The following is a 144,179-nucleotide window of genomic DNA, read 5'->3' as shown; positions in this document are numbered from 1 at the left end:
GGGTGGTTCTAGTTTTTTCAACCTCTATGGCAACTATTACAAACAGCATTCTTACAAATTTTATATTTTAGGAAATATTTAAATTGACACTTTTCAAATTGACATTGTGTATAAATAGTTAGATATGCCTTAGATATATTATAAAAGAGGAAAAAATATTGCAGGCATATGAATTAAATAACCCTAATATATGCAACAAATATGCCTAGCATATTATATAGAAAATAAAAAGATATTCCTAGCATATATAAATATGCCAAATGGATCTTCTGGGTATATGCATGTGTTTGCACTATCTGGGATCTGCTATAAAAATAATTTAATTAACAACATTTTCCATATTAATATATTTATAATATAAAATCCAAACCTAGTGACTAGATATGATTTTATGAAGGATTGCTGAAACACACTGATTATAACTTATTAAAAAAAATTAAAAAAAATAACCTACAACTATTATTATTCATAATTTTATTATTATTTCTTCTTTTTCAGCTCACACTAATTCGAAAAATTAATACAAGAGTAGGAAGATTTTTTTTTTAATTTTAGGTGATTGATTTGGATTTTTTAATTTTATAAACTTAAATTTCTAGATTCCTCTGGAGCAACCATGTTCTCCTCTCACAGCGCAACTACGATAAAACATGTATATAATAGTAGGGCATTCCGCCTTTGTAAGTATATATTGATGCTTAGGTCCAAAAGTTCAATATTATTTTTCATTTTTATAGGGTTTTCACCTGTACCATCAACAATTATTGGGATAACAGCTTCTGCTTTACACATTCTTTTAATCTCTTCAGCCAAAGATAAGTACTTATTTAATTTTTTCATCATACATTTTATTTATGTGTTCTAGAGGGAGCGCTATATCTATAATAACGACCTGTTTTTTAGCTTTTAGGCTCAGAACGAAACCAAGGATAATATTGGGGAATGGTTTATCTGTAATTACCTTCTGATTCCAATAAACATAGCAATCGTCACTTTCTTAAACTAAAAATATTTTCTTCATTACCATTAGTATTACTATTATTATTATTATAATTATTTTAGGCTGCGTTTATCTTAGTCTTTAAGAGAAAAATTAAATGTACGAATGAACATGCGCATTTTTTACGTTGAATATAGACATTTCTAATTCAAGAGCAACTACGTAGTGAATACGTAGAAAACAGGTTAATTGAAAAATATTTTTTTGCACCCGAACTCAGTGATAAAAACCCTAAAACAGCATTTTTCACTTAACCTCCGCGCTCCTGATTGGTATGCAAATCCATGGCAAATAGTTCGGGCAAAACTATTTTTCGCCGCGGCAAAATGGCCCACAAATAACTTTCCTCGTTTAAAAACAAGGGAACCATAAATCCTGAAAAATTTAAATTGTTTGCGGGCATCGGCTCCAAAATATTGTGTATGTATTCATTCATGGTGTAGGTGAAATGGTACGAAAGTTTTTATGTTGCATGTGTAAAGAGCCCACGCCATAAACTTTGTGGAAACTTTCGAAAATAGGTTTTTCGTGCAACCACGCTTGTTTATGTGAGAGCATATGGTGTGCGTTTTATTACCTCCTCGTCATGTGATACAAAAGTTTGAATTCCGTTTTCGTTTATTGTCTATCTTATCACTATATATTTCTCCTGAATTGAGAAGTATTAATAAGGTATCTCTTGTCTTATTGCATAAAGATGCATGCCAATTAAATTGCACAAGTTTCAAATATACGGTGTTATTCACGATATACTTGATTAATGTTAATGTAAAAATTTAAAGCTAACATCTACAAAATTAAAGTTATAGTATCAAAACTGTAAAATTTGAAAATTGTACTATATTCTTACACTTCATGGTAAATTCATCAAATATTTCAATTTCTATTATATTTACAGAAAAAATTTTATAGTACAAAGTGATAGACAACGTTCCAGTCTACCGGAATGCTAATACGCATTTTTCTTATTATGTAGCATCATCAGTTTTCATGAAAATTCAAAATATAGATAATTGTACCAGATTCTTATACTCTGGTGTTGATCTTTAAGTCATTTCCATAATTGATTATAAAAGTTCAAGCAGATCAATAAATTTAGAGGCTCCTCCTTGTTTGCACCTATAAAAACCGAATTATCTGCATATCGAAGGTTAGAGAATGGAGGTAATAAGTACAGATTGTCTACCCATATTTCTCAGATAGGCCATTATCTATTTTTATCATAGCGGACCTTTCTTTTACAATATTTTAATGTGAGTTTAGGCATTGAACATTGTCAAAAGCCTTCACATAGTCCACGAAAGATCAGTTAGATTAATCTTAAATAAAACACTAGTGAAGTTGATTGATGATAATTAATATTATAGCATAATTAATAATATTAATATTATAGAATATTATGGCAGGGTAAAAAAAGTTAAAATTTAGAATAATCGAAGGCGTTCCAGAAGATCTTTTGAAATTAATTTTATTTAAAATTATGTATTATAGGGTGCTTCAAAGTGCAAAAACATAATTATCAAAGTTATGTTTTTTTAAATGGAAGATCCTATATTGAAATATTTTGGGTTTTGTGAAAATACTGAGACAAATTTATTGATAAATTCCTTAATATGTGTTTTTTTTTATTATATTCGCACTGAAAAGCACCAAATTATTAAGTTCCATGTCGTATGTCCTAAATAATCCTATATCCTAGTATTTAAACTGTTAATATTTCTACCCTATAAATGGCTAAACTCTTGGGCATGTACTGCCTAAAATAAAGGAAATAATAAATACGAAAGCTTACAGTGAATACTTTATTCATTTTGGGGGATAATAATTTTGCAGTGAAAAATGCCAAACACAACAATCAGATGCAATATGTCGAGGAAAAGAAATTAATAATATATCTCGTCTCGAAATAAGAAAAACACATTCGTAGCTTGCACGATTTCGCCCGAAAATACATATATATTCCCGGGTATAATTCCAGTTAAGTTGAAGTTTGTGATTTATTGGGGGTCGTGTTCAACATCTTCCCGCATTTATTGGCGAGAGTAAGTGGATTTTTTGTAAACAAACCTCCCCGGCGTAATATATGGCGGTTATCTGCGGTTTTGCCAAAACACTTTTCTAAATGTTCTCCGCTCGGGAAGGTGGAGATAGTGAAATCGGGTTACGCGGCCCGATACAAACAAAAACGGACGGCTACAAAACATGTTGCTGTTGCATTTAAAAGATTAACTTGTCACGGCTATTTTTGACCTTAAAAAGGTGGTTTTATGCCGAATGAGTCATCCTGTACGTATTGATTTAGAAAGACAAAAATCATAAATCCTATAATTGAATACTTAGTCAGAAAACATACATTTGTTACTAGATATAGCTTGTTATAGCGTCATCTGCACTACAAAGAATTCATCAGGCTTTAGTATTGTGATTTTAATTAAAATGTTTTTTGTTGCTAACTAATTAATTTAAAAATACGTTCAGTATAACTCGAATTAGGTATAGATGAATGAGTATATCTCGGCAACTATAAAAGATAGAAAACTGGGTAAATTATAGGGAATTTAATGGATAATGCAATGCCGCTTTGAGAACAATTTGATCTATCTTAATTTTTAAAATATTTTGAAAAAATCAAAAAAGTTGCATTTTCAATACTTCATATATTACTATCGTTCAATATTTATATAGCAAGTTTTTAGTAAATTTTTAGTATTGGTATATTTATCAATCATATATGGTCAAAGTATATTTAATAAAGTGATGAAATGGTCTCGATATCACAAATATGCCCCTGTATAGCATATGATATACTATTTCAGATACGAATATACCTTATAGTGTAATAATGGAATGTCAAATACAGGGAAATTTAGAAAAAGTAAGAAATCCATTAACGTGTATGAAACATAATAATTATATCAAATAAGATATACAAATAAAAAAAAATGAAAGATATAAACGATTTAAAAAATAAAAATTATGTTAGAAAAATGCAGGAATGGTGTACTTTTTTATTACAAGTTATGAACTCTTTTGAACTATTTCATATTATATTGTAAGATATGTACGTGTATGAAAAGTATATCGTATCCAACATAGGAGCATATATGTGATATCGGGATAATTTTATCTATCACATATTTGAGTTATATTGATCGAGTGTAAAGACTAGCTATGTAAATTCCTTGTTAACATCATCATTAAAAAATGCCGAAAATTTTTTCCTTGTTTAAACAGAATGGTATATGATATTCGTATATTCTACTGATGATAAATGTACCAATATTTTTAATTTAAAAGCTATATTTTTGAACCTAGATAACGAAGAGTTATCGAGAATCAAAAAAAAATAAATTTATTCAAAACTTAATGACTTACCTTAAAAAAACTGAATTTGGACTTAGTTGCGATAAAATAGGGTATTTACACGTTTTATTTGAGAACCTTATTGTGAGAAAAGTGTAGATACAAAAACTATATTTTATGACCTATAATTTTCTCAGCCAATTACTTTTGCAAAAAACATTTTTCAATATTTCTACCCTTACCCCCCCACCCACCCCACACAACTTACCAATTTAAAATTTTTCAACATTTAATTTAATAACACTGTTTATTTAAATTTGATATAGTTTTATATATTAATATTTAGTATAAAGATAGCGTTATTAGGTTGAATAATATGGACGAAAAACAGTGATTATTCAAATGAATTTTATTAAATATTAAAGGTGTAGTAATCGAGCTTAAAAACTAGATATATAATAAATCCTGTGTAAATTTTTTTAAATGCCGAAATTTTCTATGATAAATAAACTTTAAGTAAATATATGATTGTTAAATTTATGGATCTTTCTTATCCTTAATGCATAAAGATAAAATAAATTTAAATTCTTTTTTCTATTCATTTAAATTTAAATTAAGAAATGTATACCTAATCTATTTATTGCGCAAAAGCCAAGGAGAGAAACAATAAAAATTTTGCGAAAACTATATTTGGGCACATATGCCAATAATTGCATATTACCAAGTGATGGTTTTCAAATGTTGTCACTCTATAAACCAGCGTAAAATCATGATTTTTATAGCTGAAAATATTGGAAAAACAAATTTAGAGGATCTATAAATTTGTATAATAATTTCTGCAATACATATAAAGGGTTGATATAACTTACAAAGCATTTCAAAAATATTAGTTTATTTAGGAAAAAGCTAAAAGCTTACCTTATTTGTTAACGGTATAACGGAGCACGCGTAGTTGTCTAATAGGAAAAGAACCGTTGGCAAATTTAACAAATATATAGAAATTTAAGATATTTTGCATCTATTTTTTAATATTACAACTTTAATGTAATGGTGCCAATCGATGAACAAAATTGATTTCTTTGGCATTGTCCAGCTTCTTAGAAAATCATTGTTATTTTTAATTGGCCAATATTAATAGCGATAACTTCGATGGGGTCGAACAGCAAAATTGAAAAGCGATCCCCATTTTTACAGGGAGGTGGGACATATTTTAAGAATCCAATTTACATGCGCACCCTAATTGGACATTTTTATTTCATTCAACGGAGTCACGTTTAGTCTGGCCGTCGGCCGATTCATTACCGCGATGAATCTTTTGTTGTCGGCTGTATTTCTTTTTGGAAAGCCGTTTTAAACTACTTTATTTGTGTAATAAGGCGAGTTACTTGTAAAATATAAAGCCTTTTAGGAAAATTAAAAAACAGTTCCCTATGCGAATGCCATTTACTTAGCATGGTATTTGGTTTTTTTTTTGCTTCTTTGTAAATAATGGTGCAACTTGGCATAGTTCTATTGATGCTATTTTGCATTTTTGGTTGCCGTATTTATATGGTTTATTATATAATAATAATAAACAGTCTTTACTTTAGAACTATGTTGATACATAAAATGAAATTCTGTCATATAAAAAGTAACAGCGTTAAGTCTGGTGACCTAGCAGGCCATTCTATCGGTCCCCTTCTACCAATCCATTGATTAGGGAAGCCGTTATTCAACCTCTCTCTCTCTCGCACTGGCGGAAAATAATGCGGCCGAGCTCGCTTTCTTGCAAAATGTTACCACTAACTTCATTTTAATATTGTTATTAAAGGATCAATTACATTTTTAAGTAGGTGTAAGTAGAGATCTCCAGTTAAATTTTCTTCAATAAACAACGGTCTTATAACAGCATTTTCTGAAATACCGGCCGAAATATTAATTTTTTATGGCCAATCAGTCTCGACAATTCTGTTTATTGATATCTCCATTTAGAAACAAGGTACATTTATCACTGAAGCAAATGTTGGTTATTAAAAGACAAACACTTTTAGTAATAAATGCACCTGTTCTCCTTATGGCCATGTTAAAAAACAGTAAGTCAATAGGCTAGTAAAATAATGTATTGATTTATTAAAATAATTTACTAACCTAAAAAAGTCAATACAATAAGGTCTAATAATAAGTAATTTACAATATTTAAATAACGCTAACTTGGCAACGCAGCACTCAAATTTAAAAAATAAGGTGCCAAAATAAAGAGAACAAAAAGTTCTTTCAAATGAAGTACCACTTAATCCTTATTATTGCCATTTAAGATTTTCGAGAGGGAGGTTCTGGGGGGTAGGAAATTGATCGAGCCAAAGTGATTTCATAAAAATTTTTCCCCCTTGATAATAAAATCGACGTGTTCTAACGATTTTATAAAAACGTAACCTGGTTCGAGATAATAGGGGTGAAAGGTTTGAAAATTGACACCCTGTATAGAAAAACTGTACAATCGATTTACCCTTTTAAAGTACTCATGAACAATGTATGGTAGACTAAACATATCAATTGACACAAAAATAATTTCAAGAGATAAACCTAGTAATAAATGCCAATTAAACTAGTTTAGAAAATGATTAATTTTACGATAATCTGCTGATTTAAAATTTATGTCCTATATCATCGTTAGAATCAGGTGGAGTAGCACTGAAATTGATACAAAGAAGTGGATGGACTACTGGAAGAATTAAGAAATGTCTTGCACTTAAACACCCACTTCTGAGTTTAACACAGCATTAATACGCCTATACAATAATACGCAAAAATAACAGCTGGTTCCATCGTTAATATTTAATCTTATAACACAGTTCGTTTATTTAAATTTGATATAATTTCACATATTATGTACATTAATAAATACTTAATACAAAACAGTGCTATTAGATTAGATATTATGGACGAAAAACGGTGATTTTTCAAAAGAATTTCTTACTAAGCAAATGTTTGGGGTGGGTGGGGGGGTAAGGGTTGTTTTGATGAAAGACAAGGATTTTGCAGAAAATATATATTTAGTATTTAATTTATTACCACTGTTTATTTAAATTTGATATAATTTTATATCTAGATAATTAGTATAAAAATAGCGTTATTAGATTGGATAATATGGACGTAAAACAGTGATTTTTCAGAAAAATTTAATCAAATATTGGAGGTATAGTAATCGAGTTTAAAAATTAGATATGTAAATGCCGTATACATTTTGACATGCCAAAGTTTTCTTCCATTTGTCGAGATCATCGTTGGAATCCGGTGGTGTAGCCCTGAAATTAATACAAAGAGGTGGATAGACTACTGGAAAAATTAAAAAAATAGTTTACTGTCCGGCATTCAAATGACCTAAAAAATATTTGAGTGCAATGCAGCATTTCTAATGTGTGCAAAAAATTAAAACTTTCGTACAGGAAGTTGAGTTAAGACCTGATGCTACGCATACCTTCTGTGAAGTGATTATTTGCACTTAATTACCTGGAAGAAATCAAAAATTTATTCCAGGCAGTTAAGTTGGAATACGATGCTCTGTATAAATAATGAGATGCACTTAAACATCTTGAAAAATTACAAAATCTTTCGAGGTGTTGAATTGAGCCTTACGGTTTTGTTTATACTTTTGTGAGCTGGTTAGAAGAAGTCAAGTGTCTACAATAAGTAAGAACTTGCATCTAGGAAATTGAGACCTAGAATTTTTCATTTTTTCTCTAGTTACGTAGGTCTCTTTGAGATAATAGACGAGTTCTTTCAAGTTGACTTGGATAATGATCTCTATAACTAATGAAATGCACTTAAACTCCTTAAAAAGTTAGATGTTTCTTTATATTATCGTGAGCTGGTTAGAAGAAGTCAAATGTCTACAAGAAATAAAAATTTTGATCCAGGAAGTTGAGTTAGAACCTGATGTTATGCATACCTGCTGTGAAGTAATTAATTGCACTTAACTCGCTGGAAGAAATCAAACATTTATTCCAGGCAGTTGAGTTGGTACCACTAGACAGTAACCTCTATACCTAAAAAAATGCACTTAAACACCTTTAAAAATTATAAAATTCTTCCAGGAAGTTAAATTAGACCCTAAATCTTTATTTATATTTTTTAAAGCTGGTTAAAAGAAGTCAAATATCTCCAAGAAGTAACAAATTTTATCCAGGAAATTGGGTTAGAACCGGATGCTAGACATACCTTCTGTGAGTTGATTAATTGTATTCAACTGCCTGGAAGCAATAAAAAATTTATTCCAGGCAGTCGGTTTGGAAACCAGTGCTCACTATATTGGATCAAATGCAATTAAATACCTTGAAAAGTTAGAAAAATCTTCCAGGGAGTTTGACCGAACACTAATACTCTATTTATACTATTGTGAGCTGGTTAGAACAAGCTAAATGTCAGCATTAATAAATACTTAATACAAAAACAGTGCTATTAGATTAGATATTACGGACGAAAAACGGTGATTCTTCAAAAGAATTTCTTACTGGGCAAATGTTTGGGGTGGGTGGGGGGATAAGGGTTAAGTTGATGAAAAACAGTGATTTTACAGGAAATAAATTGGAAAAATTTAAAAATAGTCTACTGTCTTGCATTCAAACAGCTTAAAAAATTGCAAAGTATTTGAGTGCAAGGCAGCATTCTGCATTCCTAATGTGTACAAAAAATTAAAACTTTCGTACAGGAAGTTGAGTTAGAGCCTGATGCTACGTATACATTCTGAAAAGGTTTTATTTACATCCAATTACCTGGAAGAAATTAAAAATGTATTCGAGGCAGTTAAGTTGGAATCCACTGCTCTGTATAAATGGAAAAATTGACTTAAACACCTTGAGAGGTTACAACATACTTCCAGGGAGTTGAATTGGACCTCACGGCTTTGGTTATACTATTGTGAGTTTGTTAGAAGAAGCCAAATGTCTACAAGAAGTAAGAAATTTCATTCAGAAAATTGGGTTAGAACCTGATGCTATGCATACCTATTGTAAGGTGATTAATTGCACTCAACTGCCTGGAAGAAATCAAACTATTTATTTACATTTATTTCAGGCAGTTGAGTTGGAATCTCTTTAACTAATGAAGTACACTCAAATATCTTGAAAAGTTACAAAATTCTTCCACGGAGTTAAATAATACTCTAATGCTTTGTTGATACTTTTAAGAGCTGGTTAAAAGAAGTCAAATATCTCCAAGAAGTAACAAATCTTATCCAGGAAATTGGGTTAGAACCTGATGCTAAACATACCTTCTGTGAGTTGATTAATTGTATTCAACTGCCTAGAAACAATAAAAAATTTATTCCAGGCAGTCGGTCTGGAAACCAGTGCTCACTATATTGGATCAAATGCAATTAAATACCTTGAAAGGTTAGAAAAATCTTTCAGGGAGTTTGACCGAACACTAATGCTCTATTTACATACACTGTGTGCTGGTTAGAACAAGCTAAATATCGACATTCAATTCTCTTATTTCTGTATTAAGGTGGTCAATAGCATTTAAGATTCAAAGAATTTCTAGCAAACCTGGCTGGCAGTTGTCACGGATAAACTTCAAGAAACGTTTGCCTTTAAGCTCAATTACTCGATTTTCAGAAGAATTTAGACCTCATTACACAAGCTTATGGATGACTTTCTTGCAGCTATAAGAGTTTATAAGAGAATTTGAATTTTTTTCAACAATTATATGCACATGGTCAAATAGGTTAGAAAAATCTAAAAGGCACAAAAACTGTCAAAATTATATCAACCTGACACAATTATTAAGCAGCATTTAATTATAAATCAATCCTGTACATACAAAAAGACAATAAAAAATTTGATAGCTTGTATAAAAAAATTACGATTTAGCTCTTCTCCATTACTGAGAGCAAAACTATTATACAAGTTGGAAAGTGAAGCTAAAATCTACTTTTCATTAAACGCTCAAATAATTAAGGATAAAATGCTTAAAGAGCTTTACCCGATTTTTTTTTAATAAGTACAAATCCTATTCTACCTACGGCAAAAATCCCTTCCAAAGAAAATAATTTATACATTTCAATGGCAGCGTCTCTTATCTGGCCCACTTCAGCTAAAGAGAAGCTACAGAATATTGAAATATTTTATTTAAAGTTGTCACCAGAAAGTAAGTAAAGGAAGTTATCTAATCGAATTTCAGCCGAGGCACCAACAACGGGATTGGACATTTTAAATTGCATCGCATTGAAATTTTAAAAGCAGTCCCGTTGTTAGTCCTCCGCCTTTACTTTGCGACATAATGAAAACAACTTAATGGAAATGGCAAAGATAAAATGACATTAAATGTTTCAATGGAAGGCAGCGGCAGGGTTCTCCTTTTTTTAGTTTCGAGTGGGTTCGCTTCCCAAAAAGGCGCAGATATTTGCTCTAACCTGAAAGTTTCGTGAGATAAGGGCTTTTTATTTTTATTTATTATGTTTAATTTTTTTAGGGAAAATTTATTTTTGTTATTTCGTAGGGATGCTTTAAATAGATTTCTGGATGTGAAGGTTTTAATATATGTAATTAAATTATCTTTGCTTATTGGCTAAAGACACGTTTTTGTACTCGATTTTTGCAAGTTTTTTATATATCATTCGCAGTTTCAAAAACTATACAAAAAAACATAATTTTATTATTATTTCTTATGATATTTTTATGATATTTTAGACTGTGATGAAGAAATAAGAGTGAAAATTACTTTCAATTTTTTTCTCTATAAAGTTTTATCTAATACGAGTTAGTATCCGATATTTAATAGAATAATTCTTTAAGTATTTTTCAAGTAAAAAGTTCCTTTATATATGTACTTGGTTTTCAAGATACCATGTGTCAAATTTTTATTTCTGGATAATTTTTCGTACCTGCGTGTCTTTTGACGTAAAAAATTTGAAGTTTGCCTTAATTTAGCTCATGTGTTTTAAAAAAGCGTGTTTTAAAAAAGCGAAACAATTCTGTTAAATAACTTTTTAAATAGATAATTAATATTTTTAAAGAAAATTAAACGGTAAATAAGACGAACGCTAAATAAAAACAGGATAAAAAACGAGATCAAAATCATAAGAAATGTTGGAAATGGCCACCTCCTGTCTGGATCCATGCATCCAGTTTTCTCCCCATTGATTTGCGTACTTTTTGGAGTATTTTTAATCGTTAGATGAGAGCATCTTTTTCGCGTAGAAGTGAATAAGGAATTTATTTCTTTGATTAAAAATATAATACAAGGCTGTACAAAATGTACAAGATCATAAGTCTTTAAAAATCAGAAAATACGAAGTATTTTATATTTTCATATTATTTTATTATATTTTCAAATTACAAATGGATTCAATTGCCTGAAGTTCTTGATCTATGATTTTATATAATTCATAATTCCAGGCAGTTGTGGTAATTACCGGACATGGTTCCAACTGCCTGGACTACTTGATCTCCATCCAGGCTCCATAATCCAGCATTAACGGTTATTCCGGGATGTGGGCTTAACTGCCTGGAATTTTTGATGCATAGTTTTGTTTTATTTTTATGTTTTATTCCAATAGCGCCGGGTTATAACGGGATTTAAGCAGAACTAAGAGAATGAGAGCACTTTGAAAATTAGAAAAAAAGTCATTTTTTGATCTCGTTCTTTAACACAAAAATGAGCCTTAAAAATTGTTTCGTTAAATTCAGCGAGTGCCGAAACTAAGCCTTTCCAAGACACTAAATATAAGAGAAGTTGAGAAGTATTTTCACAATCACTACTCGTAGATATATTAAAACTATTATTAGTACAGCAAATAGCATAGGTATTTTTAAACGTTCTTTGATAAAGCCATGTTGTATAGTTTTTAATATAACTGCTTTGCATCTGTACTATTTTATTACTAGTGCAACAGTTTTTGATAATCGAGAAAATATCATTTTTATTTAAGTGTACTAGTTTTATACAATTTCATCTGAGAATTTGAATTTAAAGGTAAAACGCTACTTAAAAAACTATTTCACTTTATTATATTTATTGTGAACAAGGCCGAAAATAATTCTCTTTCATCAGGACTGTTTATGTTTATTTATCGATTGGCAGTCTCCTTAACCACATCGTAGTCTAAACAATGGCGAGAATGCTGAACAAGGAAAAAAAAATAGCCTTGGTCTTAATTTAGTTTTCAGTCTTTACGTGACGTTTAAATTATTAAGTTCTATAATTCGTAATACACTTGTTTGTTTTACATGGTTGTTTAAAATTCACCAAAAATAAAACATTTATTTAACTCTAATATTATGTATACTTAGCAAAACGTCAAGTAAATCTTATAATTTTTTAAATTATCTAAGATGATAAATTATGTCGAGTTTTTACAAAGCTTTCATTATATTTTAAAATGTTCAGTTCATTTAAGGGGACAACGGCAGAAGTAAACACTGTAATTTAAAAAGAAAATCTCTTAAACCCCTTTGATTTAACATTTAATTAGTAAAAAAAAATTTTAGGGCACGTTTTTAACGAACGAATGAATAATTCATTTAATTAGAGGTTTTCTGTGTATTCGCTTATAAGGGCTTACTGCAGCGCGACAACTTGACATTTAAAAATATAATTTTTCCGAACGGAAAGTAATGTAATTTTCTGATTTTTTAATTGTGCTTAAGGTTCATCATTTTTTTTTCATTTTCTTAGGTTAATTTAGCAGCAAAATTCCAAAAATTATTTTAATCAGTATAAACAAAAAAACCCTATTTAATTGTGGAAATTTAGGAGGTTAGCCATTGAAAAACATATCTGATGATTAATTTTTTAATATATCTTGATATTTAAATGTAAATTGAAAGACTTCAGCTTAAATAACTAAAATATGGTAATTAATGATATTTTTGCTTCTTTCGAGTAAACTATTTTTATTGTTCTACCATGATCATAAGTGTTAAATACCATCCAAACAAGAACATTATTTAAACGAAGGGAAAAATTTTTCATACACGAGCGATAAAGTTGAAATTTAACCTTTACCCCGGTGCTATCCGAGACACGAAATAAGCCAAATAAACTTTGCTCTTTTTCCCTTTTAAAATGATAAATTTGTTTTCGATCAGACAAACGGCGGGGCGGATGTAGATTTGTTTTAAATGGAATTTCTGCTTACTTTCCGGACCGTAAATTTGCACCCGGACTCAAAACGAGATTCCAGCCAATGAAAAGGTGTTGTTTGCACTTCGGACTTTTTAGGGAGAATTCACGAAAATGTTTGCCGTACCTTCACTTCTAGACGTTTTATTACCGATTGGTTTATATCGGTGACATCCGTGAAAAACAAACTTACATTTCTTACAGTACGGAAAACTGGTTTTAGGTCAAGTTTAATATACGACGATAAACTAAAACTAAATTCAAACTTACCGACTGGTGAAGATTAAATTGGTAAGTGGAGTGGATGAGTTACAGATGAATTAGGTTCACTTTAGTAAATTGAATGTCCAACTTTCTACAAAACATGTCAGGTCTATTTTACGAAAGTTTTGACGTCTGGAGTGCACTACTTTTAATAGAAATTGAGTTTAAAAAAAAACAATTCGGTTATATACTACGATAAAATTATTAGCAGCAGTGCTTTATTGAGTTTTATAGAATTCTTAATAAATACAACTTTCTTTATTTACTGCAAGTGGCTCGTTTATTGACACTTTATGCCTTTACATTGACGTACCACCACTCTAGAAAATTTAATTCAATATTTGATGTAAGCACTCATTTTACATTTAAAAAATCTCAAAAATTATTGCATTCTCTGTTAAGTAAAAATATACCAATGTACAAACTGATTAAGAACAGGAATTTTAAATAAAAATAAACGATGGATAAATAAAGACTTTACATTAAACTTCTTATAAGGAAAATCTGACCATGTATGGCTATTGGAATTATTCTTTTATAGTGGTGCAATAATAGGGTTTGCTTCAGAAAGTTTTTAAGACATCTCTCTCATGCATTCTTAACACAAAATTAGGATTTATTTTCTCTAAGAAAACATCTTTCATTATAACAAAATATCATTCACTTTACGTCCAAAATAGGAGCCTATCAATAAAAAAATAATTCAAATTTTAAATGAGTAACATATTAAAAAAACTATTTCAAATGCATGGAATATTAAGAAAAGTATATTCAATATCTGGAATAGGATTGAGAATATCCACAATCAATAAACAACAACTATCAACATCAATAAATTCATCAATGAATCAGCTCTGGAAAACACTTAAAATTATTATGAAAGCCTGGAATAAAATCAAAAATTATTTGCAATACATGGAGTAATTAATTAAACAATCAATTTGAAATAATATTTATTTTTCAGTTAATTTAGGTTTCAAATGCCTGAAATATTATTCAAAATTTTGGAATATAGTCAAAAATTACTTATTATGCATGTAAAGGTATTTATTACATTCTTAAAAAGAATTCATGGACATTGGAGTCCCGAACAAATTTCTCTTATTATTTTGTAATATTTGTCACTTTGTTTCTAAAGTGTTTTAATTTAAGTGCAAAATTTGCGAGGTCTCTGGTCACGCACAAAACCACTTGGTATAAGTTTTAAAATTGTACAAATAGGACGGGCAATATTTCTTACTATCTGTCATTTTTTTTGTTTTACAAGGTATATGTATATATGCATTAATTATTTTTTGTTTTTGTTTTCTATGCTAAACCTAAAGAGCGGTGTCACTCTTTTTACGCCACTGCGGTCTATTGGGACAACTTTTAAATTGACAAAAACACAAGGTGCACCACGAATCAGGCATATTCGGAATAGGGATGGTTGGGAAATACGTTATTTAAATACCAAGTTCTATTTGGTTTAGAAAGTCAATTGTTTTTAGTCGACTGCTATTAAATGCATAACATCAAAGTGACATCGAACGTTACATTTTGTTCTAAGTTTTATTAGTAATTTTTTAGTTCCTTGAATATATTATTTACACTCTAGAAATATGTGATTTAAGTCACCTGTAGTATTGTCCATGACACATTTATCTGATGGTAAAACTTAAATTTTATTAAAACTAGTATATCTAAATTTCATTCTGATATTTGTTGTGATAAAACGCCTGAATTCATAAAGATTTTTATGCTAATATTTGAAAAGTACCTTTGTAATTAACTCACAGTAATTTGTACCTTAATCCACATAAATGTCAAATTTTTATTCTGATAAGTAATATGTCTAATTAATTCCTTAATTTCCCATATTATAGCATTCACTTTAATTAACCATGTGTATCCATTTTCAATGGCTTGAAGTACAGACACGGAGTCGGATAAAATAACGATTTGTATTTTTAATAAAAAGATTATATGTTTAAATGCTATCAGAGTGATTTTTTAATTTATTTAAGCAGGTTTTTATTAATCATCGGATAGTCAATAAATAAAGGGTATTTAACTATAGTGCTTCGTAAGAGGCTTAAATAGTCAAATTGTAAAAAATCAAAACGGATTATTAACTCTAATATAGCGTATAGCAACATGGTTATAACGTAAGGCTTTATATTGAATTCTATTTACCTTTAATAGTAAGCTATTAAAAGAAGGCAGATTCATAAAAATAACATCGTTATACAATAAAGTAAGACTTTTTTAAATTTAGAAGATAGGCTCTTAATATGCGCTTTGCAAGTGAGTTTTTTTATCTAAAAATACACCTAAATAAGGCAATTTAATATTTTGCATTAGATAAACATAATTAACTTTAAAGCTATTGTGTCCTGGTAAAATTAATGTTTGGTTTATCTGACTAATAATATATCTATACTGACCAATTTCATATTTTCCTATACATTGCTCATAAACTATTGTGCAATATTATTTGATAAATAAAACTGATGAATGAGTTTTCCTTGTAATACCCCGGATATCATTAGTAGGGCAGTAAGGTAATCATTATCTAAAAAACGATTTGAATATCGGTTATTGTTTATGCTACTGCATCCTTCTAAGTCTGTCCAGGGTTTTAAGCACACATGATAAAAGTGGTATTGGTCTATAAGGCTGGCCCTATATCCGAGTTTTTTTCAGGTTTTTGGATAATGATTACTATGATACTTACAAATACTTCTATCTTATGACTAGGTAAATAGGCTTTATTGAAAATACCTAGTAAAATTTGTTTTACATTTTTGGCCAAATTTGGAAGCATAATATATTGGTAAATTCAGTGTTGCGTGTTTTTTTTAGAAAGTAATCAAGTTTAGTTAACGTGAAAGGTTTATATAAAAAAGAATTTTCTGAGTAGTTTAATTTATGGGTTTTCTGTTCTCTGTTAATTGAAAAAATTGTCTGAGGTCGGCTTTGAATAAACATATTTTTTAGACATTTTCCGCTTGTTGCCACATTTTAGATCGATTTGTGATCTATTTAGGTTTGAGCACCATGAAACCCATGGTGGTCTGTTCTTTTGCTTAAAAATTTTTCTAGGTTTAGTGGATTAAAAAATGCATTTTTCCTTTTTTTAATTATTGAATCACAGTCAGAAGAATATCACGAGGGAGGTGGTCATTTACAACAATAAGGTTTATATATAGCAAAACTTTTTAAACTAACAACTAAAAATGATAATAAAAATACGTTTGCGTATAATAAAATGCTACAAAAAGGGCCTTATGCGTGCGCTATTATTAATTATTTAGGCCTAGTTTGATGTTTATGTTCAAATCACTTAAAAAAAACAGTGATATTTAAGCTTAAATAATTTGTCACTAATATGTCTCACCAGGCTAAAGCTTTGAAGGTAATAGGGCTGCAGTTAAATACAGTATTTCCGAAGATCTTAAGGTTTTAGCTCCAAATTTTTTAATACAAAAAAGAAATAAATAACAATATTTAAATAACCTTTAAATTAACAGTCTTAATTCGATGAAACTTTAAGGGTAAAAAGGAGCTTAAGCCATCATTCCAAAAAGAAAACCTATTCTAGCTAAAATAATTTTTAATTTAAAAAATAATTAACAATCGTCTCCGGTTAAATTATGCACCAGTTTAATGTTTAAGGCAGTTTTAGCTGAAAAAATTTGAAATGATGAAACTTTGACAGTAAATAGGCACCACTTTAGACCATTGTTCCAGAAAACCTTGGAATAAATACTTTTAAGTTACAAAAATTCATAATTGACCAATATATACAATTAATTTATGCTCCAGTTTGATGTTTAAATTCAAATAACTTTTTCCTAAAAAGATCTAAAAACCTAAAAGTTTTAGGCTACATACGCAACACTTTAGTGTATATTCCATATAATTTTAAGTGTTTTTCTAAAGTACTTTTTAATTTCAAAAAAAAAATAAAAATGACAATCATGTCGAACTTAAATTTGACCAAATAAATCATGAAAGTTGATCAAGTTTTCTTGCAGAATTTGAAAATTAAATAATAATTAAAGAGTTTTAGTAATTTTTATAAATTCTGATATTTTAATTTTATTGACCATTTAATTTTTTATGTGTTCCGATTTATTTCTTTTAATGTCTATTTGTTTACTCTATTTTTAAGTCAATTGTCAAAAACCTTTTTTATATTATGTGGAAATAAAGTATATTTGATTCGATTTGATTTGAATCGTTTAATATTTTTTACCAATTATTTTACATACTTCCTCAAGGAACCTTCAAATATAAATAACTAGCAATTTTTAATTAATCAATTTAAATTCCATTTAACAGTTAACTTTTAAATTAATTTCCATACTGTACATAATATAAAAACTCAATTTTAATTGTATAAATTTATGCCAAAGCCAAATTCTTTCTTGCATTTTTTTTGATAATAGCAACAATATAAGTTCATTTGTTTTCTATTGAAAAAAATAAAAAAAATTAACGTTTATTTAAATAAAACTATCTGCCAAAGATTTTTATCCATGGATCTAGTTAAATTTGTAGAATATTTATTTATAAACGTTTTAAAAAATATGAAAATGATTAGTTAACTTTGTTAGGTGAGCCCAGTATTTGAACATAAATAAAATACATAATATAATAAATAAGACAATAAAAAAACAACTTTTAGAGTTATTGCTATCTGGATGGAAATTCCCAATGTAGTTTCTGAGAAAATATGATCGTGTGTGACAATCCATACTCAGGCTTATATGGTTAAAAAATTTTCAGACCTTTAAATTGCAGTTTGTTGTCTTTTTTTTGTATCGATTATTGAAGACTATTTGTTCATATAAATGTAATATTTTTAAAATCTACCACCGAACTTTCGATTTCTAATTACAAAAAGATGTTGTATAGCAAGATGTTTTTTGATTAACAAATGGCTATTTTGCAACTATTGATCTTAAGATTTGTTTTCTCTTAAATAGAATACTTTTTTATATCATGGTATTAGGTAGCATTAATTAAGGATTAAAATTATCAATAATAGATTAAATGGTAACTTTATAAAATTGCTTATTAATTTTCAATGTAATTTTAGAACAATTTGTTTGATTGGTTATAAACGGAAGTGTTCGACGTAAAATTCGAATCGACGGCGGTCTTAAAAGCACTTTAATAAAAGCCAAAGCAGAGATTTCCAAAAATATTGCAAGACAAAATCCTCGCCCGAGGCAATATCTTGCAGAGCGAAAGTATAATACGGTAAAGTGTACTGAGCCACACTTTAGTTGGGTCTTTTTACATGAAACGAATCTACTTATCTACTTTATCCTTTAAGTAGATGAATTCGCTGAAAGAGGGAGATTTAGCGAATAAGCCGGCGTCATTTTGGAGGATTTCGATGGGGACAGTAATTTCGGAGTGCCTGCGAATATTGGTTAGTACTATCCTGTTCATAGATGGAATAATCATAAAATATATAAATTCGTAGATTTTTTATTAGACCCAGAGATTTATTTGTAATATTAATTTTTTTTCCAAATTTAGTATGAAATAATTTCTACAATTCGTCTATTTGCATTATATTGGGCAAAAAAGAGCGTGGTCTTTTATCATCTCCTTAGGTATCCAAGAATCGAAAAACTCTATCGACATTAGGAAAGTGTAGCAAACTTGTTGTTTCATACTTAGGAACATCTATCGTTAATAAATTAAATTTTATCTAATTCGAAGCCGGCACATTTAGCGCCGAGTTCATCAAAAACCGGAAAGCGTGTCGCTTATACGATTTTCTCGAGAGTCTGCATCTTCTTGAATACGGGACTGGGGCCCCTCCCGATATGCCGCGACATTGACGTGGATTACAGATAAGATAAGCCTGCCTGGTAATTATGCATCCAGGCATGCTGATTTTGCTCCACCACGTTTCACAGTGGGACCAATTATTATTCCTCATTTTTGGACAAATTTTAACGCATGCATCTTATGGTAATAAAATTCTTGGAACAGTTCTTTCAGAATTACATCTGTTTTCGTTAATATATGCGATAATTTTCTCAGAGCAGAGCCATTGACAATAATTATTATGTTTTAACCACCATATGTCTTAGACTTTAGACTGTTTACTAAATTAAAACAAATGTTAATTAGAGGCGATATCTTGAACTGGTTTGAATCTTATTTATGTAATAGAGTTCAATAAGTAAAATATTTAAATAGTCCTTTTAATATTGTTTTTGGTGTACCCCGAGAGACCGTTTTGGATCCGTGTTTGATATAAATGATATGGTTAAAGTTATAAAAAAAAATGTTAAGCTGTTTTGTTTGCAGATGAAACAATAATTTTTATAATGGGAAACAATGTTGTAATTGATATGAATAATGACTTAACCAATATATTCTGGCTTTGCATAAACAAATTATGTTTAAATGCAAGTAAATCTAAATTTGGCATTTTTTTAAAAAATCAGGGTAAATGCGAAAAGCATATTTTTATTAAAAAGATATAAATTAATTAAATACAATTTTGAATACAAATTTTAATTTTCTCAAAATTTTTCAAAAAAATTGCGTTCGTTAATAAAGTTTATTAATAAAGTTATTTCTATAAAGTGTTCTAAATATATTGTCTGTGAAACAGCCACAAATTTAAAAATTAGTATTTTGACAATTTTAAAAACATTAACAAACAATCCTATGAGCGTAAAAAAAATATTCAATATAATTTTTTTTAATTAATATGTTATAAATTTAAATTTTATTTTTGATACTGTAGGATAAAATAAGAAAAACTGTAATAAAAGATTTTTTTTAAATGAAAATGAAGTTTTTTTACATACTACAGTTAATACAAATTTTTAAAACTCAAAATTAAAACAGATTTATAGACATTTTCAGAAAAAGAAAATTAGGTATTTTAAACTATTATTATTTGAAAAATGTAAATGATGAAATAAGCGGAATTATTTTTTCTGTTAAATTAAATATTCTGTATTACAAAAATATATAAATAAAAATATCAAGAAATATTAAGAGATAAAAAATTTACCAAATAACTTAAGTTATTTCAAAATTATAAGATTTTGAAAATTTATTTATAATAAAGAAAATTAAATTTAAAAAAATCAACAATTTTGGCTAAAAGTTGAATTTCTAAACTTAACATTTTCTTTATTAATGCTGATATTGAGTATAGAAAGAAAATTAGAAGTTGTATGCCAAAAGTCTAATTATTCAATAACTAAAAAATTCTAAACTAATGATAATATAAGACAGTGAAAAAACACACTGTAATTATGAAATTTTGCAAACTTTAAACTTCAATTCAACTTTAATAATTTTTGTGTAAAAAGGCCTTAATTTTATACAGAAAAGGTTGGAAAATATTTCAGAAAAACCGTCATATACAAGTTTTTTTATTGAATATTGAAACAATCCCAAAAATGTCATAAAAAAGAAATAAACAGAACTAATTTGTTACAAATGAATTTAGGTAGTTTTATGAGCCCAAGAAGTTTTTTTCTTAATGTAAATTTAAATTTTATTTTTTGTACTGTGAGGAAAATGAGAAAAACTATAATTAATTTTTTTTATTAATATTTTTTTTTTGGTTATAATTAGTTTAATTAACTCTATTTTTCATTGATTTTATTTATTTAATGCAAAAGTAGGAGAAATATACATATCACAAAAACTATTAAACCAAAAAAACATTTTATAATTTTTTTAAGCTTTAAGTATTAAATACGTCAATGTATAGCAAAAAAATCGTCTAAGAATATTTTTTTTATTACTAAAAGAGGAAGTATCAGGTAGAAAATATATAAGGGCCTAATGATGACCGCATTTGAGCGAAACACTTAGATGCTAATAGATCTATGATACTGTGACTGTATTTTTGCCAAAAATTTTGATTTTTAATAGTAATTTCAATACATTTTCCGAATTTAAAAAAATTTGTAAATTTTAAAAATATATGATTTTTAGAATAAAAATCATAAAAATAATAAAATTTAACTAAAAAAGTGATTTTTTTGCACATTAAATAACATAAAAATATAAAATAAATTATGGTAGTCATATGATAAAAGCCAAAACAAACAACTAAAGTTCCAAAAATATTTTTTTTTGCCAATATTGAAAAACAGGCAATTTTTGAAAAATAAACAAGAGCAAGAATGTTTTTTTGCAATATCAGAAAAACAAGACCTGATCAAAATAAATAAATGTCATTTTCGGAATCAGTGATCCCAATATAACCTAGAAAACATATTCAGAACTTTTTAACAAGCGTTTTTTATATATCAGTGATATTTGTAAATATGCTAAAAAACTTTTTTGACATTTTTTTAAATAAACCAAATACTGAAATAATAAGTTTATATAAAAATATCAAATTTTTGTCAAAATATATTGTTTTTTAATCCAAAAATACTCATAAACTTTAACCCAAAATTATATTAATAAAGTTTCTGTTTGTATCTAAAAATCTAATTTTCCTTATCGTTTTGCCCATAAGATTTTCATATCGACAACACTGTGTACTCGTTCGGCGTAATGGCGAGGGCTGTTCGCCTAAATCGGCACTTGAGATTTGTAATTTGTTGTTTCGGAGGTAGTTTCAATTTTGGGACTGCCTGTAATGATAGTTTCGAAAGCACCTCTATAAATTTAATTGATTTTAAATTAATTGTTTATTTTATATGGGGGGATTAAAAGGCGAGCGAGAGCGCATCGTCGCGTCACCTTTATTTACTTAACGGTATAGTCGATGCACATTTATTTAATGAACTAAATCAAATGGTTTTAATTTGATTTTTTGAGCGTTAAAATTGATTATTTCGTATGCTTTATTTGTTAATTATGACAGGTTTTAAGCCTAAAATGACAGCTTAGCATAATTTCTTTTTATCGAATTTTCACACCACATGAAACTCCTTGTTAAAATTTATATTTTTTTTTATTTCTTTAAAAATTTGTCTATAATTAGATATATAAAGACGTGATAGATAGATAAAGATATATTAAGTGTGTCAATTCTGGTAAGCATTTTTAACAATAACGTGTTCTCTTGAAGCTTTAGAAGATACGTGGGTCTATTCAAATTTAAACTGTCAAAGGTAAAACATATATACTGCCTAAAATTAGCCACTTTTATGTTATGGTTATATTGTATATTATACTATCAATTACACTATATACCAGCCATAAAATAGGGCCTTTGCGATAAATTTCCATGCAGTTTAAAATAATTTAATTGAAAATTCACTATCCTGATCCCTACAGTTAATAAATATAATTTATATATATATTAATTTACCAACAAATTTTGTCTTTTTTTTTACTTTCTGTGCCCATATCTGTCTATACCGTCATAAATGCAAACTCGCCCTTATTATTTGTTCCTTGTATTCGGATAAAAAAAAAATGTTGAACCAGTTCCTGCTCTCTCGAACCCTTTTTATTTTACAAAACTCCCATTCACATGATACAATTTTCCATTCGACCCTCCAACATTGGACGGACAGAACGAAACAGCCACCGTCCGAGAGATATTTCATTTAAAATTGCTGACTTTTAACAAACGCCATGAAATGATCGGCTTTACGGTCCCCGCTCTCTATTCTTGGCATATAAACCCGGTCATATCCAATTTATTTCGGAATTTCAATTTGTACTCGAGTATGTAGCTAAATTATGAATAAATTATCCTGGATATTGGTCACCAATGTGTCTCTCTTGACTCTCGGGCTCGACGATTTGCCTGCCAGTTTTCAGTACGTGTTAAAAAAAAATTGAATTTTACGCTGTTGATTGACATTGTTTGACCCAATTTTTCCCTATAAAGCAATGAAGTAAATTATAAAAGTTCGTATGAGATAAAGCCATGAAGTTTTAATAAATTATCCTGAATATTGGTTAACAGTATGTCTCTCTTTACTCACTCAAAGATTTGCCTACGAGTTTTCAGTTCATCTTAATAAAAAGAATTAATTTTATGCTGTTGGTTGACATTGTTTGACTCAATTTTTCCCTATAAAGCAATGAAGTGAATTATAAAAGTTCTTATGTAATATATGTATGGCCACTGGATCCAGAGGGAAAGCCATGAGTTTTTAATGGATTTTTCTAAATATTGGTCAACAGTGTGTCTCTTTTTACTCACTCAAAGATTTGCCTGCAAGTTTCCAGTTCGTCTTAATAAAAAAAATTAATTTTACGCTGTTGATTGACATTGTTTGACCTAATTTTTCCCTATAAAGCAATGAAGTAAATTATTAAATTTCTGATATAATATACGTATGGCCACTGGACCAAGAGGGAAAGCCATGAGTTTTTAATAAGTTATCCTGGATATTGGTCAACAGTGTGTCTCTCTTTACTTATTCAAATTGCCTGCAAGTTTTCCGTTCGTCTTAATAAAAAAAATTAATTTTATGCTGCTGATTGACATTGTTTGACCCAATTTTTCCCTATAAAACAATAAAGTAAACTATAAAAGTTCGTATATAATATATGTATGGCCTCTGGATCCAGAATGAAAGCCATGAGTTTTTAATAGATTATCCTGGATATTGGTCAACTGTGTGTCTCTCTTTACTCACTCGAATATTTGCCTGCGACTTTCCAATTCGTCTTAATAAAAAAAAATGTATGCTGTTGATTGACATTGTTTGACCCAATTTTTCCTTATAAAGCAATTAGGTAAATTATAAAAGTTCTGATGATATATATGTATGGCCACTGGATCTAAAGGGAAAACCATGAGTTTTTATTAAATTATTCTGGATATTGGTCAACTGTGTGTCTCTCTTTACTCACTCGAATATTTGCCTGCGAGTTTCCAGTTCCAGTTTGTCTTAATAAAAAATTGAATGAAAAATTGAAATTCATGCTGTTTATTGACCCAGTTTCTTTCCTATATAGCAATAAAGTTAATTATAAAAGTTGTTATGTATTACATACATATATGGCAAAAGGGTCCAGGGGGGAAAACCAGTGGGCACTTTATTTAAACGTTGATATTCCAGTGTCCAATTTCAAAGTTTAATTAAATATCGAAGTTGAAGGCACATCTGGCGCGATTCCCTGTGCGAGCGGCCTTAAATAACCATAGAAATGCATGCGGTGCTCTTCTTAAACGGCCCTGGCAGCTAGAAATGAAGCCATTTTAACCAAATCGACTTTTATAAATATTTTCCTCGATATTGGTTTGTGCGGATTTCTGGCTCTAGTTGAAATTGGGACCGTCGATTCTGACCCTTTTTAAACGGGACGTTTCCGATTTTAAACTGCTCTGCGTACTAAGCGGTCAAATTGTTATGGCTACAGATAAAACTGCGAGTTTCGGATAATGATTACGTTTGCTAAGTTTTATATATCAAAAAAGGCAGTTTTTGTCAGTTCACGTCATTTTTATTTAACGACTTTATTCTCAGGAAATCATCTCATTTTACAGATTATTTGCTATTAAATATCCTTAAAGTAAAATACAACAGAGAACGTCGCGTTGATTTTTTACATTCAAAATCTGTTTGATAATTTCTTATTTTCACCGATACAGTCGCATTTCAAATGCCTATCAGTAACAATACCTAAACATTTATATACTATTTCTATATAATTTTATATATTATTTTATATATAGTTTAATATATACGGCATTGTTTTATGGGATAGGCCATAAAATTCTAACCTAAAAAAGATTTTAAGTGCATCTTTTATTTTACGAAAATAATTTCTTAAATATTAGGAATATTTATGTCTACTTGCAGTAAATTATATACAAGAAATCAATGATCTGGCCAATTTTGAAAGGCATAACTATTTAATAAAATCTTAACAGCAAAACAATATTAGTGTCCCTTATATGTCAACTTCATTATGTCGAAGGTTTACAACATATTATGGACCCACCTTATTTAATAAACTCCCTAGTAACATTAAAAACATAATATATAATATTAAAAAGTTTAAAACTTGACTAAAGCAGCTCTTGCTCGATAATCCTACCCTTTTTTTAATTATATTTGTCTACGTATACCTCCTCATTCGCACTGCATTTTTAGTGTATGTACTTGTTGTTATGTTTCTATCATTGTCTTTTTTTCCTTTTTAGTTTTTATACCTGATATCTTACAAGCCCCAAGATGTACTTTTTGGGGTTTAGGCAATGGAGTATTCAAGGAGCAATAACTTATAAATTATTGTGTAGAATAAGCTTAATTGGGTTTAATGTTACATATAAAAAATTAGTTGATAAATAAAAGTAATATTACCCTTACCTTTACCCTCTAATATACAAAAAAAAATTAAATAGAAGTTAAATTTTTAATTTCTTCTCTACTAAGAACTTTTATTAAACCAAAGTTAGGCAATTGATTTTTATATAAAGCAAAATGCAGCAATTTAATTTTTGAAACCAATAAGAAAGGGAGTACGGCAAGAGTGCATTTTTTCCTCTATACCGTTAATTCGGAAGCCATTTTGAGAAAGGATCTAATGCAAAATATGAAGGGTAAAAAAACGAATGGAGTCCGTATCACTAAGCAATACCTTGCAAAGAATGATGGATAGGATTACGGAACACAGTATACGATTCGGACTATACATGGACACTTGCAAACCCAAATTAATCGTTTTCCGCAACGTATATATCTTAGGCTATCAAAGGCCTGAGAATAGTCGATAAAGATGCATAGGCTGCGTTTGTTTGAATTTAGAGTCGGTTTATTTTTTTAAATTTCAAACCATCGAGAGTTTTCAAAATGTATGCGTATTAAAAAAGTCAGTGGTTTAATTATCTAATTTTTAATTTCTTGTAAAGTCTTAGCTTAAGTTTTTCAAATAGCTTATAGCAGAAAATACTTCACTTTCGTGCCTATTAAATTCATTACCTATATCCGTTTTGTTCAGAACTAGTTTGTCTTATTCAGTTTTAATCTTATCAATTTTTATTCTACTTTTAGTTTTTTGACATATTGAGTCTACAACCTTTCAAAGTTCAGCTGACAAATATCTATTTTATTTTGTTTGTTCTTAAATAAAATATTTTAATTTTTAATCGGAGAGATGTCTTGTATCATTTTTACACCTGTATGTCGAAGCTACATGTTTTTTGTATACTGCTCTTGCATTAAAGTTTGTATGATCCCAATTACTTAAAACTTATTATTATTCTTAAGAAGCAATAAACTACACTAAGACACAATTTGCAATTATTTAAGCATAAGGCCTATCAGCAGTAATAATAATTTACAACCTTATACTTTTTAAAATTTTTGTTTTTACAGTTTATTAATATTTTCTTTTTATAGAGTTAATTTTAGTCTTTACAGTTAACTAATTAACAAACACCAAAAAATCAGAGTTAGATTTTGATAAATCCGCTGTTGGATACTAAAAGCATTAATTCTGGGATATCCAGGAAAACTGAAAACGCCCTACCTAAGCCAAAATATTGCGTTGAACAAAATATTTTTTTTCATTGAGGAAAAATTGATTTATTTTTAAACAAATCAATTGTCCCAGATAAGCTCTAAATTATTCTAAGTACCCCAAGGATAAATTCTTATAATTTTCCTGCTATATACGGGATGGTCCATTTAACTTGAGACATCGCAATATCTCGAAAACTAAATATGTATCCAGAAAATGTTTCATGTAAAGTTTGAATGGTTTCCAGAGGGCCATAAAATGACGTCATTGGTTTGACCTTGAGTGGACGTCTTTAAGGTCAAATGAAGGTCGACTTCACTTTTTTGCATAAAAACCTTTTTTTTTATTAGTGTCTGATTTAGCGTTAAAAAATAAGTAACTTTTGTCTGACACTTTTTTACACGCGACCTCTTTTTTTCAAGTTATTAATTTTTAATTTTTTTACGAATTTTTCCCTTGACACTGACATTTGCCCTTGTCGGTAGTATCTGATTATCTATCAAAAGGAGTGAAAGTATCTTATGATAGAATTTTATTATCAAAAAAATCGAAAACTTCATAATAAAACGTACCAAATTCAAATAAAAGAAATTGAAACAAAAAAAGTCAGAAAATTATTTCAATAAATGTTCAAAGTAAAGATTACAAATAGGGGAAGTCTTTACCTCCAATAAATATAATAAAGGTTTATTTGGTGAACGTATATGTCTTTTGTAATGTTCTGTATCTGATGATGGCTGTTTACACCGCCGAAATGCATAATACATTTACCTAAAAGTCCTACATGCATTTTTCTTGGAAATAAAGACTTCCCCTATTTGTAATCTTTATATACGCATTCTCCTACAAAATATGGACTTCTATTCAACTAATGTTCACTTGTGATTGTCATCACAAGTGTTGACCTTCCACTTCTTTATATTTTCCGACTCGCTTTCTAAACGATCGATGAACAGAGTGCAGCATTTGTGGAGTTATCTGCCCGCAAATCTCCGTGATTCGCAGCTTCATATTTTCGGGAGTCGTTCGTTGGTGGATCGCGATATACGATCTCCTTCAAATAACCCCATAGAAAAAAATCAGGTGACCGTAACGGCCAGTGGACTACTCCACCATGACTTATCCAACGTCCATTGAAGTCACGATCCAATACTTGGCGCGCAATGCGTGAATAATGTGCAAGATAGCCATCATGCTGGTACCACATATTTAGTCTCACTTGAAAACACACATCTTCCAAAAATACTGGTAGAATCTCCAGCAAAAAATTACGGTATTTTTGGCCTGTAAGGACACCATCAATAAAATAAGGTCCTGACTTGATGATGCCACATCAGACATTCACAGACCATGGCCGCTGATGTTCTATCGCTCGAAACCACCTGGGATTTTCAGTTGCCCAATAATACATGTTATAACGATTAACTATACCATAGTTTGTAAATGAAGCTTCATCGGTGAATAAGACGCGCAGAAAGAAATTGTTATTTTCATGCAACTGATTTTGGGCCCATTCACAAAACAACACTCGATTTTGGAAATCATTCCCGTGAAGCTCTTGATGTAACGATAAGTGATGCAGATGAAACTTGTGGCGTTTTAAAATTCTCAGGACACTTATTTTGGAGATTCCAGAAGCAGAAGAAATTGATCGTGAGCTGACTCCAGGATTATGGGCAACTGCAGCTAAGACGGCAATTTCATTATTCTGACTGGTAATGCTTCTCTTTTGTAATCGATTTATCGTTCTCACACTTCCATCTTCTATAAAGTGGGTCACTACACGATAAAATGATGCTCGCGATGGAAGTCGCCGTTGAGGATGTCGCATGGTATACTATTCAATGGGTTTATTAATATTCCGTTCAGATTTACCATAGATAAGGACCATTTCAACTTTTTCATTTATTGTGTAGGCATTCCATAGTCACTCAATAAGATAGTCAAATACTTGATAACTGAAGGAATACTGTGAACCAAAATAATCTCTTATTTACTATATTCATCAGTATTTGTTTACAATCGCCTGATATACCTGAGATAAACACGTGAGATCTGTTCACTATAGAAAATTTTCGCACCATAACAACTTGCATTGATTATTGATCAACAATGCCTTGTCACAACAATATTAAAGAATTTCTGAACCAAAGCTATTCCTGTTTCTAATGTCATTGTCAAGGAAAAAAATCGTAAAAGAATCAAGAATTAAGATCTTGAAAAAGAGAGGTTGCATGTAAAAAAAGTTTTAGACGAAAGTTACTTATTTTTTAACGCTAAATCAGATACTATTAAAAAAAATAGAGGTTTCTATGCAAAAAAGTGAAGTTGACCTTCATTTGACCTTGAAGACGTCTACTCAAAGTCAAACCAATGAGGTCATTTTATGGCCCCTTGGAAACCATTCAAACTTCACATGAAACATTTTCTGGATACATGTTTAGTTTTCGAGATATTGCGATGTCTCAAGTTAAATGGACCACCCTGTATATATATGGCGCAATTAATACTAAAACACGCATTTTTAAAGAAATTAACCGTATAAATGTAAAAACACTTGATACCAAAGAAAACGTTATTTAGATTCATTTAAGTTATGCATTAAAGACACTCTGTAGATCAGTCAAGTCAAAAGTGCTTTATTAGTCCAAAAAACATACATATTTTCTTTGAAAAAGCATAGGTAAGGCTGCAGACATATGAGGTCTACAAGCTTCCATAGTTTAAATCGAACGAATTTCTATTTGATTTTTAAGAAAAATTGAACTTTTGTGAGACATTTTATATAATTTTTATAACTATTTTTAAGGTTGCTGTCTGCAGATTTTTACTCATTTTCAGCGAATTGACTACATAAGCGATGTTTCTCTTGTATTCAGTTTAAACAGCCTTTGCTCATTTTTGTTCTTGTCGCTGAAGCTTATAATTTCAATATTATTCTTATTTACTATATTATTGATTCCCTGAACAAACTTCTAACCTGACAGCCTAATCTTTGTCCATCTCACTATAAATATCTAACCATGTTTCTTGCTTAGGGTAATTTTTTTAAACAAACATAGTTGTTTTATCTGTTTTACTAATATTTGATAAAATTTGATTTAAAAATAAATAAGTTAATGCTAATCTTTCTAGGGCTAGATCATTTGATAAAAAATTATCACTATATCTGTGTGCCTTTGGACTTGTTGCTTTGTTTATATAAGGAACGAAATTCAATATAGCAAGATGATTCTGATCTTTCTTCAAATAGAATAAGGAGAAGAACTTTACATAGAAAAACTTTATCTTTTTATTTAGTAGAGTCAGTAGAGAACATAATATCCTGTGATTTCTGGCAAATACTGTGAAACAGAAACTATTTCAAAAAGTGTGAAATTGACATTAAATGACTGGAAGAAATAAAAAGTTATCCTCAAAATCCAAAAAGATATTAGGAATTCTTGGTAAGCATTAAATGCCTCGAGCAAAATAAAAAAAAAGGTTTGTTTAAATGTTTTGGAAAACTTTCCTTCACTTTTTAAATTGTTTACCTTCCCTGGCTTTTTAAGTGCACCATATCGATAGAGAACATGACATTTGTGGGTATTTTAACACTAACATACTATGGGTTAATGGCTCTGAATTGCCTAAGGATTTACGAAACTAATTTCGCTATTAAAAACTAATTTTTTTTTAATTTCATCATTGACAAGTCAATTCATGAATAAAAAAATAAAACAACCCTTATGTAATATTTCTAAAATTTAAATTTAAAGGCATCGCTTCTACGCCGCAATTAGATTGGAATTCCCGGATATATACACAAACACGGTTTACTCGCAACAATGGCGTCTCGTTCCCAGGAATATACGAAGCACGATATCGGGATAACAATTGCCTCCGGTCTTCTATTCAATATTAACAATAGCGTTAGCGATTTGTTATCCCCCCACTCGACATTTTATGAACGAATATCTTAGACCTTAACGTAACTGAAATTAATTTCGTAATAGGAAATCCAAAGTAACCGGTGGAATTCTGATTGTGAGGGTCAAGAGCTTTTTCAGAGATTGATTTTATATCGAAAAGTTCATAAGCACTCTAAAATATTTTATAATTAAAACTATATAAATATGCTTATGATAAATTTAATATAAATTCATATCTTGCCGCTGAAAATGCATTGGTTACGTCGATATTGCTCAAGATGTCTCTCGGGAATTGGGATTTTAAGTTTATATAGCTCTCTCGTCTGATTCTGATTCAATAGAAGTTTTATAGCTAGACCATGTCATAAAAGTGCAATTTGCTATTTGTACCTCTTCAGTACAACATTGTTTCGTTAACATTTAGTTTAAGAATTTTAAGGGTGAAGTATATATATAAAAAATATTAATTTAATATCATGTTTTTTTTGGTACTTTTAAAAAGGCAAAAAAAAACTGCGAATTTATCCACGAGTACGGTCGCAATCGTGGTGTTTCCTGAACAATAATGAGTCGAAATAATGCATTATTGTTATATATTTTCAACAATTCCGCTGCTTCGTTACGCGCCTGTTGGGTGCCATTAATCTCGAAGTTAAAGCAAAGTGGAAATGCATAATAAACAAACTGAAGTTGGATCTTACAACCGGCCCAGGCAGCCGTCTGTTTTCCGCGATGCGAAATTATTTATTTCGGCCTTTATTCAGCTACGAAGAATATGCTTTTTATGTTTCGCTTGATGTTTCTGTGTTGTTTGTCTTGTGTGTGTATTTTTCGAATTCATTACGTGTATTATTAATTTATTTCTGTATTTTTTTTACAAATTCATTTTTCGTATATGTTTATTTTATATTGCGCTAATGTACAGTAAAAAGAAGTAAAATATTTAGTCAGTTTTCTTACTTTTGACTTCAAAATTTTATTAACTTACATATCAGGGATCGATTACTAGGATGTACGATGTTTAAAAATATCTTGGCATAAATTAATAATTTTAGATTTGTTCATTTATTTAATGAAACCGGCCACTCATGCCACAACATTTCTTCACATTTCGTATACCTAAAATATTACCAAGCGTCTTATCTAAACTAACAAAGCTTTAATTGGTTCCTTATATGGGTTGAAATTTATACAAAAAAATATTAAGTTGTAACTGTTTTGTGTTAATATTTTTTATATAAAAATTATGAAATGTCTTAAGCTATTAAAACGGTAATTAAGAAAATGAATAAACTTCCTACAGTTAGATCATTAATAGTATCAACACATTGATATATCAATAGTATAGAAATATAAATAGAAAAATAGTTACTATCTTGTTGCTATTATTATTCAGAAGCATGGTAGGTTTATTTTTCATAAAAAAATTAACTGGTATTAAATGAAAAATTACAATTAATCTAATAGCGGCTTTGACATTAAGCCAATAGGTCAGCCCTCAAGATAATATACATATTAATAAGTTGTTAAGCTTTTTGCTAAGTTGCCAATTTGAAGATTAACGTAAAATTGACGTCAAATACTTAAAAGTGATATAATGCTCCATACTCCAAAATCCTGGATTAAAAGAAAAAATTCCTGTAAACGCCTAAAATACGTGGCCAATTATTTGCAATTTGTGGGAGACACTAATAAATTGAAGAACTTCTTGAAAATGCTGTAACACAAAATATTTTGAGAACTGTAAAAACGAATGTCTGGAAGAAATAAAAAATTTTCTCCAAAAATCCGAAAAGATATTTGGAATTTTTTGGAAAATATTAATTGTGGGTATCAAAAAAAAAGACTTTAAAAAATCCGAGGTTTACTATCTCTTACCTTTCCTGGCTTTACAGATATGAGCATTTGGTTCCTATATATAATATTTTCTTAATTTCAATTATTACTTTAATGTTTAATTAATTTATGTTAAACAATATGTAGATAAATATGAGAAATTATAATTTCTAGAAGACATAAAAGTTACATCAAATGCCTGAAAGAAAAAAAGAAATTACTTTATATGCTTAAAATGGGAAAAATTATTACTAACCAAATATTTTTTAACCACTAAAGGCCTGGAACAATTTATACAATTTCATTTCAAAGTCTGAAAAAAAAAACAAACCAAATGCGATTTTATTCTTTAAGTACTTTATTTAAAAATATATGCAGATAAATCTGAAAAATTAAACCTAATTCCGAGAAGATATAAGAATCACATCAGATAATTGGAATTAAATAAGAAATTAATTAAAAATTCGGAATTTTAATAAAATAGCGTCACACGAAATTTCTGTACTTACTAAAATTATATAAATTATTAATCATTATTCTCTAAGTATTTCAAGACAGTTATTCACATATAAGTATTTAATGACGGATTTACAGTGATGATATCTATGGAATACATTAAAATAAATAATTAATATTTTATAAAATTAAGAATACATTTTCAATTTTTTATTTGGTTCGTTTTTAAAAATTTCCTAGACCCTTAAAAAAAATATTTTTTTTAATTCAAGAATTTTTTTAAAAAATGTCTGTTTGTCATTTAAAATTAACCCTCCAGTTTTCAAATCTCTACTTTTCCTAACTTTAGGGATGTGACCATTCAATTCCTGTGTATCTAAATATTTTTAATTTTCAATTTTTTAAAATATATATATATATAAAAATATAAAAAATTATGTCTAATTATTAAAGGTTTCAATTCATGAGAGTCTTGCAGGCCTGGAAAAATCTATACGAAATCATTAAAAACTTGCAACATATATTACATACATTTAATATCCTAAAAAATTATGCTAAAGTCCTGGAAATTGCAAAAAAGTATTGCTAATCCCTGGAAGACTTTAAATACTTTAAATTAAAAAACAGTCCTTATAGTTTTTAGGTTTATTTCCATATGTTTTAAGATCTTTTTGAAAAAAAAAATTATAAAATAGGTATGCAGTGATTTTACTAGAAGAGCTCATCTCTAATTGTTTTAACTATCGATAATAATAATTTAAAGATTATAGGTACTACTAGTTATAATTTTTATATTAAACAAGTAATTAAAGTCTGGAAAATTGCTTGAAATATGAACATTTTATGGCAATTAACCAATACGAAAAATATAGTTTACTTCTGCATATAAATATGACAAACCTATGATGAAAATGGAAATAGTAAAAAAATTAATAAAACAAGAGAATTCAGATTCAAATTAACACGCAAATACTAAAACCTAAAAAAACAAAGCAAAGGCATAGGAAGCAATTCGCTTTAAATTGATAAGGAAAGTTAACTTATATTACATCCAAAATATATCAAGATCGGCTTTTATTTAATCAACATTATGTGTATATGTACCAAACACGCAGGGTACTTATACATTTATATAAATATCAAATGTGTGGATTTTCAGCAAATCTGTTTAATACTTGTCTTCTCTAAATCTTCTGATTTTTTTTAACTGTTTCTCTATGTATTACACTTAATAAGTATAATCCTGTCTGATATTAATCAATAAAGCATATAATCAATTAAAATTGCCCGTATTTTTTTTACGATTCAAAGGATTTCGACCATCGTTGATCCAAGTCTTTAACCACCTTAATATTCTGAATATCCTTTTGATTGAATTGGTTATGAAACATCCATACTTACTCTAAGAGATCACACAAAAAAAAAACAAAACAGAATTTAAAAAACTCTAAAATTTAAAAAACAGAATAAAAAAAAAGTCAGGGTCTCATTAAACATATGTTTATATAAATTCTTAAAAAGCTACACGTGTTTCGCTCCTATCGGAGCATCATCAGGCCTAAAAGCAAATAAAAATAGTACAAAAAGGACGCTTTTAAAATATGCTAAAAAAACTGTTTACCTAGACGTGTCTAGTCAAATTTTTAAAAATTTTAAATGTTTAGTTCTGATGTTTCCTTTAATCGCTCTTTTTATCAACAAGCCTACGAAACGTTCGTTTTTATAACCCCAAAACGTTAAATAACTAAAAGCTGCATTTGCCAATTTTTTTTGTTCCTTTACCTCCTATCCATTTAAGTATTTACTATCTCTAGCATATCTAGGCATCTACTTTCTCCCCATAGGACACGGGCGACATTTATCTTCAGATGCATTTAAACCAACCCGGTTTCTGGCGTTAAATTTGTGTAACACCTTTGGCGAATACGGAATGCCTGAATGACAAGAATTGATTGCGGAAAATCCTTCGGGGGTACGTGTACCTGTACGAATTTGGATTTTCAACTAAAAGTTAAAGAATATGGATGCCGATAAGATAAAAGAAAATCTTTGTACATAAATAAGGGTTCGTTATAAAATCAATTTTTTAGTATGTCGTTTTTCTTTTTATATTTTTAAGGTATGTCTATGCCGGGTGTCACGGACCCTCAACGATAAACTTTACAGGGTAAGTCTCGTACTACCTAAAAGTCGTACTTTCGAATTTACAGGGGTTTAAATATTTAAAAAAAAAGTAATTTTTTTAAAAGACTACCATGTAGTTTTTTGTCTTTTAGGCATCAGAGGGAATTTTTTGATGTACAAAAAATAAATTATATTTTACCAGTGGCGTCCGTAAAGGGTTTATCGTTAAGATATTAACGATACACCACCGAAATTGTTTAAATACTTGATTTAAGCAAACTTGTATTCCCGATTTCTTTTATTTGGGGGACTGTTTTTGCATAAATTAATAAACGTCTTTTTTGAAAGAATCAAACTAATAATATTTACTCAAAAATTATTTTTCTTAGGTTTATTATTTTTAAATAAATTAACCTTATCTTTTTGAAAAACCAATGCAATTTTTCAGCATTTTATAGGACAACTGGAACAAAAAGCGAGCCGCAAGTAATTTTTCACTTGCTTGAGAAGGCTAAATTCCGAATTAATTAAAAATTAAATAGTAGTATAGTTTAGTACATATATAATTGTATTTATAATAAAATTCAAGCTAAATGGAAAATTATTATTTTATTTTAAAAAAATAATAATAAGAGCAACAATAACAAAATTAAACTAAACAACATATTAATAATCGCCTCTTTATTTCGGAATGTATTGCAAGCCCAATTCTTTTTTTTAAAGCTGTTCTCGAGTTTCTATATGAACTTCCGATTGTAAATACGCATCAGATGTAAAAATCACAGCGATTTAAATCAGGTGATCCAGGAGGCCAAGAACCACCTCTTCCTATCCAGTTACTTCGCTACGTCTGATTTAAATACTGCCGAACGTTGACAATAAATTGTGCATGAAACAATAATTTAAACGGATTTTTAAAGGCACTTCATCCAGCAGTTGTGGTAATATGTTTTATAAAAAATTTAAATATTCATTAGCATTTAAGCGATCAGGCAGTTCGACGGACTCTAATAAAATACTATTAGTTACTCATATCCAGACATAACCTAAGATCTATTTTAATGATATGTTTCTTTAAAAATGTGAGGATTTTCTTCTACATTTGAATAATAATGGGTGTTATGAATATTAAAAATTTCATTCTTAGTAAAAAAGGGGTTCATCAGTAAGCAAAAAAACTGATGATGGTACTTTTAAACTTATAAAGTATCTTCTTGTCTGAAGATTTTTTGGACTGACTGATCCTGTCTCTCTCAGCCTCTAATGAAGTGCAATGAACGTAGAGTATAATAGATATCTTCTGTTAGGAAATTTATCAGCATACGAACGAAGAATAACAAAAAATGAAGAATTTACTAATATGAATTTAACTAAATTACTGCGATTTGCCATAAACTAAATGCATATGTTCTTCTATTCTGCCTTCTTTATCTATGGTGTATATCGAGAGATAAACAGAAAATACAAAGGTTACAAAACGCATGCTGTTAATGCTTAATGTTTGTAATAAGAAAGCATGACCGTATTATTCATAAAATTGTAAAATCTACTCAATATGGAAAATCGGAGGAAACTACATCTTTCGAATTTTTTCATAAGCTTCTCAATACCACTAACACGTCCAATACTGTTAAAAATTTTCTACAAGGATTCATAGACAAATTAATATTAGAAATAAAAATTAAATTCTTTATCCCGTTACATAAAACATCTATGTATAAAAGATCATTTTCATATATTGCAATCACCTTAAATGTATAATAATTCTATACCTAATAAGTTTAAAATATTTATCAAGAATAAATTTAAATATAAAATGCGATTGTTCGTATTTAATCACGAAACTCACTAACTATGAATAAGAAATGTTTTTTTCTTATTAAAGGGATAAAGGCACTTAAAATTAGCATGTTAAGGTAATACCAAAGTTAGAAATATAGAGCAAGTTATTATATATTTAGACTTTGTAAAACTTATTAAACAGTAGAAAAAATAGCTAAGAAAAGCATATCTAACTTATGAAATAAATAAATAATTATCTACTATCTAGTTTTTAAAGAAAATCTATACCTACTACTGGATAAAGCTATTACATTTACAACTTTCTTTTATATCGTATATTGTATCGTTAATCAAACTGTAAGTAACTTTCTTTTACTACTATGTTCGCTAATAAGTTGCATGTTAATATTTTATTTTTACTTTAGAGGAATTAGGTAGGACGTTTAGTATTATTATGATTATTATTATTATTAATGTTAACATTTTGTAATCTTTTTTATAACAAAAAATACTAACACGGAAATAATTAGTTACTATAACAACTATATAAAACTTGTTTCTTTTTTCTGTCATTTTATTTCTGGCCTATTAGCAAAATTTATCCAAAAAAAAAATTATTTATTTACGCAAAAATAGTGCATCAAATTAAAAAAAACTAAAGAATGAAAATTTGCTCAAAATTAAACAGGAAGTTAAAAACAAGTAAAAGTTATTTAAGAAAAATGCAGTGGCATACTGTTTCTTAAATAAAAAATATTTACGATAAACTCCTTACCGTGACGCCACTGGTAATTTTTTATTTCTATGCGTCAAAAAATGCCGCCTAATGCATCAAATACATCTGCATATTTTTAAGAAAATATCTACATTAGTAGTAAAGTTATTAAAAAAAAACACCTTTTAGATTCGGAAATAGGACTGGACTTTTGTTGAAGAATTACCCTGTAATATTTGTCGGCAGAGTTTTTAGACACCCGGTATATCTTTTTCTGCAAAATTGGAGTGGGCAGAAAAAACATCAACTTTTATATTATTTTTAAATTATTTTAATGATATTTTTATTTTAAAATTCGAAGTATAAAATGATTATGTGGATTAGAGCAACAGTAGTTGTGAGGCAGCAACCACCTTCCTTCAAAATTTCATGTAAAGAGAACAACCCTTTAAAAATTTAAATGATACAACATTTTAGAACTACACCTATCAGATCCAGAACTGTATAATTAATAATTTAAAAAAAACGCTAAATTTCATGATTTTATTTAAATTATTTACCCTGAAGCATGTAAATTTATAAGCTAGACTCTGAAAACTAAATCCATGATATGTATCCTCTCCCCAGATAATTTTCACCCTGATATCGTAATTTTAAACTGGATTTATGACGGGTGGTTAAAATCGGATAAAACGATTAAGGCTCCTCGCCGGTTCTTCGATAGCCGGTATATTATAATAATCCAGTGCGCGTCAGAGTTCTAAATCACTGGGAATTTGGATAGAATCGCTCGCGCCCCAGTCCGCCGTTACTGTTAATAATTTCCGTTTTATTGGGTTTTTAATCTTTTTTAAGCTCCCCCCTTCGATCCGGCCACGATCCGACCGAATTTCTCCGGGATGGGGCCAGGGAATCATAAAGAATTTTATTGTGATGGGATATGATAAAGGAATTACTCGCTAAGCCGTATAGCAATTAGTATTAGTAGAACCAAGGAGTTTTTTTTCGTTATTAAGTAAAGCACCGTTTTATTAGTAAATGTATAATCTTTGATTGAGAATATGGGAATATACTTCTCTTCCTTGTCTTACTAAACTTCTTATTTTATATTTACTTTTCATTATGGATTCGGTGCATAAGCGCTTGGGACTTTAATTGAATAAATTTATATCGTCATTGTTATCATTGGTATCATCGTCGACTTCTGGGCTGCTTTTTCTTAAATAAGTCTTGATATCGTGTGCTGAAAAAAAACAGATATTAATTTGTGATTTTATTTCATAAAAACATAGGTAGATTATATGGCTAAAATTTTAAGGTCTTGTGGTTTAAATTATATTTATGTTATTTTGTCATCGATTCAAAATATAATATAGAATAAAAATGAAAAGCTAAGTTAAAATAAATATAAATATTACTTACCATATGGCCGACCTTCAGATGGCACGTTCCAAAGCGGAATTTCCAAATGGTTAGGGCTGCTATTTGAGTTAGTAGGTATTAAATTAATTGCTAGTTCTAAAATTTAAATTAATAGATGATAATATTTAAAAACATAAAAAACAAAGATTATACATAGTGTAAACTTTATAATGTATTTATGTATAATGCTTAGAGCTAATAATGCCTTCAATTCTAATAATCACTTCTCTTTTAGTGTTTTGATTTTCCAATAACATACAAATGAAACATAAAAAGTATTAAATAAATTAGTTTTTATTATGCATAACATTATTTATTGAGTTACATTACCTATATTTTATGAGTTGAAAATTATACAATAAGAATAAGTTTCAATATAAATTAAAAAAGTTTTCTTACCTTTCCATGAAACAGGTACAGCTGATTTCAAAAGTATTTTTCTTTTATTACTATTAACGATATATTTTTTATTAAAATGTTTCTTACAAACAACTCTATTTTTTAATAACATTTCGTGCATTTAGGCATGTTTCAGGATTTCCAATATTTTCTAACGATTGATTAAGTATCACTGGTTTCAAAATTGGAAATTTAACTTATTACATCGTTTTTATTTTTTCTTTAACTATTGCATCCACGATAAGCACACTCACTTACTTTACTTAAATTTACCATTTTAAATTCGAGGAAAAAAATTGTCTATAGTATTAACACAATAATTTAATCACGCAAAAACTTCTCGACAAGACTCGAACCACTTTTTGGTTAATAATGTGATAAACGGCTGGTAAAATTGTTTTCTATGGTTCTATGGATTAATCATTCACATTTTTTAAAATTTTTGACTTTTTATTTATTACTCACCATTATGCACAATTTTTTCAAAATACCAAAAAACTCTTTTTATTTTTTTTCAGACGAATAACCTCTCACCCTCCCAGTTTGGTTTTGAAAATAATAGGTGCTCAGTGTTTTCTTGGACTTTGCTTTGGAAAATTTAACACTATTGTATAAAAAAACAATTTTTGCGCAAGGCCTTGGCTTTCCCAAATAGCACAGATAGGTACTAAAGAAGTATTTTGAACGTACTCCACGACATAATGTACGTACACAGGACGTACCCCAAAAGACGTATTACGTACTATGGACCTATCGTCCACTTTTCACAGGATTCTACGTCATATGTACGTACTGCTAGGAAATTTTACGTCATGCATTGGACATAATATGACGTATTAGGGGTGTTTACACAACTCCTTTGTCTGTGTGTTAAAATGTATTTGGGAGAGAAAATAACTCATTTATAAAAACTAAAAATATATTGATTATGAAAAAAAATATGTAAGAACACATGTTTTAAACACTGTCAACGGTGTCAACTCTCTAATGTTGCCAATTTCTCAGTCAGTGGGACAATAAAGACACTAGGTTGCTTTTGCTACCGTTCTTGATTATTTTGATATATTATTATGACAAATACTCCATTATCTATAATTTTTAGATGTTTTGAAAATCTTATATCTAACTACTTTTCGACCAGATCAATATGTAAATTAACTAAATTTATAGGGTATGTTAGTCATTTGAAAAGAGGGAATCTCGATTTGACAGCTGTTTAATTGCCTATTTTATATCGCAATCGTTGACTTTTTCTATCAAAGCTAAGAAGCATGCAAATGAAGTTTTTTCTGTTTACCCTACTGAAATTAGAAATATTGAAAATAAAACTTAGTAATAAGTATGTAAAAATACATATATTAAAAAAATATATTTACTGGCATTAATTATATTAATGTATATGTCTTTTTGTTATTCTTGTGTAATTTATAGGAGCTAAAACCTTTTATTTCAAGATAAATAGCTTGAGTTAAATTTTCCTCGGTTTTTATGATTGACAAGTTACTGCTTAGGTTGTATTACATTCATGACAATAAGAGAAAAAGAGCATTTTTTTCGTTTATTCAACTCTTGCTTTTTGCCTCTATTCTTACGGAGTGGATATTTGAATTTAAATAAAATTTCCTTAAACTTTAACTGTCAAATCAATAAATGCCACAAAAAATCACTTATTAGACATAAAACACCTCCTTAAGGACCGCTACACTATTTCAATCATTTCAGGATCCCGATAATATATTATGGAACATCAGATTGCCGGACACGTGACAATCCCCGACATAATTAACGTCCATTCGCCATGCCTGGTCGTTCCGGTGTCCAGTTAGCCCTTTATAAAGTGCCCTCCCTTTAAAAACGTACGACGTTTAGATTTTCGTAGTTACGTATCGGACATTTGATATCGAACACCTGACTTTCTTCCCTTATATAAATGAATTTAGTAAAGAATTGTCAGGTGTGTTTTATTTAGAAGAAGAATTCAGAATTATGTTACTGTTATGGTCTTAAGCGTTAATAAACGTCCAGGTAAGAGTAAAGGTCGGAAGAAAACGTCGTATTTGGGTAGTTTTTTAGCCACAAATGTCTGTCTGAATAATAGGGGTTATGTAAAATTTCTGTTTTTCAACGCCACTTTGGTAAACAGTGAAACCAGTGTATAAAACTTGATATTGTACTACGATAAAAAAGCGAGTTGGGTGAACTATAACAACAGAAGTATTAACACGAAATTATATGATTCACTTTTACTTGTCAAAAGAAACTAAAGGCATACGAAAGGGTATTGTTGATACAGCTATGATAAAAAGGTCTCAAGCATTTCAGTATAGAACATTTTGCCCTAAAAATACTTAAAAAATCGCATTATGAAATTTCGACATTTATTAAACAAAATCCTGTAAATGTACTAGTATTTGAGCAACTGTTAATATACAGAGTGTAAGTCTCTAACTTGGAATAAATTCAGTATAGATCTATATTTTAGTATTTTTAGTTGCGCTATTTTCTATTAAAAACAAAGTTATACAGGGGGTCCCAAAAAAAAGATATGACATGATCGACGATCTTTTTAACTGGCAGCCCTATTTTTTATTGCATATTTTGAAAGACTCTATCAAACTACACATAGCTGCAAAATATCAAAGTTTATGTGATTAACAATTTTTAATATAATTAAAATATTTTTTTTTAATATAAATTGTAAAATCTGTTTTACTCTAAAAGTTGTTTAACAAATGTGTAAAATGTACTCCGTTAACATTATCCTAAATCTACTTGAAAATTGTTTTGAACATATTTAACGATTGATGAAGAAATTAATATACAGTATGTCTCAGAATTGATATAATTATAATGTTCTCGATAATTTTTTTTTAATGGTTTTTAGTGCCTATTTCTAAATAGCATATCGATTCATACAAAATTCCAAGATATGGAAGCGTCTTACTTCTTAATTGACCATTATAAGTCAAATAATCAGATTGAAGTACTTTTTTTAAATTTAAACGTAATGCCCTATTTAACTGTAAAGCACATGATTAAAATTTTATTGAAAATCTCGGTAGAGGCGCAATTGAATGCTTCGAATGAAGACGCTTATTTTAGAGTACTAAAACTGGGAAACAACCACCGTAGTCTTGCGTAAATTAGTATCTAAAATATAGCGTACCGAATAAAAACCAGCTTAGTCCAAACGTCCAGGAAAAAAACCAGCGATGTCATGTAAACAAACCGATGCAATATTCATTTTTAAAAAACGTGCCAGTATTATTGTAACCGCAAAAGTGTGACTTCTTGTTTGTATGTGTGATTAATATTAAACCATTATGGCTAATAGTAAATCGGAGGGATCCGTTGAGAACAAAATTTTGCCTTCAAAAAAAAGAAAGAGAACCGGTAGGATGTCAGAGGTCTCTAAAATGTTGAAGTTATCCACTCATGAAGCTGGACAGCTTTGTAATTGCTCAAGATTAAAGTGCTTTGAAGTACTTAATGAGGCGCAAAGAGCAGAAATATTGAGTCATTTTAATGCTCTGAGCTCTCACGATGAGCAAAATTATTATTTAGCTGGTTTAATTATAGTCTTACCTGTCCAGCATAGAAGACCTCGTCAAAACGAGAATACTGCCAGTTTCCATGTTGCAAGTTATGCGTATCGAGTTCGAGTTCGCGATGGTGATATTCCGGTGTGTGCCAAAGCTTTTTCTTCCATTCATCGGATTACAAAAAATAAAATAAATTATATAAAGGAAAGCCTCAAACGAACTGGTGCAGCTCCTAAGGACAGACGTGGAAAGCATAGTGCAACTCATAGGAAGCTGGACGACTTAACAAAAGGTTTGGTATGTGACCACATTAAAAGTTTTAAGGGTCGTCAGAGCCACTATAGTCTAAAAAATACAAAAAAGACCTATTTACCAGAAGAACTTACAATCAAAAAGATGTTTAACCTCTTTAAGGAAAAGCATCTAAATGCTAAAGTCTCGTATGAAACGTACAGAACAATCTGTAATAAATAATTCAATATTACTTTTGGATACCCTAGAAGTGACACATGCGCAACGTGTGATGAATTGCAAATTAAGCTTAAAAGTTTGACTGATACTGATGAAATTAGAGAATTAACCGTTATGAACGAGTTGCATAAAAAAAAGGCTGAGGCGTTTTATTCAAGGAAAAGGCAAGCCAAAAAAGCTGCAAAAAAGGCAACAAAAAAGAAGCCATCTGCATTGATTTTGTAAAAAATATTTCAATTCCTAAAATTCATCCTAAAGGTCAATCCATTTTTTTATACCTATCATGAAGGAGAGGCTAAAAAAGGATCAAACGAAGTTGCATCTTTACTTCTCCATTTTATCAATAATTATTTAGACGACGATGTTGAAGAACTGCAAATCTTCTGTGACTCTGCTGGAGGACAAAATAAAAACTTTACCATTTTTCGATTTATTCATTTTGTAGTAAACAACAAAATTCATAATCAGAATGAAATAAAAATCATATTCCCTATAAGAGGACACTCCTATTTGGAATGTGACAAAAATGTAGGATTTGAAGAGCTCCTTTGAGGTCCCGGAAGAGTTCGAAGAAGTCATTAGGCATTCCCGCTCCAAACCATCGCCGTTTATTGTAGTGAGTGTATCACAAAATGTGATACCGGATTGGAAATCATTTTTAGACACAATATATTTACAAAAATGCTCATTGAGATGTATTAATTTTTGTAATTTTTTACAGGTTCATTACCAATTCCAAAGCCTAAGTTTAACGACCTAATGAGCCTCATGAGGTTTTGCAGTCCAAAAGCCGTGACATTTTTTCAAAACCTGGCTTATCTCTAACTTACTTTATAACAATATGTTGATAAATAAACATTAAAAATTCCAAAAAATTAAATCTTCTTTTTTATTTCAAAAATAAAAGCAGCTGGTTTTTGTCGGTTTCAGGTGACATTGCTGCTTTTGTTCCTGCAAAACCCTGAGTGAGGCAGATTTTTTTGTAATAAAGTCGTATTTAGTTTTCTAAACCAAAAAACCATAGTCATAATACTTTATAATAATATTAACTTCTGTTTTATGTAAACTACATGTTTATATTCGTTTTGGAAATAAAAATAATTGGTTTTGAACATTAAAATTCAATTTACTCGAATGTGAAAAGAAATTACATATCTGGTTTTTTCCCTGTACCCTTCATGTATCCTGATTTGTCACCCATATCGCAAGGTACTGTAAGCAAAATTAAAAATCAGTTTAAGAAAAACCCGTTAGAAAAATAACTATTGGCCACGTTAGAAAAACAACTATTTCTCTTAAATCTACGTTCAATATAAATCCCAAAATTAATATCTTATTATTCAGACAAGTAGCGCGTAAACTGAAAATGAGTCAGTCGTTAGTAGTAAAGGTTCTAAGGTAAAGGCATAGAAATTTCTTCCGTTAAGATAAACAATTCTACAGCAACTCAATGAATCGAATTTTGCGAACGAATTATGGAATTTCTGCAGAACAGTACTATTAAAACTAAAAATACTCTCATTTTTAATGAGTCAACGTTTATACTGAATGGAGAGGTGAGAAATATGCCACACAAGAAAATCAATATTAGATGAGGCAAGGCCACACTCAACACCCAAAGAAAGTAAATTTTTAACCAGGTACAATTTTTACAAGAAAAACTAATTAATACTCTATTTCCAGGCAGATGGATTGGTAGAAAAGGACCTTTGAATGGCCATCCAGATCTCCCGATCTAATTGCTTTAGATTTTTTCTATGAGGATATTTGAAATCCAGAGCTAATGTGTCCAAGCCCGCAAACATTGAAAAGTTTTAAACCAGATTAATTTGTCCAGAAGTTATAAGAAACGTTCAAAACGAATTTCAAGTATGTTTAAGACACTACCAAATATGAAATGGGTTTCATTTTGAACACTTATTAAAGGAAAAATTTTGAATAATTTTTTTTTTTGAAAATCTGGTATTTCAATTGTCTTGGAAATCATAAGTCATAAAAAACTTGAAACACAAGAATTTTGCACTTGTGTATAAGTCGATATGCATGCTTTAAAAATACGCAATAAAAAATTAGGATTGCTGCTTTAAAAATATGTCAAAGACGTCATTTCCTATTTTTGGGATATTGCGCAACTAAAAATACTAATTGATGGATCTGAGAAATTTTTTGAGAAAAAAATAGTATATGAGCTACTGAATTTATTCCAAGTTACAGACTCGCCTTGTAGTGTCAGAGCTAATGCTTTTCAGATATCTAAGTACATTTTAATAAAATAAGACTTTTTAAAACGTAGTTTTCATAACAAGAACATAACTTGTGGCCAAAATAATATATCACATCTTATCTTTCTCCATTATTTTTTACATTTTTAGTGACTTTGTTTCATGGAAAAAATGTGAACGTGTTGAAAAACATCCTATTTCGAATCATTACTGTATTTAAAAAACAAACCCGTTTAACACTACGAGCGGTTTAAGATAATCATCATCATCAAATCCGCACAGCTTTTGGCACAGATTCGCTAGCCCACTCCTCTATCTCTCTCACGCCAGAAGTACAAATTAGGAAGTTAGTATTCTGAATCGGTCAGGATTTCTCCGACTCCAGGCCGGACAAGGGGCCACTTGATGATGATATGTTGGAATGGCCGGCTCCGCAACACTCCGAAATCCGTAAAGCCACTCAAGTGCATGTTTTACGACCTACGGGATGAGGTATATTAGTGCCAGTATAGTGTCGTTAAATTGTTGTTTGTGGTCACTTCTTGTTTTGTCAGGTTTGTTAGATGGCCGGCCACTGGTAAATTATTGAATCTTAACGTTTGGATATGGCGCTATTCCTTGCGCTCTAAATTTCCGTTATGTACCGGGTGGCCACTTAAGCTTCAATAAAAACTTTGTGCAAAAATCTTGCAATAACGGGCATCTTAAAATATTATTGTAATAATCTCCAAACATTTCCACACAAAAAATTTCTGTCACTTATCAAATAAAATGTTGGGGGGAGTTTTTAGCTTGTGTGAGCCTAAATTCACTTGGTACGTAATTACGGATACCTGAAACTGTCAAGCCTACCCGTGACTTTTATTCCATCCACTAGAGGCATGCGTATGCGTAAAATGACGTTATATGTTTACTCGAGTTTTTGGGTTTACAGTTTTGACCCTCCACAATTGCTTTAACCTATTTTTATGCCTTGATTGTAAAGGGTGGTTGCAAAAGGAATCGTCGTAAAAGGAATGTTAAAAAAAAGTAAATGTCGTAAAAGGAATGTTGAAAAAATCAGTTTTATGCAGTGGAATATATCCCTTAAATAATTTATTAAGACATATTCCACGACTATTTTCGTGTTACTAAAAATAAGTTTTCCGAATAAATCGTTGGCAAAAAGGCACTTAAAAGCATTCGAGGGTGTTCGGGAATAAATTTAGAAGAAAAAAATTCGATTTTATCCATACGCAAAACCAAATAACATCATTATGCTTATTGAGCCATCTAACTCATGGCAAATGATAAAAACGAAACCACTCCGTTGGGCGAACAATGACAAATAAGTTTGATATTTTCCCTTCCACCGCAGCGAGCGTTTCCCATATATATTTTTCGAATTTCCCGACATATAATAAATACATCACTTTCAGCGACACAACTCTGCCCTAAATCATGTCGTACAGACTGAAATACAAAAAGTATCAAATGTCTAAGTGCGCGATTTCCTGTTCACTCCCCTTAAATCTCTTTTGTATTCCAAATATACTTTTTGATGGAAATAAAATGGAGAATTTGTGGCGTGTCTTCGCGTATTAGGTTAGAGGTTACGAGGGAAATATGGCCTGTCCATATCTAATATAGTAATAAGTAATGTTCAAATTTTTTAAGGATATCGGTCTTTGATTTTATCATTTTACAAACTGGTCATCTGTTTTGTTATTGACCTGTGACAACTTTTAAGGAACATTTCTCTCATTATTATCTTCTTCAGTATACAATACAGACCAATTTGTGCATTAGAATCATTTCAATTTCCTGGAATTCTATATGTCCTGGATTATTGTACATGTTCATTTATATGATTTAAAGTGATGATGGCTAATTGTGCAACTAACAAATTAATAGTGAAAAAGTCTTTCCTTGGCAAAATTTGAATAATGGTCAAACTCTTTTAAGTCTATAGAAAATGTAGTCCCTAAAAGTGAGCATATTGGTAAACTAGCTGCGTTACTAGACTTTGTTTTATTTTAACTAATTAAAAAAAAATAGATAAAATTGTGACGATGTAACAGGCTAGTCCCCATAATACGTCAACCTGTACCCTTTTTGCAACTCAAATCTCAATTGAGAAATATACTAATCGAAAACTAATTTTATTCAGTAAATGAATTTTTAAACTTTAATTTCTATTATTAAACATGGGCCTATATAGTGTATCTGTAGTTTTAATTTTATTAAAAATGGCATATTGTAATTATTATTGTGTTACTTGATATTTTTAATACGGTATTTATAATCATATATGTATTTTTTGTTTTGTTGACTTGTGGAAATGCTTTGTATGTTGACAATCATAAATGAATTTGAATTTGATGTACGTTTTTTCAATCAGATTTTAGAAAAAAAATAATATGATGGTTGTTACGCAAATTTCATTAAATAATTTTTATTTAAGGAAAAAATTATATTTTAAAAAAGGCTCTTGACGCAATAAAAAATTGGTACAATAATTAATAGTGCTTGAACTGAACTTACAAACAATACTAATTTAAAAAAAAAAATTTAGTTTTTCGTCCTTATACTTAAGCACATTTAGCCACTTATTTTAGTATATAAATACATTCATATAAAAAAAAAAGTAATTTCATCATGTTAAAAAATTTTATTCCAGGCGCTAATAAATAAAATATCGTAAAAATTAATACATATTTTGAATAATAGCCATTGTTTATTTTAAACAAATAATGGATAATTTTTATTAAGCAAAATATAAAGTTTTGTCCTCATTCCAGGCAGTATAATAAATAAGTTGTTTTTGCTTTATTTAGAGTATTATAATATTAACTAAACTGCATTTTTGTAAGTGGGTAAAAAGAAGCTTTGTGGCTGAGAAAAGCGGAAACTCATTCAGGTCTATGCATATCTGCCATTGCTAAAGACTTAGTGCTCCAGAAAAATGGCATATAAAGCTCTACAGAAGCACACAAAGCATGAAAAATAAAAACAGAGCTTTCCATCAATCAAAAACTTATATGGATAAAATAATCCAACGAATAAGTAAGTCCAATCCATTTTTAAGTTCCAGGCCAATAATAACGTTATGTCTGAGGTCCCACAGGGCACCATTCTAGGGCCACTTTTATTTTTGCTGTATATTTTTGATTTAAGCAAAGTTGTTGAATTTTCCCAAACTCAAAGTTATGCCGATGATACACAGCTTATTTATACTTTTCATCTATTGAAGTATAATGAAATTAAAGCAAATGTAAACTTGGACCTTAGAAAAATCACCGTATACAGCAAGAAACACAACTTATTTTTAAATGCAGGGAAGACTAAAGTTTTACTTTTCTCCTCTATGCAACATTCTGAGTTTTTAAAGGAATACCTACCTTAACTTTAAAATGAATGGCAAAATGTTGAAGTTTACTGAAGCTTCCAAAGATTTTGGTGTTTATTTGGATTCTTAATTAAGATTTTCTAACATACACACATCAAAATAGTCTAGGGAACACATACAAATATGTTAATATTTTTGAGAAGTTTCGAAAAAAGTTAATTATGCAATTTTTTTACATTATTCGAATAAAATAACAATATTTTTTTGTAGATTATAATTTGCTCATAATTTAGGGCCCAAATAAAAATAAAGAAAAAAATCCCATTTATTACGGTTTATTAAAAAAAATTATAAAAATGAAAATTTACCAAATACAAATTAAACTAGTAGCCAGATGATCCACCTCTATTATTAATAACACTTTGGCATCGCCTAGGCATACTTAAAATTAAATTATTAATTAATTCTTAGGGCAACTCCTGCCAAACATGTGTCACAGCAAGACGAAGCTCCAGAACGCTTTGAAAAAAGTCAAATCGTTAAAAAAGTTGCCTTTTTAAGCAATCCCAAACATGCTCAATTGGATTAAGGTCCGGTGAGGTAGAGGGCCAGGGTAGAAGATTGATTTGATTTTCCTCAATAGCGATTCGTACAAACCGTGCTCGATGTGGTGGGGCATTATCTTGTTGCAACAACGAATTTGGGCCCATTTCGCGTAAATATGGAACAATTACAGGCAGTAGTATATTATCCCTCTAACTTATTCCAGTCATTGTATTTTCCACAAAAATGAGGTTCGTTTTTCCGTCAAGTCTAATGCCACCCCAAAACATTAGTGATCCACCACGTTGCCTTACTACTTCCCGGGCATGACGCAAACGACTTTCATTTCCTTCTTCTCTCCAGACACGAATTCTACCAGAATCAGGATATAATGAAAATCGAGACTCATCCGTAAAAAGAACTGTGGCCCATCTTTCTTGATTCCAATTAACATGTTCTTGGCACCACGTTAATCTTGCACCTCGATTTCCTAAAGTTAACCGAGGAACCCTTAGGAGTCTTCTGGCATGAAGTCCTTTCTCATGCAAACGGTTTCTAATAGTTTGACCTAAAACCTCGACGTTATGCACTCGTCGAGCTGCTGAACCAAAACAGAGGCTGTTACCGTGGAATTTCTTTGAGCTTGCAAAGTTATAAAACGGTCTTGGGCAGGTGTGGAAATTCGCGACGGGCCTTGATGCCGTTCTCTAACATCATTTATCTCTCTATATCTTGTCCACAAACGGTTAATTACACTGGGAGATTCAAGTATCCAAAGCTCTTGCAACGTCTCTTTGACTTGTTTCTGCCTCAGGCATTCCGACTGCTCTTAGCATTTCCTCTCGAGTTAAATGTCGTCTTTCCATTTTTATTGAATAAAAACTAAATCATAATTGTTCGGTTGGAACCACAGAAAATGCGATATTGCGTTAGAATTTAAAAATTATAATTTGCGTTATTTCGACAAAATGTGCAAGTAGCAAAAAACGCTGTTCTGGCATGATTTTTTGTACCCAAATATTTATTTTACTTCGTTGGTATCTTAATATTAAAGGTAGTATCTATTCCGCATGAAAATATAAATATATAAAAAATTATAAGGCGAAAAAAACTATTTTTCTAAGTGTTCCTTAGACCATTTTGATGTGTATATATCTAACTTATGCAAGGCCTGCTACTTATCGCTAAAGATACTGTATGTGAGCAAACATATTTTAAATTTTAAAGTTGGGAAAAAGCTTTGCGAGTCTTATGTTTTATCCAAACTATACTATTGCCTAATATTATATTATATTATTCATGTTTTAGTTTTGTAGACAGACAACGACTGCAAACAATCCAAAATAATTGCGGTAGATTTATTTACAACCTAAAAAAATTCGATCATATTTCTCACAAAATACCTTTAAATAAGAAATATTTTTTAATTCTCAGCAAAACGTTGTTGAGGCATAGCCTGTTAATATGCTATTAGATTATATCATATTTATAAATTGTTTATTTAAAAAATTTTTGAATAAAATTTGTTAATTAATCTAGTTAATTTAAAAAATATTAATATAATATTGTTTAATCTACAATTTGTTGAAAATGTTATGAAATTTTAGGGTTAATATTGAGTAGGAGGCCTTAAAGTCAGCAAGACTTCGCCTTTTGAGAAATGTACTTTTCCTCTTAGAAATTGTATTTTTCTTAATAAAGACATTTATTATTATTATAAAATGATTATGGCCCCCACAAAGCCCCGATCTAAACCCTATAGAAAAAATGTGGAAACATGTAAAAATTCAAATTAAAGATCTGAACCCATCCAATTTGGATGAAGTTTGGAATGGATTAAGGGAAATGCAAACTTCATCAATCACTTTTGTCCTAATACACCGGACCTCGCTTTTACGTTATGTATTTTTAATTGAAACCACTATAATTTTAACTAAATAATCTATTTCTTTTAACTAAATGATGTAAATTTCACTATTTTTTTTATTTAAAATAACAAGACGTCTATTTTAATAGAATATTTAATAAACATTTTTAAATATTTTGTTCATATCACTAGAAATGTAACTTCAATCCTAACGCGCCATCTAGTTATATCTATTGAGTATATGAGCATTGGTTTAAGATTCCAGCAAGTTATTACAGTTTTTCTACAAAATATTATTTTTTTTTAGTTTTTAAATATTTTTTTATTATGTAGGAATATTGTTTTAGTTTAATAAAATTGAATTGACAAAATATAACCCAAATATAAAAAGAAATTAGAAAGTTCATTATTTTTAAAACATAGATTTAAAAGTGTGCTATTTATATGACCATCACTGTATATACGATTTGAAAATAAACCAAAATGGTACCTCAAAAAATGGATTTATTTATTAACATCTGACAGTTAACAGTTATTATAAGTTAATAATACATAACAAAGTTTAATGAATATTCAAAATAATTTAACTACACCAATAATAAAAATGACATTAAAATATCAATACAATCGAATAACATTAAAATAAAACAAGAAAAATATACTATCAAGCTTTTACTCTTTTAAACATAAAATTATAATAAAAAGTAGAATTGTAAGTTTAGATACGGACTAGAAAGAATCTAACGGAAAAATCAATGTGCACTCCATAATGGAACCATTAAAAATATTATTAAATTACTATTAAAGCCAAAAACGATCGATCGTTTGTAACATCTATAATAATTCTATGCATTCTCTCGAAATACAAATAACTCTCTTTGGACGGGGGCGATTATATCGATAACATGGACCATAATATTGGTGCAACTTTCCAACATAATCCCCCCCAAAATATGAATAAAAACACCAAATAATTTTATTGACAATTTTATCTCTAAAGGCAAGAACTCATTTTTAAAGGTCATTCGCAATCCGTTTCTTCTTCGCTCGAATAAGCGAGCGTAGACACCGGCCGTTCAAATGGGGCGCAACTCATTTGGCTATAAAAAAAACGTTAGTTCAGCCTCTAAAAATTTAATTTTAATATATTTTTTTGTTGAATTATTATTGAAAAAAACACTTACATTATTCTCCTGTAATGATTCAGCCATTCCTCGCATATTTGCGCGACCAGCAGTGGCCGTTTGTGAAAATGTTGTTGAGCTACCAAAATTCCATCTTCGGTTTCTGTTACGTCCATCCACTGTCTCAGGATGGTTTCTTCGCGACCCAACTATAGACAAACAAAATATCAAAAATGTAGTAAGAGGTGTTACGGTTAATAATGTCGATTTATTTGTCTGATATTAACATTTATTATCATATAGAAAAAAATATTTAATTAATCAAAGTAGGGGAGACTGGGGTCAATTGAACCATTTAACAGACGAAAAACAATGAAAAACACAAAGTCACGGTCTCACAACATTTACTTAAAGCTACACGTGTTTCGCTCTATTCAGAGCATCATCAGGCCTAAAACAATAATAATTAGTCTTGAAAGAAAAAAAGAGGACATTAAAAAGACTAAAACCTTAAAAAGCCACTAACGTTGGCAAAACAGTAAATAAACATACATTTAAGGTTAGGATGACTATACAGTTATTTAGAACCAAAAAATAAAAAATTGTAAGATATCACACCTATTGGGAATCGAACCCGCAACAACAAGCTTACAAGCCAGAGACTAGGCATTCTAACACAATATTAAACTTATTTCAGTTGGAAGAGATTATGTAAATATAAAATTGATTAAATAAGATTATTAAAAATAAGGTTGGGTTCAAAATTAAATACGTCGTTAACACAGACAAGAACAGGACTCTTCTTGGCTTTAGTAATGTCCATCCTCTCCAGAAGGTCAAGCTTTTTCCCTTTAGGGCATTCATGAAGTATTTCAGCTCCGACCTCTGGAGAAAAGTGATGTGTGGAAGCTAACAGGTGATTCGCAAACGCTGACTTTGTATCACGGACGTCTGTATTTTTAAATTTCTCAAACAACGCTAGATGTTCTTTAACGCGTGTAGAAATTTTTCTTCCAGATTGGCCAATATATACAGCGTCACAATCCCCACATTTCAAAGAGTAAACCCCTGATTTCGAAAAGACATTTGCCTTGTCTATCACGCTCACTAACTGTTTTTTTAAATTATTCGCGGTTTTGAAAGCGATTTTGATATTAGAGGTCTTAAAAAATTTAGCTAAATTTAATGAAATTGAGCCGAAAAAGGATAAAGATCTAAAGGACTTTTTGTCGTCTTTCGCATGAAGAAGGTTGTAAGTCAACCTATATTTATTTAAGAACTTAAAGTATAATTTGTTAATTAAGTAAAGTGGAAATCCATTATTAAAAGCAATATGTTTTATAATATTAAGCTCTTTAGCAAACGCTTCCTTTGACAGGGCGATGTTAAAAAGTCTGTAAAAGAAAGAATTGAAGGAGGCAAATTTGTATGGATAGGGAGAAATAGACGCATATTGAATGACATTATCAGTAGTTGTGGGTTTACGATATATTTCAAATATTAGTTTATTATTGAGTCTTTCTATAAGGAGGTCTAGGAATGGCAGTTTACCATTTTGTTCTTCCTCAATGGTAAAAGAAATCTTTGGGTGCAAAGAATTCACAAAACGAAGAAAATTTGTCAAATCTTCTTTCTGGCCATTCCAGACAATGAAAATATCGTCAACGTACCTCTTATATTCAATGAGAAACTCCCCAAACCTACCCTTAACAATCCTTTCTTCCAGGTTGCTCATAAAAATTTCACTTAACAGTGGGGAAAGGCATGAACCCATAGCCAATCCAGAGACTTGTTTGAAAATTTTATTATTGAATTGAAAGAAATTTTGATTCACAACAAGGCTGAGCAAGTCCAAGAGGTTATCAACTATAACTCGACTAAGGGAAGATTTTAATAATAGAGTTCTTACCAGATCTATACATTCTGGAGAGGATGGAAATTACTAAAGCCAAGAAGAGTCCTGTTCTTGTCTGTGTTAACGACGTATTTAATTTTGAACCCAACCTTATTTTTAATAATCTTATTTAATCAATTTTATATTTACATAATCTCTTCCAACTGAAATAAGTTTAATATTGTGTTAGAATGCCTTGGCTTAACAACAAATGTTTTGAACTTCTCCTCAGTGTTCCGGTAGCCCATAGGTTATAGTCTCTGGCTTGTAAGCTTGTTGTTGCGGGTTCGATTCCCAATAGGTGTGATATTTTACAATTTTTTATTTTTTATTTTTTGGTTCTAAATAACTGTATAGTCATCCTAACCTTAAATGTATGTTTATTTACTGTTTTGCCAACGTTAGTGGCTTTTTAAGGTTTTAGTCTTTTTAATGTCCTCTTTTTTTCTTTCAAGACTAATTATTATTGTTTTAGGCCTGATGATGCTCTAATGAATAGAGTGAATAGAGTGAATAGAGCGAAACACGTGTAGCTTTAAGTAAATGTTGTGAGACCGTGACTTTGTGTTTTTCATTGTTTTTCGTCTGTTGTATACGTCGGTCTCTTTGTGAAAAATGGATGAGATTTTCTTATTTGAACCATTTAATACAAATATTTTTTTCTGGCTAGATAAATACTATAATATGATCAAAAAATAGGTAACATATAGCTGGGAACTTGACATACTTGACCTAGTAGTTAAATTTGACTATAGATAAGCGAAAAAAAATATGCAAATAAAAATAAGTGGTGGAGCATAATGTTTCAAACGACCCCGATCAAGGGTCAATTTAAACACATTATGGGGATAGTTGTAACAAAAGCAATATAGATTAAATAAAAAATACATTTTCTTTTTATTTTCTTTTATTATTCAAAAAAGGCTCAAAATCATATAGAAACTGTAAAAAGGGCCTCATAACAACAACAAAAAAATAACAGAAGCTAATATTCTGCTTATATAAACATTAAACAGAAACGTAGGAACATAAAGTAAAACTTAAGAAAAAGTTTAAAAACAAAAAACAACAACTGGTGGTTCTTATAATTTAGATGTGTAACACTTAACTTTCAATTTTTGGTCAGTCACTTTGGCAATTATGGCAAACATAATATGTGAGCTCTTGTGGTGTGTGCATGCTTCATGCGACCACATTTTGCAGTTAGTACATCGGATCCACTGTTCACGTTGCTTACTTTTATTAAATGGTTCAACACACAACAAACAAAAACATTCACTTTCGTCGTCGGTAGAATTTTCAGATGACTTCTTTCTTGTTCTCACGGGTGCTTTTTTTGGGATTTTCTTTGGACCCTTCTTTTCGGTTTCCAGATACCATTTGACCTTGTTGTTTTCTTATTAGCTTCTCTCTCTATTTCCTCCCTTTTCGGTGTATCGGTGTACACGGTTGACTTCCTCTTTTTCTTTCTTCTTGCGTCAATTTTTCTTGGTGAAGCTTTTCCGAAAGGCCTAACAACTTCTGGTGAAAACGTGTTATTTTGGGTGTTTTCGGAAATTTCACAATTTTTTAGGCCCCGAGAAGTTGATGGCGTTGGGTTTTGAAACTCATCTTCTAAGGTTCGTACAGTCAGATTGTTTCCTGGATTTGAACTAGAATGATCATTTAGAGGTTCGGTTGAAGGCAACTTATTGGTAACAGACGTAGATGAGGTAGGATTATCAAATGTATCTTCCAAAGTAGGATCTGTCAGATTCAGATTGTTGTCTGGATCTAAAGCAGGTAAAACTAAAGGTTCGATTGGAGGCAACCTATCTGTGACAAAAGATGGCGAGAAATCTGTCTCCGTAAAAATATCTCTGTTAAAAGGATATCTCCCTGTAGACTTAAATCCGGCTTGGATATTGTTTTGTGTAAGAGCTAAGGGCAATGATGTTGCGACAATTCCGGGTAAATCATATATAGACATCGGTTTACCAGGGTGACTACGAATCCAACAATCACAAGCAGACTTTATTGCTTTCTTAAGAGGACCGAAAAGTGTTCTATCGACGGGCTGACATTTATGCGAGCAGTGGGGTGGGAAAGAAAGCATTACTATTCCATGAGTTTTACAATAGTCTAGAGCTTCTATACTAATATGGGATGAGTGGTTATCCAGTGTGAGTAGAACCTTATGAGCTTGTGAAGAATTTGTGTGCTTTTGAAAGTGTTTTAAGAACAAGACGAATTCTTTTTCTTGCATCCATCCTGACCCGTTTCCAGCCCTAATACACCCTGATGGACCATCACGAATAAAATGATCCTGAAACCGCAGTCGAGGAAAAATAAATATGGGCGGAATCGAATTGCCTAGTGCGTTTATTGCCACCGTAACTGTTACGAGTGTACCACGTTCTTGTGAGGTAATTGCACCCACTTGTTTCATGCCTCTTTTTGCTACAATTCGATTTGGTTTCTGGACTGTTGTCACACCAGTTTCGTCTACGTTGTAAATATCCTTTGCTTCAAATTTGTCTCGATCCAAAACTTTGGCAAGATTATTAAAAAATACAGAAACATTTGCACAATTGAAGCTGGTTGCTTGTGGTGCTCTTATTGATAAGTCTTTTTTGTCTTGACATAAAACCGGAAAACCAATCTTCTCCTGCCATGCCGTTTTTAATCCAAGTGTCCGGTTTATCTATATCATATCTAATGGTTAATTCTAACGCAAGTCTCCGAATATCTTTGGTTGACAGACCTTGATATATGTCTGCAGCTTTTTTTATGTACTTTACCATTTAGGTTTCTTGAAGTTCATTAAAAACGTTATTTGCAGGTTTATAGCCCATTGTAACAGCTGGTTGACCTTCAGTATTCCTCGCAGCTTCTTTCTTTCGCTTGTATCTCAACAAAGACACATGAGAGATCCCAAATTGGTCGGCAGCTAAGCGTAGAGAACTTCCACTTTTGAGCTCTGCATATGCAGATTCATATATCTCGATTTGAACGATCAGTTTTCAGGACTCTTTTACGGGGCATCTGAAATTAAATAAACTAATTAATTTACTAGACTAATGTCCTAACTAATGAAAGCTGACAAACAAACTAAACACACTATAGACTCAATTACAATTTACTTCATTTTAGAAATGAACGGCGGGGTCAGTTGAAACGTTACAAACGTCCCCGTTACAACTGACCCCAAACGACTTTTTTAAATAAATGACACCATATTTACTACAAACAAAACGAATTTCAAATTTAAAATAAAGCTAAGTTAATGGCCTAACTAATGAAAACCGACAAACTAACCAAATACACATACAGACTCATTTACACATGCATAAGAAATATAGCAAATACTTACTTTGGATACGTGAAAACACAAAATCTCGCACTAGGTACGTATACTTTGTTTAATGGCCCGCGGCGTACTGCCAGAAAATGGTTCTCGATATTATGGTCTATATTACGCGCGCAATTTGTTTCTATCTTGTAGCGGAAGAAAGTTTTGATTACTGTTTCAATTGACCCGTGTTACAATTGACCCCAGTCTCCCCTATTGGCCCTTATTAGAGATAACCTTTTCCCATCTTTCTGCTAAGGAATTAATTCCAGAAGAAGCGTTCGTTTTTAGAAGTCAGCATTCCAAATTTCTACTTATTTGAAAGATTGTTTTTTTTTGTGGCATGTGGCATTTATCCATGCAGCCAGTTACAATTTTTATATTTTATTTGATTTGCCATTATTACGTATCGCATATTTCTAAATACTCTGATAATTGATTTCAAAATATTCTTTATCTTTTATGCAAATTATGCTTTTTTTTTTAATGTTATCTTATTTTTAATATCTAGATATATCTAATTTATAGGACGGTTCTTAGCTACATTATGCTTCCTTAAGACATTTAAGACAGTGAGACACACTTCACGCCGCTGGGGTCTGTCAGGGGACTTAATACAATACAAGGGATATTGACCACGGAAACATAAGAGATTGAGACTTGGAACTAGGATAACTATTCTAATTAAAAATCTAAACTAAATACTAAGTCTTACATTTTTAGGAAAGGTAATTAGATAAGTAAATAGTTTTGCATTTTCTAGTGCCAATAAATGCATGATATTAAATGGACTAGCCACTTTACATTCCACGCGTAAATTAACCATTAACATCTCGATTTCTTGAGTATATTTTTTACATTGATTACACAATTACACAATTACATTGATTACACAAAAAATATGTGATTTAGGTCACCTGTAACATTACAATTTGTGCACAGATCAGTAGGTAATACTCTAATTTTGTTGAGGTGTGCTGGGTAGCAAGCATATACTAATTTCATATGAATTATAATTATTTTAAAACGCCTTGGGACGTTTAGTTCACTATGCCAGTATGCAGAAGGTATTTTTGGAACTAATTTGCAATAACTTGTTGGAGATTCTTTGCACCTATTTTCAAAATAATTGTGCAGCCAAACTACTGCAAGAAAAATTGAATTCGGCTTACTATGTTGACTTATTTCCTTAGGTTAGTTGTTTTGAAATGTAAATTTATATTAAAAGTTGCCATATTAATTGTTATGATTGATAAGTAAATATTTAGAAACAAAGAAAACATTTAAAAAATGTAATCGAAAAACAAGGATGTACTTACTTCGGTTTCTAATAAAAAATGTATAGGTAACGGTTTTCGATCCCTGTCGACCAAAGGTAGTAAAGACGCCCGGAAGCGCTGACGTTCGCCGACGGATTCTATAGAAACTAAAGCTGAAAAGTGTCCTCTCGTGTAACCTAAGGCCAAGGGAGATCGCGAACAAAAACTGTGGTCCCACAGTAGCGGCAGGTAGATCCCCTCGAAACGTGCTGGGCAGAGTGCTTCGCCTCTAAAGCTTTTCACAACCTAAAAATTTTCGAAGATAAATTTGATTTTTGTGCATAACTGTATATAAAATATAACAATTTGGAAATTTTTCAAGGAATCTGGTTCTTCTAATAATCATTTTAGAATTTTACATATTGCTTGCATGGTTTATTAATTGACTGTACTTTAATAATAATAATAATAATAGTATTTATTTGCCAGTACAACTTACTTGGATACAAAATACAAGACTAGTTCTGCCGTCCGATGCATAAAAGTGGTTAACTGACATTTTTATCAACATTGAGTTGTTTACATACATTGATTCGTTATGGAATCCTACATATCACTATTCTTTTCATTTAGAAAAACAAGTATTTTTTGTTAATAATATTGATGCAAAGTGTATTATGCATAAGAGAATCAATACAAAATGAAATCCAGAAGGTTTTTTGACTGTTAAGTAATTACCACCTTTCTACAAAACTCTAAAATTAAAATTATTTATTGTAAAAATAAATTGAGAGGCTTGAGGCAACAAGGTTCGTCAGCCAAAACAGAAAATCGAAATTTCTTTATCATTTAACTGGACTTTAAAGGTCACAAGCCATTTTCAAAGTAATTTAATAAGGACTCAAATTATTTTCTTGTCTCTTGCCTAAAAGTCATTTTAGTTCAAATGAGTATAGCAAACAGAGATTACCATCTAACTGATAGTGACCTTAAAAGACTACCTGAATCTAAAATAACGATAACCAAACAAAATTGTGTCATAAAAAATCTCAAAAATATTTTTTGGTGTCCAATAACCAATTTGTATAAAAACAGTAAAATTTAACTTAGGAAAGTAGTTTTTTATGTTTATATTTGAAAATGTTTAAATACTATTGATATTTAAAAAATGTGCTTAACAATATTTTTATACTTGAGTGATTCTTATTATAATTAAAGAATTTATAAAACTTCTTTTGTACTTTGTAAGAGTTACCGACTATGATTTTTAACAACAGAAAGTGTAATTTTATTTTTACATGAAAAACACATAAAACGCCTTTAAAGTCGGTTTTCTCAAAAGTTACTGAATGTGGCTTATGTACCTTATTGCCCCGAACGCTTCAATTATACCGTTTATTTTTTGAGAGTCAGCTGTTGGTTGAAGCTGTTTTTAATGATATAGTAAGCCTTAAATGAAAATGACAAATATGAAAACTTTACAGTTCCCCAATTGGACTTTTTTTATCCATTGAGAATTCTTTTTGTGAAATAATATGCAATTGCTTGTATTTTGCGTTACTTTTGTGTTTTTTTCTAATTCATGTGCCTTCGCAGGCACTTTCAAAAGTGCTCTAGGGCCTTTATACAAGCTGTTAATTAATTGAGTATCGATAATACAGGATGTGATTCCTTGGGTGATTTTAAATAAAATTATATCAACAAAATATGTCCTAAACCTGTTAGTTTTCGAGCTACGGGGTGTTGAAGTTTTAAGAAAAAATTAGTTTTTTAATCATAAAAAAGATAATATTGCAGATATTTTTATGAAATTTAGGTACACACTTTTTGATTACTAAGGAGCAGATTCTGGCATAATAGATATTGGGTCAACACTATTTTTCACCAATTCTACATTCGACGTTTCGACTAATTTTTTTGTGATACTCTAATAGTGGTTATTTGTTTTCTTATCTAATGGAGCTAAATGATCCAGGCAATAAAAGGGAAAGGAAATGATAATACAGAAAAAGGAGAGAAAAGTTGAATTTTCATAACTACATCCTAATATCAGACTAAAATATCATGATGAACGGTAAAATGTTGCTGGTATCACGTATGAAGTGAAGAAAAACACAATTTCCAGATGATCCACCCAATAATAGAGAAATGAAAAAGGTGATGTAGAAAAAAATTCAAGGAAAATCAATCAATACAATGGAATCTTGTTATTGAGCTATAAAATTCGAGGTTTCAATATCTTACCTTAACCCCATAAACTAATATGGGCCTCCTAAGTATGTGTGCCAAAGCGAATACATGCAGTTGCTCTAAACTAGAGCCGGGTTGAGCAGCCAATGCCACCAAACTGCTCCAGTCGTCCTCCCATTGAGCATCCTCCAAAGAATATTGCAAGAAAGATGCGTGCGACGACTCGTACTCTTTCCAACGCGGATAAAAGCTAAAAACCGATCCACCATTCAACAAAACTGTTGCCTCACAAACTCAATTTACATACACGTATCCCGCGTGCACCAGGGTTTCAGCCAGAGCTCTCCTCAGGGTGTTATCTCTGTCGAATACACCCCAAGTGGCTTGCATTACGCTATCTAACAAGCAATCACCTGCAGATCTGAAATTTGTTTTTTTTTTTTAAAGGTGGTTTTAAAGATAATAGAGGTGATATAGTACCTATTCCAGAGGGCGTATAACCGGCACACCCCTGCACCGATCGCCCAATTTATCACAGCCGCGTCGCCCCCTTCTAACTCTTCTTGTGCGTCCTTGTCTAACAGTTCGGACATCAGTTGCTCTTGGACGGAAACAGGTAAAGTACTCACCTCTTTAAATAAGATAGATATTTTAGAATGTACCAAGATTGGTCATTATAATAAAGTTTTTTTATTACTATTTATTTATTAATTCATTTATTGTCAACTGATTGTAAATGCCTAGCTTGTTTTTACTGTACATAAATGATATGGCAAGTCTAAGGATCAGAGGTAAATGTACTCAATTTGCAGAAGATGCAACAGTGCTGTGATGAAGTTAAATGAATGTAGATAACGTTCCTATATTAGAGAAAAAGGCAACAACATCGCAACGCCGCTCAATAAATGATGTCGTCAAAAAATATTTAACGATAAATATTTGTTATTAATAGATTATGCTTTAAATTATAAACAATATTACCGTTTATGAACTCTTTATGCGTTTTTTTTGACGTACTTGATTAGAGTTGGTGGAGCACTTAAGGTGCCTGATTGCACCTTAAGTCACTTGGTGAACCTAATTAACATGTCATTTCAGAGGGGAATCTTTCCAAGCTGCCTTAAGACTGCAATTATTATTCCACTGCATAAAGGAGGGGATAAAGATTAAGCCTCAAATTATCGCCCAATAGCACTTCTCCCAACTTTATCTAAGATTGTTGAAAGACTGGTTAAAGAAAGGGTTTTGTCATTTTTGCTTAAATATTGAATTCTAACACCGAATCAATTTGGATTTTTGAGAAATAAATGCACCAGTGATGCTATGTTTTCGCTCCTAAATAGTATTTATTCTAGCCTAAACAATCAACACTCCACAGCTACATTTTTCTGCGATTTCTCAAAGGCATTTGATTGTCTTAATCATAATATTTTAATTAACAAACTACAACACTATGGGTTTAGAGGATCTTCTCTCAAATGGTTTAAGTCATATCTTAGTTTCAGAAGTCAACTCGTGAAGGTTGATACGACAACATCTTCATGCCAACCAATTGAATGTGGTGTGCCGCATGGTTCAGTTTTGGGCCCTATTTTGTTTCTCCTATTTATTAATGACATGGCCAATCTGGATATCAGCGGCAAAATTTGTCTGTTCGCTGACGATACCAGCTTTACTTGGAGCACTCCAGATATCACGTCTCTGCATGCAACTATATCTAACGATTTACTTACCATTAAGTCCTGGTGCGATTACAATCTTCTATGCCTTAATATCTCTAAAACCAAGGTTGTATCATATAAAAGTACCATTCAACCTTTTACTCTACAAAATACCAGTTTGGATATTGTTGAATCTGTCAAGTTCTTGGGACTAATTTTAGACAGCTCTCTAAAATAGGAATCTCATATCGACACCTTATCCACAAAGTTAAGCTCAGCATATTTTGCCATAAGATCTATTTCCAAAGAATTAAGCTTTTAAACATCTAAATCAGTTTATTTTGCCCTTTTTGAGTCACTTCTTCGTTACGCCATTCCATTCTGGGGTTCATGCTGTGCCACTCAATTTGAGCGCGTATTCAAGTTGCAAAAGAGAGCGATACGCTATTTATTGGGACTTGACAGTACAGCTCACTGCCAAGAATACTTTAAAAAACAAAGAATATTAACTCTTCCTTCACTGTTTATATTTGAATCTGTTTGCTTAATCCGAAAGCATGTGTCAGAATTTCCAAAGAGGCCTTCTCATAACTATCTACTTAGAAAAGCAGAGCATGATATTTATCTACCAACCCCACTTAAAATTAGTAAAGGTCGAAATTAGTAAAAACTTCTATACACTATAGAGCAAAAAAACTGCACAATCATCTTCCTTTTACGATTAAATCTATGACAACGTTTTCCTGTTTTCGCCATGCCTTAAAAGCTTTACTATTGGAAAAGGCTTTATACAAGTATACAAGTAGAAGACTTTTTTAATCTTTCCTTTTAAATACCACACACACACTGGCCCTATTTACTTTATAGTCTCCATCCCTAGAATTAGTTATAATATTGTGATAATAGCCGTAATTTAACTTCAACTTATTTTGTATACTTCTTTTACCTAATTTACATTTTTGTATTGTTTTATATTCTTTTTAATATTAACTTCTGACTGATATAACAAATATGACCTAAATATGAACATTTAGTTGTATAAGTAATTTGACTATGTACAATAGGTTACCTATTTTGTATAAAATCTAAATGTCTTGTGTTTTTGTTTTTTGTGTTTACTTGTATGTGTTTATTTATTTATTTATATTAGCTTTGTACAAAACAAAACACAAAATTTACACACATTACAAAATTTATAATTTTTTGACAATAAAGCGATTGTATTGTATATAGAGTAAAGGTATTTATCTAATAAAAAGCATTTTTATGGAAATTATAAATTTCTTAATTAATTTTTATTATTCTACGTTTATGATGAGAGTTGTAAATAACACCAATAAGTTAAATTAACATTATTACATGTATTGATATATATCTCAAAATGTCCTCTTTTTACAAAACTTGACAACAGAGAATCGATGAATATGTGTGTAAACAAAACGCTCCCGTTACGCATGTGAACATGTTGAACACCAATGAAGTTGTTGTTTACTAATTCTAACCTTTCAATGTTCTAAGTTTTTACTATATAAACAAAAAATTAATTGCAAAATTCAGCCATTTGTTTCTTGTCAGTAAAGGACTGGTTATTAACATCCTGAACATCTATGTTTACACATTGTTCATTAGTTGTTAGCTGCATATAAAATGCAGGTATAATATCTCCTTAAAATTATTTTAATGAAAATGTATTTATTATAGCTTTATTATAGACAAATTTTTGTGTATTAATTACTTTATATGATTTTTTTTTATAATTTATATAATCACTCTAATTTTTTAAACTGTTATTATTTAAAAATATTTTTTCATTTTATCTCATTTTCTTATGTAAGATAAAGCCTGGGGTAATTCACGGTTTAAGTTAATAAGGCAAAACTTATTAGTAACATTTTGTGTTGCCGCCTCACGGTTATTTGTTTCCAAAATTTGTCTACAGCAGAATCTCTCTTTAGTAGACCTTCAAATTTTCTAGTATATAGTGTTGAAATAGTCCCGGATACTTCCTTGTTTTCCCTGTTTATAAGTTTTGATGAGCAATCATTACAATTCAGAGATAATTTATAAAAGAAAAACAATTTTGTACATTAAAATTATTGCATAACTAGAAAATTTAATTAAATTAGGTTAAATTACTTGAAAAAATAGAACCTTTGAAAACTGATCAAAATAAAACCTTAAGGGATTTAATTAAAATCTACGAAAATAACGTTTTACCTGCTGGCAAAGTAAAAGTAGGAAACTCTGTGACGTAATGACAAGGAAAACTTCCTTTTCGTTGTCTCAGGGTGGTGGCAAAATGTCTCCTTATGTCTGCCGCGAGATCGGGCGCAACGTAACTAGGCACCCTTTTAATACCCGATCCCCCGGATCCTTCTATCTGCGACAATAAAGCGGCCAGCAAGTCCTCCCTTTGGAATCTACGTACCAAATATCGAATTTAGCCTAAATCAAGTCCAGAAATATAGTAAAACAACACTTGCCTAATAGCTAAATGTACCAAGGTAAACCCAACATCGAAAGCCGAATTTCTATTGAGTAAAGCACATTCAGAGGCAGTGAGGGACCTAGCGGGATCACCACCGGAAGCAAGGTAAGCCTCCACTGGAATGGGGTCTCCCTCTATGACCCCCATGCAAGCGTTTAACCAGTTCCAATCGGCGTTACGACGTAATTGTCTTATACAGTGCTCAGAATCGATGTTATTTTGGGAAGGATCTACGAGAATTCAGTTATTTTATGTTAAAATGGTCTGAGTAGCTATTACAAACCTATAATAGCACTTTGATTGATGTCATCCCTTGAGTTTTTTCGTTCCGGTGAGGCTGACATAATGCGACTGCCTGGTGGGGATCTCTGGTTATTTTGAGTTCCACACATTGCACACCTTAAGGATTTTGGCCAATTTTCATAAGTACAGGTCTGTGAAATGAAATATTCATGAGTCCTATAATAATTTGTTCATAACTATTAAAAGGAGAGAGGTTCTTTGTTTTGTTTAGCCAAAAAAAAATACAATTTTACCTGACACATCCATTTACTTTGGGCAGACTTTTTACTATTTTCTAAATTTAATAAACTAGAAGGAGGGCTGGTATTTCTCGCTAAATTCTGATCAGAGCCTGAATTCTGAGATATTCTTAAGGGCATTATGTGCTCGTGGAGGTTGGATGCTGTTGTAAAGGTACTTGAACAACTTAAATTTACAAATTAGCCCCTATAATAATACCAAAAATTAAACTTACCTTATACAAGATGAACAGTTTGTAAAATTACTGCAGTTATCACATTGACAAGTTTTGTCTTTAACATTTTTAACTTCGACGGAAGCAGTGGCTCCTATGGGGGAACATCTGTCATCTCTGCCACCATCTTAATGAATTAAATAAAAAAATATGTTATAAGATCATATATTTTCCTTATTATATAGTACCATTTAATTTGTATATATCCTCGAACGGTTTAGCACCTCTGCACATGGTGCATTTAATCGTAGAAGGGTAGTTCTCATAAGTACAATATTCACATGCCCATTTTTTTATGTTGTCGCTCATGGTTGGTTAGGATAATGCTATCTGCACTCGCACAGAAAATTTATGTCATGAAATTTTCATAGTATTGTATGTAGGGGATTGTTTAAATCAGAGGAAGTTCCTCTAACTTTAACATATCTAAAAACAGTAATATACTTTATTTTCAAAAGTTTTACAATATGTCAATATAGGATATTGTCAGGTATATAAAATTACAAGAAATTAAACTTCTAGATCTAACAGTGTCATATCATAAATTGAATAAAGGCCATAATTACAAATCATTTTTTTACTGCCAATTGAAATTTATTTAAGGTTTTTTGCTAATTTGTTGTAGAGTTTAATAGGCAATACTGGAGGACTATTTGGCACAAGGCTCAATCTATGGGATGGAATATCAATATTGGAATTACTTCTTAAATTATAATGACCACTGATGTTTCAGTTAAGGTCTGGAAGGTGAGAATCAGTCTTAATAAAATTTATGCTATTTAAAATAAAAATTAAAGAGAATGTTGATAAGTTCAGCTAAGTGAACAGAACATTGTGAAAATAACCTTCTTCTGCTGAATTAAAGTTTTATTAGCTCTGGCACTGTTACCCCAAGCCAAAATAGGGTAGTTAAAGCCTGTTGTAGGAGTAGTAATATAATAGTAAAAAATTAATATCCGTCCTACTTTGAAGCTGCTATAATACAAAGCAATAAAAGATGGTTTTAAATGTTGATCACATTTTCATTAGTTTGGAGAGGGGATCTTAGGTTAACTCAATTTATACAGATTTCTCTAAAGCTTTACTCAATAAATAATCTTCCAATTAGCTTTAAAACAGAAGTTTTGGACTTTAATCAATTATGTCACAGAGAGGGTCACATAGATCATGTAACAAATAGGGCAATAAAGGTCCTTGGTTCTATTCAGAGGTCAAGTGTTGACTTGTGTTTACTTTTAAAATACTTCATTGCTCCTTTGTTAGACCAATTTTGGAGTATAAGTCATTAGTTGTTTGGCTGAAAAAATCCTAATAATTTTTGTTTTAATTGCTGCATAATAATAATAATAATAATAATAATAATAATAATAAGCCTTTATTTCCAACAGGCAACTGGCCCAATAACAGGAAACAGTTGCACAACAATGAAAAATATAGTAAAAAAAAATACACACAAACAAACCTAAAAGAATGAAAAGAAAAGAAAAAAACTAAAGTAAAGTCACAAATGCAAAAGTTATCCAAAAAATTAGAACAAATAACTATTAATATGGTATAAAAACCCAATTATAAAAGTTTAACAAGATAATCACATATTCAACAAAATTAAATTAAATTAACTGCAATATACCTACTAACTATAACTTAAACAAGAGTAAAATGATCCACCAAGATATCGACAATCACATGAACTGGAGAGAAATTTATATTGCACATGTGACAGATCCGATTAAATATAGCGCATATTGTATATAGTGACGATTTTAACAGGATGTTAGTATGAGGCCTTGGCAGAAAGAATGGGATGTCTAGCATTAAGCCTAGACACCATGAAACATACACCAGAAAGAAGTACAGGACTATCAATGAATCCATTCAGTAACCCATGCAGGAATTTTACAGAGAAGATCATTTTTCTGAGATGTAATGGATGTAGATTGAAGCATTCCAATAGTTGCCGATGATCAAACCCTCATACCGGATATATGCCATCCTGCCTGAAGACCAAAAACTTCTAGCAAAGCTACACTGAACAGATTCAAGGAGACCACCATGATTCTGATAGAGCGGATTCCATATAATGTAGCCAAACTCCAGTTTAGATTATTTTGCTCTAATCTACTCAAAATAGTATCATTAATAAAGTAATTAAAATTTAAGGGTGTTTTTGATCTAGAGTAACTGATCACACTACATTTAGCCGCATTTAAGCCTAACCTGTTAACAGCGCACCATACCTCCAATGTATTTAGACAGTTCTGAAGAAAAACACAAAATTATAAATATGATAGGGATGAAAATAGCTATTAGTGGGTGATGGATAGTCTAAATTTACATACACTAAAACTGAGATGAATTCTACTAGATTTATGCTTTCTATATAAAGTAATAAATGCTTTTATAAATAACTTTTGTAATTTGTAATAATTTGATCGCACTTAATAGCATGAACGAACTAGCTGATGGAGCAAGTGGAGCAGCTCGGGTAGAACAAATAAATCTGTTTGACTCAAAATTTAGTACTTTAAATCAAAAACTAAAACAAATTTTGTAAATTTTTGCATAAAATTTATGATCTTCTTAGTAGTTTGTGTTAAATGGGGGTAAAGTGCTATGATTTGGTGTTTTGACATAGAGTAATATGGAATGTGACATTTTTGACAAAACCATTTTGATTCTGTTGATAAATAAATAAATAAATAAACTTGACTTGATTTTCCTCAGTGCCACTAAGACTTTCCTGTATATTTTAAAACATAGAAAGTTAAACCTATTTTACATAATTTGCTTGAAAACATAAATAATATTGGTCCTACCTCAATTACAGACAAAATTTCAATATGGATGTAAGTTTGGTCCAAACTGCCCAGGGAATACAATGAACTAGTTTATAACTTTTAAGTTTAATGTCATATTATTGCTAAAACCGTCAAATACAATTAAATACCTTGGTTTTATTATAGTTCCACATACTCTTTGTGATCAGTTTTGATGGTTATCTACAAAACTCCATGCAAAAATACCTTTATGGTCTGACCTATATTTAATGTAAATAAACAAAGTGAACAAATCGAGGCTAATTACCATCTAAAATATGAGAAACTAGTCTTAAAGTGAGTGGCACTGAACACAATTTGATAAAATACAATTTATTTATAACAAGGTCTTAACTAGAGCATGATCAAATCAGTTTGATCAGGTCAAAATGGGAAAATGCCATAGCTTACCTTTAAATCTAAAAAAGAGAATGTGGATGTAACTATAAACTGCGTTTGAAAACAATAAATTTAGAAATCATTTAGTGTTATGATTCGATGCCAATGGTTATAATATTTGTTTCTATTTTTGCATTAAAAAGTGTCAAAAATAGGTTTTTTTTTTGGCATATGAAAAATATAAACAGCTGATTTGTGTCAGGTGTCATTTGAAGGACGTTTGTACTGTGGCGTCATCTATTACCGACAATCCTCGAGTGTCGATGAATGACTTCATTAATTAAATACACTAATTTTAAGTGTAATTAGTTAAAAATAAGTCCATTGGACTTTTACTCAAGTTAATTTAAAATCAATAGCTTGAGAAGCAATTTTAGGGTTACAAGTTTAAGAAAAATACTCGGCTAACAATCTGGCAACAGCGCACTTGTCACAAGCTGATTCTAACCTATAATAACCTTGATCGGCTGTCAGAATTGATTGTTTATGTGTGTTTGAAATTGCAATAACAATAAATGCGATTGCCAATAATTCTTTAATCAACAAATAATTATATTGTTGCTATAGTTAATTTTCTTTAAAGAATCTTAGTTATTAATGATTTTTCTGTTTTCCAAATAAAAATTGTCTTTTTGTAACTTTTAAATTGTATTGTTAGTGTAGCTGGGACAAAATAAACCAAATTATTTGATATTATTTGAAATTCTTCAGGTAAGTATGGCTGTAATTATATATTTGTTTAATATATTTCATTTATCTGGGATTAATTTATATATTTTACTACTAAACACAACAAGAAAATGGGTATTTTGAGACTGTAGTGAGAAGGTCCCTAAAAAGAAGTTTAGTTCTATATTCTTAGTATTTTCCATTAACATTTAAAGCATTTTCTGTTTATTTTATTATCTTTTATTTATTCTTATATTATCTTACACCTAAAGGTGCCTACTTACATGTAATGACTAAATGAAATCTGCAAAATAACCTAATGCTAAAAGTTAATGAAGCTTTAACCAATTTAGCTGAAAATGTCCAAACCATGTTGCAATGTTGTATTAAATATTTTTAACATTAAAGTAAAATGACTGCATAAGGTAAAACCAAAATCTCTCTGCATTCCTATAGTTATCAGTTATTAAGGATGTGGTAAATAAATAACAGGCTGATTTAATCTTTTTTGAAGGAGGGTTACATTGCATTATAAAATATTCGGTAGTGATAGACTCAAATATGAATATCACAAAAACTTTTTCTTCACTTTCTCAGTTTAATCTATACAGGGTGTTCCGTTGATCATGTTACAAACTTCTAGGGCAGATAGAAAATGTCAAAAGGAAAACAAAAGTTCATATAAACATGGGTCTGGAAAAGCTTCCTCAGGGAGCTTTGAAAATAATCTTTAAAAACTATTTTTTTTTTAATAGCTCCGGAACTACTTTAGCTACCGCAACCAATTTTGGGAGGTAAATTATTGTTAGAACATTTATTCTTTTGAACCTACTAAATAAAAAAAATATTTACCAGGGGCTTCAGAATCAGGGGGGTATTTGGTAAATTTAGGCCCATTTCTTTAAAACTTTAATTTCTGCCCTTTTGGTGATTCGATTATGATGTTCCTATGCTTTTTACATAAAAAAGGTGCTCTTAGTAAAAGTCGGTAAATGGTAAATATCACCGTTTTTGTGAAAATTGACGAAAAGCAAGTTATGAGATACAAAAATGAATTACCTATTATTATTAATAAATATTTAAAAAAAAATCTGGCGTGGTTTGGATTACTTCAGCAGCTGCGGAAATTCTGGCCACCAGATCTTCTTCTGACTCGACTGAAGTTTCATATACGAGACTTTTCATATGCCCTCAAAGAAAAAAATCTAAGGATGTCAAATCTGGTGAGCGCGCTGTCCAGGTGACGGCCAATCCAGCGCCTTCCAAAATTTTCATTTATAAACTCGCGGACAATAAGTGAAAAATGAGCTGGTGCTCCATCGTGTTGTAGCCATAAGTTCTGTCGTATATTTAGGGGCAGATCATCTAATAGTTCTGGCAGTACATTTCTTAAAAAATTTAAATAAATATTTCCCGTTAAACGAGGAGGCAACATAATTGGACCAATTAAGCGTTCTCCAACAATGCCGGCCCACATATTGACTGAAAACTTATGTTGATAGCTCCTAAAATGAATACCATAAGGGTTTTCCTCACTCCACACATGATTATTCTTAGAATTAAAAATGCCTTCTTTTGTAAATAAAGCCTCGTCAGTAAAAAGGACATATTTTGGAAATTAAGGTTCTTCTGTACACCGGTCAAGAAACCACTGGCAAAAATTCACACGGGGCATAAAATCATTGAGTCCTAATGATTGCACCTTTTGCAGGTGGTAGGGCCGAAGAAGCTGTTCATTAACAACGTTCCATACTGCTCGAGTACTTACACTGATGGGTTATCTTCAAATCGCTGAAGCACTTCTTCCTCAAAATCCGGGATTCGGATGTTCCTTTGCGCGCCATTATCTTGGCGTTTTATTTTAACGGAGCCAGTCTCTCTGAGCCGTTGATTGACCCTTTCAAAAAGTGTCTGAGCTGGGATTCGCCTTTCGGGAAACCGCTCTTCATATAGTCGAGAAGCAGCTCTACCATTACATCGAACTTCCCCATCAATTAAAAGCATATCGGCGTATTCAGCAAAAGTGTAATCTTCCATTACTTAACCGTAATAAAAAGGGAATTAATATCATGTAAAAAATACTGACAGTGACAAATTTAAAAAATACTGATAGTGGCAATGAATTAGCATTATTATTATTATTAAAATAATTAATTCAGGTGCTGTATCTTAGTTTGGTTTTAGTCAATTTCCACAAAAACGGTGATATTTACCGACTTTTATTAAGAGCACCATGTTTATGTAAATAGCATAGGAACATCATAATCTAATGCCCAAACGGGCAGAAATTAAAGTCTTAAAGAAATGGGCCTAAATTTACCAAATACCCCCCTGATTCTGAAGCCCCTGGTAAATATTTTTTTTTTATTTAGAAGGTTCAAAAGAATAAACGTACTAACAATAATTTACCTCCCAAAATTGGTTGCTGTAGCTAAAGTAGTTCCGGAGCTATTAAAAAAAAACTAGTTTTTAAAGGTTATTTTCAAAGATCTCTAGCTCCCTGAGGAAGCTTTTCCGGACCCATGTTTATATGAACTTTTGTTTTTCTTTTGACGTTTTCTATCTGCCCTAGAAGTTTGTAACATGATCAACGGCACACCCTGTATAGCAAATTTTCATGAGGCAACCAAATTATAGAAGCTAAAGAGTTGGTCTTACTAAAGAGATATAGAGAGTTATGAAACATGTAAAAAATTACAAACAAGAGTTCTGTTAATAATGAAGCAAGAATTAACAGTACCTACTAGCTTAGCTTGCTCATTGGAAGAACTGGTTTAAATAAACATTTAATTATTTATGAAATTAAAAATATAGATTGTAATAGTCACATCAATAGGCAAGTTAGAAAACTGTTGATGGGTAAGGCATATTTTTCTGGTATTTTAATAATTCAGTAATAGCCAATAGGTGGTTAAACTAATGAAGCTATTGCTGGTTTAAAGGTTGTTGTTTTATACTAGGCACTATAATGGGTCATAACATCCAAACTATTTTCAGATCTAAAGATTAGATTGGATTTTAAGAAAAAAATCTTAATAACTTACATGAATTGAATTGACGAATTCGTCAATTCAATACTTTACTTACTACACCATTTGATTAGTAATTTGTTTTTTTTTTTTAGATTTCTACATAGAGCCATATTAGAAGAGAAACCAATAATTCATTACCAACTGGGACAAAAATATACACATACCCATATTTATTAAAATGTGTTTAATTTAAGTTGGTTAAGGTTAAAAATGACTGAACACATAATAACTCGACCACAGAAGCTTTCCAAACTTTCTAGTCATTCCTCAGAGATTGATAATCTATGGACAAGCCTGGAGATGGAAGTTACTTTAAATGATGAAGGTCAATATGAAGCGTCAGAAACAAGTATAAATTGTAATTTTTCTAATTTGTATCCCAAATCCTATAATAACATAAATAATCAACATGTAGCTATTTCATATTGCAACAAAACCATTGACACTAGAGGACCTATCCAGCAAAGACCAAGAGTTCGCAAAGAAAGTGAGATTTTGAGGAGACAAAGGCAAAAAATGAGACGTAAAGAACGGCGTAGAGAGGCAACGCGCCAAGCAATAGAAGAAGACTTAAAAGCCATTGAGCTTGCAATAAATAATCCCTTAACTTCCCGACATCAAAATTTGATACCACAAAATCAAGACGTTAGTAAATCACATCAGTCTCCAACTATTGTAAGGGTTGTCCCTGAAGAATTACTCACCCATTCTGCCCTTTCTCAGACTACAACCCTAACAGATGTTTTAAGCAATAAATGTCAGAAAGAGGATGAAGCAAAAGATGCTAGAAAACCAGCATTGATAACTTTACCATCTCCAACAGTTTCCTGGGAGCATTTGGTGGTATTTTTAGCCAACAGACTTGGAGGTCAAGTGACCTCAGAGGAAGCCCAATGTATACATAAGCATGTTATAGATCAAATGAAGAATCTCAACAAACATCCATTGGAGACTAATATTCAAATTATCAACTCTGGTATTGTGCCTCCAAACTTTTTTTTACTCAATTTAGCAAACAAGGAATCCCACCACTGGTTTCTAACAGAATGTCCCCCATACCAAGAGGGTGATTTTGTCGCCAAGCCTATAGAGGCTGAAGAGGCTCCCTGGCCAGCAATAATCTCCTTTGGCCTTAAAAATCAGCAAAAAGTTGATGTTCCAGAGTTACTCAAACGTTTGGACCTTCAAAATCGCGCCTACCAAATTAACAGATGGACGTATTTAAGTATGAACGGTCAACCTGGAAGTTGGAATTTAAAGTTTCAGATCCCTGGTGATCTTTTGTCTGCTCTTAAGAACGCTAACTGGAGACTCTATTATAGGTTAATGTGTCTTAGTATTCAATATGATTTTAGTGCAAGCAAAGCATTGAGACAACAAGCCTTTGGAGAGATGAAACATTTGGAAATAGGCACAAATCATAAAAAAGGAAACTTTAAAGAACTTATGGAAGATTCTATAGTACCAGAACCTATTTCAAGTAATAAAAATATGAAAACCAAAAGCTCTGCATCAGAAATTAATAGGAAATCGTTAGTACATAAAGATTCGCCAACAGTCTTCTATAAATATCAGGTGGCATTCTTATCCAACAGACCTGGCGGTGATGTAACTGAAAAGGAAGGCAAACATATTCAAAACCATATTGTAGATGCACTGTCTAACACTTCAAATCGAATGTGGACTAATCTTCTACCTACCAACATGGGTGTGGTATCTTCCCACTTGTTTTTGATCACTTCAGATGATAAAGAATTATACAACTGGCTACTGAAGGATTGCTCCTCATATAAAGATGGTGGTTTTGTTGCCAGTCCAGTGTCAGCCAAAGATATCTTATGGCCAGAAGTAATTTCTTTTGGCCTTAAAAAGCAGGAAAAACCGGATATTCCGGAGTTGCTAAAATGTATTACTCTTCAAAATCGCAAGTACAATATCAAGAACTGGAGGCATTTAACAACGAAAGGTGTGCCAGGAAATTGGGAATTGCAGTTCCAGGTTCCTAGAGACGTTTTGCCAGTACTTAGGACCGCCAGTTGGAAACTTTATTATGGACTAATGAGTCTTAATGTTCAACATGTCGGTGGTCGAAAAACTCTTGAGGAAATGACAGGAAGAATGCAAGAAATTACTAAATCATTACTGGAAAATTGTAGCAAAACAGTTCCCACAACTTTAGTGGAGAAGCATACTGCGGCTCCAGTATCTCAGACAGATACATCTAAAATATTAAGCAAGGCAGAGTCAACTGTTAAGAAGTCATTATCAAAAGTGAATAGAGAAGCCGCAACTCAATTATCTGAGACAATAGCCTCAAGTAATGCTGGACCGAAAGTAAGACCATTTTCAATTGATCATCAGAAGACACTTACAATTCCAAAATCTCAGAATACAAACTTAAGCAATGCACCACTAGAAGCCAAAAAACCTTTGTCACAAGATAAGAGAAACTCGACAGCTTCACCATCTCAGTTAATAGCTTCAAGCAACTTGGTGCCGAAAATTGAGAGACCATTGTCAAATGGTGTTAGAACCTCCCCTACAGCCACTAATTCTCCTACATCAATTCCGATAAATGCAAATATTTTACCAGAAGGTAAATCAACTAACGGGGCATCCACAGGAGGTAGTAGTAAGTACCAGGTGGTATTTTTAGCCAATAGACCTGGAGGTGAGGTAACTAAGGAGGAAGTGAAGCTAATTAAGAAACATGTTATCAAGCAAATGAAAAATCGGATTGGAACTAATATCCAATTTTATGACTTTGGTGTTGTGCCACCCAATTTTTTCCTGATCATCGCAGGAAACGATGCAACCTACAAATGGTTATTAAACGAATGTCCTTCATATAAAAATGGGGATTTTGTGGCGAGTCCGGTGCCAGCTGAGGACGCTCCATGGCCAGAAATAGTCACATTCCGCATTAAAAATGAAGAAAAAATTGATATTCCAGAGTTGATGAAGGGTTTGGCACAACAAAATCGCAGCTATCAAATTCATAGATGGCGGCATGTGGGGTTGAGCGGTGAGAGTGGAGATTGGAAATTGGACTTTCAGATTCCGGGTGATATTTTGCCTGTACTGAAGTGGGCCGGTTGGAGACTGTTTTATGATACAATTTGTTTGAGTGTGAGATATGATTTGGAGGCCAGCAAAGCGTTACGTCAGAAGACTATTGAAGGAACTCAACATCCTTAGGGGTTAGAAGTTCTTCTTAGCCAGAAGTATTAATTTATATTAAAAATATTTTATATAATGAAAATTCTCAATTTTGCATCAAAATTGTGGTGATAGTTTGCATTTTTTTAATAGAATTTAAGAATCATGGAATAGCATGTTTGGAATTTTAAATTATGTATTTGAACTGAAGAAAATTGCATAAAATAATTAAATGAAATAGTAATAGAATAGGTATATACTATGAAATATACAGAATTGTGAAAAAAAATTGTTTTTTTTTTAATTATTTCCTTAAATGTAGCAAATGGTTCGCTCCCTATACAGGGTGTCTCACGACGAATAGACGCGATCGATATCTCGGAAACTAATTTTTCAAAAATTTTGAAAATTTGGCAACATGGCACAGTCGATGGGGGCTACACAACTAAAATATTTTGACAGTTGTGACGTTTCCGGTTATACCGGAAGTAGGTATCAACTTCGTTATTTTAAATGGAACATCCTATATATTTTTACATTTTTGGCTTTTACGTGAAATTCTAAGTATATTTTGTGTATAATGTCCTATACCTAAGTGTAACCGTTTTTGACATATTTTTAATTTCATGTGAAAAACTATGTTTATAAGCCCTAATATAATTACCGATTACTCCCTTTTACTAGCCTTTATTTATTGGTTAGTTTTGGTTTTATTTTAGAGGAAGGACCACTTTAAAAGACTATTTTAATATATGGCTAAAAAAAAGATACAGGGGGGTCAAAAACTAGCATTAAAAATTAAAATGAAAAAATCATTAAAAGTCAATTTTTTTAAATGGAAACCCCCTATTTTTATAATTTTTTCTTAAAGATAATTAAAAATAAGGTTAACTTTGTATAAGGTTATCTAGTCCAAAAATTGATAGTTTCCGAAATATTGGCAGTTTAAATTTGGCCTAATATTAAAAGCCGTATAGTAGCACGGCTCAAGGATTGTTGATTAGTTGGGCATGACGGTTGTCATAGTAACCGCAAGAAGCGGCAGTAAGACAATGGATTATATGCATTACATTTATAAGTTACTTGCTATTTAAGTTTTCTTCGTAAAAGTGTAGTTTAATTAAAAAGTGTATATTTCTGTTATAATCCATTATCTTACTGCCGCTTCTAGCGGTTACTATGACAACCGTCATGCCCAACTAATCAACAATCCTTGAGCCGTATTACTATACGGCTTTTTAATATTAGACCAAATTTAAACTGCCAATATTTCGAAAACTATCATTTTTTGGACTAGATAACCTTATACAAAGTTAACCTTATTTTTAATTATCTTGATGAAAAAATTATAAAAATAGGGGGTTTCCATTTAAAAAAATTGACTTTTAATGATTTTTTCATTTTAATTTTTAATGCTAGTTTTTAACCCCCCTGTATCTTTTTTTTAGCCAAATATTAAAATAGTCTCTTAAAGTGGCCCTTCCTCTAAAATAAAACCAAAACTAACCAATAAATAAAGGCTACTAAAAGGGAGTAATCGGTAATTATATTAGGGCTTATAAACATAGTTTTTCACATGAAATTAAAAATATGTCAAAAACGGTTACACTTAGGTATAGGACATTATACACAAAATATATTTAAAATTTCACGTAAAAGCCAAAAATGTAAAAATATACAGGGTGTTCCATTTAAAATAACGAAGTTGACACCTACTTCCGGTATAACCGGAAATGTCACAACTGTCAAAATATTTTAGTTGTGTAGCCCCCATCGACTGTGCCATGTTGCCAAATTTTCAAAATTTAAAAAAAATTTGTTTCCGAGATATCGATCGCGTCTATTCGTCGTGAGACACCCTGTATATTTAACTTTGTATGGTTTTTTGCAGAAAATTTAGAAGCTTTCCATATTTGCATATGGAATAAACCCGGATATAACCATTATAATATAATGACTTTCTTATTTTAAATAGGACGTCCTATATATTTTTACTTATTTTGATAGAAGAGTATATTGTGCGGTTAGCAAAGTATCACTTGACGCTTTTTAACTCCCAAAACATTTTTTCAAATTTCAATTTATATGAATATTTGAAAATTTGGTTTTGGATTAAAACCATAATTGCCTTTACTTATCAGGGCATTTTTAGGGTCTTGAGGGGTATTTATATCATACTTAGACCTATAATTAATTTTACAAATGACAAGGATAGTTTATTATCCCAATAAATCGAAGAGTATTTTTTCCAGGAATTAGCTGCCTCACAACCCATTTCTAAAAAAGAAACAACTTCCATAAATATATTAAAAAGTGCTATGAAGATAATTTTGAATCCACAAGAATGTAGATTTTCTGGGTTTCTGCTAAAAAACAAGCAAAATTAAATAAATATAAACTTTTTAGCCTAAATAGGTGGCAAAATCGAGTACTCGTTTATAATATATCCCTATCTCAGTCTAAAAATTAGAAAAGGATGGGAATGAGATGATGTTTTTTGGATATAGTTAGATGCATTACATGAGAAAAACACTATTTATACTTGATCCAAACACTATTTAGAATATGAAAGAATGATATAGAAAATAGATGGAAAAGTCGAAATCTCATTGATATATCCCTATCTCAGTCCGTTAATTATAAGAAGATGGGAATAAAGTGATATTTTTTAGGTATAATCTGACCAATTGAGCATAGAAAACACAATATCCAGACACTATTAATAAAATGAAAAAATGACAAATAAAAGAGGCGGAAAAGTTGAATTCTCATTTATATAATATATTAAAATACTGATTTAAGTCCTAAGGGATTTAAGCGAAAGTTTTGCGTATGGGTAATTTTAGGCAGCGATAACTAAAAAGCAAAACTGTCCCCCAACGTGGCCACTTATTTCAAAGTCCAATATCTCAAAAACTAGTTGGAATATTCTTATGAATTAAACAACATAATATTCCTTGAAATATTCTCTAAAAATGTTATATCGTGTAATTAGTTTGTATTACTTGGAGGTATGTAAAGTTTTATATTGTTTTATTTAAGAGCATGCTCTTATTTTTTGGACCATTTGGCATTATAATAGGAACGTTTTCTTTTAGCAATTTCTATATTTTGCAATTTGGAGATTTAAAATAGAGGGTTAATTTCAACGGGTTTCAACGATTGCTTTCTTTTTCTTTATTCAAATCAAACTAAATTTAAGGGGTAAAGTGCTACATTCATTAATGGATTTACTCGTTAAATTGTTTACACACTGTGTATATATATTCAATGGTCCATAATTGCGCCAATAACCCATTAATTTATTTCTTATAAAATATTGCCCACTAACTTTTATTTGTTTAAATTTCTTGTTTCTTATTCGCTTTTAAGTGTTTTTAAGTATTCCTTTTAAGTATTGAGTTGTTATTATTTACTGTATACTGTTTGCTCCTATTATTAGTAATTTGAAAATGGAGGGTTGGTATTTTTTTATTAGAATAAGATAATTAAGAAGAGCGTGTAAGCCTCGAAGAAGTATTATTAAGCATTATATATATGACTCTATTATGCGCAACTGTATTTTTATGTACAATTTTTCATAAATATTGATACTGTATACCCTTGAACTATTGACAAGACACTTAGCCAGTGCACCTTTCCCTTATAAATTTGACTAAGCATGTACACAATGCACCTAAACCCCTTAAAAAAAATGACTAATCACGTAATCAGTGTGCTTTAACCCTGAAAACTTGACCAGAGGAATGGGTTTTAGTGGGTCGGGGCATGGCCAACTCCAACCCCACACTACCCTGGACGTTTGACAGGAATCACCCCTATTCAATGTCCAGGGTGTCTGTTTGCAGATTTCCTAAACCTCTTAAAAAAAAAAAAAAAAAAAAAAAAAAGATTTTGATAGGCCATAGAATCTCTTGTACTTTTCTCTAGAAAAGTCTGATGATGCCCTTAAGGCGAAACATGTTACCATAACTACTACATTAAAGACACTGATACTGTAGAGAGCTTGTTTTTTTTGTTACTAACTATTTAAATTACTAAAAAATCTTCCCCTCAATGTAGGATGAAACATTTTCTTGTAGAATAATGGAATCCCTGATCAGTTCGATTTACGTGTAAGAGATTCTTTAAACCAAAACTTTTCAAACCGATGGATGAGTCGGAGGAGTTCGTATAATTGGCCACCTAGATCGCCAGACCTTAACCCTTTGGATTATTGAATATTTGGGGGTGGTTTAAATCACTAGGATATTCAACTGAAATAAATACAAGAGATGCAATAATGTGACTGGAAATTAAAATACATATTGTTTAGCTATACATTTTGTTTAATTTTGCTGTAATAAAGAAAATGTGATGCGTCGTATTTTTTTTTAAAGCCGAATATCTCGGAAACAGTTGTTCATATTAGCTTCTAATAGTTAATGATGTAAAAACGACAAATGAATTATTTAATTAGTTAAATGTGGTCTTTCAAAATTGTAAAACGATGTTTAGGTGACGCCTCCTATAAGTAAGAGCCATACAAGACCAGATTCGAATTCGTCATACCAAAAAATCGCCGGATACCAATTTTTATTCCAATATTTCCATTATCATAAATTTTATTTAAAAAAATAGAAAAATGAAATAAAAACTTTGGCCACTAGTTTTTTGGAAATAATGACGGCCTTGCAGACTCATATTTTATGTTTATTTTTAGGCCCTGAGAATTTCCTCATAAATCGTCCTGTATATTATAAAAGGAGTACATGATTAACAGTTTTCTGTCTTGTTTTTATACGTAGGGGTGACTTAACATTAACCCTTAAGGTACTTCTAATATGTAATTAAATTGGGTTAATAAAACCACATATAACCAACTCTAATTTCCAATTTAATGCATTAAGATTCTAATAAGCGCTAATTATTTTTTTCCACTTTATTAAATCTTCGTAGCGTTGTATTTTTTTTAATTCTTCCTTAAAACTTTTTTTCTTAAATTATTCTTTGAATTAATTAACTTTGAATTTAATGGTTCTAAGTACTACCATTGAAACCAGATTATATTACACATTTATCAACAAAACAAAGCACCCAAACATCTAATAAACCTCATTTACATAAAAAAGTAAACAAGTTAACCCAAAAGTCACATTGTTACACGGCCAACGACATCAAAACTTCCCTGACCTGGCCGGTTCATCGTTTTGCCACTTCTTCTATATCTAGGAAGTACCGTTCTGGTAGGCGCCTTTAAAATACCGTAAGGACCTCAGTAATTATTGCAATCTGACCGTTTAGTAGCCACTGAACCATTCCGGTGAAAAGTTTATTACTTAAAAAAGTAACCATGTGGGATGTAATTTGGTTTTTGGGGTTTCCTATGTTCGCTATTAACGTGTTTGGAGCCCCATATGAGACCGGGGATGACTCTTATAATACCCCGGAGAGGTTCGATGTGTTTTATGACCAACGACAGAATGGAACGGAAAATTATAAGGTGAATTGTATCTAAGGCCTTTGTGCAATCTTATTTATGTTTTTTATAGCTTAGTGTGGATGGTTTGTCGCTAGTTTGGTCTCCAAACTCGTTGTTGGCAGCTGCTGCTCTATTGGAACCTGCTTTATATGGTGAATACCCTGAGACGAACATAGATGTTATCTTAGGACCTGACGAGATAGTGAAACCTGGAGAGCAAGAAAAACCTCTAGTTGGAGAAGAAACACTGGTAAATAATGTTTTAAGATCGCCAATGTACTTTAAGAGATCGCTAAAATATATGATATAACCCAGTTTAATACGTTACCTCGTACAGCTATTCTCCGTAATTCATGCTTAATAAAATAGGGATTAACTTGAGTCGAGATAAGCCACTGCATTGGACTTTCTATCAATATTATCCCACACACATACATACTGAATTTAAGAGAAGCTGAATAATATCTCAAGGAATATAAATAATATGTCCCTTACTAATTAGTAATCGACTTGATCAGTTATAGTTTTTTTTTTGGAAAATGGAAACGAATTACATTTGCAGTTTAAAAACTATTTAAACCATTTATTTTATTTTTATGTATTAATTTTACTTTAGAAAATTTTTTATCTTTTAATGTATTTTCTTGTTCTGTTTTTTTATCATTGCGTATTGTTAAATATTCAAGAGGAATATAGTGCGCACATAAATTCATTAATGGGTCAGTTGATTACAATGAGGTTATACCTGCTATGTTTCCAATTTATTTTGAGAATCTTAATTATTATTCATATGTGAAATGATTCCTTAAGAAACGGGTTTGTTTCAAATAAAAACCTCTTTAGTTACTTTAAAATTTAAGGAAAAATTACCGTTCAAAAACCTCTTTCGTAAACGAATTTTTAACATGGGAACAAACTTTTTACATATAATTAATCTGTAGAGTGCCCCCTATAATATTCTAAAGGAATTACAAAAATGTCTTAACACATTCACTGCCGATATAAAAGAAGGTGTCTTGCAATGTGCAAGATATTTTTTTTTCAGATATGGCAAAATATGAATGAGTTGTGATTTAAAAAGTACCTGAGAATATTTTTTATCAAATTTTATATAAGAAAAAAACAAAAACGCTCTAGGCGCATTGTGGGCACTGGTTCATATTATTCTAGATTAGGTGCCCATGACCGCGTTCTTATGGACATAAGAGGAAAATGTACAAACAATGCAAAATGTTGATATCATTTTATTCAAAGTTTATGCATAATAACTGCACATAATAAAATGCATAATAAATTGAACTATATATACCAAAACAAATGAAACAAAGAAAAAATGTTAGTAAAATGTAATAGAAGGATCTTTGTTATGTATGAAATATTCTAAAACATGGCGGTAGACAAAGTCCAGGGCCACCAGGACATTGAGGGCAATAGTACACTGAATCTTTTCTTTTTTTGTTGTCACTCCAGCAAACAGTGCACCTTCTTCTTTTAGCTTTTCCATTTTCTCCTTTCGGACAATACTCAAGGAGGTGCAGAAGATTTAACTTAGGTATTGGATCTGGCGGAGGTGGTAGCAGGGCTCCGATCACATCTAATCTATATTCATACAATTCTTTGCGGCTTCCAGTACCTTTTTTGTACAAATAATATGAGTCCAAAAGCATTATCTGGAATTTGTGGATAGCCAGCTTTTTGTACCATATTAGGGTCTTGTGTTCGCAAGGATAATACCATAACATTTGATCGCAGTGATCAACTCCTGCCATAAATTGGTTATATTCATTGATTAACTTTGGTTTCATCACTACTTGACCACGTTTTGTAGTAACTTCTCCCATTTATCCATTAAATTCGCTAGAAATTGCTAGAATTTCCTTGTGGTCCTTCTAATTTATTACACAAATTCCACTTGGATTGAATTGCATAACCAGATCACCTTTTTTTAACTTTTTAGACACAACTTGAGCAGGATTTCCTTTCCTGTTGGCTCGGAGGGTTCCTGTGACGTATGTTCTATGATCTAACAATTATTTGGTTAATTTTACGCCATTGTAAAAATTATCCATATATATTGAGTGTCCAACACCAAGTTTTTCTTGCAGAAGAGACATTACTACTTTTTCAGTCTGTAGAGAGCCAGATAACTACTGAGCATCAGCGGATCCTGAATATACAATTAATTTAAGAGTTAATCCATTTGGTTCACTAAGGACGTACAGCTTGATCCCGAATTTGTGTCGTTTGCCTTCAATGTCTAATGATAATTGTTTGTCTGGATAATATATAACCTGCAACTTATTATTGAAAAAGTTAACAAGTGGAAGTATTTTGCCCAGTTGTGTTCTAGCTGCTTGATTGTCCAGATCTTCAAAATGCAATGACTGTAATATTTGCAAAAACCGATTTCGGCTCATAAAGGTTGAAAAAACTTTTATGTTAAATAAGTAATGTTTTTTTCCAGTAATCGTTAATCCTATTCAAACGAATTGTGCCCATGTGAAACAGAACTCCAAGAAATGTTTTAATTTCATCTCTCGTAATATCCTTTCAACGACTAATTCGTGATTGGGTGCCTTGTCTTGAAAAGCAACTCCACTGCATACGCATTAGCCTTGGCACACAATATGTCATATAGGTCTTTTGTTACTAATAAGTTAAAGTAATCAATGGGCTCTCTTCGATTCATATTAACTTGAATACCAGGAACACCAATAAAAGGAACATGTGGCTTTTGTACTTCATCGTATGACCATTCCGAGGTTGTAGCTACTGGCATCGTCAATGGTGAATTGGGAGCGACTGGTGTAGGAGATATTAAGGGTGGTTCTTGCTCTTCTTCAGAGTCGGAGCTAGGACTATATTCGGGATCGTCGTCACTATCGTTTACAAAGGGGTCTTCTTCATCTGATTCTTCATAAGCATAAGAAGTTCGTCGTCAGACAGTGGTTTTTTCTGATCGTATTTCAACTTTTTCTTTGCGGGATCATCACTGTCCTTTGATGTTCCAGGCTTCGATTCCATGACAAACTGTAACAAAATAATGAAATATAATTATTTTTGATTGTAATATGCTTGTAGGGGGTGGAGGAAACGACACCAAATAGGTAGCCCCTCCTATTCAATGGGTATTCCTATTAAAATGAAGACCAGAATTTTCTGTCACAGGTTGTCACTATTGGCCACTAAAGTTTACAGAATGTGTTGAATAAAAAAGAAGAATTAAACTCCGAATAAAATGATTCACAAGCATGTATGTCAAAAATTTATTCTGAAATAGTTAAAATATTTTATTGGGAATTAGATATTTTATTAATATTACTATTATTAGCTCAATATATCACCTGACCTGGTGTCGAAAATTCACCCGCCGTTTATGGGTGACCAGCAGCACACCTGGCGCGGTCAAATAATTCGTAAATATATATATGCAAAACCACGCACTCGAGTTTTTACAACTAAGCATGTTTTCATATTTTTATCATTTGAAAGCAATTAATCAATACTATAAATTACCAAAATATAATACATACCTTTGGAAAATACCACAAAATACACAAAAATTTACGCAATTCGAAAAATCGCACGTTATAACTCGAACCAACTACACTCTATGGTTGTTAGATTAAATATCTTATATGTTATATGGGAAAACGTTCAAAAATAATAAGAAAAATCAAACTATCGAAATTATCTTAAAAGCCTCAAATCTGGTGCGAACTGAGTCTTGGCAGGTAAAATTGGTTGTAACTCAGAAAATATTAAACCCACAAAAATGGCTCAGATACGAAATTATTCCATAGAAAACGCTTTTTCTTTCAGTAAAAAGCTCATCTAAGAACCACAAAAAGTTTGCAAGTAATCCTTAAAAGCCTGCGCAGTTTAGTAAAAAAATTACCCTCTAGCCAAAACAGCTCTAGCTAATCCAATTTTTTAACTAGAAACAAACCTTTTACATTTGGTTAGTCTATAGAGCGCCTTCTATAGTATTCTAGATGAACTATAAGAATATCTTAAATATCCAGTAAATTATATGCAAAAATGTGCAAGAATAATAAAAAATTCAAACTTTCCAAATTTTCTCAAAAACCTCAAATCTGGGTACTGGGTTTTGGCAGGCAAAAGTGGTTGTAAGTTAGAGAGTATTTAACCCACAAAAATGGTTCATATATGAAGTTATTTAATAGAAAACGCTTTTTCTTTCAGTAAAAACTTCATTTAAGGACCACAAAAAGTTTGCAAGTAATACTTAGAAGCCTGCGCAGTTTAGTAAAAAAATTACCCTCTAACCAAAACAGCTCTATATACAACTCAAACAACTCAATATGTTAGAAGTTATATGGAAAAATGTCCATGGATAATATTCATGCATTTATTTTCAAATTTTGGTGTTTTCTATATTTCTTAATTCTTCTTTTTTCATTTTCCAATAATTATTAATTTACTTATTTGTTTCTTAATGATTTTCATTTTACTGTAATTTTTCATTTTTAATTACTAGTAGATTCAAATTCTTCCTATTGATTTCTCTTGATGAAAATGGGTCATTTATTACAATCATTTATTTATTTATAAGTTGTCAGTTGTCAGTATTATCAATCATGAAATCTGGCAATATGTTAGTAAAATTTTTAAAATCTAAAATTTTTAAAACCGGTTTTTGTCCTAGTGAGCATCATCAGGCTTTCATTCAATAGATTTTAATTGATTTAGACATCTCCTAAGTGTGTTTTTTATTTTTATACATATTTAACAATTTTATTTAAATTTTAGATCCCTACGAACCAAAATAGATCCTCTGAATCTCAGACTGTTCTTATACCTGAGAGTAACCAAAGCGTCGAAAGTACATCCCAAACATCCGTAATCCCTGCAAGTTTTAATAAGCGGTAATAATATTAAATATTATATTTATATAAGGATTAATAAGGATTATACGTTTTAGGAAGGTGAGAATACCGGGACTTCTTAGGCCTTTTCTGCGTAAAAGATCGTCTATTGCTTCTATTCCTGCAAAAGATGACAAATCCCAATAGCTCTTAAGTTTACTGAATAAATCAGCTTTGTTTAGCTTTAATGGTATGAAATAAATTAAGTTTTTTTTTAGTAATTTTTTATTTGAACCTACTCATAACCTCATTATTTTGACAGAAAAAAAGTCATTTTAAGTGTGTTTTTCCTTAAAAATCCAAAACCTAATTCCTTATGTTTTTAATGCCAAATCTCTAAGACTCATAGGTCCATTTCATTCTTTCAAAATTTGCACTTTAAGTAGAATGAAATGCCCAATAAGAAACCCCATCACAATAAAACCCATCGGCAGCATAAAGAAAAACATGCCTCCAAGTCAAAAATACACAAAAGGCCCAAGGAAGCTGTAGGCCAACCACCACCAGCATTATCCCCTATCCAGGAAATATCCAAAGAAAAGTTAAGAATCGATAAACATGCCTGTGGGGATTTTGCCCAACCAAAGTTGGAAACTCCAGAGAATCCTAGTAAAGAAAACCAGCCTGGTACACTTATTTTAATCCAAGTGACTCAGTAATAATATATAAATTTCAGATATTGACGGGATGAACAATTTTTTTAGAGAACAATACACCAAAATAAGGCACCAATCCCTGGAGAAACCGGAAACCAGTTTACTGGATAAATCCAAAACCATCTTCAGAAAAGAGAAGTCTTTTAATGACGCTCTTAATAATGACCTAATCAGACATGAAGTTCACCATAAAAAAGAGAAAGAAGACCAGCCGATAGACAAGAAAAAGAAGAAGCACCACCACCACCACCACCATCATCATCATAAATCCAGAAAAAGTGAAAAGCAACCTGCTGAAGACAAGGTGAAAGATAAGGAGGAAAAAAAGCGGCATAAACACCATCACAGATCCAAAGAAAGCAAATCACCCCTATTAGAGAATCCATTGAACACTAGGGTGCAAGAAGTGGTTTTCTGTCAATTGCCACGAAATCCGTTTAAGTTAAAAAATGACAAGGATATATCTGAGATTAAGGATCTTTATAAGCGATCGAACAGGGAGAAGAAGAAGGATCAGGTTAAGTCAATGTCACGAGAGGAAGTGAGAAGGAAACACGAGAGGTCTAGCGATAAGTATCGCTCTCTTGAGCGTGAGCCTGAGAAGGATAGGTAAGGAAGAGTTGTATTATAAAACATTTTTATTTGCTTCAATTTACAAGGTGGAGTTTGTTCACAAAAACTTCGATTGAATTAACTGCAATAAATAAATGTAGACACTTCTCTATAAAAATGTTGAAAATTAAATATATTATTATATTTAACTTTAGATTTAAAAAAAAATTGGAAATTGAATATTCCTTGCATATCTGCTAAGCACATTCCAAGAATATTGCTTTTGTGTTTGCTTTGTATTGCTTGAGTGCTGTAGGGATCTTCGCGCGTAAATGCAGTCAACTTTAAATTTAAGCAGTATGGTTAATAAAGCAGACTGACTTTTTGATGTTATAATTACAAAGGCTAAAAACGTTAAACAAATAAAGTTGATTATAAAATTACAAGTATAAAATACAAGTTTTCAAAATATTTTAATTTTTTTCAACCCATTGAAAAACCATTTAGTACGTAAATAATTAAACTAGCTATATTTACACGAAAACTTGTTAGGGCCTTTTTTTGAAAATGGGTACATAAGTTATGAAAATACTTTTGAAATAAAAAATACTTTTTTTTAAAGCCTTTGACAGTATCAAGATTATTTTCAATCTATTCGAAAACTACTCAATAAGCTGCTATACTTACAAGGAAACTTGTAAGAGCCTTTTTGATAAAGAACCTGAACCATCTTTAATATGAAACTAAAAATTTTAATCTCTCGAATATTGAGATTTTTTAGGTTTGATGTTACTGGGCTCAGTGAACTGCTAATTCTCACACTATTCTCGTATAACTTCGTCTTCCATGCATGCAAAGGCACTTACTGTTTTGCGAGAATAGAGATGACAAGTAAAAGCTATTGTATGAGCCATTTTTTACTTAAGCATTTGTTTCCTGCACATGATTGTAGACTATAATTCACAGCCTACGAGAAACCACTTAGTCTAAATTGTAGTCCTTAAGTCCTGAAGTTTCTGGTCTGAAATTCTATTGACAGCAAAGCCTCCAAGTACTGTTATCACAAACCCACATATCATGCGATATCCACTGTATATACCTATAAAGTCCAGAAAGGGCAAAAAATATCGTGTATAGTTCAGTTCAGAGATCTATTAGAATCTTTAAAGTGCCGCGAATAGTCCGTGTGCCGATGTTGCTTGTATTGTCACATGACATGCATGTTTAAATCGCAAAATTGTATGTGGAAAGAGTCATAAAGTAATATTCCTAACGATATTTTAAATAAATAAATGTTTTAATCATTTTCTTAGGAATTTATACATTTGATTCGTAAAATTTGACTGCATGCGCCCACGTACTATTTTGTTAGACGTCTGACCCCAAACACAGATACTCAAGCGTGAAAAGTTGCACAGGTCCGGCCTTAAAATTTATTTGTATTTAAAACTTTATTATTCGGGATTTTTCGGTTTAGTTTTATTAAGTTAGAAAACAAGTGATGAGAGAATAGGTGGTACGAATTACTTGGGCCCAGTTATTCTGTGGATTAAGGCATTAAATACTTACTTTTTGACACAAAAGTGTAAAATGTTTTGGTTTGTCTTCAAATTTTATATAATTCCTTTTTTTGAGTATAGAGGTTTATTTTTACTTGGTGGTGATTATTAATAGGGATTTTGGCTGCCATATTCAATGTCCTTTATTATTGATTTTTTTTAAAATTAATACATATTATGATATATCATTATAATAATATACTCATGAAAACCCCCATCTCTATAATATTTAGTATCAACTTCTTTTGATAAAAAGTAATGATGTAGTCAGAAGAGTGGAAGTATATTTTTTAAAATAAACTTTTACATTAAGAGACATTAAAAGACACAAACACTACATTTTAAGTATACTGGATCCTAAAACTACAGTGAGGATAATCTGGCCCAAAGAGTTAATACAATTTTCTAAATTCTGTTTTTTTGCCTTTGATCTTTAGCAGTTTCTTCCATTAAGGAAGGAAACAGTTTCTCTGTTGCCACTATGAATTCCAACTTCATCTCGCACATCAGCATATGGATACTAAAGCATTACATTATATATACAATAAGGTGTAAAAAACCAAATTTTAGACTTGCTTTCTTAATAAAAACAGTGTTTTTCTTACCATAGCAAAAAAAGGTTTTTCCCAAAGAATGGGGGAAGAAGCAGTCCTTATTGTGTCACTGAAGGACAAACAGGGGCAGCAAGCTGTAAAAAACAAAATTTTAAACTTGTTTAATTAATAAAAATATGGTTTTTTTACTATGGCAAAAAAGGGATTTTTTTCCAGAGAATGGAAATCATGCATCAATCATAAATGTATCATACCATGTTTTAGCTAAATAATATATGGATCTTTCTTTCTCCCAAAATGTTTTAATTTTCTTCAAATATTCTATACACCACCTGATAATTCCATTCCAGCAGCTCTTTTGTTAACCATCTTAAGCTTAAATCTAAGTTTTATCAGGTATCTCCGCAAGGTTGAGACTGAGAAATGTTTGTCCCTTGCCGATAAGGTGTCCTTAACCATCTCTATGGTCAGAACCTCATTGTTTTTATATTTAGAATACACACCTTTCCTTAGCAATTTGGCAATATCCGTGTCAAGACCCTTTGATTGTCTTGCATCTTTCCTCTTTATTCTGTCTTTAATCCCTTTTTTTACAGGCATATTGTACTATAGGGTACCCCTATTAAAAACGCTGTTTTTTGCAAAGCACTACAATCAGGGAGGATCATTCCATAAATTGTTATAGACATTTAGATAAATTTGTTTGGCGTCTGTACTTAAACGATTACGTTTTAAAACTGCTTGATTTTCCCTTGTAGCTTTTACTCTCCTTGCTTCTTTTTGCTTCCTCAAAACTAGAAAATGAACTATCAGAACTATGTAAGTCTAAATCACTGTCCAGATCACTCTTATTGTTTTCATCACAAATAGTATTGTCTTTCTTCTGCACCCACGCTCTCCATAAGCCCGCACAAACACTTTCCTCTTCATTTGCCCGATTTTCCTGCCTATTTTCGGAGGGTCGAAACATTTTAAAGTCTTTTTTAGGTATAATGCCAAAATAAATCTACAAACACAAATAAAAAAAAACACACTTCCTCACAGTAAAAACTGCAAAAAAGTTAGACGAATACTGGCCAAATTCTAAATTCTCCACTTTCATAAACGTGTAAAAAGCAAAACTCACATGACCCTCCTCCCAACTATTAAAGGTGATAGACCAATCCAACATTTATTTTAAAGGCGATAGATCCATCCTTAAAGATCTCTTTAATTAAAAACACGTCGAAAGTAATACAAAAACAGCCCAAAAATTTATTTGGGTACGGCCCCGTAATCCTCAAAATCAGTGGGATAGAGAGAGATACACAATCACTTGCACAGCCTAAAGTAGGAATCGCCAGAACGCAGTTCTTTTATCTTTGTTTAATAGACTGACTAAAAAGAGGTGACAAGTCAGTGAGTGCTGGAAGTGTTTAAAATATTTTGTAAGATGCTTGGATTTTAGTCCGCGGTCAATTTTTTGATATTATTTTCTTTCTTAAAACACACATGGGCATTTTCGAAAAATAAAAAATAGTATTAAACATGGGGTTTACGTATATTTAAAATGATTTCATAAATAAACAATATAAAATTTTGCCATTTAAACATGTATATCATGCGACAATAAATACGACATAGGCGCACGGACTAGTTAGTGCGGCATCTGCGACACATCAAAGATTCTAATAGATCTCTGAACTGGACTTTTTTTTTATGTTCTATCTATATATATATTACGCATTGAGATTAACTTAATTTTTTTATCTTCAAATATAAATAATATATGTATATATTTTATGAACATTACCGTCGCCTATCTATTTTCTCTATACCTTCGATATATACATCGACAATGACGTCTTTGACGTCTTTATGTCAAAAAAAAATTAGTATTAAAAGTACTAAAAAAATAAAAAAAGAACGAGAATTCAACCCGGGATCACCTGCACCGTATTTGCTGTACAACAAATACGTACTAAGGCGGCTTGCTTTTTAAACCAAAGCCAATTAATTTAAAATAAACTATCACGTGACTAAAATAAGATATACAATTGGTGGTACAGGTGGCGCCGACGCTGGCCCCAAAAATATGCCGAGAAATATACCGTTTATATACAAAAAAGTTTTATTTTATACAGCGTCTACATCTTGATATTCTTGTTTATAGATTAAAAAATACAGGAAAACATGGCATATTTTATCGGCCCGAACCTTTTTTTTTATTAAAATTAAAAGTTGTCATTATTTTTGTGCCGAATGTTTCCTCCTGTTCTCCTTCCTCCTTTTTTAGGGTTTCTTTGACCAACGAATATCTGTTTTATTTTGTTATACTTACAAATGAATAAATATATATTTGGAATTTAAGGAGAAACTATTTTTTCGTAATATTTAAGTCAATTTCGCAATTTAAAGTTACTTATACTATTTTTTAAAATGACCTAAAATAGTCTTTAAACGTCGTCCTATGTAAATATTTGAGGTCTTCCAGAAGCCTTTTTCAATTCCGTTTAAGACGTCTTTTTCTTATCTAGGAAATTATCCAGAGTATGTTTCATGGATATAGGTACCTATATACCTTATAAATATTTATTATATATCCTTGAATATTAAAAATGTATTTGTATATTCTATAAACATACATGTAACAGATACAAATAATATAATGGATGTTTATGGGACATACGTAGAAAACAGGGTGTCTACTATAAAAACCGCCAAACTTTAAGAGGTTTTTTCCGGATTCATTGCCATTTACAAAAGAAGGAAAACTTACCTTTTTTCTTAAAGAATGAATATCGGGATATGTTATTTGTTTACGGCTTTTCTAATAGAAATTTGTGGAGTTGTTGTGTTAAGGAAGATAGATCTACAAGTACTCATCGCATTGGTGCTCAAAAGATCAAGAAATATAAAATTTGAAAATTTTCAATTTTTGTGGTTTTCTTTCTTTTACCCATGATATTGCTGTGAAAATAATTAGCTATCACAAAAGTAAGTATATGATTGAAAAGCATGTTAAATGCAGTAGCTTTTGCTGAAAAAAAAAATATGTCCCTATTTACTAAATTTTAAAAAAACGACAACGAAGAAGATAATTTTTGCACATTTCCCAAATGTTACATTTAACTTCTGATAACACCCGGTATAAAAAATTACTCAAAAACTTAAATATACCCATCTTATGGCAAATTTAATTCTCTTTCAGATGGTTTATCTAAATTTTATGTGGTGGTAAGAATAACGGAGATATTCTTGTTTATATGCAAAAAAAAAAAACAAATAAATTTGATAAAATCAAAAAAATGTTTATTACCAGAAGAACTAACAACTCTTCGAAAAAATGTTATACGACTTTTTTGTTGCAAATGACTTGTTTAATCACCTCTTAAAGTTTGGCGGTTTTTATAGTAGACACCTTGTATAATCCTTGGAGATAGTTTAAATATCTAGTATATTCAGGATATCCACTGTACATACTAATAATGTATTACCATGTATTACCTAGTGTGTGACAAACGTATATTTATTTCATAATCATAAAATAAACAGAGCATTAAAATAAGACATCGTATGTATATACGCCAGGATATTACAAATATACATAGCATTTACATATAATATATGTTTGCTATGTGGGAACAAGAATTTCTAAATTGTCAAAAACATTCAATGTAAGGAAATTGAAGCTTTGACTCAATATTTGTTAACAATTTTGATAAAGTGTGGGATGTTTTGCAGAGGTAAGTGAAAACCTACTCACACCCAGATATTTTAAAAATTCATTCAAGTGGCGGATCTTTATCAAAACCACTTTTGAATGCCATAAAGATCTTTCTGTGTTTCTCACCACCATTTGTTCATTCAATTTTGAACATCAATGCAAAATATTGACCACGTAAGGTTTTTTGAATAATCGAGTGAGTACGTACTATAATAACCAAGATGTGGTTTATCCTACCTCTGCGCCACAATAAACTGTTTTCTACGTTTGAGACGAACTAAAATGGTGTCTCTGTCATTAAATAATTGCTTTATGTACCTTTACGGTATCATCGTCAAAAGATTCGGGTCTATTGTTGCCATCAGCTTCAGTTCATTGGTTACCATAGAAAATGGTACTTATCGATATTATTAAAAAGGTACAAAAGAGATTTCTAAGATGTCTATACTAAAGACCTCACAATATCCATCCAAACATGATCTGAGATGAAAGCATGCTGACCGAGTTTAATATGGTTAGATAAAGTATTAGACATAAATAATTCTAATGTGTTTTTCATGTTCACGTCTCCTGAATCCATTGGGACTATCCACAAGGTCGTAGTAGTTCCCGAGATATGACTTCCATATTTTGAAAAATTTTTAATATTTTTCATTTCTAGGTCCAAAAAACGACACTCTGCTAACCGAAAAGAAGACTTCCTAAAAGAGGAATATATAACAGAAGTAAGTGCTTTATCTCCTAACGAAAACCATAAAAAAAGAGATCACTCTGAAAAAAAAGCACATCGCCACAATCAGGTTTCTCCAAAACCTACCAAAGATGATTGGCCAAAAGGTTTAAGTGAAATAACTTTGGGACCATATGAGCAATATTTCGTGTTTGAGAAGGAAATGCACAGTAAAAATTGCAAAAAGCATCAAAAGCCTGCTTTAAGACCCTCGATTGAGAAACGACACGAGTTATTCCACGAAGAGGCTAAAAAGCTTCATGAACGTGCCCCAGAAATCCCTAAAGAAACCCCGAAAGTAATCGAAGAAGATAAAATCCATCAGATCGTAGAAGGGGATATGAAGAATTACTTCGGTAAAATCCAAGCGATGATAGATACAAAGTTGGATGCCATATTACAAGGAACCAAGAGACGTTCAGGATCTACCACAGGGGATAGCAAACCGGACAGCAGGAGAAGCAGCAGAACGAAACCGAAGGAGGACGAAGACAAAAAGAAGAAATCGCGGCGCAGTAAAACCCGTATGAAAGAATCTGAAGTAAGAAAAGAGGAAAAACGAAAACGTCCCAAATCTGTTACTAAAGAAGAAATTGTTAATGAAGTACTAAAACGAATTCAAGAGCAACCGAAACAAACTTCTCCTGAGAGTCGAAAACTTAAAACATCATCAGAATTAGGTGCAAATGAGGCTAAGAGTCGGTCAAGCAAGAAGGTAACTGAAAAACCCACACTGGATTTACCACTTGCCACTAAACCCAAAAGTCGTAGCCGACCTTCTTCTGATAAGCAACCTTTAATAAGAGATGCACATGAAAATGATCATTTGAGGCACAAAAAAGAAATTCGACAATTTAAGGAGGACCAAGATTGGGTTCGTCGCCTAAGATTAGCCAAAAAAGAACTAAAACCTCGAGACTCCCTGGAATGTATCAGACATAAAACTCCTCTTCCTTATTCAAGAAAACAACGAAAAGAACCATTTCGCTTCTCAGCTCCTCAACCGGAAGACGCAAGCTGCAGAAGCTTTTCTGAGCAATACATCAATGAACATACATATGGTCTTGTATGCTCTGCAAGCGAAGAAACAATTAGGGGTAATAAGAAGTATAAGCTAACAAAACAACCCTTAAGACAAACAGCTTCTCCTTGCCGCAATAAATCTACTAAAAACCTATTTAAAAAAAAATCCAGTGCTTTTCTAGAAGAGATTTTTTTACCACCGGAGGCCTTTAGACCAGAAACACACGTTTTATACAGAAACCCTCAGGACTTTATAGTTCAAGGCATCGAACCACCCATGCAGGACTGTATTAGGCCAAAATCCCGTAAAAAACCACCAGCGGTTAGGAAACTTGAATGTAAAACGGTATCTATAGTGGCAATTCAGCCGCAGTTAAACATAAAAGAATTACCGGTGGTCACTCAGACTCAGACGAGCAGCAAATCGGGCAAATCCTCAGCCACTGAGAAGGATTTGGTTCAGAAACGGATGCAATCGAAACGCTTTAAGTCGTATTATAAATACTCAGATATGCATGATGATTCTTCTGAGGCTAAGAGTATTATAAGTGATAGTTGTAAAATTGTTTCTGATCCTTCTGAGGAGGTGTTCAGAAAGAGGCAGCACGGAGAGAACTGTCAAGTAAGTATAGATATTGATGAAAACTTGTTTTGAAAGTGATTTTCGTAAAGCACTTGACAGTGTGAAGATTTTTAACATATTGAAACACTATTCTACAGGGTGACACTATCCTACACATCAAAATATCGCCATTGAGCTTAACATATCTTATACAAATGTTGAAAGTTACAAGGTTAAAGTTGGAATTTTAATTTGAAATTTCTTAATAATTATGTGATTTTAGCCAGTTTCGTCTTAAAAATTTGCGACTTTATGTGTTTTGACATAAAAATTACGAATTTTGTGCTAAATTTAGCATTATTTATACAGGGCGTAGGTACACCCTGTTACTTAGGTAAATTACGACATATCTTTTTTGCCTAATCAGTTATGGCTAAAACGACTAGAAAATTTAAAAGGCAATTTTAAATAATAATGTTACTCTTGTTAATTTCATGTAGCTCTGTCAGTTTTTAAGTTATTTGCATTTTAAACATTCAGTGTAAAGAATCCTAAGTCACTGTTATTATATTGACTTTTTTTCAAGTAGGCATGTGTCAGCACTTATCAGTTTCTCGTGTAAAGAAATTATATGACAATTTTACTGTTACTAAGTAAGAGTATTATTTGTAGTAAAAATTCTAAAATAAGAAACTGCCACGTTATCACGAATATTCCAACAGTGAAATGCGTGATATGATTTGCGGTTTTGCTCAGTCAAATTATAGTGCAGCCAGAAGGTATTTAGAATTATATCTAAATTGAAGACAATTCAATTAAAAACCGTTTAGACGCATTTATACCCGCTCAGGCGAAACAGGGTGTTTTCGTCCAAAAAACCCTAAATGGTACTCCAAAAATATCAACTTCGATAGTGAAGAAGAGGTTTTAGCTTGTATTTCGGGAAATCCAGATCTCGGTACTCGTCGGCTAAATACGGCAACAGAAATAAGCCTATCGTCTATCTGGAGAATTTTAAAGAAATAGAATCTCCGTCCATATCACTATACTCCTGTCCAAAATTAGCTCAAGATTAACCAGTTTGCCTACAGTTTGCTCAATTTATGCTAGATACACTATCCAAAAACCAAGAATTTACTAGACGAGTTGTTTTTAATTGGAAAAACAATCATTTGTGGGACTCCAAAAATCCATCCAACGACATTTTCAGCATGAATTCGAGGTAAATATTTAGTGTAATGTGATATCTGTTTTTTTTATTGGTCCTTTTAAACTTCCTCCTAATCTGAACGGGCCTCTCTATTTAAACTTATGAATATCTGAATGAACATTTTCCTCACCGGCAGATTGGGCGTGGCAGTAAATTTGTTTGGCCACCTAGAATTCCAGACTTAAACCCTTTAGACTTTTCAATATAGTCAAACATAAAGGACGTGGTTTACAAAGATAGAATTAATTCCATCAAGAGTTACAACAGAAAATTCAAGAAGCTGCTAATATTCTCAAAATCAACGATCTTTAATATTTAAAGATCTTTAAGGAGATGCCTTACAAAGTATATTGAAGTAGAAGGCGGGCATTTTGAGCATTTACTTTGAAGTTTTCTTTTAATATTGTTACTGATTGTTATTTGTTGTCTTTTCTGTTGTTACCCAGCATAGTAGTAATTTAAAAGAATAAATTCCTATTAAGCCAATGTAATATTTTTTTACGCTGAATGTTTAAAATGCAAATAATTTAACAACTGATAGAGTTACATGAAATAAATAAGAATCTTTTTTATTCAAAATTAAACTGTCTTTTAGATTTTGTAGTCGTTTTGGTCATAGCTGATAGGGCGAAAAAGATATGTTGTAATTTACCTAACTAACGCCCTGTATAAATAATGCTAAATTCACTACAAAATTGGTAAATTTCATGTCTAAACACATAAACTCACCAATTTTCAAGACGATACTGCTTAAAATCACAAAATTATTAGGAAATTTCAAATTAAAATTCCAACTTTAAATACCCTGTATCTCGTAATAGAGTGCAGTCGTGCTGTCATTAGAAATGGTCGAATGGATACAAAAATTAGATAGATGATGAAATTTTGACAATAAGTTGTATGGGTTGAGAGAGTGCAAAAACCAAAATATAAGATAAATAAGATAAGATAAGATAAATTGTTCAGAGCTACCTTTTCTTCCACAGAGCCAAATTCATCCGAGTTGATTTAGAGGGTGTAAAAAGGGGGTGAAGTTTTGAAAAATTGGTTTTAAATTAATAACTTTCTTGGAAGAAATCCCACGATTTTTTTTTGAAAATTTTTGACACCCCCAAAAAATTATCAAAAAATCAAAAAAATTTCATTTTGAAATAACTCGAAAACTCTCTTCGGGTAAAAATTTTTTGAAAGTTGAAAAATTCTTACTCTTGATAACTCGAAAAAGCTGGTTTCTAATATGCGCCCCTTAATTTTACAACCCTTAAAATGCAATCTATCACCTCTTTACTGTGGAAGAAATGATAGCTTATACTTTTTGCTTCCATTTGTTGCGTCGAAGCAACATCGTACAGTCGATAGTTTGTCCAAAAAAGGTTTTCAAAATTTTCACTCCCATAATGGTGGTTTACGTAAGGATTTGAGGGTTGCTTTTACTATCAAATTGAAGGTAAAATTTTTCTCTACCTTCTGTACATCCAACACTTTTTTCTTTGATGTATAGTTTTCGAGTTATTTCAAAATGAAATTTTTTTTGATTTTTTGATAATTTTTTTTGGTGTCAAAAATTTTTTGCATAGTCGATATATATATTAATATACGCGTCTTTTTAAGAGCTATAACTTTGCTATTTAAACAAAATTCGTGGGATTTTTTCCAAGAAAGTTATTAATTTAAAACTAATTTTTCAAAACTTCACCCTTTTTTTACACCCTCTAAATCAACTTGGATGAATTCGGCTCTGTAGAAGAAAAGGTAGCTCTGATTTTTCTAAACAATTTATCTCATGGAGTCAAAGTTGTAAGTGCAAAGGGGTAGCGCCAATCCAAGACCATCCTCAATCATCCCCTAAAAAAAAAACTCCCTCAAAATTTTTGTTCGCATTTTTGGTTTTTGCACTCTCTCAATTCATACAACTTTTTGACAAAATTTTATCCTCTATCTAATTTTTGCATCCATTCTTATACAGCACGACTGTAATATAAGCCTGCAACATTTATATAAGACATATGTTAAGCTCAATCGCCATATTTTGGTGTGTAGTATCTCCAGTTCAGAGATTGCCCATTCTTAATGAATCACCCTGTATACTGGATCATACTGAAGTAGTTTTAGGTAAAACACCGATGGTCGTAAGTGCGTCCTTTCCAAAATACGGAGTGTTGAATTTTTCTTTCTGTATTAAAACTGCTTTAAGCGTTTTTAATATAATTTTTGAATTTTTAATAATATGGTGGTGAGGCTACTTTTTGAGGAATTCCAGGTGATTTGACTTGTCCAGGAACAGAATTGTTGCACATGGGTGTTAATTGTTTCTTTGAAAAAAATGTTTTTTTTTTCTGAAATATTCCAATAATTTTTAACTCCTATTCATGGGGATTGTTGCATGAGCCGTAGGCGAATTTCTCATTAATCAAAAAAAGGACTATTTTACACATTTGTTACATAAATTTAATCTAGAAGTAAAAATTCGATTTTTTCACAATTTCCACACCCTGTATTTCAAACTACTTCTCTATTGTTCCTGTATCTACTCCAGCAATTTTGACCCAGTTGAATTCCCTGTATAACACCGAAACATTTATGTAGTGAGAAATTTCCTTATAAGTACTTAACCCAGCTTTCATATGAAACTAAAGCGACGAAAGTTGTTACAGGCGTTTCAATAAATTTGGATTTTTGTAAAGCGTTTGACAATATATTAAGATTTTTTAAATCCAATGAAAAATTACCGGTAACTCCGAAACGGTTGTACTTACAAAGAAACTTGAAGGTCCTTTAAAACTGTTAAATAACTGTTTAATATATTACGACTGTTGTAAAGCCTCTGACAGTATCAAGATTTTTTAATATATTGACAAACTGCAATTACTTTGAAACGCTTGAATTGACCAGGAAACTAAAATCACTAAGATTATTAAAAATATGTTTAATATATTACGATTGATGTAAAGCCTTTGACAATATCAAGAATTTTTTCTGGATACTCCCTGATACATCATCTTATTCAGGTCCTGCCAGGAGGAGGAGGAAACAAGAAGTGGAACAGAGTGTCAACACCAAGAGACTCTCACTTGAACAACATCCTGGAAGAACCGTCTAACGTGTGCATCACGAACGAAGAGCATGACTATTTCGTTCCTTTAAAAGGAACAAGGGAGTTTTACCATAGAGCACTAGCCAGTAGTCACTCGGACTATTGTTTTAGAATTGACAAAAAACCTGCACATTCTAAAATTAGTATTCAGTCCGGAGATTTGGAGGATATGCCGTATATTAGGTAATTAATTATAAAATGTCAAGTCTTGGTATTTTTCACAAATGTTAAACCAATGGAATGACTTGATTTTTACTAGTTTTATAAAAACAATTAATTTTTCTGTAGGTAATAGAAGTCATTTTTATTTCAGTCTTTCTAAAGATACTTTTCATTCCATTTTAGGCAATTATTATCTTTCAGGCATTAAAAAGTCCCTTCAGGAAAATGAAAAGAAGCTATTCATTGTATTCCAGGCATTTAAATTTTTATGATTTATTTCAGTCTGTAATCTGAACTCTGTTAATAAAAATGATATTTCATCTTTGATTAGCTTGTTCTAGAGTCCAGGACTTCCTTACTGAGCTGATATATTAGAATGATCTTGATCCATTAATTTTAAAGAATTTATAAACTATCAAAGCATCGTTACAAATTGTAGATATGGAAAAAAACAAAGGGGATCAATAAACCAATTCAAAAGTTTTCCTCAGCACTTTGAAGCCCCAAACCCGAAATCCAAATCAGACGTATTACTAAGGGACCACCAAGCAAAAGAAGTAATAAGATACATATTCCTAGACGATAAAAATAGTCACATGAAAGGTTTATTCAAACGAGAATCGCTATTCAAAACTCTTCTCAACGAAAAAGACTTTTGCCCGAAAATAACCAAAGAGATCCAAACTGTCCAGACCCGAGAAGCCGAAGTACTGGCAAAAGGAGTAAAAAGTGCCCAACAACAAAAACAATTTGAGGAAATTTACCGTACTATCGACGACCTAGAGGGCAACATCCTAAACTCCTTGGGGGTAAAAAAAGCTGACGCTGCCACCAGTGCCGCCAACCTTAGGGACCGATCCATATCGAGACCGTCAAGTAAAGCAAAAGAACTAGAAAAGAAACCGAAAATGGTGGATCATTGCACGGAGGCTGTGACAGATAAGAAGCTGAACAGAGAAGATAAAACCAAAGATTTAACTTTAGAAATTAAGCATGTTAAGATGGTTGATGCTGCTACAGGCAATTCACCTCCTTTAACACCTCGATTGAACAGAGATGAACATACGAGCACCAAAGTTCAAAACGTGGTTATAGGTAAGTCCCTGATAAGAAAAATTATCGTTTATCGATTCTGTGTTGTCAAGTTTACACGGATTTTTAAAAGAAGAAATTGTCAGCTATATAACAACACATATATTAATGTTAATTCAACTTATTGTTGTTAGATTTTAGATTAAAAATAAAAAGTAGAAATAGATACAGTGCAAAAATTACATTTTCAAAGCAAAAAAAATATCAACATACCTATTCCTAAAACCGCTCCTAAAAATTTGAAATGGCAACACCGCAGGCAAAAGCTGATGTCATCTTGCGAAATGTCATCTTAGCAAACGGCTTTTTGTTTACATTCGGCTTTTTTGAAGTTCTGTGTTTTTTTTTTTCTTTAGTTTTTGGTTGAAAAAGAAAAAAGGTTGAGTCATTTCAGTGTTTTTGTGAACTGTTAGGATAGTAAATTTCAATATTATCATAACGTCATATTAACGGACAATCGTCGTCACAAACGTAAAATAATAAAAACTTATTAAGAAATCTATAATAATTACAAAATATTTAATTTCCATATAAACGCTTTTTATTGGATAAATACATACTCTAATGAAGTACGTTAAAAAAAACGCATAAAGAGTTCATAAACGGTAATATTGTTTATAATTTAAAGCATGATCTATTAATAATAAATATTAATCAGGTAAATATTTTTTGACTACGTCACTGGTAAAGATTACTTGTGTCGGTGGAATCAACAATGCGACCGAGCGGTGTTGCAATGTTGTTGCCTTTTTCTCTAATATGCGTTATATACATTCATTTAACTTTGAACGTTGACTCCTTTATAAATCTTATCATATTTTATTTAAAAAAATGCTTTATATTTTCAAAGAGGAATAGTATTGCGCCTGTCAAAATAAGTGACAAATTTGTATAATAATATTAAGAGTGTTTTTTTGCCATTTCTACATAAGCATTTGACATCATTTCATCAGAATGTTGCAAGCAAACAAACTGCCCATGGTTCCACGGCAATGCCAATTCTAGCCTTTCAAAGCTCTAAGCTTTCTGAGTTACAGTTAATTAAATAATGAATCATTTTAAGCAAATAATGTAGACTCATCACTGAAGAAGCATCGAAAGGGCAGCGTAAAGTGTAAAATACCCAAGCCCCAATCAAAAGACCATAGCCATAGATCTTTGTCATTTAAAAAATCTACTGGAGTATCCCCAATACGGGTCTTTGGCGAAGAAGAAGCTATACAGGTAAATATCTTTAAAAACCACTTTTTTGCTTTCTCACTAAAATTTTTCAGGTGAATTTAAGCTTGACCCCAAGAACCCTCAAGGCCCCACAGACAACCAAAAAGCTATCAGAACAAAAGAAGTCTAATTTGACTCCTGAACAGAGCCCCAATAGAATACCGATCTCAAAACTCACCAAAACTCGCCCTAAAGAACCGAACTTTCCAGTTAGAAAGCAAAAACCTAAAGAACCTTGCTCACTTAAACCAGTAAATAAAATTCAACACGCGGTCCGTACCTTTAGGAGCAGAAACATGGTACCAATGAGTGGTAATAACGCTTTAAAGCATAAATCTCCAGCTAGATCAGCCAATCGCGAACGCTCTCCCACACCCAAACGAACCGAAGAAACTTCAACAGATAAAAACGTTTGCCAGCCTTGCATTCATGTGGCTGACTCCCCTAAAAGAGCTAAAGCTGAGCCAAAAACATCCATAGAACCCATAAATGATCCGCTTAACATTAACGTAACCGCTTACAATTGTCAACCCACCCTCCAGATCAACTTGGTGCAAGCCGAGGAAAGTCTTACGTCTTCTGTAAGTGATGGCGTTCCAAGACATAACCGTAGAAGCAAATCACTTGTTGACTTACGCACACAAGAACTGGTCCTGGAAGGTTCAAAATCCGAAATATTTTGCTGCACACAAGCAACTACTTGTAATAGGACCATGACCAACGGAAGCAGCCTTCTAAGCACCAATAATATGGAGAAATTCACTAACGTTCCAATGTTCCGTTACCCAAGGACCAACAAGGATAGATTTACGGCAGCCAGGATTTATGGAAGCACCCTTTTTGTTACGAAAGACTATAAAAACCAAGATATGAGCGCCTACGAGAGACGCAAGCGGTACGACCAAGATATCCGCAAGAAAAAGAAGAGAATCGCCGACAAGCCTTTGGATGTTAAACCCACGGGAGGCCCGCAGACTTTCGAGGTGCGATTTTTGTCCATGGAGGGCCCACAACAAATTGAAACTGATTCCCCTATAATTAATATTAGTTTAGGAGGGAATGCAATTTATCAATCTCAAGATATAAACAGCTACTCCAGACCTGAAGAGTTTGACATAGAAAAGGAGCTATTAGGAATGTTGAATGTGGGGGAACAAGACCTTTTGTTCGATCAACATCTAAAAGCTGACAAGTTACTATCATTGGTTCACAATGATGAAAAAATCGTGACTCAGATATACCCTCCAGAAAACCTTGACAAACCAAGCAATTTGCTTGCTGCGCAAAAAAGTATTAAAAGGCATATGGGCTTTTGCTTGGATGCCTTTTGTGACGACAGCACTGAGAGAAGCGATTTTTCAAGCAGCAATAACCTGCATTTACCTGATGACATAAGTAGTTCTAATAACAATTCACTCCAGTCTGGTAACGGCTTTAAAACCTCCATGGACTTAATTAGTGCCGAAGCCTTAAATTGCTTATCAAAGTTGCCGATCTTGACTCAACCGTTGAGTTGTCCTACTTTTCCAACTGGCTCACCCTCTTTCGCTTATCTTTATGAAGAGTCTGGCTCAGAAATCAACGATTCTTACAACAACCAAAATACGCTCAAGGATCTTGTAAAACCGTTCAATCAACAAAGTTTTCGTTTTAACGCCAACCAGTACAACGTGGAGACTCCGTTTCACCAAAAGGACGATATAGAAAGCAGTTTTACTGAATCGGTGGAAAGCGGTTATGCCAGCGTCAAGTCTAGAAACTGTAAACCTCACTCTTTAACCAACTTTTTCAAAAGACCCAATATTGCTGCCTTACTAAAACCACCAAGTTCAAGTTTAAAGAGAACTTTTAGTGGACATGGTGTGAGTAAACAGACAAATTATGACGAAATGACGAAAAGGTGCCAACTTTATGCTAAAAAAGTGAGAGAGAGCAGCGAGATGAAGTTGAACGATAACAAGGAGCAATACCAAGAGATTTCTTTGCAAATGTTGCTAGGGAAGAGCAGCTCGATTATTTTAGAGAGGCAGACGTTGAGCTTTAAGTCAATAGATGACTCACCAAATAGCAAGGATTCTGAGATAAATGACACTGAAAAAGATATTGCGGATGATAAACAAGAAGTTGATAAAACTGAATCATTTTCAAGTAAAGGGTGCAAACTAGTGCTCAGCAACCACAGTCTTAAACTTAAAAGTACAACTTACTTAGGGCCAGAGTTTTTCCCTACTAAACTGGTGGATACAGGGAGTTTTATGGCCCTGCATAAGAAAACCTTAGAATCCTCACAAGATATCAATAAGTCTAACTTAATTCTGGATGATGACTCAACAAACCCATTTCTGACAAAATCCGAAAGCGACGATCTTTCCACCAAAAACTTTTTCTCACTGTTGGCGAAGATATTCGAAAAAGAGCTGGAAATTTGCAATAAGCTTTATAAGGATAAGGAGTTTAACGAGTTATTAGCACAAACAATTAGAAAGTGTAAAAATGAAAGAAGAAAAACTGAGAGGTGCTTTGGGTTTTTTAAACGAAAACTATCCGGAAAGCGAGATGAAGAAAGTGCCCTTAAACTAAAGGTATTTTAATAAAATTTGAGAAAATTTATTATAGCCTGGATAATTTTAGGTTAAACTGGAAGAAAAAGCCTCAGAACGTCTCCAGACCTTGGCATCGAACACCAGAAAGTGTTTTACGATGTTAGCGGAGGCGGTAGCAATAAATAAAAATATGGACAACAACGTGATAATTTGTGGACTTTTAAAGTTACTGGAACGTATTGAAAATGGACAGTTTGAAGTTGTACAGGTACAAAATTAACTATTTCTACTGTTCTTAGTTTTTTTTTAATCATGTATATCGTAGAACGATGATCATTTAAACTTGGAAGAAGAAATACGTTCTGAGATTCTCGAATCCTATAAAATTCTCTACGAAATGTGCAAAAAAGAAGCGAAAAAGCACAAGAGACGACTTTCGGATAACGACCTGGCACTTCTAAAGTCCTTTGTGATCAAACATAGGATCGCTTTATTAACTCAAACGGATATTATCATCTCGTATATCAGTCGTGGTCTTATTTGTACGGAAAATCAGCTTAAAGGTGCGATAAATGCGTTAGGTGTCCTTTGATAATTGGGTTCTTTTTTAGGGGATGTTTGATAAGGCCCCTTTGCTTTAAACATTATTTTATTAGTTCTTAATTTTAATTTTTATTCAGATTTTTTTTACTGTTGAACTTTTTATATTTAATCATAAACTCTTTCTTTTTTTAGCTGCTGTGACGTTTCTGACCCGCTCCATATCATCCGATATTAATGTTAAGGACTTTGAGGCTTATTGCCTTAGTCAATAAAAGCATCTCCTATATACCTTTTGTTTTATTTGAATGAAAATATAGAGATTGTGCCAAGAAATCATATCAGGATTTTAATTGGTGTGTTTGTGTATCAACAAAATTGTTTTTGACTTGACTGTGGTTGGATTGATACTAACATATTATAATAACGATGTATGTGTGTTAAAGCGAGACATAAAATATATTTTCAAAGGATTAACACAAGACATGCGTTATTGTATAAAAGGGATTAGTTTTTAATCTTTAAAATAAAATTTATCTCTCTCTAACACATCAGATGTTATGAAAAAATCAATTATTTTAATTTTTTTGAATAAGTACGAGACATCGTTGGTTTAGGAACATATTTGAAATTCGTAATAAAATACTCGGGACGGTGTTGAAAAAAACAAAATTGGAGATGACAGCTCAAATACGAAACGTTGGTTTGATAATCTGACATTACCATTTTGTAAAATAGAGAAAGTACCAATATTCGTTTTTTTTCCAAAAATCTTCTAGTTGCTTGAACTTGGGATACCCTGTACAGGAATAGAAAAAAATTATAACATCTATCTTATTTAACTCCAGGCATTAAAAATATCTAAGATATTAAAATTGATTTTCGTTTCAGGCTTTTTGAGGCAGTTTCCTTTTGTTCCAGGTAGTTTTGCTCTATTTTGCACATTGGATCGGACTTTTCCAGGATTTGTGTGTTTTTTTTTATTTTAAGCATTCGGCGTAATAGATCTTCCAGGAACTGGAAATTGTCTTTACATTTTCCAGGCTTTTAGTTTAAACAAAATTAATCAGATTTGTCGTATTTTTTATATTTTTCAGGTTTTTTTGTATATTTTTTATAGTAAATTAAAGTATAATGGGGCTATTGACCAAATGAACTAATGGAGAAACTAAAACTAATTATTTTATTTATTTATAGTGCATTAACAGCGAAAAAGTTAATTACAGATACAATTCTAATAACTAATTTTACAATTCTAATAGTACTAAGAAGTGAAGTAGATGTAAATACTATTGAAAAACACATACTATACCTCCAAAGCTTGCATTTAAGAAGTAAACAATCTAGTAATTACAAGTTTTGTTAATCTATCTAAGCTAATTAAATCTAAGTTACTAGCCCATTTTATAGCTTGCTTTACTTTTAAAAATGTTTTTTCCCGGGAAAATCCAACTCAAAGTCTTTCTTTGTCCAGTGCTACCAGTGTTGACAATGAATAGAAAATAGAATAGAGTGAAAGTATTCCTGCAAGAATAATAAGTGATTATAGTCTTGATAACATCTATGCTTTTTGAAAAATATGTATTTCAGGAATTTACGTTGCACACGTTCCCTAGTTTTAGTCCATATTTCATATTGTAGAGATCATCATCCAGCACTGGCAACACCAGACTGTCAAACAATCTTGAAAAACACCCAACGCTAAAACTCCTGGTGAATTTAACAATAAATCCCATTTTTTTATATGATCTTTCTCATGCTTACAGTCCTGTAATTGTGCATATTAATACTGTAAATTTAATTTAATGTAACATTTAAAATTATTAAAATTTTTTAAATTTAAACAATTTTTTTCAAAATGATTCAAATTACACCAAGAAACAACTCTTTCTAAATTTCTTTGTAAACTGAGTCAATCCTTCATTGAACTCATTTCCAGGTAGATCTTAGAGCCATCAGCAAAAGATAAGGTCTTTGAATTACCTACAGAACTTAACATGGCATTTATAGCATTTAAAAAAAAAGTCTCAAAATGGAGCTTCAGTGGTGCCAGTACAAACATTAGACTTACACTGCCTGTGATTTAAATAGAAAATATGTAATTTAATTAATTCATTTCTCACATTACTTTTATAAGGAGAATTTAATATTTTTCTATGGCTTACTTTATTAAAAGCCTTCTGCATATCAGTATGAACTATATCAACAGGTCTTCCATTATTAAAAGCATTACGTATATTGGCGAATTGTTATTAAGTTAGTTAGCGTTCATTTTTTTTAATGAAAAATCATGTTGATATTTCGATATACTATACTTCATCATAATAATATAATCGAACGAAGTTAATTTCAAAAACTTTTAAACACAGTACAAAATAGTAACAGTTTATCACTTCATTCATGTCTCTGTTCTTTAATTGGAATCACCTTATATCCTGTTAGGATAATATAAAGTTTGTTAATCGAAGTTAAGAATGTGCAAAAGAGGCTTTACCAAGATATCACCGCAACCTTTAATAATTTATCCTGGAACCCCATCAAGACTAACAAATCTGTTGCCTTTTAACTTTTTAATGGCATTTTTGATCTTCATTTCTGTGAAAGCTCTATAACATAAAAAGTCCTAGGAGCTTTTCAATAATTTTAACGCCATTTACGAAAATATTGTTGTAAGATATTTGGGGTGGTATATCGGCATCATTCTTCAATATATGGATATACGCTTTCGGCGTTCAACTTTAGTTTTATATTTTATGCATGTTTTATTTGATTATTCGAATTTTAGTTTTTTTGAATTTACTTAAAAATCTTTTGTTAGCTTTTATCATATTAATTAGTTTATCTTTATACGAAATACTTTCCTATTTAGTTAACAACCATTACCTACAGTTTCATTAGTATTAGAACAATGGCAGATACTATTCCGATTTTTACTTTGGATTAACATACACATCTTTTCTAAATTTGCTTTTATAACAATTTTACATTATTTATTGTTTCACATTCAATTTACTTTTTATTAATATTGACTTCAACTGATATTATGGCATGGAACTGAGCCACAGGTGACAGTGGATCATCCATCATCAGATCCCCTTAATTACAACAACATTATTGTAAATAACAATATTTTTTGCTAATTTAAATCTGTTACTTCAATTATGGAGTCCAATACTAGTTGCATTCCAGCAGATTTTTACTAATTTTTAACGTACAAATGTTTTATTCTTTTTATGGTTAAAGGGTCTCTTTCTAATAATATCATATAGGGACTAAGAGGCATTATTCACGTTAACATATACAGAGTGTTCATTTGAAAACTTTCCATCACGGATTTATCGAAAACCACTGTTCAATGGGGTCATTTGAAATTTATTGTGTTTACTCCCAAACCTGAAAGTTTGGATGAACTTCGCTAACGCATCATCGACAGCTGCCATGATATCCCACAACATGTTTTTAAAAATTTCCGTCAGGAATTTGAACATCGCCTATATCATTGTTTGGCCAAAAGCGGGCAACATTTTGAACACTTATTGAAATAAAAACTGACATTTTCATGTTTTCCTGTCTGAACAAATTAAGATAAACAAAGATTTTTCTAATTTTCTCGAAAATGAATCGACCGATTTAAAAAAATCAGACGTCAAAATAAAAGACTTTGAAAGACCTTTTAAACAAGCTTTTACTCGATACCCCTTGCCATTTAAAATTTTTAAGGGGATGACCCTGGGGGGGCAATGGGTGAAAGGGGGTAAAGTAATTTTAGGTTAGATAGTTGTCCCCCTTGACAAACCTTTTGACGTATTTCGGCGTTTTTTTTTAAACAGTGGTTTTCGATAAATCCGTGGTGGGAAGTTTTCAACTGAACACCCTGTATAAACATTTCTCAGTAAATGCAGTAAGGTTCTCCAGAACCTGCTCCTGCTTAGCATTTGGTTTTACAAATGACACTATGTTAAACTATTCACTAATGCCTGATCAATGATTTATTCAAGCATAAGAATGTCTGATTCCCCAGTACAAGAATCGTCTGCTCATTTACTTTTTGAGGTACAGTTTCGTTTGTGACGAAAGCGCAAGGTGGTATTGGAGAATTCCTGTCAAAGTCATTTTCACGATTGTTAGGTTTAAGGTTTAATTCTGACTTTATTGTTCTAAAACTTTAATTGATGTTATCATGTGATTGGTCATATTATTTAACTCATTCACCTCCTTCTGCAATTTAATGTTTTTCTCGACATATACCACACTATTCTTTTGAAGCATATTTATTATAATAATTAGACTTTCCGTCAAAAGAGGCAATTCATTAATTTTTTTATTAAGTTCTTGTCTACTACAATTACACGTACTCACTTTCGGTAAAATCTATTTCGATAAATCTATCCTTTCCATTTTTATTCATAAACCAGAAATTGCATACGCAATTGCGAATGTAGCTGTAAGATAAAAATGTACACAAAGTTTTGGGCCAAAAAATCTACTTGAATTTATCTCACTTTTTTGCCTATATACAGTTTTCAAATAAAAACTAAAATTTACAGTTACAACATCAGAACCAAAACACATATATGTTTAAATTCAAAGTTAATTTTAACTTTATATACAAAAAATACATAATATACCTTTCCGACTGCGTTGGCAATACTCTATCCTATTTGACTTAATATCGTGTTACAAATTCTATATTTTTTTTATAAATGCGAAGCTGTTAAAGAATTTATAAGAGAAAATAATTTGAAAAAAAAAAACGTAAAATAGTACCTAACAAATGTGACAGCAGCTTTTTTAATAAATTCCTCCGATTAAAAAAAAAACTTTATGCACATCAATAGAAGTAAATGTAAGTAAAATGTTAGTAGAGTTTTTTTTTTTAATTTTATAGGGAAACTAAATTTTCATTTTGTAGCTTTATTATATATTATTTAAGTAATTTTAAAAGGAAAATAGAAACAAAACAATTTCTGTGTTCTTGATCCACTATTTTATGCCAAAAGTGTTCATTTGAGAATATATTATATAGTTGTATAAAAAAAGTTAATGGTAGTCAATCATGTAGTGAACGACTGCTTTCGAAGGAAACAGATAGAAAATATTGCCACTCATAAAAAATTTAAGATTATTCTTTTGGTAATTCCAAATTTCAATATTTAATTCCTTAAAAAATATTTTTGACATTTCAAAATTTCTGATTTTAAACTATGTCTATGATGTGTCTACAAAAAACAAAGACTTAATAATTTTTCATTCAAAAATAAAAATGCATTTTTATATTCTTTTCTATTTTATTTCTATACAAATATGATACATATTTCATTTCACATGATATTTCGCTTCAAACCAGCCTCACCTATATAATATATACATATTCTAATATTTTAAACAGTTTTGTTCCATGGAGTAAAACTGCCCGATTCAGGTTCTGTGAGCTAGAAAAAAATAAAAATACATTTCAGAATTACAATTTTTTCCATATGGCTTTCCTACATCTACGGATAATTGTTTTTAGACTTATCAAAGACTTTTAATACGATTAACCAGTTTAACGTGCTTTAGGAATTTTTTCTTCAAAGGCTAATTTTTTCATCTCTTTAAATTAATTTATTATTATTGATATTCAAGATAAATGTTTTTGCGAATGAAATAATCAATCTATTAATTATAAACCATTAGAAACTTAAGCGATCATTTCTTTAATTTAGTTTTAAATGTACCTCGTAGAAATAAATATAATTACAAAAAATCCAAACTTATATTCTATGATAATTATTACTTATCAGTTTATAAAAAAAGGTAAGTAAATAATTCTTTCTATAATACTTACTCTGGATATAATAGGATCCTTACAAGCCATCCTAATTTTCGCAGCAGTACACGGACAGTCAATTTTAAAATTCTCACTTATTCCATTTTCGTATCTGGCAGCCTTGATGGCATCTTTTATGGCGAACATAGCTGACGCGGCAAGAAACAGCGGAGGTTCACCAACAGCCTTAATAAAAAAAAATCCAAATATTATCCTAATAAGTAGTGTAAAGTTACCTTTGAAGAATACACCGCTCTAGGATTTGACGCTCCTTTTAATAAAGAAACGTTAAATTCCGCTGGAATATCACCAAACCCGGGAATTTTATAGGTTCCAGGACCTCTGGTGAACAGAACTCCAGTAGGAGAATAAACGAGTTCTTCCAGTACGAATAAACCGTAGCCTTGCATAAACGCTCCTTCGATCTGACCTATATCTATTGCAGGATTTAGACTTTCACCTAAAAGGAATAACAATAAAGAAATAGGAAGGGAAATAAAATGATTTTTTCTGATTTATTTGAAAGCATTTGATAGTGTGGCACATTTTCATTAATAGGGAAACCTCAAATATTTTAATAAAAAGAAAAGAAGAACAGAAAAAGTGAATTCAAACATTGGCTTTATGACAATTTTCAATATTAAATCCAGAGGTCGTTTTATTTTTCTAATCCAATAACTCAATTAAAAAAACAGAGGTGTTAAATCTGGGAATCTTCCTGGCGGTCAAGGTCTAGCTAAAAAAGTCAGGAAAAAATCCAGAGTTAATAAATCCAGTATCTTGCTGGCCATTTTATGTAACACTTCACTGTACATAAATAATTCAGAAAAAATCCAACTATGTTAAATCCGGAGATCTTGCTGGCCAATCTAATGTCAATAAACAACACCGTTAAAGGGATTAATTTTTAAGTAAATGTAGATATTATGCCCTATTTGTTTATATACCTAGTTTGCTAAATAAATAAAATATTTAATTACAAGTACATACCTAAATCCATAACAATATCGGTCCTAATAACTTTATGGTCTCCGGTAAGCGTATCGATTTCTACTTCAGTACAAGCCACGCCATAAGTGTAGTAAGCAAACAGGTTTCCTGTATTTGTATCCCAGTTGTGTCCCAAGTTTGGAATTTTATAAAACCCTTGGGCTGATAGACTTGTCCTAAATATACATTTATATAAACACATTAATAAATAACCATAATACTGCAACACTTACCGATCTAAATAAGCAGCTCTTACCCACTGTTCCCATTTACCTTTTGGGTTTTGCGCCTTATACGGCTGCAGTCTTTCATTTAGGATATTGCAAGCGTTCTGAAATAATTTTGGTGAGGAGAGTTTTAAGGGAAAAGTAAGTGGCTTACCAATACTGCCATCCCATTTAAGTCACTTCCGGTACTGGCGGCTGTAGGGCTGGTGTTAGGGACAATTTCTGTATTGGTGCTGCTACAGTGGATCTTTTCAGTGGGTATTTGAAGGGCTCTGCTTGCTATTTGGATCATTTTGGTGTAAACACCTTGGCCCATTTCTATACCTAAATTGAAAGAAATATGTTATAAATTTAGGAAAATTAAAGGATTTTTGAGGATTTTTTACCTCCATGATGCACCAGAACTGACCCATCGGCATAGATATTGACCAAAGCGCCGGCCTGATTCAAGAACGTAACACCAAAAGCGATACCGAACTTTGTGGGCAAAATGCTCATTCCACGTTTTTTGTATTTATTTTGTCTATAAATAATTAATAAGAAATGTATACAGATATAGGTGGAATTATTACCTATTGTACTCCTCTACTTCTTTTCTTCTTTTGAAAAATTCTGAAGTTGTGAGGCACTGTTTCCAACATTTGTCTATGGTGCAATTTTCCAAGGGTTGATTGTATGGGGTCAGTTGGCCAGTTCGGTATAAGTTAATCTAATTTAAAACAAATCATGTTGCTTATTTATTGTAATAATGATAAATGTGATTTATAATTTTGTTTATCCTTAATAATTTATGTCTCTGAACAATCTCTAAAGTACCCTAAGTTTGGTGGGACAAAGTACCTCAATTTCGTATTTAATTTAGTTGATTCTGAGGACAAACGTTTAAATAAAAAAGTTTGGAATTTAAAAAATAAATAAATGACAATAACTGTTAACTGATGAGACCGAAAAAGATAAAACTTTCATGATTAAGAAAAAGTATGTACTTTAGACACTACGAAAAATTTTATCTAAGGCACTTTTTAACTTAAGAAGTAAATACATGAAAATTGAAAACTTTTAGAATGAATAGGAAATACCATAGGTTATCCTTTTGGAATATTTCAACTTTCAGGGTAAAATATTTTCAAATTAAATAAATGACAATTATGTCTAATTAAATTATGCACTAATTTGATGTTTCTGTTCAAATAACTTGACTTATCATGAGACCCAGAATCTAAAAATTTTCAAGATAAGAAACATCGGAGGCTATCCCTCCAGAAAGTTTCAATTTTAATGCCAAAGTATTTTTTAATTAAAAAAATTTATAAATTACAATAATTTCCAATTAAATTATGCACCAGTTTAATACTTTTGTTTCAATAACTTTTAACTGAGGAGATCCAAAAAGATTAAACTTTTACGATAAATAGGAAACACCCGAGGCTTTCCCTCCCGAAAATTCTAACTTTGAGGCTAAAGTATTTTTTTATTAAAAAATATATAAAAACAATCATGCCCAATTCAGTTGTGCATCAATTTGAGTCTTATATTTAAAAAACTTTTAACTGAAAAATCAAAAAAGATAAAAGTTTCAGGATAAGTAGGAAATACTAAAGACTGTCCCCCCTCCAGAAAATATCAACTTTTAAGGTAAAGTATTTTTAATATTAATTAAAAAATAAAAAAATATATAATTAAGTCCTATTATGCCCAAAAAACGTTTGACTGAAGAGACCGAAAAGATGACAATCAAGTCCTATTAAGTTATGCATTAATTTGATGCATGCGTTCAAATAACATTTTATTGAGGAGATTTTTTTTTTAATATAAAGACTTGTACTACTTCCTAGACGATCACTAGGAAAAATGTCAACTTTTAAGCTAAATATTTTTTCAATTAAAAAATAAATAAATAATAATCAGGTCCAATTAAATTATGCATTAATTTGATGCTTGTGTTCAATTAATTTTTGACTCATTGGTTCGGAAAACATTAAACTTTTAGGATAAATAGAAAATACCATGGGCTTCAGAAAATATCAACATTAAAGTATAAAAAATTTCATAAAAAAATAAATAAATGGCAGTCAAGTAATATTAAGTTATACACTAATGCTTGTATTCAAATAACTTTCGACTGAGGAGACCGAGAAGGATGAAACTTTTAGGATAAATAGGAAATACCATAGACTATACCTCCCGAAAATGTAAACTTTCAGGTTAAAATATTTTGTAACTAAAAAAATAAATAAATGACAATCATATGCAAATAAATTATGCACTAATTTATTGCTTGTGCTGAAATAAATTTTGACTGATAAGGCAGAAAAAAATGAAATTTTCATGATAGATAAAAAGTACCTTAAAAAATCACTACAAAAAATGTCAAGTTCTTAGCTAAAGCACTTTTTGAATTAAGAAATAAATAAGATTATGAACCAATCTGATGCTTGTGTTCAAATAACTTTTCACTGAGAAAACCAAAAAAAATTAAACTTTTAGGATGAATAGGAGATATCATATGCTTTCCTTCCTGAAAATTTAGACTATTAGGCTGAAGTATTTTTTAATAAAAAAATAAATATTTAACAATCATGTCATCATTAAATTATGCACCAATTTAATGCTTGTCTTCAAATAACTTTTGACTGGTCAGACCAAAAAAGATGAAGCTTGCAGGATGAGTATGAATTACCCTGGGCCATCGCTGCAGAAAATTTCAAATATTAAGCAAAGCTAGTTTTTAATCAACAAAATTAATAAATGTCAATATAAATTATGCACTCTAGTTTAATACCTCTGACACTTTCACCATATCAATTTTCAAGTATTCAGCAATCTCTTGTGCCATACTTTCAGCAATGAACATCCCTTGGGGTCCCCCGAACCCCCTGTATGCAGTATTGGATGCCAAATTCGTTTTACAGATCCAACCAGTCGCTTTACACACCGGAATATGATAAGCGTTTTCAAAATGAGCTAAAGCACGCTCGGTTACCTAAAACCATATAGTCCATCATTAATTTTATTTAAATTTATCCATAATTATTGGCATTAACTTACCCCCATAGATAAATCATATGAATAACCTCCATTGGTGTAAATTTCCACCTCGCACCCCAATATTTTCCCGTTGTCATCAAAGGCTACTTTATACTTGGCTAACATGGGATGTCTGCCTCCGGTCATCACCATATCTTCATCTCTGTCCAACATGACTCTGATTGGTCTATTGAACTTTTTTGCCGCCACCGCTGTGGGCAGAGCGATCATGGCGGCTTTTGTTTCTTTACCGCCAAAACCGCCCCCAAGTCGTTTCACTTTGCAAGTGATTTTGTTCTGGTTGGTGCCCAACACGTGGGCTATCAAATGCTGTAGACATAAGTTAAATTAAGACAATTTGAATGCTTTTGAAGTGAATATGTGGTCAAGTTATTTTGAAATAACTAGGGTTGTAATGGAACAAATATATGAAGCTGCAGTAATAATACGTTTTTTTTTTTAATTTAAAACTACATCTTTTAAAACTACAAAATTGTTTCATGATATAATAAAATAAAGGTTGAATGATAGTTTAATGTGTTTATCTGTTAAGGAAATTTCAAAATTTTTCCCTTTTTTATGATATGCGTAAGTGTCAGATTACATAAAATTATTGTCTTATGGTACACTCGAATAAACTTATAAATTAATTCAATTTGTAATAAGTATGTCACTTTCTCTGAAAGAAATAATCACACTTCTTAAGATTCGAAATTCGCGAATTATCTTACGAACAAACCCAAGACCATCATACATCATACAATATTTAAAGGCCGCACGCCAATTTCGAAATCTACAGTGATAAGAACAATTAAGAAATTTGAGCAAACCGAAAATTGCAAGGACCATCAATAAACAGTCAAAAAGTCCAGAAATACTACAACATTTGATTAAAGACCCAAATTCAAATGTCCTTAAATGCAATAAAATATAAAATCATCTCAGTACAGGAATTATTTGCAAATGATTTTGCTCATCTTGTTTTTTCTGATGAATCGACATGTATGCTGAATGAGTGAATCGACATAATTGCAAATATTGGTCAAACGAAGATCTGCAACAGATGCATGAAACACATTCTCCGTATTATAAAAAGGTAAATATTTTGGCAGGTAATACTTATCTATTTATTTCCTGTTCCTGTTCCTATATGATATTTATTTCCTCCTTATTTTGGAATTAATATAAGAAGGTTCCTGGGTACGACTTCTCCAAATCGTTGTATTGGTGGAAGTGGTGTAATAAAATGGCTAGCAAGAAGCCCTGATTTTAAACCCCTAGACTACTTTCTCTAGGGGCATTTAAGAAATAAAGTTTATGCGACAATGCCAAAAAATATTAACGTATCACAAGACGAAATTAGAGCAGAATGTAAAATGATAACTTTTTACTACAATTTGGAATATTGTCAAGCCGTTCAAGGAGGCCATTTTCAACATTTAGTTAAATAGGCTTGTTATCTAAATTCTTTTTTCTTGTAGTGTTTCTTTTCTTATTGGTTAGTATTTGTTTATTTTATAATAAATTTTACATAATATTTTTTTAAACCATTATATCTTTTAAGCTGTTGTAGTTAGGTAAATATATGTTACAAGAAAATGTGTTAAAATTTTGCGTAGAACCACAACATATATAAAAAAATATACCGTTTAAGAAGAGATAAATTTGATCTCTACAACCTAATATAGACCTGGAAGAGATCTATAATTTTTATTTGGGTTGATATCACTTTTTGATGAAAGGGTGCGTTCACGAATTATGAAGGGAGTCCAGGCATTTTTTAACACAATATATTATTTTATTATAATAATAGTATCTACAATAGTTTGGCTTTGTCTATAACTTCTATGGTTATATTGATAATAAAGCATTTTTTGTATTTGAATTTAGTCTAGTTTGTGCTTATTGTACGCGTCTAAAATCCATGATCAAAGACTATATTGAAATAAGAAGGTAGAATTAAAAGCTCAATAGTAAGACACTAGATAAAGGCGAAGGCTTTTGACGATTTTCTGAAGAAAAATGCATCAAATACTGTTACTTTCTTTGTTTCTGTCTCTACTAGGTCCTACCTCTGCTCAGGACTAATATTAATGACGCATTCTACCCAAGTAACACACGATTGCTAAATAAACGTTTATTTTAACGATATTTTTTTAAATTTACAGATGTTATATGTATCAGGAAGCGTTTTTCGACACACAAAGAAAATTATTAATTTTTACCAATGACGTCCATAAGAGATTTTTCGTAAATATTATTTAATTAAAAAAAAGTACGTCACTGCATTTTTCTAAAATAAATTTTATTTTTTCAATCCTTGTTTAGTTTTGAGCATATTATTATTCTTAAATTTTTCTTATTTGGTATATAATTATTGTTTCATACACGGTGAAGGCCGATTCCCATCTAACCAGCATCGAGCAGCGCGGCACAGAGCAGAGCAGCGCAGTACGAGGCAGTGTTTTCTGGCATCAATTCCCACCTAAGCAGCACGAGAAGTATACACAGTGCAGCGCAGCACAGAATTTTCAGTTTCTGGTTTTTTCATTCAGGTCGTCAAGATATCTTCATCAGACGATTTTATATTTCTTGCAGTTGCTTTATGCGATTAATTTAAAAAGAAAAAGAAAACTAAACGAAAATATTGGGTCCATGACATATTTCGTGCAAGATTGAATGAGGGCGAATTCCATACACTTTTCGGGCGTCTCCAGCAAGATGAACAGAAGTTCTATAAGTACTATCGAATGTCCTCAAAAAATTTTAATGAACTATTTGATCTTTTGCGCATTTCTTTGATGAAGCAAAATACTAAATTTGGAGCAGAGCATCAGTCCAGAAGAGAGGCTAACTGTTTTTCTAAGGTAAGTAAATGATTGAATTAATTACTCCAAACATTTATTTTTAAGTGATATGAAAACATAATTTTTTATTTACCGCAACAAAATAAACTGATTTTATGTTTGATAATATGATTGTAAAAATAAACACTAGTTAACAAAATAGTCCTAAGGAAACACAAAGAAAAAATAAACTAAAAAACATATCTCTTCACAAAAAAAATGGGCAAGATTAGTGAGGTGTCTATGAATGAGGTAATTGAGTTGCGAATTGTGAATAGTATGTTTTCCTGGAGAATGTAGACGATTCATCTTGTACAGAGATGTGTTATTGCATTGGCGTCGAGTTTATACAGATGGTGGATTCTGCATAGGTCTCTGATTGTCTGTCTCTGATTGTGCCCAGTATTTGACTCTCACTAGAAGTTTCTGTTATCAAAGAGGAGGACTGATAACATTTGCAATTCGTATGAATTTACTATTTGAAATACTTTATTTTTCACGGTAGCTTGCCACGGTTGCTGCTCTCTGAAAAGCGTCTCTTTAAAGTTTTCCATCTCTGCTTACAAACCTCGGCTAAAAAAATATGTAATAGTATTTAACTATATGTATTTCGCGGAATATAAAAATATTTATTTATATAACAAGGTTACGAAATGAAAATTCGCACACGAAGTTGAATGTATTTCACGCACTAGTATTATAATCAGTTAAAAAACAAACACTATTTTTAATAGTTGTAAAAAAATATATTTTATATAGAATACTTTATTAAGTATGGTATTCTTTTTCAGGTTTTTGGCAACAGAGCAGACTACCAGACACTTTCTTTTAACTTTAGAATAGAACACTCCACAATACATAAGATTATAAGTCATACCGCCAATATTATTTAGAATACTGTAGGAAATATTGTAATGCCACAACCCACAACAGAGTTACTTCGGTATTGTGCAAACAAATTTGAAAGTACTTGGAATTTTCAAGGAAGGCAAGCATGTTACTATACAAGCACCTCCCAGAAGTGGATCCTTGTATTTTTACTATAAGAAATCATTCTCAGTAGTGTTATTGGCGATGGTAGGCGCAGAATACAGGTTCATTGCCGTGGATGTTGAAGTATACGGTAAAAATAGCGATGGTGAGATATTTACTAATTCGAATATGGAAAAAAGGCCTAAGGATCGACCAGTTGTTGTAAATGGGGAACCTTTACCACATGTAATAGTGGGAGACGAAGCGTTCCCTTGTAAAACTTATTTAATGAGACCTTACTCAGGACGCGGATTGTCCCAAGATAAAAGAATTTTCAATTATCGCTTCTCCAGAGCTCGTAGAGTCTCCGAAAATGCCTTTGGGATTCTTTGTCAAAAGTTTAGAATATTCTTAAATGTAATACAGATTCACCAAAAAAATGCAGATAAAATAATTTTATCTAGTCTTTATTTGCATAACTTCCTTAGAAATGAGAATGTCTTCTTGGCCGTACTAGAGCAAGAGAGAACAGAAAATGAAGCACCAGTTTTTACAAGTATATCTCACATTGGTGGAAAATGCTCCAATGAAGCAATCAAAATAAGAAATGCATTTAAGGGATATTTTAACTCTGATTCAGGGGCAGTTTCTTGGCAAGAAGATGCAATTAATATAGGAAATGCTTAAAAATTTTTAATAACTAACTGTAAAGTTATTTTATAATTGTATGGTAATAAAGTAAATTACCCGTTACTTATTAGTTTTAAAAATAGCGCCTATAAATGTCATTACTAATTATTTTTTAAATAGACGCATCAATGAGTAACTATCCATTTAAATACAATGTAAGAGCAATAACAATTTAATATAAATTAAATAGTTAATATAAATATAATAAATTAACACTTACCCTTTTTATTAGGTTTGTTACCAATTTCCGTCCAAATTATTTCTCTCCTGTGTTGGTTACTATAACTTTTATGAGTCATATCATATAGCTCACTAAATTCAGCCACAAGAACGATAATTTTATCAATTTTTTCTCCATCCATAGTTTAAACTAAATCACTTCAGACTTTTAAGAAATAAAACAAACAAGTTGGAACTAATTGCTGCCTGCGCGCGAATCTTTAAATTCCCACTTGTCCGTCAAACAAGCAGAGCGGCGAGTTTATGAGCGACATTCTGCGTGTCAATGCTTCACGAGAAATTAAAATTTTACAGCGCCGCGCTGCTCTTTTCGGCGCTGAAATGCTCTGCTTAGGTGGAAACGACCCCATTGAATTATACGTATCGAATTGTAAGCAGCATTTGGCTGCTCTGCGTCGCGCCGCTTGATGCTGCTTAGATGGGAATTGGCCTTAATGCACTTTCTATTTTTTTCTAGATTTCTATATTTTTTCCCAGAATCGTATATATATCATATACGATGTATTTTCTACAGTTTAATAAATATACATTGACCATGTATGGTCTAAAAACAAAAAAAACGAAATTTCCACTTATTTGCGATAAAAAATGGAACAAACACTGCAATTTTCATAGCGATACGCCTTGTTTTCGAGAAATAAATATAATAGGATTTTTTCAGGTTTTACTCGAAAACCTTAAGGTTATGTGAGACGAGTATAGATACAAAAACTATAAGTTTTGTTATCACTTACAATTTTCTTAAAAACTATTTTGTTCAAGCAATTAATTTCTGCAAAAAAAAACGATTTTTCATTAACCCTATCCTTACCCCCCCACCCATCCCACACAACTTACCCATAAGAAATTGTATTTAAAAATCAATGTTTTCCAAAATAATACGCATGAATAACAGCTGGTTTCGTCGCCAATATCTAATCTAATAACACAGTTTGTTTATTTAAATTTGATATTATATCTTTATATACATTGCATATTAAGAACGAAAAACGGTGAGTTTTTAAAAAAATTTCTTATTGGGCAAATGTTTGGGGTGGGTGGAGGGGTAAGGGTTGTGTTAATAAAAAGCAATGTTTTTGCAGAAAATATATATTCAACATTAAATTTAATAACACTGTTTATTTACATTTGATATAATTTTATATATAAATAATTAGTATAAAAACAGCGGTATTAGATTGGATAATATGGACGAAAAACGTTTTCCCTTTTGTAAACAGAATCGTATATGATATACGTATATTCTACAGGTTAATAAATATTCGTTAACCATACACAGTTGATAAATGTACTAAAAAATCGTTGAATTAATATATATTTAATGACAATAATATCTGATGTAATGCTTGGAAATGCTCAGCATATTAGCGTTGATTGAATATTAGGACCATATTATCAATGACCCATATTATCAATCAACGATATTAGTATTGACAGTTTTTGCTCTATTGGTGTCGATTTCAAGAATCCCATATTTTATTTGGACCTAAATTAAGCAATAGAGGGATCTACCGAGGTTGCGTCAAAGATTCGTACGAATTTTTTAAGACAGCTGTGTAGGAAAAAAAACAAATAATCCACATTGCCCATTTTCCGTATTTCTAAATGAGATTCAAGCATGATAGAGGTAGCTGAAATTTAATTGTATTTTCCTGTACGAGATAAGTTTCTTCAGTATCTTTGGGAAAGTAGAAAGTAAAGGACTTAAGGAAAATTAATAAAAAGTGAAAGGTATTTCCAGCGTTAAAAAGATATTTATCAGATGATTTTGAAATGAAACGAATATAAACATGTGTTGTTTCCTGAACTAGAGATTCGTTACTGGTAAGGAAAAATTAGAAACACTTCTCAAACCTAGAACAGTAGACCAGGAACTATCTTTTATCGAATGAACTTTGAATCGTGGGATAGCCCAAATATGGTCAGTGTGCCAAACTCTTTTAAATGCAGAAGCGTTTCAGTACAATGAGAAGGAGCAGTTCGTTTTTATTAAATTATAAAAAAAAACAATTATCGGCATAAAACTTTGCCTTTCTGTTTTTCTTTCAGTAACGTTTACTGACTTCTCAACTTCATCTGATACACACATGACACCAATACAAATGCTTCAAATTATAAGTTTCTTAGGAGATTGGCTTGTAATCATAAAAGGTGTATTTATTGGATTTTGCGGGTAAGCTTCTCAAATAACCCTTTAAAAGAGTTGAGAGAAAGAGAATTTTTTTAAATGATTGCAGTAGTTTTGGTTGACTCATACATACCTGAACCTCTGTAGGATTCTGCGTTGAAGAAAAAATCTCCATTTCATCATCTTCCTTCTTCGGTACTGCCACCAGTCCTTGGGTTTCGAAATAAAACTGCTCCTGCCCACCCATTCTGCACTGACCACTTATAATATGTGGGGCGTTTTTAAAAACCTTTAAAACACAATGTTTAATATACTATAGCAATTTTTTTCAAACCTAATACTTCTTCTAACCCCTCCCCATGAACAATCGTCTTAAAAGGGTCTCTAAAGTAGGACTTATGCTCTATGGCGTCTTCTATGCTTGTTATAACTGGCTGTAGATCCTCATATTGTACCTTTACCAACCTTGCAGCCCTCTGAGCGGTATTTTGATCTTTAGCCACCAAAGCAGCTTAGAAACAATAAAACATCAATAATAAACACAAACAGAAATTTTAAATTAACTTACCAATAATCTGTCCATGCGCAGTAACCTTATCAAAATAAAACACTTTTTCATCGTGGATTACGCTCCCCCACACGTTTCTATCCACACCGACATCCTCAATTCCCACAAACCCTTCTACCCCCGTCACTTTTAACGCTTCAGAAGGATCGATTGATAAAACTTTAGCGTGTGCCTTAGTGCTAGTGACGAAAGCGAGATACAGTTCGTTTTCGAAGAACGGAATGTCGTCACAGTAAACGGCTTCACCTGTGGCTTGCTTAAAAGCTGACGTATGTACTGAAAATATTTAATGTTAATACAAAAATGTATTAGAAAAAAATTAATTCACCTAAAGGTCTTGCAACCGCATCATATTTCTCTTGGGTATCCGGTACTACAGTGAAATACTGCGAGCTCTTCTGCTCGAACTCCTGGATGGCTTCTGCCCCACTCATCTCTCTTGGATCTAGTGTACCCTGTTGCAATTGCTCAGAAATAGCCAAGAACTCCTTGGTGAATAAGCTTAAGACCAACGATTTCCTGTATTGGATCATGCCACCTGGAGCAGAAGGATCCAAGGGGAGGTCTTCTAGCAGGTAAGCATAAGATTCTTCTAAAGTCTCTCGGGTCCATGGCTTACCTGCACAAAATACAATTAACAATATTAAATAATTATCATGTTAATGCACTTTAATACCAACGAGGAACTGCTCAGTTTGTGGGGCATTAACAGTCTTAAAGCTCATTCCTCCGAACCCGAAACTGATTTTTGAAATGACATTGGTGTTTTCTCGAAAAGTAACGTTGGTAGCGCAGTTTACAATGGCAATGTCGTCTTCTCTCCTGCGTGCCTGCTTGTAAGCTTTAAAATACTGGGTGGGTGTTGAAAATGGAATGTGGATCGCCTGCAGGACCTCGTCTGGGTTTAAAATCGTTTTTCTGTAGCCTAAAATTAGGAAATAATTAATCAGTATAAGAATTTGGAAAGTAGAGTAAATCAAATCAAATATATTGCAAAATTGTATATACAATACAATTGTGAGATCATTTCTGTACACCTAGATGTGTATCAGCGTGTGTACATAAGAAGTAATTATTGAAGTACAAAACATATAGGTACAAATATTAAGTATAATGATAAGTTTAGCCTAATATCTAACCTAATGATCGATGATATCATTTATCATCAGATACAAATTGAAAAAAACGAAAATACATATACATATACAATCAACATAAGAATTCATTCGCGGCGCACATTATTACAGAATGTCAATCAGGTTTTAGGAAAAATTATAGCACAGCTAATAATCTTGTAAGTTTGATAAATGATGTTCGTAAGGATGCAGGAAATAAAAATGTTACATGTTTGAGTCTGCTAGACTTTAGTAGGGCTTTTGATACCATTAGTCATAAAAATTCCATAGATTTTTTTTCATCATATCTTAAAAATCGCTCTCATTGTGTTGCAGTTTATAAAAATAATAATAATGAAAATAAAAATAATTTTTACGTATTAAAATCTAGTTATTTACCTATGTCTCAGGGCATACCACAGGGTTGTATTTTGGATCCACTATTGTTTTCAATATATTATGTGGCAGATATGCGTGCTTATATACAATATTGCAAGCTGCAACAATATGCAGACGCCTCACAGATTCGCATTATTTATTTTTTCTCAAATATGTGCTACACGCTGCAGAAACAAAGTTTAATAAAAATCTAGATGGTACCAATACATTTGCAAAAAGCCACAACTTGAAATTAAACCCTTTAAAGTCGTCAACTATATTTTTTGGTGGAATAAAACAGGAACTTCAAAGGATACCCGAAAACTTTGTCGACAAAATACATGATATACCTCTACCAATTATTACTGAAGTTAAGAATCTGGGTGTTACTTTGGACAGTGAACTATTCTTTCAGGCTCATGTAAAACATCAATTGAGTATTGCCTACATGAGATTAAGAAGACTGTGAAATATTAAAAAGCATATGCCACCAAAAACAAAGTATTTTTTATGGACTATGTGGTTTATAGTAGTTCTTTAACAGCAGACTTGGCAGGATCGATTCAAAAATTACAAAGTTCTTGTTTACGATTTTCATTTGACATAGCGTACAGAGATCATACTCCCCATTACTCCTCATACTTCTTTATATGATTAAGAAACATTGTAACAAATATCACACTAGTAATTTTGGCATGGAATGGAATGAAAGTATTATCATAGCAATGTTTTTTAAGGTTTGTGGCCATGCAAGATCTAAAATATCGTTTTTTTTCCTTGAAAGTTAAAAAATAATTAAATATTTATCTAAGTCGTTTATTATTTATCACAGGAGTGATTTTAAACGCTTATGAAAGCTGCTTCCTAAAAGTACTTAAAATATAAAGAGAAAATAGATTTTATTTATTATTGGCCTTAATATCATCAAACATTTATTTAGTGATTTAAAGTGATTATATATTTATCACAACAGTTTGTTAATAAGAGTTCCTCAACTTGAGATCAGAAAAAAATGTTTTTGTATCGATTAAGAAAAACACCATCCAGAATGTAATTGTGACAAAATGAATAAATCAATCCCTATCCTATTATGTGTTTCGAGTTCTTAAAGTTGCAAAAGTTATACCCATTAATAAAGAAAAAAGGCTCTTTTTATGACTGTACTAACCATCCACCAATATTCCTTTTAACTATTGTATCAAAAGTGTTTGATCCCCTTTTGAAAAATTAAATGGTTGAAGATTTTGGGCTTAATAATTTTTATTCCGTCAGTCAGTCCGGATTTTGAAAAGCAAAAGCAACCAGCTCATCAGTAAACCACTTGACAGTAAATATTCTGAAAAAAATCTCTGGATACCTTTTCCTCTTTTTTAGATTTCACCAAAGCATTTGATTGTGATCACACAGTATTCTCGTGGGAAAACTGACAACTTTACAATTTTCCAAGCTTCATTGATTCCCTCAGAACTTTCAAATAGATTCCTATATATGTCTTTTTAACAAAATTGTTGCGCTATTTACGATATAGGGCTCCACAGGGATTAGAACTAGGTCCCATACTTTTGCCTGTGTATATATATGAACTTGCTTATTATCAATAGATTATTAAAACTATTTTATTCGCTGATGGCACCACATACTACCAAGACTATTATCCATCTGAAATTTACGGCATTGGTTTTGAAAACATAGAAAGAGACATATTTGAGTGGTTCTGGTGTAATAGATTATCCCTCAATAGTTCAAAATCACACTTACGAAGAAACAGAGTTTCGAACCGTGACTACAAGGCAGACTATTCTAATGGCTTCATATGGAATTTCAATTGTACATCAAACAAATTTTTTATCTCTATAAAACCTTCAAGAGATTCATATCCTACAAGGACTAATGAGGGTTTGATACCAGACTTTAACCGGTTTGAGAGTTCAGTACTAAATATTTTGACGTAGGCTTTTTTAATAAACTACCACCACTTATTAAAACACTTTAAAACTAATAATAAAACATTCTTAATTAACAGTGCTTTTTCCACTTTGAGTTCTTTTCTTAAAATTTTAATTCTTTACTTTTAATTTGATTTCTACGTCTTCTAAGTCTTATATATTAAAGTAAGTAAGTTTTTACTTAGTTAGAATTCTACTCATATAAGCACATATTATGCCCAATAAACTTGATTGCCCGATTAATTGATGCACTGGTGATTTTGGCATGGAAGACCTAAGATTCTTTTTCCTTCCTGGGTCACATAATAAAAAAAATTATCCTATCAGTGATTTTTATGGTTTATGAACATAAAATATGCCTAAAATATTGATTTCTTTCTTTGAAAATATTGAAATATTTATATTAGACATGTTTAATCTATTTAAAATTAGTAAGTCATAAGTTATTTATTACTTCAGTGATTTTTAATCCTTTTCTTATAAAAATCAGTTATTTTTTTCTTTATTACCCATAAAATTAAAAAATCTATAACTCTAATTTGTAAAGTTGACTAACATCAATGTAGTAAAAAAATAGTCTTAAAAATTTTATTGAGTATTTAAGATCGTTGTGTGTTTTCGGCCGATCAGTGATTTCCAAAATTAATGATAAATCAGTACAGGAAACAAAGCAATTTTTTCTTCTTCTCTTAAAAAAAAATATCTCAATAAATCATTAATCTTAAATGTGAATTTATAAAAAATCGGAAACCTACAAATTATTAAGCCTCGACACGTTCGACTCTAAAAGCTCCTTAACCTAGAGCTGCTAAAAAATTATTATTTTCTATATCTTAAAACTAAAATATTTCTAAAAAAAAAATTATTTCTAAATTATTATTATAGTTTTATTATTTCTAAAAAAATAAAACTTTAATATCTCATTATTAGTTTTATAAATGCTTATAATATATTCGTTTATAATATTTAATGTGAGTTTCTTTTTCACTAGGGCTTTATCCCTTAACTATCAATAGGAATAAAATCATGTGCTCACTCTAAACTCCTAATATTTACCTGTAAAGAACTTCCCATCTAGCATAACAGATCTAAGGCCAGATTTCTTGTGCATAACTTCAAGCTTAACCTTGGTGGCCATCAGTATTGGTAACATGTCAGAGATAGGACTGCCAGTCATGATATTACCTACAAATTTAATTTATTAATATATTAACACTTACAAACCATAAAGTACCTCCAATCGACCCGACACTTCTAATTTGCTTTCCAGCAAACCACCACAGCATATCCACGATAGCCCTAAAAATTCTCGTTTTGCTTTCGGGATGTTTTTGGATTTGTTGCTTTAAAAAGTCACGCATGTCCGTTAATGTTACTGCTGCCCCAACCCTGGAGAATTTGCGATTTTTACAAAAGAAACCTGAGAAATTTGTTTGATAGCAACTGACCTTATTCCTTCCAAATTCTCTTCAATAGAAAGCAACTCTTTGATGGCACTTGGTTGTATAATAACCGGATAAAGCATTCTCTTGAACTTTGTTTCGACTCCTATTTCTGAGTTTCCTATTACGATTTTGGCATCTGGATGTGTGCATTTTAGGTCCAGTAATTGCTCATAACTGGTAGGTCGATGCCTATAAGAGTTATTATTAAACTAAATTCTTTTAATTGACCAAAGGCTTACCAAGTGACGTTGGGTCCTTTAATTAGTAAATATTGCTTGTCATATTTGTCTTTGAGCTTTAATTCTGGCGGAAAGATTGGCTCTTGTGAAGGGTGGTATCTGGAAAACTCTTCCTTTTTGAACAGGCGTTCGTCATTGCATTTGTCTTCCTTAGGTACTATGGGAGTAACAAAAATGCAGAAATAGGATGAACTTCTTATTGTGACGTAAAGATTTTGGCGTAAAGAAGTAAAGATATCATTAAAGTCATTATCTGGATTATCTGGTTTCAGAAAGCTGTGTCTGTTTGTCGACCAAAGTTTGTCAAATTGAAACTTTAGCTAATGGATCTCTTCTAAGCCTTAATAAATGCCAGAATCAATGGACCTAAGCAGATCCAGACATGTTGGGATTTTAACGGAAAATGATAATGAAGAAACGTCTAAAAAATCCCTTGCCTGCCTTTGCTTCTACGCCTTGGTGAGATTCAATCTACATATTGACTATCAATGCATCTTTGTCGATCAGTAGATATTTATAAAATTAGAATAGATAGAATAGAATAAAATGTAAAATGACTTTAAGGGCCTAGAATAAAATCTTAAATAATTGCTTAAGATAATACCAATAAAAAAATCATAAAATATTTCAAGACTTCCCTTCTACGCTTTAAAGAAATATTGATATAATCTGAAAATCTTAAGGCCAAAGAAGGTCAAATCAGTTTACAAGCTCTTGGTGTTGTGGAAAAATCAAAACTATACTTTTAAGTGTCAACCTTAATTTTTATACTTACATCCATTTTTCTGCACCTTGCAGCACTGCTCTCCCATCCCACATGATCCGTTCGTACCATTGGTACCATTAACTCCATTAACAAGCCTTCCGTTCCTAACAACTTCCCATTCTTCAGTAAAAGTCTTAAAACCCTCCAATATTGGCCTGTATCCGGTGCATCTGCACAAATTTCCTTGGAAAGCCTCTTCTAACTCGTGCATAGTCGGTTTGGGGGATTGCCGAAGCATTGTGTACATCGACATTACCATTCCTACAAGTAGCAATAAATTTAGACCATGGAGAATATTCTAGACATGTTATCCTTTGTCGGCACAAGATAACTTAATTTATGTTTAAAAGCAAGATGGCGCCACGGGTATTTATTTTGAAATGAGTGCGAGAACATTTATTATCGCACTCGTTTGAGGCTTTTGTTACCTGGTGTACAAAATCCGCACTGTGACCCATGGGCTTTGGCGATTCGTTCTTGGACGGGATGTAGTTTGGTTCTGGTTGATCCTATTCCTTCTACAGTGGTCACTGCTAGGCCATGCATAGAGCATATTGGGGCCAAACAGGCATTTACCGGTATATGACTAATATGTTTGAATAAGGATTGTCGTATTCTTAAAAGGGCTTCTATTTAGGATATTTTGGCAAAGATTTTTAGTTATTTTTTATTTATTTAGATATCGAATTTATAAATAGGATGGAAATAGTGGGTAGAGTCTGTGATTTTTTTGATAAGTTTTTAGTCAAAAAAAAAACTATTTTTTTTTGTGTAAAAAGACATTTATATATTATTAAATTTTGAGCCACTTTTCATTTTTAAGATTAATTTTTTTATTGTTTTCTTGCTTTTTTATTACCTTCATAATAAATTTATACTTTAAAATTTTTATTATTTTAAAAAAGGATACATTTCTTTCTTCTTTACTCTGTCAAACTTCGACACCATCACGGTGCAAGCTCCACATCCTCCTTCGCCACATCCTAATTTGGTACCGCATAGTCTTACTTAAATATTGTTAAGAAAAATATTATTTGCAATTAATTTATTAAATTCCATACATGTGTAGATTTTTATACAAAAGCGCATACGTAATAAATTAAAATAACTACTGATAACAGTCAATATAACTATTTTCATAATAAGGTCATAAAATTGCATTGCATATTTGCTAATGATCTGGTAATAATAATAAAGCAATTATTATACTAGTGTTTGGTTAAACTTATTCACGTGCATTGTTAAGACAAATAGAACTAATTTATATTTGGTATATAATGCTTAAAACTTATCTTGGGTATGTTAAAATGTTAAAATGTATTTAAATTAATTTGTTTTTAATACTAGTAAAATTTACTGAACTGGAAATCAAATACTTTTCCTAGCTCTTTTTAACTAAAAAATGACGGTCATAACTCTAAAAAATGACAGAAATTACCCTAAGACAAATCTATTGATAGAAATGGGTTAACTGCCTTTAAAAATAATTTCTTGACTGATAATACTTATAAATAATTTATAATTTATCTGAAATTATTATCTAAAAAAAATAATAATATGTACATAAATAAATCATAATTAAGATATCATGAATATGATTAATGAACTCTGAATACTGGCAAGGTTTAATTGAAATGTGAACCATCAATTTATTGCCATTTTATCACCAAAGTATCAGAACTTAATACCTAATCATATAAAACAAATTAAAACAATAAAAAAATTACAAATTATGAATTAATTAAAATAGCTTTTTTTTGTTAATATTTTAGGCCAAGCGTAAGGGATCTTTTATTAAAATATATTATTTATAGGAATTTATATATTTAGTTGAATAGCACACCAGTGTAGGTGCTTCAGAAGTGGTATTTAGTAATTTTAATGTAAAATTTATTATATTATTCTTGTTTTTACGTACTGTAATTCTCCTGTCTATATAATCTTATATCAGATGAAAAAATTCAATAAAATATACACCTTTCCAAAATATTTAAGAATTTCGCTAAAAACAAAAAATATTAAATTAAAAAAAAATTTTCTCTCAAAAGACTCACCAAGGAAATGATCAAAGAAGAAATGAGAAATTACAATAAAAATTAAAAGGAAAATTAAACAAAATAAAAGTTGCCTGTACGAAATTAGTATTTAAAAGATGTTAATTTTAGCATTTAAAAGTATAATTTTGTTAAAAACACTTAAAATACCATTATAGAGAAAAATGGGCAGTAGCCTTAAAAATTCCTTGGAATATATATATTTTTTTTAAATGAAAATAAATTAATGTAACATTTAAAAACATACAAGAAACCCTATCTTCAACTGTATTTACCCGAATTATCATACTGGTTTTGATTTAGCTCTTAATGTGATTTCTTCAGTCATTTTGCCCCTCATATGTTTTTAATAATAAATAAGTAAAAAATTATTATTAAGAATATATTGTAGAATTCTTATGTGATAAAGTAGTTTAAAGTCTTATCAGGTTTATACAGTTTTAGGGATAACATTTACAACTTCGGCAACACCGCAACTATTCTTAAGTATATTTAATTCAATGAACTTTCCAGGCACTTGAAATATTGTTTTCTAGTAAGAGAATAAATGGTCTAAAGTTCGTTCATATTACCATAATAGAGAAAAATGGTGCCAGTATGATTTAACTGTATTTCGACAGCAAAAAATTCCTCTTAATCAAACGGATAAAAATGCAACCAAAAATTTAAAGTGGAACATGTTTTGAGGATAAATAAAATTAAAATAAAAAAGCGCACATTTACAAAAAAAACGTTCGAAATAAAAGTTGATCATTAGCATTTGACGCTCAACATGCGCTCGACACGCGTCCTATTAATTTACGACAAATATTTGACGAGAAATTTGATTGTTAATAAAAAAAGAGTTTTTTCGCTTTTTCACTTTTACTTTTGTAATTTTTTTTCTTCCAAACGCATATTTTAATTCGATTGTTTTTTTTTTGCAAAAATTCTATCAATAATATTTTTAAAATTTTGTAAGAAATTTAACTGTACTGATCCCCTGTTAACATCGCTATTAGAGCGTTCCGACTGTCACTTACTCGTTTTTTAATAACTAATATTTTTAGTGAATTTTAATATTGTTTTAAAAATATATTCTGCACCAAATTTTAAATTAAAAATCCAACCCATATATTTAATTATAGGAATATTCTGCTGTAGAATCACATCTATACTATTTTATACATTTCTGTGCCTAATTTTAGATGAGATGACTGGACTAAGTGTCTGGATTAAAAAATACGTTAAGTTCAGTGTAGTTTTTAAATTTTTTTGCACAAGAAGCACTCTTTAAAGAATACAATAAAAAACTTGAAATTTCATACAAAAAAAAATGTTTTTAAAAAGTCTAATTAATTTTTTTTTAATTTGTCCCACGAGCAGTTAAAAATTTAAAATTTTTATTAAAGCAAAAAAAGTATTTAGAATAAAAATAAATTATTTTAGTCCCCTGGAAATAAATCGGTAAGTTTAGTTTACTTTAATTTACGTTTTATTCAGGCAGTTAAAAATTTTCAATATTTTTAATTTTTTTATGTAGGAAGTTGAAAATTGAACAATTATTCCACTCTCTGGAAGTACATTTTTAAACAGACTTTTAAAAGTCCATAATTTAAAAAAATACTACTTTGCATTTCGATTAAACCAAGTTCACCTTCAAAAATTGGGGTCAATAAGATTTTATTTAGTGTCTGAATTAATTGGGATTTTTTAAAATTTCTCACATGAATAATTAAAAACCTAAAATGCGGGGAAATCATTTTAAATGCCTTGAAAAAAGTCGTTTGTTTTTTCTAGGCATTTGAAAATTGTCAATTTATCTCACTTTAACTTATATATTCTAAGAAATCTATGCGCCTGAAATAATTTCGCAATTACATAAAAAAATGCTTCAGAATAAAAAAAAAATGAGTTTTGGATAAACCAAGTTCACATCAACATAATTATAGACTAAAAAATCATACTGAATGATACTAAAGTTTAAGTTAATTTTTCTTTACCTTGTAAATCCAGGTAAAACACAAATCGTTTCAAGTGCCTGAAATATGAAATAATTTTATTAATTTCATTTTAATTTCTTTTGAATTTTTTGAAAGTTTTAAATTTTTAAATTTTTCCTCCAGGCAGTTGAAAATGCCTAATGTTTTTAATTGTCTCATATAATTTGAATTGCCTGGAACGACATTTATATTTTTGCAAAAAAATACTAAATTTACATAAATTATTACTTAAATAAATCCAATATACCATAAATCAGATTTATTAAAATCTATAATTAAAACCATTAAAGGATACATTTATTTCTTAGGTAATACAACAACGTCCATTCCGGATCAACTTTCGGATCTTCAATCTAAAAATCATTTGTTTCCAAAAAAAAAAACGTTTTTTCAAAAAAATACAATACTGACCTTCTTTCCATTAACGTAAAACACTAAAACGTCACAAAATCGCTCTACGTAATTAACCCCGACCATATTGTTAACCTCGAAGAAAATAAATACTCGTACAAAATCTTCCAGCTCTCTTGGCTAATGGCATCTTATCTTTATGATGAGTGGGCTTGAATATAATCGTTTGTATGCGATATTTATTTAAATGACCTAGATTATAGGAAAATTCACTTTCATAAGCGCTGAGTTGTGCTAGGATTAGAGATTTGTAGTTTTAGATATAGTCAGAAGTACTGTTTCATTTATTGGGGTAAAAGTATTTGAAATACAGATTCTGATTAAAAAAATTAAAATTGATATTGAAATAGATGTATTTAATAGTCAACAAATATGACTCAATATATTTCTATTATTGGAGAGGTTTATGATGTTTATATTTAGTTTAAGCCAATATCCACATCGTCATCTTTCTTTATGAAAACAGAAAGCAACTGTAATATAAATGCGTTTGTATAATAACTGACGTAGTGTTTTTACTAATACAAAGACCGATTCATTAGGTCCGTATTAGTCTGTATTAAAAGGGATATATTTAAGATTCATTCCTTTTTCGACATTTGCTTCATTCGCTGCTTAAGTAATAAAAATAAAAGAATAGTTATTATAATTTGTGTTTTTGTTCTACCCATATTCTTAACAAGTGAATTTATTTTTCTTTACTAACACACTGTACCTAAAAATATTTTTTTTTGAGAATTTTCGCTAAATTGATTTAAGAGGAATAAAAAAAGCATAACTTGAATGAGCACCACGATCAGTTTTTTATATGCATTACTAACCAAAAACAAAGTGAAAAGTTCATAAAAATTTCAAATCAAGCCCAATTTACCTGAAAACTACGTGAGTTATCACCGAATTTTTTATAAATCAAATAAAAAATGCGAAAAAGTCAATTGATCTAGTAGTTTTTATAAGAAACAATTGTTTTTATCAAACATGCCTTGGCAAAATTACAATACGTGCATAATTTGAACGGCTACGAGAATTACAATCACCATGAAAAATCTATGTTTTAACTAAAATATAAATTAAACATTTTAACCTACAATGAATCTATATGTTTAAATTATTCAACTCAATGCAGCGATAAATATGTTTTTGCTTTCGAAAACTAATTCTATTTTAATTTTTATAACGTGAAAACATATTGAAAGATAACGTAGTGGCTCTCTTGGAAATTTTTTTTTAGATAAAAGATAAATACGGCAGTACCTCCTCTCATATATTACTATCATTAAACGTATATTTATCAATGATTTTCTAGTGAATTTTTGGTCTTGATATATTGATCAACCGTAGATGGTCAACGTATATTTTATTAACTGTAGAATAGACGTATATCATTTACTATTCAGTTTATAAAAAAAAAATCTGCATTCAAAAAAATTCACGCGGGATTTACATACTATCTAATTTTTAGACTCGATTAGTACACCTCAAATATTTGATGAAATTTTTTGGAATAATCCAATTGTATAAATATCTAATCTAATAACGCTGTTTTTATACTAAATATTTATACATAATATTATATCAAATTTAGATAAATAATGGTATTAAATTAAATATTTAATATACAGGGTGTTACTAAAAGGTATGTCATAATATAAAAGGGACATTCCTGGACCGATTTTAAGTGAAAAAGTTTATATAAATATGGGTCCTAAAATAATTAGTTTTGAAGATACAGGGTGTTAAAGTTTTATTTGTTTTTTTTTTCGTTTTTAATAAATTTTTCAAATACGGTATAAAATATTGAACTGAATTTTGGCACAGGTTATTATGGCATAAAAACACATTTTTTAGATGTTCACCTACTTTTTTTTAGCAACCAGTGGCGTAGCTATGATGAATTTTTAATACAATTTTACAAAAAAAATACTACGCCATTGACATACGAAAAAAATTATGATTTTATCTTAATTATCAATCAATTATAAACAAAAAATTCCTCCATGACTTTTGCTGTAAATCTTACCGTTTGGGTCTAATCGTTAATTAAAAAAACGTCTTTTATGCATAAAATGCATCTTTAAAAATTGTGGAAATAAATCAAGATAGCTTTGCTCGTTGCCAGCAACTGTTTTTTTGTTGTTGTAAACATTATGACACTGACATTAATGATTATTTTTGATTGTGTTAAGTTTGATTGTATTTTCAGTTTTTATTAGGTACATTTTTCAAATATTTATCTTCAAGCTATTTTTTACAAACTGGTGAACAAAAAGCAACAAAAATTAAATACAATACATACATACATAATTTACAACAAATGTTGGAAATGACCACCTCTTTCCTCTATGCAGGCTTCTGCTCTTCTTCTCATAGAATCACGCACTCTTTCGAAAAATCCAGGCGTGTTTCGTATAGTTTCACATCCGTCAATAATTCTATTTCTTAGTTCTTCTAACGTCACAATTGGTGTCTGATTAACCAATGTTTTTAGGTGTCTCCACAAAAAAAATCTAGGCTATTTAAGTCAGGTGATCTAGGTGGCCAAAACTGTGGTCCTCCACGGCCTATCCATTTATTTCGATAGACTCTATTTAAATGCTCACGAGCCAATATGCTAAAGTGGGCTGGAGCACCATCATGCATAAACCAAAGTTGTTGCCGTAACTGAAGAGGAACATCTTCGAGAAGCAAAGGCAAATCATTTTGGAGAAAATTACAATAATTCTGTCCGTTAAGGCATCCTGGTAAAAAAGATGGTCCAATTAAATGTCCAGTAATGATTGTTATGGAAATTGATTATTACATTTCTGGAGAAATTAGCTTCGTCCGTAAACAAGATATTCGCACCAAATTGAGGATTTTGTGTTACTTTTTGGAGATACCATCTACAAAATTGCGTACGCGGTTCATAATCTCTAAGAAGCAATGCCTGAACCCTTTGTATATGAAAAGGATATAACAAAGAATCCCTTAAAATTACCCATACCGTCTTGTAGCAGATGTTCAATACCATACCAATTTTTCGTGTACTTGTGGTCGGATCCTCTTCGACTGCCGGTGTCCTAACTGTACGGGGCCTTCCCTCGGCAGAATTAGCCTTAAAACTCCCAGATTCAGCCAGACGACGATGAATGTTTATAAATATTCTTCTATCTAGGACAGCGCGATTAGGATATCTTTTTTGATACAAACGCCGCGCCTCCATAGCATTACCATTGACAAGTCCATAAAGGAAATGCATTTGCGTCATTTCCAAATTAGAATAATCTACCATTTTTTAACTAGTACAATTCACGTTTTAAGATCCAAAGGGTACTAAAAACAAACTGTCAAGAATAGTCACTAACGCAAGTGTCATAATGTTTAAAACAACAAAAAACAATTTCTGGCAACGAGCAAAGCTAACTTAATTTATTTCCATAATTTTTAAAGATGCATTTTATGCATAAAAGACGTTTTTTAATTAACGATTACACCCAAACGGTAAGATTTACGGCAAAAGTCATGAAGGAATTTTTTGTTTATAATTGATTGATAATTAAGATAAAATCATAATTTTTTTCGTAAGTCAATGGCGTAGAATTTTTTTTGTAAAATTGTATTAAAAATTCTTCATAGCTACGCCACTGGTTGCTAAAAAAAAGTAGGTAAACATCTTAAAAATGTGTTTTTATGCCATAATATCCTGTGCCAAAATTCAGTTCAATATTTTAAACCGTATTTGAAAAATTTATTAAAAACCAAAAAAAAAAAATAAAACTTTAACACCCTGTATCTTAAAAACTAAGCATTTTAGGACCCATGTTTATATGAACTTTTCGACTTAAAATCGGTCCAGGAATGTCCCTTTTAAATTATGACATACCTTTAAGTAACACCCTGTATATTACTAGGCTTGTTATATTTATTAGGCTGTAGAATATAGGTATATTATAAACGATTCTGTTTATAAAAGGAAGACAATTGCGGCATTTAAAAAAAATTGACAAGGGGATTTACATATCCAGTATCTAAACTCGATTACGACAATTAAAATGACCCCGATATCACATAATATACGCTACTATGTAGCATACGATAAACTTCTCATACCCTTATATATCTTTTACTGTAATAATGGAATATCGTACACAAAGAAATCTAGAAAAAATAGGAAATGCATTATTGTATGAAACAATAATTATACGTAATAAAATTTGTTCAAAACTAATACTAAACAAGGATTTAAAAAATAAAGTTTATTTTATAAAAAATGCAGTTGTGTACCTTTTTTAATAAAATCATATTTACGATAAACCCCTGATGGACGCCATGGGCTAAAATTAATTTTTTTCTTTATACGTCGAAAAATGCCCCCTAATGCATAAAACACATCTGCAAATTAAAAAACACATAACGCATTTTATAAACGTCCTTGAATAGTATACAATATACTAAACTGTCAACAATTCACTTCTATGAAATAATAATTGTATAATATTAACATATAATAAACCTCTTATTAAACGTGAATGAAACAAACATATTATAAAATCCCTTAACGTATATCTCGCAGACATTTTATCACAGATAGTTTATGTAACTATCGTGTGTTTCTTGGGAAGTTTTACGAATACACCAAACTATATATTTAATACTTATTTTATTTTACTGACTCAGTTAAATATGTTTAGGTTTTTTGGTATAGCTAGATCTGTGGAAAACTAGAACTCCAAGCATTTCAAATTTTTCTTTATGCCAACGTTTCGGCCTATAACATTAGCCCTTCTTCCGGGAGTTAATACATAAAGAAAATAACCCACATAGATCTATTGTCAGTTTGGTTGCCTTTGCGTTAAAAAGCGTTTCAAAGTACTTTTCTAAATTGTTAATAACACATTGAAAATGCATGTTTCACATTTGAAAAAAAATATTTTGTTTATAATAATATTGGATCAGACATTCTCGAAATATACTTTTTTAAATAGCACCACTAACTTGCTAAAAAAAACCAACTTCTGTGTAAATCGTTTATCCTCCTTAGTGGTAGAGAGTGTTAGTAGTGTGGGATTTTGAAAAAAAAAACACCCAAAAGAGCATCGAGAGTTAGGGTTATTAGCTATCGGATAAAATCCTCTCTGCAGCATTTTTTCTAGGTAATTATATCGCAAAATTGGTAGCAGGCATTTTAGATCTTATTAAATCAATGTATGATTGATTTTTCTTCAGTTTGTGGTCTTAAATTAAAGTGGTGTCTTTGGGTGTTAAATCTAGGACATTCTCCAATGATGTCTTAAAGTCAGAATTACATTACATTAAATACAGACCGAAGCTACCTCATCTGTCTAATATTATGATTAAATTTATTATCAGTGTCATCTAGTCTGGTCTTAAAGTAATTGAATTTAATAAGGGAGCTATTTTTTTTTAAATAATTTTGTTATAGTCGGTCTATAAAGCGTGTCATCCAAACCGAGTTAAGTACTTCGGATTTTCGTGTAATGAAATCAGGATATCCAGTTTTTTTATTATTAAGAACGCTAGTCCTTCCTGGTTTGCTAAGATCCTAAACAGTTCCACTTCTACTGATTGTAGTTCAACTTGTTTCCTATTCGAATATTTATTAAACATTATTCGAACTTCGTTGTGTGCTCTAGTTTTCTCACTTCAGCTGAGCGTAATTACTATTTCGATTCTCTGAGTATCAGTTAAGCGCAATGCAAATATTTTCAATTTAAATTACAGCTGAAACTTCACAGAGGTGGACTGGCTATAAGAGCTGGTTGGAAATGCTGTTAATGAAGACCACTAAATTTTAAGAATGTGAAATGTAATTTGTCAATTTAGGTTGCAATAAAGTATGATTGTTATTATTTAAATGTATTTATTTCGTTACCAGTTGAAGATATGTATAAGGACATTATACATTAACACGTTGACTGCCACACTCCAAAAAAAACACAAAACCTGGAGCCATTGCGACTTTTTGATAAATATCAGTAAAAAATGGCTTTAATAAATAAATAATAAATGACTCTTACATATTTACTTTAAAAAGGGTAATTTAGGGCCGTGAATTAAATGTTATTCACGAGGCCCTAGAAAGAACAAGTTAAAAGGTAAATACCTAAAGTTTTAAATGTATATTTTTTTAAACGAATATGGCTTTTTTTAGAACAGATATTTTGAAAAAGAAACAACCTAACACCAATCAACAAATAGGGTCAATATCACTCGATATGCCATCCACTTAAACGGTTGATCACACTATAGAGGAAGTAGTAAATCAAGCACATCAAAACCCAGAATTATCTGACCATTCGGAGCCTGATGAGGATTCTTCTGATGTTCCTGGGGAGTTGGTATGGAGCCCCGTTACTGGAATAAACCTAAAAAAATTTCAATTTTCTGAAGTCAACCCTGGAATTCCTGCAGAGATTATTAATCAATTAATTGACAAAAGTCCGTATGAATATTAAGTTCTTTTTGATTGAAGGCATCATTCAGCACATGGTGACAGAGACAAACAGGTATGCACAACAAACGCTGGAAAATAAAAACCTCTTACGACACTCTCGGCTTGCAAAATGGAAAGATTTATCTGCAAAGGAATTTGAGACTTTTCTGGGCATTATTTTTTGGATGGGTCTCAATAAAAAACCAAAACTATCTGATTACTGGTCACAAAAATTTATTTATAAGAATAAAGTAAAAAATTGAATGTTCAGAAATCGTTTTGAGCTTATTCTACGCATGTGGCATTTATCAGATAATAAAGCATGCCCCGAAGGTAATCGACTCTTTAAGATAAAACACCTTATAGATTTATTATTGGCACGCTTTCAGGCAGCAAATATACCCAAAAAAGAAATTTGCATAGACGAAACTTTGGTACCTTTTCGAGGAAAACTTGCCTTTAAGCAATTTATAAAGAATAAAGAACATAAATTTGGCATAAAGGTATATAAATTATGCACTGGTTATACTTATAACATGAAAGTATATAGCGGTAGAGATGTCCATCCAGGAGCACCAGCAGCTTCATCTTCTTTTAGATTCGGGAAGAATACCTTACACAGACAATTTTTCCACCAGTGTCCATCTTGCTTATCAATTATTAGAACATTCCACTCATCTTGTTGGCACTCTAACAAGTAATAGGAAACTAAACCCACAAGAAGTTATACAGGCCAAATTGAACAAGAATGATACCATTTCTTGAGAAAGCAATACTGGAGTAGTAGTCCTTAAGTGGAAAGACAAAAGAGACGTACTGACATTGAGCACTAGTCATGACAACAGAATGGTCGATATTCCTAAGGAGAACGGAACAGTTACTCAAAAACCTCAAATTGTGGTGGATTACAATCGTAGTAAAGGTTTCATTGATATATCAGACCAAATTGATATTCAGCTGCACTCAGGAGAATTTGGTACCGTAAACTCGCAATCGAATTGATAACAGGGTCGGCTCTTGTAAATGCACACGTTCTTTACAAAATAATTAAAAAGAAAAACATAAAAATAACCAGTTTTAAAGAAGAGGTTACAATGGCTCTATTACAGTCTGAAATTTCCGAAACAGAAAATTTACCAACAGAAGATTGTTCTTTAAAACATATGGATGCAAGAAGAAGATGTACAGTTTGTTATAAGAGCTTGAAGTCGTAATTTGGAAAGAAACAAAGCAGCTTTAAAAGCAAAACAAACTCCGTATAAGTGCGAAAAATGTAAATCTTATTTTTGCGTAGAATGTTTTTTTGTTAAACACAAATCATTTAAATTATAAGTACTATATAAAATATCCATTAAATTAACCATTATTTTGTTCTATAAGCTTAAAGACATGTGTTTATTTTGTCTATAATAAAGGTAACATTAGTTATAACATATGTGTATTTTTATGCCTGCTTTAATTAAAAAAATAAACTAAAACTACAGGCCAATTATATTAGTTTGCTCCTGGGGTCATGATCAATATCACTCCATAACCAAAGTATTAAAACGTGAAGTGTACAGAAGTCACACGGCGTTATAGGTAAGGATGTGATGGAGTTAATGTGAAGTAAATAAAATTCACATGGCACAGAGTGCCCAACGCCGTGTGAATTATATTTACTTCATATGACAGTCAACGTGTTAAACAGGTGCAGAATTTTCGGGAGAATCCGAAAATGCCTTTGACCCAACTTCTATAAAACCGAAGAAATAAAAAACATGTTTTTCTCAAATAAATGTATTACAACATTACTTTGTACACTTTTTACAATACAAGATTCCGTTCCGGAAATCGGGAAAATAACAAACTTCAGGCAAGTAGAAAAATTACTATAGAATAGAACAATAAAAAGACAATGATACCTTTGGCTTACAAATAATTATAATTTTAATTGCTTCATTGGTCGGGGAGAAAAGTACCAAATAAATTAATCCACAGAGTACAATATTTCAATTACAGATTTTCACTCTTACAGCTAAATGTCATTATACCAATAGGTCGTTCTTTGTGAGTTAATCTTTTGGCATATACCACTAAATTATTGTTTAAATAAAACTGCAGACTTCAGAAAGTTAATTAATAGTGGAAACAGCAGGCCAAACGCTAGACTTTCCTTTGCGGTTTTTTACTAATTTTACCTAAAGAATCGTTTTCTGATCCCGAACTATGCATACCTACGGAAAAACACCAATCAGAGACAAGAACCAGGAAAATGTCCCCATTAAAAATACCTTTTGAATTTCTACCGTTACTGCGAGGCTGTGGCCTCTTATATTCTCTCCTATCGTCCCTAATTCGCTCGTTATAAGGGCTGTAGCCCCTAATAGGGGGCGGTGAAGCCCCATATTCCGAGTCGTAAGGAGGCGAGGGGCTTCTCCTGTCATACCTAGAAATATTTATGTTTTTTTTAAGAATTATGAGCTATTGAAACCATCCAAACCTGTCGTATTCTGAATAAACCGTTGATTCGGGGGAGTATCTGCCTCCCACGGGGGGTGGTGAACTCATTCTGCCTAATGGTGGTGGTCTATGGTCGCCTATACAAGATTTACATATATTTAAAAGTGAATACATAACTGATAGAATTGGTATTTATAAATAAGGAAACTTTGATATTAATTTTTGAACTTTATTGCTAGGAATTTAAATGAGAGAAAACGTAAATATTTTTGTCTTTAATGGAGTTGCCCAATTTAGTATTTTTTTTGAAAATGTAAAAAATGCCAAAAAATATTAACTGCCATAAAAAATGGTTTATACAAAAATTTACTAACAATTGAGGTATTTGGCAATAATACTCAATCTTTATTCTTTTTTTTTTAATAAGGCCCTGGACCTCTGGTTTCAGTATATATATAACACTTTATTAGCATTATTAACCTCATACAATTGAGTCACAAATAACGCAACAGGTTCAGTTTTTCAATACACTGCACCTTAAAATTCGAATTTTTTTATGAACTCCAGTCTTCAAAATCTCTAGAAGTGCTATTAAACAGCTTAAATGTATGTAATGTAAAAGGTTATACTATTCACTGTGCAAAGATAGATTTAACTAACTATAGCAGTACTCCTAAATACTTAAAAGATTCAACATGCTAGATTACCGTTTGATTATTGATGATTTTTGGCTCATTTTTGCTATGCTGATTTGACGAAGGTGATGTTTTGTAATAAATAGCATAAATTATTGTGAGTTCTTAATGTATGAATTCGAATTACTAGTGTATGAAGATAAAATATTTAAAAGTTATTTTGCAAGAGGATGATTAGGTGAATTTATGCCACTAACTATAAGTCCCAATAAGTAAGTTAATAGAACAAAATTCCAAACCGCCTTCACGTAAGTATTTTATCCTACCTGGAAACATTCCCGGATGATGATGTAAACCGGGCATAAACGGCGGCGGCGGCAACCCCAAGTCGCCCCATCGGGGGCGGCATCATGCCGTCCAATGGCGGCGGCGGGATAAAGTGACCGGCACCCAACGGCGGGGGCGGCAAAAAAGGCGGCGGCGGCAAACCCGGGATCGGCGGCGACTTGGTGATGTGATCGCGGGGATTAAAAAGGGGCGGCGGCGATTGGGTGGGATCCAGAGGCGGCGGCGACAGCGGAATCTCGCCGTTTTGATGTAAGGGAGACTGTATTCCTGAAAAATTAAATTTTTATGTATAAAGTGTGTCCTAATCATTTGAATTTAATAAGCCTGAAAATGTACATAGGTAGAATTCCAGAATATTTATATTAGATTGTTCAATAACGTCGTACAGATGTTAAAACGTTGTATCTTAAAAAAAAAAACACAATTTTCAAGAAAACTCTCAC

At 31.1% G+C, this 144,179-nt stretch overlaps 6 protein-coding genes across 14 annotated transcripts in view; 3 read left to right on the top strand and 3 right to left on the bottom strand.

Annotated features, from left to right (window-relative positions):
- Positions 1 to 52,683: 52,683 nt before the first annotated feature.
- LOC126742217 (ubiquitin thioesterase trabid) lies at positions 52,684 to 69,812 on the bottom strand. 5 transcript variants are annotated; one of them, XM_050448821.1, is made up of 13 exons: positions 69,644 to 69,812; positions 66,605 to 66,842; positions 66,417 to 66,543; positions 66,196 to 66,358; positions 65,943 to 66,093; positions 65,655 to 65,889; positions 65,389 to 65,591; positions 61,991 to 62,141; positions 61,818 to 61,931; positions 61,565 to 61,760; positions 59,381 to 59,626; positions 52,897 to 53,045; positions 52,684 to 52,812 (listed from the first exon to the last, which is right to left on the bottom strand). In XM_050448821.1, the coding sequence occupies exons 2-13, from the start codon at positions 66,723 to 66,725 to the stop codon at positions 52,734 to 52,736; spliced, it is 1,935 nt and encodes a 644-aa protein (XP_050304778.1). In that variant the 5' UTR covers positions 66,726 to 66,842; positions 69,644 to 69,812; the 3' UTR covers positions 52,684 to 52,733. The 5 variants fall into 5 exon arrangements, with proteins under 5 accessions (XP_050304778.1, XP_050304779.1, XP_050304774.1 ...); XM_050448822.1 differs by having other exon boundaries at positions 52,684 to 52,838; positions 66,196 to 66,367; positions 69,644 to 69,811; XM_050448817.1 differs by having other exon boundaries at positions 66,196 to 66,367; positions 69,644 to 69,811.
- A 307-nt stretch (positions 69,813 to 70,119) lies between these two features.
- On the top strand, positions 70,120 to 76,766 carry LOC126742346 (uncharacterized). Its single transcript, XM_050448993.1, has 2 exons — positions 70,120 to 70,342; positions 73,425 to 76,766. The coding sequence occupies exon 2, from the start codon at positions 73,543 to 73,545 to the stop codon at positions 76,528 to 76,530; it is 2,988 nt and encodes a 995-aa protein (XP_050304950.1). The 5' UTR covers positions 70,120 to 70,342; positions 73,425 to 73,542; the 3' UTR covers positions 76,531 to 76,766.
- A 4,956-nt stretch (positions 76,767 to 81,722) lies between these two features.
- LOC126742260 (uncharacterized) lies at positions 81,723 to 87,058 on the top strand. Its single transcript, XM_050448890.1, has 4 exons — positions 81,723 to 81,973; positions 82,023 to 82,202; positions 86,726 to 86,841; positions 86,898 to 87,058. The coding sequence occupies exons 1-4, from the start codon at positions 81,824 to 81,826 to the stop codon at positions 86,986 to 86,988; spliced, it is 537 nt and encodes a 178-aa protein (XP_050304847.1). The 5' UTR covers positions 81,723 to 81,823; the 3' UTR covers positions 86,989 to 87,058.
- A 51-nt stretch (positions 87,059 to 87,109) lies between these two features.
- LOC126742298 (uncharacterized) lies at positions 87,110 to 106,334 on the top strand. Its single transcript, XM_050448935.1, has 10 exons — positions 87,110 to 87,468; positions 87,518 to 88,106; positions 94,530 to 96,243; positions 100,402 to 100,670; positions 101,089 to 101,744; positions 102,805 to 102,965; positions 103,016 to 105,544; positions 105,594 to 105,773; positions 105,831 to 106,068; positions 106,241 to 106,334. The coding sequence occupies exons 1-10, from the start codon at positions 87,234 to 87,236 to the stop codon at positions 106,318 to 106,320; spliced, it is 6,651 nt and encodes a 2,216-aa protein (XP_050304892.1). The 5' UTR covers positions 87,110 to 87,233; the 3' UTR covers positions 106,321 to 106,334.
- Positions 106,335 to 111,313: 4,979 nt separating this feature from the next.
- On the bottom strand, positions 111,314 to 134,052 carry LOC126742030 (xanthine dehydrogenase-like). 2 transcript variants are annotated; one of them, XM_050448555.1, is made up of 24 exons: positions 133,879 to 134,052; positions 133,763 to 133,820; positions 130,342 to 130,438; positions 129,860 to 130,017; positions 129,441 to 129,692; positions 128,666 to 128,822; positions 128,430 to 128,615; positions 128,216 to 128,370; positions 128,038 to 128,166; positions 124,219 to 124,467; positions 123,871 to 124,161; positions 123,543 to 123,818; positions 123,316 to 123,485; positions 123,108 to 123,263; positions 116,120 to 116,428; positions 115,854 to 116,054; positions 113,644 to 113,780; positions 113,458 to 113,594; positions 113,226 to 113,395; positions 113,078 to 113,175; positions 112,845 to 113,020; positions 112,091 to 112,314; positions 111,873 to 112,040; positions 111,314 to 111,477 (listed from the first exon to the last, which is right to left on the bottom strand). In XM_050448555.1, exons 1-24 carry the CDS (start codon positions 133,942 to 133,944, stop codon positions 111,427 to 111,429), a joined length of 4,071 nt encoding a protein of 1,356 aa, XP_050304512.1. In that variant the 5' UTR covers positions 133,945 to 134,052; the 3' UTR covers positions 111,314 to 111,426. The 2 variants fall into 2 exon arrangements, with proteins under 2 accessions (XP_050304512.1, XP_050304513.1); XM_050448556.1 differs by lacking the exon at positions 133,879 to 134,052 and adding an exon at positions 133,468 to 133,505 and having other exon boundaries at positions 133,715 to 133,767.
- Positions 134,053 to 142,074: 8,022 nt separating this feature from the next.
- Positions 142,075 to 144,179, bottom strand: part of LOC126741969 (transport and Golgi organization protein 1) — a 39,373-nt gene continuing 37,268 nt past the window's right edge. Inside the window, exons 13-15 of one of the 4 annotated variants that reach the window (XM_050448460.1) lie at positions 142,794 to 142,890; positions 142,585 to 142,739; positions 142,075 to 142,527 (exon numbers count right to left, since the gene is read on the bottom strand). In XM_050448460.1, the coding sequence (XP_050304417.1) occupies positions 142,457 to 142,527; positions 142,585 to 142,739; positions 142,794 to 142,890 (323 nt within the window). In that variant the 3' untranslated portion in view covers positions 142,075 to 142,456. Of the gene's footprint in view, positions 142,528 to 142,584; positions 142,740 to 142,793; positions 142,891 to 143,714; positions 144,004 to 144,179 lie in introns of those variants that run through there. The other 3 variants (XR_007662450.1, XM_050448459.1, XM_050448461.1) reach the window with 3 other exon arrangements.

This window comes from Anthonomus grandis, chromosome 11 (assembly GCF_022605725.1).
Source record: "Anthonomus grandis grandis chromosome 11, icAntGran1.3, whole genome shotgun sequence".
NCBI lineage: Eukaryota > Metazoa > Arthropoda > Insecta > Coleoptera > Curculionidae > Anthonomus > Anthonomus grandis.
Note: the sequence above shows the minus strand (reverse complement) of the source record. Positions and strands in the feature narration are given on the sequence as shown.

Coding starts and splice junctions, on each gene's coding strand:
- LOC126742217 (XM_050448817.1), bottom strand. CDS start 66,725: ATGAGCGACAACATAAAAAAATGGGCATGTGAATATTGTACTTATGAG. Junction 66,368..66,416: donor AACTGTTCATCTTGTATAAG/GTAAGTTTAATT, acceptor TGTAAATTTAAG/TTGTTCAAGTACCTTTACAA. Junction 61,932..61,990: donor TTATACGCCCTCTGGAATAG/GTACTATATCAC, acceptor AACAAATTTCAG/ATCTGCAGGTGATTGCTTGT.
- LOC126742346 (XM_050448993.1), top strand. CDS start 73,543: ATGACTGAACACATAATAACTCGACCACAGAAGCTTTCCAAACTTTCT.
- LOC126742260 (XM_050448890.1), top strand. CDS start 81,824: ATGTGGGATGTAATTTGGTTTTTGGGGTTTCCTATGTTCGCTATTAAC. Junction 81,974..82,022: donor ATGGAACGGAAAATTATAAG/GTGAATTGTATC, acceptor TGTTTTTTATAG/CTTAGTGTGGATGGTTTGTC. Junction 82,203..86,725: donor TAGTTGGAGAAGAAACACTG/GTAAATAATGTT, acceptor TTTAAATTTTAG/ATCCCTACGAACCAAAATAG.
- LOC126742298 (XM_050448935.1), top strand. CDS start 87,234: ATGCCCAATAAGAAACCCCATCACAATAAAACCCATCGGCAGCATAAA. Junction 101,745..102,804: donor AGTTCAAAACGTGGTTATAG/GTAAGTCCCTGA, acceptor AATCATTTTAAG/CAAATAATGTAGACTCATCA. Junction 105,545..105,593: donor AAAGTGCCCTTAAACTAAAG/GTATTTTAATAA, acceptor GGATAATTTTAG/GTTAAACTGGAAGAAAAAGC.
- LOC126742030 (XM_050448555.1), bottom strand. CDS start 133,944: ATGGTCGGGGTTAATTACGTAGAGCGATTTTGTGACGTTTTAGTGTTT. Junction 128,371..128,429: donor GAGAATTTGGAAGGAATAAG/GTCAGTTGCTAT, acceptor CAAATTCTCCAG/GGTTGGGGCAGCAGTAACAT. Junction 113,176..113,225: donor TAAATGGGATGGCAGTATTG/GTAAGCCACTTA, acceptor AAATTATTTCAG/AACGCTTGCAATATCCTAAA.